General features: G+C 46.8%; 1 protein-coding gene and 2 long non-coding RNA genes across 5 annotated transcripts; 2 read left to right on the forward strand and 1 right to left on the reverse strand.

The window, feature by feature from the left end:
- The first annotated feature begins 1,878 nt into the window (after window positions 1-1,878).
- LOC146007573 (uncharacterized) lies at window positions 1,879-10,123 on the forward strand. The gene is made up of 4 exons (XR_014444355.1): window positions 1,879-2,022; window positions 2,707-2,859; window positions 9,232-9,292; window positions 9,977-10,123. It is a non-coding gene; the product is annotated as an uncharacterized LOC146007573 (long non-coding RNA).
- Window positions 10,124-23,347: 13,224 nt separating this feature from the next.
- Window positions 23,348-80,316, reverse strand: LOC146007569 (uncharacterized). 3 transcript variants are annotated; one of them, XM_083146032.1, is made up of 8 exons: window positions 80,131-80,251; window positions 76,858-78,636; window positions 51,868-52,148; window positions 46,122-46,232; window positions 34,031-34,087; window positions 26,731-26,898; window positions 26,025-26,144; window positions 23,348-23,683 (listed from the first exon to the last, which is right to left on the reverse strand). In XM_083146032.1, exons 2-8 carry the CDS (start codon window positions 78,626-78,628, stop codon window positions 23,582-23,584), a joined length of 2,610 nt encoding a protein of 869 aa, XP_083002158.1. In that variant the 5' UTR covers window positions 78,629-78,636; window positions 80,131-80,251; the 3' UTR covers window positions 23,348-23,581. The 3 variants fall into 3 exon arrangements, with proteins under 3 accessions (XP_083002158.1, XP_083002155.1, XP_083002157.1); XM_083146029.1 differs by having other exon boundaries at window positions 23,349-23,683; window positions 80,040-80,316; XM_083146031.1 differs by lacking the exon at window positions 80,131-80,251 and adding an exon at window positions 79,977-80,104 and having other exon boundaries at window positions 23,349-23,683.
- Window positions 44,041-115,425, forward strand: LOC146007572 (uncharacterized). Its single transcript, XR_014444354.1, has 5 exons — window positions 44,041-44,162; window positions 92,090-92,212; window positions 97,188-97,287; window positions 111,069-111,192; window positions 115,223-115,425. It is a non-coding gene; the product is annotated as an uncharacterized LOC146007572 (long non-coding RNA).
- Window positions 115,426-144,179: the final 28,754 nt, after the last annotated feature.

Consider the following 144,179-nt stretch of genomic DNA (forward strand, 5'->3'; position numbering starts at 1 on the left):
TAACCACCACCCCGCGACCCCCCCCTCCCGCGAATCGCGGCAAACCCTCCCCCGTGACCCCCCCGATTCGCGGAAAAAACACCCCCCCGTGACCTCCCTCCCGCAAATCGCGGCAAAAAGAACCCCCCCGCAACCCCCCCTTGCACAATTGGCGGCACCCCCCCTGCGACCCCCCTCCCGCAATTCGCGGCACCCCCCCCCCGCAATTCGCAGCAGCCCCAGGATTAAATGGCACATGCAAAACACTGACATGGCTATGGTCGACAATGAAAAAGGTTGACATGAGTTTTTGAAGATTTATTTTTAATTTTTTTAATTTTTTCATATTCATTCTCATGTGTCGACATGGACACCAATGAAGTGGCACACTTATGTCAACATTTACATGTGTTGACCTTTCTGTGTTGATTTTTTCTTGTGGCGATTCGCGTCACACCCCCCCGCAACCCCCCCTCCCGCGATTCGCGGCACCCCCCGTGACCCCCCACCTCCCGCAATTCGCGGCAACCCCCCACCGGAACCCCTGTGAACCCCGCCCTCCCGCGATTCGCGGCACCCACCCCCGCGACCCCCCCTCCCGCAATTCGCGGCACCCCCCCGGGATTCGCAGCAGCTCCAGAATTAAATTGCACATGGAAAACACTGACATGGCTATGGTCGACAATGAAAAAGGTTGACATGAGTTTTTGAAGTTTTTTTTTTCATTTTTGAATGTTTTCATATTCATTCTCATGTGTCGACATGGACACCAATGAAGTGCCACACTTATGTCAACATTTACATGTGTTGACCTTTCTGTGTTGATTTTTTCTTGTGGCGATTCGCGTCACCCCCCCCCCCCCCCCGCAACCCTCACTCCCGCGATTCACGGCACACACACACCCCCCCCGCGATTCTCGGCACCCCACCCCGTGACCCCCCCCTCCCGTGATTCACGGCACACCCCCCGCGACCCCCCCTACCATGATTCGCCGCAACCCCCGCAACCCCCCTCCCGCGATTTGCGGCAACCCACCCCGCGACCCCCCTCCCGCGATTCTCTGCAATCCCTCCCCTCCCGCGATTCGCAGCATCCACCCCCCCACAACCCCCCCTCCTGCAATTCGCTGTACCCCCCGCGACCCCCCCTCCTGCAATTCGCGGCACCCTCCGCGACCCCCCCCTCCCGCGATTCGCGGACACCTAAGTTGCAATACAGGGCATCTTTCATACAATTCTAACCATATTTCTCATATACAAACGTTCACAAATTAAGGGGGCGCAGCCCCTTACGACGGCGATGAATCACCTAGTATATATATATATGTGGTCCTCACAGGTAAATATCTTCTACTTTTCGGGTAAGTATCTCTTCTCTTTTACAGGTTATCTAACTATACACTTATAAACAGTTTGTTACAATAAAGCACAAAAATAAAATAATAAGGTAGTTTTATTAAACTGGAACTCTGCTTTCGATGAAAGCCTGCTTGAAATCAAGGTTATTATTGGGCATGAAATATAAACATGCAAATACAAACATTCACTCACATAACATTTGTGAGAAGTTACTGTCTAACAATAATGCTTTAAAAATCAGCTCCACCGTTTGACAGCAGAATAAACGAGTATATAGCAATTCAATTATAATGTATAATCAAAACATTACCATGGCAAATAATGCAAATAAATGCTATACTAGCACCTAGAGGCCTCTGTCTAAGCCGTTACACTAAGTTGTTATTACTTTTATAGATAGGTAAACTAATTACTGTTAAAACATTTCCTATATATCAACTACATCAAAACGTTAAACATTTCCCAGTACCTTTTATCTTCTATAAGGCCTTCAATTACCCAAATGGGTGATTATTGCGCAATAACCCTTCTGACTGATGATAGGCTAGAGTTAACTCCTTTTATGACTATAGTCACCTGTTATGTAAGCGCTTTTAAATAACTGTCTTTACTTTTTATTGTAGGATTTCCGGTCCCCCGCTGCGATGTCTATTCCCTAGGAATTTGTAATCCAAGGTTGGAAAGGTAAGTCTCCCTAAGTGATATCCTGCCTTAGTCTATATGCTGAATACAGAGTAGGTTGTAGGTCCCAAAAAGAGTAAGCTGCACTGACGTGTCTGGGATATCAATATCGATCCTCCATGCTCTGCGTTGATCTCTCTGGCGTTTATAATGCCGAATCAGTACCTATCTTCCAGAGAGTTTACTTTGTGAGCTGTGTCTGATGCTGCTTAGGTGAGGTTTATTATGACGAGACTGCTCTGCTGCTAATGAGTCTGTCTCCGGATATAGTGTCCTAGAAGCGCTTTAGTTTTGGCTGGCAGCTTAAAGTAAAGCTCACCAGTACTATTGGCTACTATTAAAGCAATGTAGCGCCTTTAGTTACCAGTCTTTAATTACAAAGCTCCTCCATATAGTTTATAACTTCAACCATGACTGTTAATAAAGAATATTCCTCTGTACTAAGTAATGATCTTGTATGCAGGCTCTGGATACAGGTTGGACTGGGAGGTAACACTGTTATATTGCACAGATTAGTGGCCACAGCTGAGTAGAGCAGCGGGGTGCCGGTTAAGAACTGTCACTCAGGCTTGCTAGAGCTGATGCGTGTATTGTGAGAGAGGCTGGACAGGGGGGGTACCGGGCGGCCTTTTTGGAGCTGGATACTGACTCACCACACCCCTCTCTCTTGCTTCTTGTCTGCTGCAGCCCCGCCTGGTCGCCGCCTCCCACTGATGATGCGTCTGGACTCCGGAGCTCCCCGTCTGAAGCTGGGAAGCGTGACACCACCGGGGTTCCCTCCGACACTCACTGCTGGGTCACCGCAGATTTAGAGAGACCAGGAGGATCGCCTGAACGCTGGTAAGCAGTCCGGTTCTCTCCAGCACCGCTCTCTACCTTCCTCTCCAGCTGCGTAGCTCTGCTAACTTTCTTACTGCTCCAGCAACTGCTCAACAGCCGTTAACGGCTGTCAGTTTTTTACCCAGGCTCTCGTGGCTCACGGTGCCCGTCATGTGCACGGGCTGAATAACTTTATCGACATAGGGGTTTTCTGCCAGCAGTTCGTTGCTCCCTGTCTAATGTCTCTCTGGCGGGGAGCACAGTGTAAAACCATTAAAAGAACAGTCTCTTGCCTTCTGTGGAGGCATGCCCATAGACATACATTTAATGTCCCCTATAGGGTTTAATTATTACACAAAACATAAAGTATTCTCTATGAGACTTGAAGTATGACATTAACTGTACATTCATAACATATACATATCTACAACAAGGGTATATAGCTACCCCTAACATGGCGGCTACCACACACTTCCCCGTAGAACCTTGCATGTCCTCATGCAACAAATTTTAAAAATAAACGGAATCTTTCCTACTTAGAATAAGATTCAAAAGGAAAAAATAAACAATACTGCATTACATTTGACCATGTCAGTAACACATTAAAAACTTTCTCTTTCTACTCTCTATACCTGAGAGGTAAGACGCCTTGTGTACTTCTGTTCGAACGTCTTAACTCTGAGGTATCCTGGGCCACTTCATCATGTAGAATTACAGAAACATTACTTTCAGGGAATACAGGAATTTCATTACCAAGGTTAACAACATTTGGATTTTCAGAAACATTCATAAAGCAGTAAGGCATGCCATTGGCTAACCCTGGCCAGAATAGCTTTAACATTTCAGGGAATGAGCCGCTGCTGTCCGTATCTGTAGGCTCCGAGACAGGAAGCTTAGGAATTGACACTGAATCATGACATTTCTTGAGTTGGTTTCGGTGTATTACTACTGAGTTTTCTTCGCCCAATTTTGAGATTTGGTAAATGTCCATTCCAGGGTTTGGTATTTCTTTGATGATGAACAGCTGTTCCTCCCAAAACTAATCCAGTTTGCTCTGTCGTTGGTTCTTTTTCTTCCAGACAACATCTCCCACTGCCAAGGGCTCTGCCAGTGCGGTTTCATTATAATACTCAGTCTGTTGTTGATGTAATTTATCTCTTCTTTGGTCAACAAGTTTGTAGGCATCACTGATTCTCTTTTGATGAGTTTGTACCCATTCTGTTTTTGGATTCTCCACTGAGGACATTTCCTGGGGCACTTCCAACTTTAGATCTGCAGGCAACCTGCCATTCCTCCCGAACAACAGATAGTATGGAGTGAATCCGGTAGCTCCATGCTCCGTGTTATTGTAGACAAAAGAAATCTCAGGTAGCAATTCAGGCCAATCTTGCCTTTCTGACTTGGGTAGGGCTCTTAGAATGTTAATTAGAGACTGATTGAGTCTTTCGCAGGCCCCGTTACACTGGGGATGATAGGCCGTAGTGTGTGTCTTTTTACAGCCATACCATTTGCACAGTTCTTGGAACAAGGTTGATTCGAATGCAGCCCCTTGGTCGGTGAGGATTCTTTCGGGATAACCGTACTGTTTTACAAAGGCTCTCCAAATTATTTCAGCAGTGGTTCGGGCCGTAAGATCCTTCACAGGCATGATGACAGCAAATTTGGAGAAGTGATCTATGATCGTGATGGCGTATTGGTAACCTTGGCGACTCGGTTCTAATTTCACATGGTCTATGAGAACCAGCTCCAGGGGATGATGACTAACAATAGGATGTAGTGGAGCTCTTTGTGACGTTGCCGGTTTCTTTTTAAGTATACATCTCGTGCAATTCTTGCACCATTCTTCCATATCTTTCCGCATCTCTACCCAAAAGAAACGTTGCCGCACAGTGGATTCTAACTTCTCAGCTCCATAATGCCCGGAGTCATTGTGATAAGCTTGGAGCACTCTGTCCTTCTGACATCTGGGTATCACTATCTGACGGATTAAAGCATGTGTTTTGGGGTTGATGATCGCACGCACCAGTAGGTTCCCTTGGAAACGGAATTTGCTCCTCTGTTTGTATAATCGGATGAGCTCAGGATCCGCTTCTGGTTCGCATTCATACTTCCACCTTTTCTTAGCGGTTATCAATGTCTTCAATTTGGTCAACAGTGGACTTTCCCCCTGAATCTGCTCCCAATAATCTCTGTTTTCAGGGCTCGAAGCATCGGTTTCAGCTTGAGCGGCTAGCTGTTTCTTCTCCTTAGAAACGGTGGTTTTACCAAGGAAGATGTCTTGGAAAGCTGGCATTTCTATCTCTTCCCACTTGTCCGCATCTTCTTGAATAAACTGCTCTTGAGAGACACGAGAGAGAGCATCGGCGTTGCCATTACTTTTCCCAGATCGATATCTGATGACAAATTGGAAGTTGGCTAACCGGGAATACCACCGCTGTTCAAGGGCTCCCAACTGAGCCGTTGCTAAGTGAGCTAACGGGTTGTTATCCGTGAATGCGACAAACGGGGTTGCAAGCAAATAATTTCTGAACTTTTCCGTGACTGCCCAAACGAGGGCTAACAGTTCAAGTTTAAAGGCACTGTAATTACTATCATTCCTTTCACTTTTTTTTAGGTTTCGACTAGCAAAGGCAATGATACGCTCTTGATCATGTTGCTTTTGAGACAGCACGGCCCCAAGCCCTTGAAAGCTGGCGTCAGTATATAGATGAAAGGGCTGACTATAATCAGGGTAGGCGAGGATGGGCGTAGTGGTCATTAACTCCTTAAGGGTATCGAAAGCTTCCTGCTGGGTCTCAGTCCAATTAATGGGAGTCTGTTTGTTCTGCTGTTGTCTATTGATCCCTCGTAGTAATTCGTGTAATGGGGCAGCCACACGGGAAAAGTTCTTTATGAATCTACGATAGTAGCCTATAAACCCCAGAAAGCTGCGAACGTCTTTAATGGTCTTTGGCACGGGCCAGTCTCGGATAGCTGAAATCTTATCTGGATCAGGGACAATTCCTTGGGCGCTTACAACATGCCCCAGATATTTGACACTGCTCTGAAGAAGGAAACACTTGGAGGGCTTGACCTTCAAGCCGAATTCTGCCAGTCTTTGAAACACCTCATGTAGATGTTGGAGGTGATCATGGTACGTGCTGGAGTACACTATCACATCATCGAGGTATAGTAAGACGATTTCAAAATTTCGATGCCCCAGGCAGTGCTCCATTAGTCGTTGAAATGTTCCCGGAGCATTACAAAGCCCAAAGGGCATCCTATCAAACTCGTAAAGTCCCATGGGGGTGGTGAAGGCGGTTTTCTCACGATCCCCAGTGGCTACCTGGATCTGCCAGTAGCCACTGGTGAGATCTAGGGTGGAGAAGTACGATGCAGACTTTAGGGCGGTCAGGGATTCCTCAATTCTGGGCAAAGGATAAGCGTCCTTATGAGTAACCTGATTCAGTTTTCTATAGTCGACGCAGAATCTCAAACTTCCGTCTTTCTTTTTCACGATGACAATGGGTGCCGCCCATGGGCTATAGCTTTCATGAATCACCCCACTCGCCTTCATGTCCTCTAACATCTTTTTCACCGGCTGATATAAGGCAGGAGCCAGCGTTCTGTATCTTTCTTTTATGGCTGGTGCGTTCCCAGTTGGAATGAAATGTCTTATGGTCTCAACTTTTCCGAAGTCGGAGGGGTATTTACTGAACGTTTGGGCGTTTTCCTGCACCACTCTCAGAACGCCTTCTATGAGTTCCTCCGGGGTGTTTTCCTCCCCGATGTGTATCTCTTTCCACCAGGGCTTATCTTCTGTACTTTCAGCTGTAGCGGTGGAGGATTGATTGAAGCTCACTACGTCATGGACATCTTGGAAAGCTATCCAGCTCAATTTCGCCAATGTCTGGTGATGTGCTACTCGGATGGGATAGTCATGCGGATTGAGCACTCTGACAGGTATCCTTCCATTGCTTACAGTGACAAGGGTTCGAGCAACGACTAGGTCGAGTCGGGATTGTGTTCTGCTCGGTTCCACCAATGCCTGATAGGATCTTCCCATTGGGCCACACCGGGCTTTGCACCATAGGATAACTTCCGTATTTGGTTTAACCACAAAGGCTCTCTGATCCGTGAACTTAACTCTTCCGATTTCTCCAGTTTCTTTCACAAACTGTTCTTGGCTACGCAACACTTTTATCACTTGACATAAGGCTTTTTGGTGACAGGAAGGCACGTGGGGTAATTCTGACTGTAAGGCGTTAATCAGTTCATTGGGGCAACTTTGCAGGATGTTCATCCCGATGATTATTGCAGGGATAGACGAATCTTCAGTATGCGTGATAAGACACCCTTGCCGAGTTAACAGTGTCTGTCCTATTTTTACATTGACCTCACAATATCCTTCACAGGGGATGGCCAGGCCATTACTGGCTAGGAGTCTAAGCCATGTGGGGGGCGGTGGGAGTGTCTCCTTTCTATCCCAGAGCTGGCAAAAAAGTTTATAGTCTATGGTGGTGACTTGTGACCCAGTATCTAGAGTGGCGAGGACTTGGACATCATCGATATATACAGGTATTACAGGGCATCGCCCCGTATATCGAGAGCACCACTCTTCTGGGGACGGACCTATTGAGGGTAATCTCCCCGGGGATCGGTCTCTGTCCCCGGGGCATTCAAGTTTAAAGGTCTTTCCTGACGACACATTCGCTCAATATGACCACCGCGGCCACATCTCCTGCAGATGGGACGACCTTGGGCGTCGAATTGATCCGTTGGCCTTCGGCCTCTTCCTTGACTAGGGCCCCACCATCCGCCTCGTGAAGAACGGTCTCTAGTATGCCAATCAGAATCTGGTCTTTCGTTGGGTCGACTGTTTGCTAACCTCTAAATCTCTTTCTTCATGTCAGCCATTCCTGTAACTAGATCCTCTATCTGTCCTTTTAGGATGTAGTTTAGATCTCCAGCAGCTGACTGTGCATTCTGAGCATTCACTTGTTGTGTCTTAACCTCCTTTGCTGCCCCCAAAAGTTCATCTGGACTTGAAAATGAATGTTCCTGATACCCTGGGAGTTCCGGGAATCCAGCTCCAGTGTTACGCTTAACCCCAATTAGTTTAATGGCCGCATCTTTGAAATCTAGGAATGAGGCTTCGTTTTTTTGCAGACGCAAGAGTTTCAATTGGGTCCGGACACTGTCTTGGTGTACTCCTTCGATTAATCTGTTGATAAGAGCCTCATTTTCGTCTGGAATCTGGGCATCTTCTGCATCGAATTCTTGTATATCCTTCAGCATTTCCTGAAGACTCAGGGCGAAATCTCTCAAAGTCTCATCCAACCTTTGCTTTCTTGCATAAAACCGTGACTTTAACTCTGATAGAGTGGCAATATGGAAGGTTGTTGCTAGTCTCTGAAAAATCTGATCTGCCGTCTGCTTTTCTCTTGCTGGCCAGGACCAAACTTCCCTTAGTGCTGGTCCTTTCAGCTGCCCTATAACTATTTCCACTTGTTGCTGTGGACTTAATGGATGAAGTATAAATATAGAGTTCAGTTTCTTTTTAAATGCTTTCAATGAAACGCCATCCTTTCCTGTTTCTTCGCCAGAATAGCATGGAATCCATGGCGCTCCAAAATGATATGGCAAGGTAATTGGGTTAGGGGTGGCCATGGCTGGTTGCGGGGTTCCTTCAGCTGAATCTCCGCTGGACATTTTGCTGTTTTTCTTGTACGAATCCTGTTCGTGCGACGCCAATTCTGTGGTCCTCACAGGTAAATATCTTCTACTTTTCGGGTAAGTATCTCTTCTCTTTTACAGGTTATCTAACTATACACTTATAAACAGTTTGTTACAATAAAGCACAAAAATAAAATAATAAGGTAGTTTTATTAAACTGGAACTCTGCTTTCGATGAAAGCCTGCTTGAAATCAAGGTTATTATTGGGCATGAAATATAAACATGCAAATACAAACATTCACTCACATAACATTTGTGAGAAGTTACTGTCTAACAATAATGCTTTAAAAATCAGCTCCACCGTTTGACAGCAGAATAAACGAGTATATAGCAATTCAATTATAATGTATAATCAAAACATTACCATGGCAAATAATGCAAATAAATGCTATACTAGCACCTAGAGGCCTCTGTCTAAGCCGTTACACTAAGTTGTTATTACTTTTATAGATAGGTAAACTAATTACTGTTAAAACATTTCCTATATATCAACTACATCAAAACGTTAAACATTTCCCAGTACCTTTTATCTCCTATAAGGCCTTCAATTACCCAAATGGGTGATTATTGCGCAATAACCCTTCTGACTGATGATAGGCTAGAGTTAACTCCTTTTATGACTATAGTCACCTGTTATGTAAGCGCTTTTAAATAACTGTCTTTACTTTTTATTGTAGGATTTCCGGTCCCCCGCTGCGATGTCTATTCCCTAGGAATTTGTAATCCAAGGTTGGAAAGGTAAGTCTCCCTAAGTGATATCCTGCCTTAGTCTATATGCTGAATACAGAGTAGGTTGTAGGTCCCAAAAAGAGTAAGCTGCACTGACGTGTCTGGGATATCAATATCGATCCTCCATGCTCTGCGTTGATCTCTCTGGCGTTTATAATGCCGAATCAGTACCTATCTTCCAGAGAGTTTACTTTGTGAGCTGTGTCTGATGCTGCTTAGGTGAGGTTTATTATGACGAGACTGCTCTGCTGCTAATGAGTCTGTCTCCGGATATAGTGTCCTAGAAGCGCTTTAGTTTTGGCTGGCAGCTTAAAGTAAAGCTCACCAGTACTATTGGCTACTATTAAAGCAATGTAGCGCCTTTAGTTACCAGTCTTTAATTACAAAGCTCCTCCATATAGTTTATAACTTCAACCATGACTGTTAATAAAGAATATTCCTCTGTACTAAGTAATGATCTTGTATGCAGGCTCTGGATACAGGTTGGACTGGGAGGTAACACTGTTATATTGCACAGATTAGTGGCCACAGCTGAGTAGAGCAGCGGGGTGCCGGTTAAGAACTGTCACTCAGGCTTGCTAGAGCTGATGCGTGTATTGTGAGAGAGGCTGGACAGGGGGGGTACCGGGCGGCCTTTTTGGAGCTGGATACTGACTCACCACACCCCTCTCTCTTGCTTCTTGTCTGCTGCAGCCCCGCCTGGTCGCCGCCTCCCACTGATGATGCGTCTGGACTCCGGAGCTCCCCGTCTGAAGCTGGGAAGCGTGACACCACCGGGGTTCCCTCCGACACTCACTGCTGGGTCACCGCAGATTTAGAGAGACCAGGAGGATCGCCTGAACGCTGGTAAGCAGTCCGGTTCTCTCCAGCACCGCTCTCTACCTTCCTCTCCAGCTGCGTAGCTCTGCTAACTTTCTTACTGCTCCAGCAACTGCTCAACAGCCGTTAACGGCTGTCAGTTTTTTACCCAGGCTCTCGTGGCTCACGGTGCCCGTCATGTGCACGGGCTGAATAACTTTATCGACATAGAGGTTTTCTGCCAGCAGTTCGTTGCTCCCTGTCTAATGTCTCTCTGGCGGGGAGCACAGTGTAAAACCATTAAAAGAACAGTCTCTTGCCTTCTGTGGAGGCATGCCCATAGACATACATTTAATGTCCCCTATAGGGTTTAATTATTACACAAAACATAAAGTATTCTCTATGAGACTTGAAGTATGACATTAACTGTACATTCATAACATATACATATCTACAACAAGGGTATATAGCTACCCCTAACATGGCGGCTACCACATATATATATATTTATTTTTTTAAATACAAGTTTGGAAGTAAATTCAGCTTTGTTACAGGCAGCCTGAAGAAAGAAACTCTCTTTTGGATGAGTTGTTTCATTCCAGTTCAATAAAACACGAAATGTAGTGATCCATTTATTTACACAATGTCTTGTGTGTGATGAATTGAATTATATGATTGTTATGCAAATAAATTGTTAAACTTTTATATTGAACAACTGAATTCTGAGTCATATACCCACTGTGAGGAGAGAAAGGTACCTGTAAAGAAAGTATACTTACCTACTGAACCTAGTGAAGTACCACATAAACATTAGGACATCATGGGCAAGGTTGACAGTCAAAAGGTCGACATGGGGTTTCAATGTGTTTTTAATGGGGCCTATACAATGCAGTTTATAGTTGCTTTCATCAAGCATCTGCAGTATCATGACTGCATGCACATACCCCTGGCTTCTATTGGCTGCATGGGCTGCAGCCCATAGAAGTCGACTAGTGATGCACGGCAAGGCAGGGAGTGGTTTCCTACAGGAAGTCAGCTCTCTCCCTATCTCAGCCCAGCCCTCCCAATGGGACAGCCTTACTGCAGATGACTGGCAGATTGGACTTCCAATAGAAAGTAATTTCCAGTCACAGTGAAGATTTACCAAGGCTGAGCAGGGTGGTGGATTTTAATGGGGAGGGGGGGCTGCAGTCCATAGGTAAAATCCGCTACTGGTCGTTATCATGCATATTGTTTCATTTATCGTCTAGTGTGAATTATGTCTACTATACACAAGGTTCATTTATTATTTCAATTTCCTTGGAAATCATTTGTAAAAGGAAAATTATGGGCGGGATGTACTAAAAGGAAAAAGCGGTAAAACGGGGGTTTTACCGCATTTTCCTATTTACCATTACCCGTCCGCCCCGTTTTCGCTTGGCAGGATACCCTATAGAATCCTATGGGCTTCTATCGCCGCCTGACGTCCCCGCGCCCCCCCCCCCTCCCGTCCTCCTGATCTCCTCCTCCCCCAGCAGATGTCACAGCCGGGAGGACATCCGGCTGCAGGGGGGAGGAGGAGACGCAGGGGGACACTGCCAGCCGCCGGGATGTGACGGAGACCCCCGCAGACCACATCACAGGTATCGCGGGGATCTCCGTCACCGCAACCCGATGCTAGCCGCATATGTTAGTACATATGCGGCAGCATCGCGGCGGCTGGCAGGCGAAGAGCGGCGATGTATATTAATACATCCCGCCCTATGTGTGATTTAAGTATGATTTTAACTGAGCTAGTAATCAAAAGCTTGAGCTTTCCCCCTGCATTATGCAAAACTAATGCTGCCGACTGCAGTCCTATGGTCTGGGCTAGCACTTAAAACTTTTCTTTTAGAACATAAATACTATGGTAATGGGCTGAGAGAGGATAGATAAGACCTTATTGTTCACCTCATTGGTTATGGTGGTAGTGGGCTGCTATCACTGGGAACAGCCTCATCTATTCAATAATGGCTGCTTTGTATTAGTACAAGTACAGTGACTTGCAACAGGGTGGTGGGCCGTTAGCTCCGTGACAGTATAGTACAATTCATCAGCTGACATGTAACACACACCAGCATTATTACATACATTTGTAGAAGATAGAACTGCGCAATAACAGGAATTGAGTTACTCAATAGTATGACATTTATTATTATTTAACTCCAATAAATGGCCCAATATCCTAAAATCACATAAAACATAAAAAAAGAAAAGAAAAAGCACAACTGGTTGTGACCACATATAACACCTAAAAAAGCATAATCTCCTATATATTTGGCTACATCTGTCACTCAAAGTGGGTGTCTGTGTCTATAACGCTCTGTTCCTGGACTTTCCTCTTAATGTGTGATTGCCTTCATCTGTGCTGAACACCTTTCTGAGAAATTAACCTGTTTAAAACAGGTGATGGCAATCATATATTAAGGGGAAGTCTAGAAACAGAGCATTGTGTCCCTCCTGGAGAGGGTCATGTTGGGAGGTATGTGACAGAGAACCAGCCCAGTGAGCCCACAGACAGTGCCAGACACCCACTGCCTTCCCATGTTGCCCAGCACTGCTACTCCACAGCCACCAGGTGAGCGCCCCCCTCCCGCGATTTGCAGCAAAACCTTCCCCCCCGCGCGCCCCCCCCTCCCGCGATTCACGGCAAAAACACCCGCTCCCCCGCGACCCCCCCTACCGCGATTCGCAGCAAAAACACCCCCGCGACCCCCCCTCCCGCGATTCGCTGCAAAAAGAACCCCCCACGACCCCTCCCGCAATTCGCGGCATAACCACCACCCCGCGACCCTTCCGCGAATCGCGGCAAATCCTCCCCCGTGACCCCCCCCCCGATTCGCGGAAAAAACACCCCCCCCGTGACCTCCCTCCCGCGATTCGCGGCAAAAAGAACCCCCCCGCGACCCCCCCTTGCACGATTGGCGGCACCCCCCCCTGCGACCCCCCTCCCGCGATTCGCGGCACCCCCCCCCCCGCAATTCGCAGCAGCCCCAGGATTAAATGGCACATGCAAAACACTGACATGGCTATGGTCGACAATGAAAAAGGTTGACATGAGTTTTTGAAGATTTATTTTAAATTTTTTGAATTTTTTCATATTCATTGTCATGTGTCGACATGGACACCAATGAAGTGGCACACTTATGTCAACATTTACATGTGTTGACCTTTCTGTGTTGATTTTTTTCTTGTGGCGATTCGTGTCACACCCCCCGCAACCCCCCCTCCCGCGATTCGCGGCACCCCGGCACCCCCCCGCGACCCCCCCCCCCTCCCGCAATTCACGGCAACCCCCCACCGGAACCCCCATGAACCCCGCTCTCCCGCGATTAGCGGCACACACCCCCCGCAACCCCCCCCTCCCGCAAATCGCGGCACCCCCCGCGATTCGCGGCAGCCCCAGGATTAAATGGCACATGCAAAACACTGGCACGGCTATGGTCGACAATGAAAAAGTTTGACATGAGTTTTTGAAGATTTATTTCATTTTTTGAATGTTTTCATATTCATTGTCATGTGTCAACATGGACACCAATGAAGTGGCACACTTATGTCAACATTTACATGTGTTGACCTTTCTGTGTTGATTTTTTTCGGTACTTCTGTACTTTCACGGCGGCAGCATGGCGCCGCGCGTCAGAGTCCCCTTGCGGGGCTCGCTTCGCTCGCCCACGCTGCGGGCTCGGTGGCTCGCTACGCTCGCCACGCTAATTAAAATCAACTCCATGCCAACATTGATAGTGGAGGTATGAACTATCCATGTTGGCATGGCGTTAACTTAGTTTATTTTACTTAGTTAGTGGCGAGCGTAACCCGGAAGTACGCGCGGCGCCATGCTGGCGCCGTGAAAGTAAAGAAGTACCATTTTTTCTTGTGGCGATTAGCGTCACACCCCCCGTACCCCCCACCTCCCGCGATTCGCGGCAACCCCCCACCGGAACCCCTTTGAACCCCGCCCTCCCGCGATTTGCGGCACCCAACCCCGCGACCCCCCCTCCCGCAATTCGCGGCACCCCCCCGTGATTCGCGGCAGCTCCAGAAATAAATTGCACATGGAAAACACTGACATGGCTATGGTCGACAATGAAAAAGGTTGACATGAGTTTTTGAAGTTTTTTTTTTAATTTTTTGAATATTTTCATATTCATTCTCATGTGTCGACATGGACACCAATGAAGTGCCACACTTATGTCAACATTTACATGTGTTGATTTTTTCTTGTGGCGATTTGCGTCACACCCCCCCCCCCACAACCCCCACTCCCGCGATTCACGGCACACACACACACCTCCCCCGCGATTCTCGGCACCCCACCCCGTGACCCCCCCTCCCGTGATTCACAGCACACCCCCACGACCCCCCCTCCCATGATTCGCCGCAACCCCCGCCCCGTAAACCCCCCTCCCACGATTCGCGGCACCCACCCCCGCGACCCCCCCTCCCGCAATTCGCGGCACCCCCCCGCGATTCGCGGCAGCTCCAGAATTAAATTGCACATGGAAAACACTGACATGGCTATGGTCGACAATGAAAAAGGTTGACATGAGTTTTTGAAGTTTTTTTTTTCATTTTTTGAATGTTTTCATATTCATTGTCATGTGTCGACATGGACACCAATGAAGTGCCACACTTATGTCAACATTTACATGTGTTGACCTTTCTGTGTTGATTTTTTCTTGTGGCGATTCGCGTCACACCCCCCCACCCCCCCCGCAACCCCCACTCCCACGATTCACGGCACACACACACCCCCCTGCGATTCTCGGCACCCCACCCCGTGACCCCCCCTCCCGTGATTCACGGCACACCCCCCGAGACCCCCCCTACCATGATTCGCCGCAACCCCCGCCCCCGTAACCCCCCTCCCGCGATTTGCGGCAACCCACCCCGCGACCCCCCTCCCGCGATTCTCTGCAATCCCTCCCCTCCCGCGATTCGCAGCATCCACCCCCCCACAACCCCCCCTCCTGCAATTCGCGGCACCCCCCGCGACCCCCCCTCCTGCAATTCGCGGCACCCTCCACGACCCCCCTCCCGCGATTCGCGGACACCTAAGTTGCAATACAGGGCATCTTTCATACAATTCTAACCATATTTCTCATATACAAACGTTCACATATTAAGGGGGCGCAGCCCCTTACGACGGTGTGAAGAGCGCCCGTAGGGCGCGATGAATCACCTAGTACCTAAATTAAGCGTACAATAACTGCATCAATAAGCATGCAATATTTATGCATGCAATATTTATAGCGCAGTATTTGATTAGTGGGTAAGCGAAGTGGTTTTAGATTAGTCCATTAGTACTTATTAGTATGCAGTTGTTAGTAGTCATCAGTTATGACTCCTATCTGTCTTGCCTGTCATGGGTTATTTCTGCCTGTTTTGGGAATTTACTCTCTGGTGGCCTCCAGTGGTCAGCCTGTGCTATTTCAGCTTAGTCATTTGTGTATTAACCCCTTCCCGACGAGGCCTTTTTTGTTAATTTTTTTTTTTTTTCCTCCTCGCGTTCAAATAAGCGTAACTTTTTTAATTTTCAGGCTATATAGACACATGAGGGCTTTTTTTTTTGCAGGACAAGTTGTACTTTCTAATGGTACCATTTACTATACCGTATAATATTCTGGGGAATCAGGAAATAATTCAATGTGGGGTAAAAAAGAAAAAAACGCAATTCCACAATTTCTGGTTACGGTTTTTTTGGAGTTCATAGTTCGTTTAAAATGATGGGTTATCTTTATTCTATGGGTCGTTACGATTCCGGTGATACCAAACTTATATAGTTTTCGTTATGTTTTACCACAAAAAAAAAAAATAGAAAATTTTACGGTTTTTCTAATTTGCGTCGTGTCGCCATGTTCTGCGGCTTATAACTTTTTTATTTTTCCACCTACGGACCTGGGTGAGGGCTCATTTTTTGCGGGCTGAAGTGTACTTTTTAATTAATACCATTATGGGATATGGGCGACTTTCTGATCTCTTTTAGTTATTTTTTTTTGGGTAGGCGATGCGACCAAAAAACGTAGTTTTGGCGTTGGGAATTATTTTCCGTTTACGCCTTTAACCGTGCGGGATAACTAATGTTATATTTTAATAGATCGGACTTTTAGGAATGCGGCGATACCAAATATGTTTATTTTTTTTATTTTTTATTTATTTTTATTTGTGAAATGGGGAAAGGGGGGTGATTTGAACTTTTAATATTTTTTTTTTTTTTTTTTTCATTTTTAAACTTATTTTTTTTTTTTTTACTTTTACTACAAGACCCCCTAGTGTACTTGACCACTAGGGGGCGCGATCGCCTGTACTAGGTTCAGCCATAGAGCTCTATGGCTGAACATAGTGATTTTCAGCACTTTCTATTACATCCTGCCTCAGGCAGGATGTAATAGGAATGCTGACACGGCCAGCACAGGGGTCTACATTAGACCCCTGGCTACCATGGCAACCGATCGGCACCCTCCGATCTCGCCGCGGGGGGCCCCGATCGGCGCCGGAGGGGGGCGCCCCCCCTCTGATCAGCTATTTAAGCACTGCGGGCGCTTTGCCCGCGGTGCTTAAAGGGTTAAACGGCCACGATCGGCGAACTCGACGCTCATGGCCGTGAGAGCAGGTACCTGGCTGTAATATACAGCCATTACCTGCTCTCTTTCAAGCCAGCTCACTCCGTGAGCTGGCTTGATTCCCCCGCAACCGACATATGACGTAAATGTACGTCATATGTCGGGAAGGGGTTAAGTATGCACAAGTGTGTTTCATCAGCAGGCTGGCCTGAATGGTGCACAGCTGCCCTAATCACCTGAGGCCTTCTTAAGGCATCCTCACCTGCTTAGCCCTGCCAGTTTTAGTCTCACAGTCTGAGCTCATAGTCCAGTGCTGTGTTCATGCTTGTCAGTCATAGCTCCTGGTTCCTGCCTTGTTCCAGCTCGCCTGTTTGTGGAAGAGTTTGGTCTCCTGGTCCTAGCTGTGCCTGATCTCCAGAGTCTGTCCTGGTTCCTGGATATCCTGCTTGTCAGTCCTGTCTGGTCCTGTGCCTTCAAGTTCTCTCAGCGTTCTCCAGTCTGCCTGCAGCTAAGTCAGGGGTTACCCTGCTGTATCCTCGAGCTTATTATATTTCTTTATTGGTCACCCCTGTGCATTGTTGCGCCCACACTGTGTGTTATCCCATCCTAATCACCAGTGTGTCCTATTAAATTTGTGTGTCATCTCTTGAGTATTGTTACTCCCCTGGGGCTTCTGGGATTTCCCCGTCTTTTGCAGGGTTTTAATTAGCTTGTCCCCTTGCTATCTTCCAGCCTTGAGGGAATGCGTTGTCAGAGACATAAGACCTGACTGCAACGGAGTCTGGGCGGACCTAATTCGCCTTACAGCCGGGGCGGTTAAAGGACTAGCTCTGCACGCGTCCGTCAACCCCGGTCTGAGGTAACGGAGTCAGGGTTTTGCGGGGATACTCCCAGGGCCCTAACATTAGTCCTGTGTCATAAATATAACGCAATTAGTTGTTAATGCTGATAGATTATGCGGTGTCCATGTCAATTTACGCCGACATACACATAAAAACCATGAAAAACTCACCGACAGGGAGTTAAAACTTGTACAAAATATCCAGAACGGAATAATACACTGGACAAAGTACATAACAAATTTAGTTATACATTTTTCTGATTTATTTTTTAAAACAAATTATTATAACATTTTGTACCCATTTTTTTTTCAAGTGTGTGGAACAGCAATGGGTACAACCTTCACACCCAGTTTTGTACATTTAGTGATTTGGTACTGGGAGAAGATGTATATATCTCAAAATTAGAATTATTGAAAAACAATAATATTCAATGTTATATCTACAATAAAATGATAATTTGGACAGGGGCATAAGACTCTTGAATTTTTAAAAAATTTAGACAGTAATGAATTCATTTTGGTACTTGTGTATTATCACGGCGCCCCCGATTTCCATCGCAGGTCATTGTACCACCAAAAATCGCGACGCACATGCACCCAGATGCCTAATTCCTATGTTAAATGCCCCCCAGACCCGATTTTGGATTGTACACCCACCTTGATGGGTAATGACTATGTTACATGCTCCCCCCATTGTTAACGGCACCCCACTATCAACGCCAACCCGAAGCATGGCGAGCGCAGCAAGCCCGTGAGGGGCGGCGGTACGCGTCCTCCGACCTTTTCATACCCCCAATTAGAACCCCAATTGGAAATCCCCCAAAGGTGACACTGTAGTGAAAATTTCTCATCAACTAGGGACCTGTAGGTGTACCAAACACCAATTATGCCCACAATATCCATACCCCCCTCCACCTATATTTGTTTCGCAACCCACCCCCATTCAAACAATTATCAGTTTGAATCAGAATTTATTTTTTAATCCTACTTTAATTTCTTGATTGTACTTCTATGTACACATATTTATTTCATGATTTATTGAGTAAATTGTACACTATAACGTGACAAATCTTCATCTCAGTCTTATTCTTCAACTTCTTACACTCATAACTTTCAAACAAATACATGCAGCAGTCATGCCCATTGACCAAACATTATCTATGAACCAAAAGAGTCTGGGAAACCCTTAAGGCAGAGCAGTGCCTAACATCCAACTGACTAACAGGGTGAGTGCAGTGTACCCACTTTGTATTGATCAACGGGTGCATTGGCCAGGACAAAGATTTCTCAGTGCAACTGGCCGGGGAGTGCAGAGACGGATATGGGAAAAAAAGAAAAAACGGTACATTAGGTACAGTTTTTATTTGCTGGTACAGACTGTTAAATGAACATCACATTTTTTATGTGTTTGTGTGTGTTGTACTGTTTTTGTGTGTGTGTTGTAGTGTATATGGTTGTGTGTGTTGTGTTGTATGTATCTGTCCATTGCATAAGTGTGTGAGGTGTGCTATGTATATACAGTATGTGTATCTGTGCAGTGTTTAAGTGTGTGTTTTGTGTGTTGTACGTTTTTTGGGGTGTGTGTGGTGAAGGTGGGTGTGTGTTGTGTGTATCTGCCCAATGTGTAAGTGCGTCAGGTGTGCTACATATAAATGTGTAGTGTGCTGTGTGTATCTGTGCAATGTTTGTGTGTGTGTTCTGTGTATTGTACTGTTTTTGGGTGCATGTTGTAGTGAATGTGAGTGTGTGCTGTACCGTGAGTGGTGTGTTATGTGTGTGTGTTATGTGTGTGTGTTGTGTTATGTGTATCTGCCGAATGTGAGGTGCGCAGCGCGCTACATATATATGTGTGTGTAGTGTGCTGTGCGTATCCTGGCAATGCTTAAGTGTGTGTGTTCTGTGTGTTTCTGTATCTTCACAATGTTTAAGTGTGTGTGTTCTGTGTGTTTGTTGTACTGTATTTGGGTGTGTGTTGTAGTGTGTATGGGTTTGTGTTGTACTGCATGTGGTGTGTTATGTGTGTGTTTTGTTGTGTGTATCTGTCCAATGTGTAAATGTGTGAGGTGCGCTATCATAGATCCCAAGATGACCTCTCCAGGAGGGACACTCTGCTCTGCTCCTGGACTATCTTAATTTAGGATTGCCATCACAGTTAATCTGTTCAAAAACAGGTGATGGCAATCATACATTAAGAGAAAAGTCCCGAAGCAGAGCATTGTGTCCCTCCTGGAGAGGGTCATGTTGGGAGGTATGCTCTATGTATATATGTGTGTGTTGTGTGCTATGTGTGCATATGTGGTTTACTGTGTGTGTGTGCGTGTACAATGTGTACGTGTGTGTGTAATGTGTGGTCTATGTATATCCTCAATTATTCCTAATTGTTTAAATCCTTCACCATAATGTTAGAATGTGTCATTCATACTCAATGACAGCAATGAAATCAGGTGTGGAGTTGTTCCTTCATCAACGGTTTCCCAGATCGTCAATCTTTTTCCCAGACCATCAATGAAGGCAAATTAAAACTTGGTGTTTTTTAAATTTCTAAGTGAAATTTCCCAAAAATGGCTTTGAGGTGCACACCACCGGGTCCAGAGGTATCTTGATGCTGAATTTGGTGGCTCTGAGTACCACGGTGTGTCCGCAATGCGACAGAAACGCACACACGCACACACACTCTTCAACTCATTATATACAGATGGAGCGGGTTTCTTCTTTGCCGGGTGTAGGCGATGGTGACGCCAGCCGCCATTCCCCGCCACCTGCCATCTGTATCTGCGAAAGGGGACAAGAGCGCACACACGAGATGCGCGCACGTCCCCTTCCGATGGCTTCCCCCGGGTCCCCGTCGGCTTGTCGGTGGTCACCCGGGGTTCTCACCGCTTCCCCGCACCCCCCTTAACCTTGTCCGTCTCCCTGAAGCGGAGACGGACAGGGTTTCTGGCGCTCCCGTGTGCGTGAGACGCACGCGCGTCTCAGTCAGATGGACGCCGGGCTGCTGGCGGATCGCCAGCGGTGACGTTCTGGTGATTCACCAGCAAGAGGGAGCCCGGCTCCATCTGTAGATGTTCAACCTTTTCCTGACCACTTATTTATAGTATTTAAATAATTGATACAGCCTATACTATAGACAATCTAAAGTAATACATATTATTACTGTATGCCATACAGTATACAGTTCTTCTACCGCTCCCCCGGTAACTCCCGCCCTTAGTACAATGCTCTACATAGTGGGAGATCAAGGATTGAATTTGGAAACCCCTTTAAAAATCCTGCATTTGCCACTGCTACACATGTTATCGTGCATATCATTAAAAAAAATGTATAGTGTGTACCCAGCTGAAAGTTTTCCATTCACATGACTAATGTGTGATTTACACGTATCATTAACATACATCAGTTTGGAGGTGCATCTTTGCTTACCCTATAATCCTGTGACAAGTGTCTGAGTTCATAATGATGATAGACACAGTAGCGCACGCAGGGGGGGTTTCTGAGTACCCAGAAACCCCCCCAGGAGTCTAAGGGCCTTAGTCTGAAAGCTGAGGTTCTCCTCTTTCCATGGGTACAAGAATTTTAAAAATCGGCCCTTGGGAACCGGAGATATCTGACTTCAAAACAGTGGTCCCCATCCAAGCCTGTTAATTGCTCTTCCCAGTCAGATATTTCAGGTTCTGTCTGACATAGAGTTTTTCTGAGGATATATTCCAAAAGCTGGGACTCTCCCCCTTTGATGGATACTAGAAGCTTGTCTCTACTGTTCCCAGAACCAGAGATATCACCCTTCCAGCAGCTGGTTACTGCTCCAGCTCCACACACCTGGTATGTAGTATTATATACTCGTGAGCAGATTGCTCTGCCTCCTGAACTCTGATCCTCAAGTCCCCAGTACCATTTGGTAGGTGGGATTCTCTAGTTTTTAATTCCATTAAAATTTAAGAAATCTATTTCTGGGAACTGGAGATATCTGCAGTCAAGCAAGCTGTCCTCCCACCAGACAATTATGAATAATAAGCCCACTCCACTATACACCCCTCCTCTGCGTATTAAACATCCTCTACCACCCTGGAAGTTATGTATCAGGGCCCTTTCATTCAGCCCAATGCCCCCTTCTCCCACCTCATCTCCCACCATCTGTGCTGTAAAGGGGTAATTAGTGGAAAATACTGATCCAGGCCCTACATGCTGAGCGGTTAATATAATACCCCCTACTACCCGCGAGACATCAAAGCTTCCCCCACCCCTACCGCTGGAGGATCGGTAGGGGCCCCAATACATTGCTATGCCCAGGGGTCTACACTGCTGTTATGTATGTATATGTGTGTGTGTGTGTGTGTGTATTATTTTAATATTATTATTATTTATATACATTTGGTCTATCTATAATACTTTAACTGACCCGGCATATACTGGGTCACCTAAGTGTCCATCTCCGTGCTTTGCTCCGCCCCTCTGGAAACCCCCTTCTGAAAATCCTGCGTTTGCCACTGAGACAAGTATGTACTGTAGATACTGTATGCACAACTTAAAATATAACCACAAAAATGTGCACATGGTTGCTTTTGTGCCTGGGTCCAAAGTTGCCATTTAAAGGTGCAAACACACTGAGCGAATTTCACCTGTCCAAGTGATTTTTGCTGGGGTGGACGGCTTTCCATAACAGGACGCTATGGAAAACCGTCCACTCGGCTGGTAGTACCAATAGAGGAACAGCGGTGGCTGGCTGGCAACGAGCAGTGAATGCTGATGCACACTCCCATTTGGGAGAGGTTTAAGTCCTAATTCAAACCTGGGAACATATTATTTGCAAACACAGTGGCGTAAGTTTGTCCCAGTTGCCCGGAGGCAAGATAAATATTGGTGCCCCCCCCCCCCCCCCCAACAAACATACATCATCTTATATTAATATATGTATGCATGTATGTATGTTATGGATATTATGTTTAGAATAATGAGAGTGTGACATCTATGGTCCTGCTGGTAGGAGGAGTCAGTCACAGAAGCGATATCAATGGCTTTCAATTAACTGATTCAAACTCACAGGAGAGGAGAGGTGCCCCCTTGGGAGCAGGAGCCCGGCGGCAGATGACTCCATTGCCTCCCAGAGTTCTGCCACTTTGCAAACAGACAAAACCGTGCTGCCCTGCAGATGTAACATGTGCAGAGAGAGTTAGAGTTGATCTTGTCTCTGTGCAGGGTAAATACTGGCTGCTGTTTTCTTACTATGCAATTTAGATTTCAGTTTTCAACACACCTCACCAAAATCTAACTCTCTCCCCACGTGTTACATCTGCCTCCCCTGCAGTGTAGCATGGTTTTGTCCATTTCCAAACATAATGTGCCCTGCAATCAGGCCTGAATTAGGCCCTTAGGTACAATTATTTTGGGTACTCTTTACCTAGCACGGCGCCCACTATGTCCATCGCGGTCATCGGGGGTAAAAAATCGCGGGCATCGCGCCATCGCGATGCCCGCGATTTCCCATAGGGATCAATGTTAAAAGTGTGATTGGACGCGATTTTACTGTTCAATGCCTCAATGCCCGCGATTTTTCCATAGGAAACAATGTTAAATGGGCCACAGAGCCCTAATAGTCCCCCTGAAGTCTGAAATGGCCCCCACAATTGTTAACGCCACCCCACGATCAACGTGAACCCGAAGCGTGGCGAGCGCAACTCCCATTTAACATTGTTTCATATGGAAAAATCGCGGGCATTGAGGCATTGAACAGTAAAATTGCGTCCAATCACACTTTTAACATTGATCCCTATGGGAAATCGCAAGCATCGCGGCCATCGCGTCGCACCCGTTTTTTAGTGCATTTGATGGCTGCGATGCCCGCGATGGGTGCCGTGCTAGGTAAAGAGTACCTTATTTTGTTATCTACACAAAGTGGCAGCAGAAATTTTGTGGGATGAGAATACAGCCAGCAAGGGTCCAGCGACATCACAGGGGCACCTTATAACTGATCTACATAAGACAGTGGCTCTAGCGAGTTGAGAGGCTACACTGTCAGAAATACAGTCTCATGTCCCAGAATCTGCCTCCTCTGTGTGCAGCTGGCAGGCGCAGGTAACAATGCTATTGGTTTAGCTCTGTGCATTGTGTCGTTGCAGACGAAGGAAATGCTGGAACTGTGGAAGAGTTCATTGAGACGATGGCATCATTCTGTATGACAAACACCTGCAAGCAGAGATAACAGATTACGTCATACCACGCATTAGCATTGTTGGAGAGCACTCAGTCGGTTAGCTCAGACCGTTCCTATAGCAACAAAAGCACATGCGTGACCCGATGGGCCTTCTGCCCATGCCCATTGTAATTTGTAACGTGTTCTTCTTCCTCAATCACCCCTAGGAGTAGGACGCGCTGAAGAGTGTCCATTCTGTCACTGAGCTTTCACGGTGTGGCAGTGCCACTGCTCCATAGCAAAAGTCTGTAAGGGCCCTATGTACCACCCAAAGGTAAAAAATGTATCTAGCATGTTATTTTGACAGGGAAGGTGGCCCCTTTTTGGCTCTGGGCTCCATAGCAGCTGCACTCCCTGCACCTATGGTAGCTACACCCTGTATATAACACATGTAACTGTGACAGGGAAGGTGGCCCCTTTTAGCTCTGGGCCCCATAGCAGCTGTACTTCCTGCACCTATGGTAGCTACACCCTTGTATATAACACATGTAACTGTGACAGGGAAGGTGGCCCCTCTCAGCTCTGGGCCCCATAGTAGCTACACCCCCTGCACCTATGGTAGCTACTCCCCTGTATATGACACATGTAACTGTGACAGGGAAGGTGGCCCCTCTCAGCTCTGGGCCCCATAGCAGCTGCACTCCCCTGCACCTATGGGAGTTACACCCTAGATCTGTACCCATCTTTCTAGATAACTGCATATCACATCTTCATACAGTACCTCCCAACTTCTGTTTTTTTGGGACAGTCTGGCATCTCACCTGGGGCCAGCGACGTAACTATAGCACTGCAGCCCCCGCCACCGCGCATGTGGGGGCGCCGGGGGCTGCGGTGCTATAGTTAAACCCCCCCCCAATCCCCCGCAGACTTACCTATCGTGCTGGTCCCGGCGGCTCCGTTCTTCTGCTAAAGACCACCACAAAATGGCCGCCCCCATATAGCACACAGTTCTCTGAAACTGTCTGCTGTATGGGGGCGGCCATTTTGTGCCGCCGGGACCAGCGCGATAGGTAAGTCTGTGGGGGATTGGGGGGGGGGTTTGCATAGGCGGCGGGGCGGCAGGGCAGGGGGGTAGGGGTGCTTGGCGGGCAGCGGCGAGCGGGGCGCCCAAAACGTAGCTACGCCACTGCCTGGGGCCCGCAGTGGGGGGGCAATTCACTGGCGTAAATTGCGTAAGGCAGCCCCCGCCACCGCTTGGAGGAGCGGGGGCTGCGTGGGCGCCTGCTCCTGCCCGACGCAATGAGCACTTATTACATTATGTGCTGCTGACTGTCGCGCCGTCTGCCGCTACCGCACAGGCTAGTCAGCAGCGGCATGGGCGCAGCCATGACAGTCTGACAGACTCACTGTCAGACTGTCACGTTGCATCTTGATGGGCGGGCGGCTGACCAATGGGTGGGAGGTTAGGCGGGCGGGCTGCGGCTGCTGTCGAATGAGAGGGAGGACGGGCATGTGGGCGTGGCCTGTCACATAGTGACAGAAAAGCAGCAATGACTGCTGGTTACACTGTCTCCTCTCTGCTTCATTCTCCTATGCGTGCGTGTGACATCATCACGTCAGACGTCACACGCTGGGGACAGAGGCCACGATGGAGAGGAGCCGGGATTGGGAAACTGAGCAGTGAGCACGCAGGCATTAGTTCCAGAATAATCCAGATAGAATAAAGGTAGGAACTCACTCCTTCACCCATATAGTCAGTTATTTATTTGTGCTTGTTATTTTTGTGAGTTGCTTATTTTTTTTAGGGTTGCTTGTTTTTGGGATTATTCTAATATTTTCCAGTAGCTTGTTTTGGGCTTGGTGGTTTTTTTTTCTTCTTGTAATTCACTAATTTAGCATAGAACTAAGTAGAGGCTTAAAGAAGTGCTAATGAATCTATGGCTGCCCATATACATCCCGATCCCAGCGCCGCGATGTGTGCTTTGAGATGCGCGCTCCTGCGACATCTTATTGCACAGTACAAAAAGTGTGGGCTGCACATACTTTTTGTACTTGCTTTTTATCGCATCGCATTGCATGCACAACGCATGCATGCGGCATGCAATGCGATGCAATGCTATTTTAGCACAGAATGCACACTGGGATCGGGGCGTGTATGGGCAGTGTGGGGGGGGGGGGGCGCAATAAATTTTCTGGCAGGGGGGAGCAAAATTTATAGTTACGCCACTGGGGCAATTGGAAGTCCCCCATGCCTGACAGCATATGTAAAGCGCCTATTCAGAGATGCAGAGGGGCAGAGGAGCTTTCACAGTGCTGGCGATGCCCCCAAACTACAAAATGTTCACCCACTTCTCCAAGAGAGGAGACTGTAAAGGTAGGCAAGTATGCTCTTACCTGGACACTTGCTGGAACTTGTGTTAGAGAACGACATCCAAAAATGGAGACGGATAAGGAGACAAAGAACAGCAGCAGATTTACCACAAGGAGAATAGAAAAAGCAACATATGCACCAACCTGTGAATACAAAGTGAAGACAGATAGTATGTCATTGTATACCTAGCAGAGGAGCGTTATTCTCTATATGCAAACACACTGGCACTTTCTAACACTGGTAACTATACAGCAATATGAGCCTATTTCAGACCTGTAGCTGTAATTTGGTACTTATGTATTATCTGGGCTCCCATGTTAAATGCACCCCATTTTTTCATACCCCTACTATCCAACTACGCATGGAGTTGATTTTATATAGTGTGGCGAGCGCAGCGAGCCACCATGCCCGAAGCGTGGCGAGCGCAGCGAGCCCTGCGAGGGGACGCGGTCTCATAAGAAAAACGGGAGCCCAGATATTACATAAGTACCTTAGATATGGGTGAATATACGCAGCCTAGCAAACAGGTCTGAATCAGGCCCTTAATAGTAATGTCAGCAGAGGCGGCTGTGCACCCCCGAATGGAGCAACACTTGAATTGCTCTGTTGGGTGACATCTAGTGGCTGCAAAACACTTGCATTCCCCCCATAGAGGTGAGGAGCAGCATTACCCTATTATTATATACGATTTCTTAAGTTGTTGGAAATAAACATTTTAAAGAAACTTACAAGACGCTCCTGGCATGTTCTCTGAGAGACATAGTTGTTGTATATGTAGTGGTAAGAATTGTACATGTAAGAAGAACATTCTATTATCGCTAGGTCAACGCAGATTAGCACGAAGGCAGCAAAGCTGGAAATTGTGCTAATTATGCTCAGCGAGAGGGATCCTTTCACCTGTACAAAGAAAAGGGGAAAAGCCATCACAGAGATGCCACACATAGAGTAGTATATCTGCAGTACAGAGACTCCGATGGACAGACAGGGGCAGGAATCAGCCCCAGACGTTTCTGTGCACTGAATGAAGGGCCATGTCCATAGGTCACATGGGGCCTGTTTATCAGCTAGAGGTTTTTCCCCTATATTTTTGAATTCTTATCACCGTCTATCATGGCGGGTATGGATCATATGGTCGACCAGAAGTTGGTTTACAGTCATTAGGTCGACACCACTAGGCATACTTGCCTACTTTTGAAAACAAGTTTCAGGGAGATTATAGTTGGTAGTAGAATTTTACACAGCACTCCATTGAGGGGGTGTGTCATGGTCCACCCAAAGGGCGTGTCTAGTTCCATATATGGAGAGATTGTGAAAAGAGATTGTGAACGTGGCACCTAGAAGCGTGGGTGTGTACTGCTACATCTGAGAGGAATATTTTAAAATTAATTATAGCCAAATGTAGATGAGCCCCAGAGCAGTTAGTAAGAGCTACTATACTTGGTAAAGTGCTGGGAAATGGTGCTGATGATTCAGTGTAAATGTATCTGTCTCTCATTCCTTTTCCCCAAAAAATGTAATAGTGTAATGTGGGCTAGGTGACATGAGGGAGATTGCTAGACTAATAAGGGAGAGAGGGAGATTGCTGCTATGTCAGGAAGTCTCCTGCAGAATGCAGGAGGGGAGGTAACTATGATGTAAGTGTAATGTGGGCTAGGTGACATGAGGGAGATTGCTAGACTAATGAGGGAGAGAGGGAGATTGCTGCACTGTCATGGAGTCTACTGCAGAATGCAGGAGTGTAGACAGCTATGCCACTAGATCGACATACTGAAATGTCAACATGGGTCTAGGATGACATGGGACAAGGTCAACAGGTCGTTAGGTCGACATGGTCAATGTTGACAGTCAAAAGGTCGACATGGGGTTTTCCACAGTTATTTTACCCAAATGTAGACACAGTCGACATGGACACTGAAACGTAGCACAGCGTCCCCTTGCGTGGCTCGCTGCTCTCGCCATGCTTCGGGAACACTATTTTATTCTCCCACCATGCCCTAGTGGATAATAGGGCATGAAATACCGCCTGTCGGCACGTGTGAAAACAGTGAAAAACCCCATGTTGACCTTTTGACTGTCGACCTTGCCCATGTTGACCTAATACTTTTATCGACCTATTGACCTGACGACCTTGTTCCATGTCGACCTAGACCCATGTCAACCTTGTAGTTTGTCGACCTAGTGATGTTGACCTAATGACTGTTGACCACCTTATGGTTGACCAACTGACCATATCCCATCAAGGCAATAGGAAATGATATATCAGGGCTGTTAGAGGACATTATTACTAATACACCATTTCATATATTTTGCATAGATTGTGCCAAATATCTATCCACGCCAGTGATGGCTAACCTTGACACTCCAGCTGTTGTTGAACTACACATCCCAGCATGCCCTGCCACAGTTTTCGCATGGTCAAATAGTAAAACTGATGCAGGGCATGCTGGGATGTGTAGTTCAACAACAGCTGGATTGTCAAGGTTAGCCGTTGCTGATCTACGCCTTTATCTATACCACTCTCTGCCCACCAGTCGCTGAGGAGAACGGAGCGCATCCCATTCCTGGCAATGGATCCGTGAAGTGAACGGCACGCTGAGACAGAAAGATATGGCACGCTGGGGGTATAAACAAGCATGGATCCATGTTTACTAGTTAAAAGCCCGTCAAAATGACAGCTTAGTCTCTATCTGCTCCTACCTCCAATCTCTGTATTCACAGCTCCCTCTCTCCATATCCAGCATATATAAAACAGATCATTTTTGTTTCACTTTCTGCTAAGAAGTAATTTGGTCTGTCGGGTGCCCTCTAGTGGTCACGGGCGGTACTTCACCTCAGAAAGGTGAGGAGGAATTTTATAGAGAGAGAGAAAGAGAGAGGAATAATGGGTGGTACTAGAACTACAACCCTCTGATGGTCACTAAATAAATATATTTCTGTCCGATAAGTTTTTAAGAACAGTCCGTGTTCATAGATTGTGACAATCCCTCTTTTTCAGGGCGGCAGCTCCTCTCCAGTGGGTTTCTGTCCAGGGAAACCTCTCAACATAAATCTAGAGAGAAGGGTAAGATGGGCGCCTGTTAGTGTAGTGTATGAGTGATTGGTAGTAAATCTCTTCACCATAAATACAGACAGCAACCCAACAAATGAAGGAGTACCATTAACAGTGGTATCCAACCACTGTGATATGAGCTTGTCAAATAAGACTTTTTGGGCTATCAGCAGTGCCAGATTATCCACGGGGCCCCCGACCCCGACACCCCACTGCTGCAGTGGTGGCGTGTGGTTGGCAGGCAGCGGGGTCAGGCAGTGTGGGGTGGGAAGGGGGTCCCTGTGAAGTCACCGGCGAGGTCCCTTTGGAGGATGGGCAGTCAGCATGCGGGGTCCCGGCGGCAGATCGGAACAAGTAGCGCTACTAGTTCCCATTCTCCGCAGGGACCCCGCCGCTGACTGCCCATCCGACGCAAGGACCCCGCTGCATCCCCAGCACTGCACAGACCCCACTGCCCGGATCCCCGCGCTGCCCAGGTACCAGGGGGGACGGACCTGCCTCCGTCCGGGAGCCTACCTCCGTTAGGGAACTGCCTCTGTCTGGGGGGGGGGGGGGGGGGGGGGCAGCACAGACCTTTTGTAGTCCAGGGCCCCCACAGACCTTAATCCGGCCCTGGCTATCAGAAACACTTCATATGGCCCTTATTCTTCTCCCAGGTCCAGGTGTTTTCACCAGTAACACATGTACGGGAAAAAGAACATACAGGAACAAACTAGTGTAGAATTGTAAAACCAGTTTATTATTAACGCAAATGACAACTAAGTTATTCGTACAATGTTTAAAAAAAAGATTCAGCTTATCTGGTGTATGTTTAGCAAGCATGGACGAGGTCAGTCATCAATTATCATAATAGAGTCCCTTTAATGCCTTTCATCCATGCCCCCTTGGCTGGACACTAGGGCGGAGTGAAAAAACTGAAATTGAGAAATTCAAAATCGGCTAGTGCGGGAAAGTTGTGACTTGACCTGAATAAGAAACATGCAAAAGCTTTTTGATCTGAGTCAACATCTTCTGTTCTGGCAAGAGCCTTAAGGTTCACTTTTTTGGTGAAAATGACGAAAACTGTGAAGAAGCTCCGATCTAGTTAAAATTATGTTAGGATGTCTTAGAGTGGTTTATTAATATACTTTAGCTTAGTAAAAGAGAGTACGAGCTTGTCCTAGTGCAAAGTGACTGACTTTGGCAGGAGAAAAAATCCCTGATAATTGACCCATTTTCATGGTTTCAATTGTGAATATGGTGTTTTCTCCGGAACATGTTTTTTTTTTTTTGGGAGAGGATGCTCTGTAATTGATGTGATCAGGAAAAGAAACTTGGTGGGAGAAAAAAAACAGGGTAAATCCCTTTTGTTTGCCTTTAATAGAATAGTGCACCTATGTGTCTTCTAATGCCCAACAAACTCTTTACTGAATGCTCCAGTAAGTTCAGTAACAATGCATTACACTCTGTTCTTTAGGCGCATGATTTAAAACACTTTTGTTTATTGTCTTTACTTGTGGCAGTTTATTTGTTTGAAAAACAGTCTGAAAAACAGTTTGCAAACCGATTTATCTTTAACCGGTAAAGGGATTTATCCTGTTTTTTTTCACCAAGTTTATTTTCCTGATCACATCAATTACAGAGCATCCTCTCCCAAAAAAAAAAAAAAACACGTTCCGGAGAAAAACACCATATTCACAATTGAAACCATAAAAATGGGTCATTTATCAGGGATTTTTTCTCCCGCCAAAGTCAGTCACTTTGCTCTAGGACAAGCTCGTACTCTCTTTTACTAAGCTAAAGTATATTAATAAACCACTCTAAGACAGCATGACATAATTTTAACTAGATCGGAGCATCTTAACAGTTTTCGTCATTTTCACCAAAAAAGTGAAACTTCAGGCCTCTTGCCGGAACAGAAGATGTTGACTCAGATGAAAAAGCTTTTGCACATTTCTTATTCAGGTCAAGTCACAACTTTCCCACACTAGCCGATTTTGAATTTCTCAATTTCAGTTTTTTTCACTCTGCCCTACTGGACACTCCTGTGGAAGTTCAGCCAAAAGGGCACAGATGAAACGCGTTTGAGGGGACTCTATATCACAGTAGTTGGGGTGCTGTCTGTATTTGTGGTGAAGGGATTTACTATCAATCACTCATATACTGCACTAGAAGGCCTCTCTCTCTCTCTCTCTCTCTCTCTCTCTCTCTGTGTATGCTCTTCATAGACTCATACATGGCTTAATACAGAATGCACAGTGCAGAACTTTGACCCAGGGAGCCGTTTCTGGGTCTTCCCCTTGTCTAGGCCGTGCTCAGTCCTTTTCTCAATATAGTACAATATAAGAGAAAATAACAAATCGCTTGAGCTCACCCACCATACATAGCCGTGTTATATGTAGGTACTGTATCAACTATTCAGAGCCCGCTATCTTGGGAACAAGTCACTGATTGGTCTCACGCATCAGACCATTCCTCTCCACTGACGCGACCAAAATTCTCATTCACTCTCTTGTCATCTCCCGCCTTGACTACTGCAACATCCTTCTCTCTGGGCTACCTCTCACCCGCCTCGCACCTCTCCAATCCATTCTTAACGCTGCTGCTAGGCTCATCTTCCTCTCCCGCCGCTCTACCTCCGCCTCCGCCCTCTGTCTATCTCTTCACTGGCTCCCCATTACTTTCCGAGTTCTCTTTAAACTCCTCACCACCACCTACAAGGCTCTCTCCTCCTCCACAGCTCCCTACCTCTCTTCACTGATCTCTATCCACACTCCCTCCCGTCCTCTTCGCTCCATCGCTGACCGCCGACTGACCTCTCACCTAATCACCTCCTCCCATTCCCGTGTCCAAGACTTCTCTCGCGCTGCCCCCCTGCACTGGAACAACCTCCCACCACCCATCAGGCTTTCTGATTCCCTTACCTCCTTCAAGCGCTCCCTCAAAACCCACTTTTTTCGACTAGCCTATCCCTCCTCCTAACCTCTTTTGATCCTCCTATCCTGCCTCCGTTCCCCTCTGTGCCTACTTATCCTGTTGTTTTTCGTTCGTCCACCCACCTATTTTTAGTATGTTAACTCTTATGAGTAGGGTCCTCCTGCCTTACGTACTCACCCTACCTCTTTTCCTCACCTGTGCTCCTGTCCTGTTCTTCCCTTCCTCTACTTCATCTTCAGTCTCCTCGACAATTTTGACACCTACTTCTGAACTGATGCTGATTTTAGTTCTACCAGCTATACTCCTATTTATACTGTATTTTTCAACACACCCTGTACGTTACCTTGTAATTTGTTTTTTGTTTGCTATGTACGGCGCTGCGGACACTTTGCGGCGCCTTATAAATAAACGTACTACTACTACTACTACTGATTGGCTATGAGTGGTCTGTGTCGTCAGTGGGTTAGCCATTCATTGGCTAAGCGATAGAGCACTCTCAGCCCACTCTGGACCATTCATCTTTTCCCTGCCTCCTGGAAGTGGTTTTGGTGGGATACGGTCATTGGGTCACCAGCATGATGGTAGACAAGCATTAGGTCAACGCCATTAGGTCGACATGCATTTAGGTTGACATGACTCAAGGGTCATTAGGTCAACAGGGTCATTAGGTGAACATGGGGATTTTTACTCTTTTATGAGCAAAAACGTGCCTGCAGGTGTTATTGCAAGCACTACCATCCACTAGGGCAGGGGTGTCCAAACTTTTTGCAACGAGGGCCAGATTTGGTGAAGTGTAAATGTGTGGGGGATGACCATTCAGCCTGACATTCTTTTTATCATTAATCACATCAGAATGGTCCCCCACTCTGCCCCCATTCACTCTATGTCCCCCACTCTGCCCCCACTCACTCTATGTCCCCCACTCTGCCCCCACTCACTCTATGTCCCCTAGCCTGCCCCTTCACTGTATGTCCACCAGCCTGCCCCTCCTTTACTGTTTGTCCCCCATTCACTGTATGTTCCCCACTCTGCACCCATTCACTCTGTCCCCCAGCCTGTCCCCCCTTCTCTTAATGTACCTCCATTCATTGTATGTCCCCAAGCCTGACCCTCCTTCACTGTATGACTCCTATTCACTGTATGACCCCCATTCACTATGTACCTCACTCTGCCCCCATTCACTGTATGTCCCCCAGCCTGACCCTCCTTCACTGTATGTCCCCCACTCTGCCCCCTCCCTTCTCTGTATGTTTCCCAGCCCCTTGTGTGAGCCAGAGGAAGGCGAGACAAAGCAGGCACTGCAAGGACAGGAGATGCTTGGGCTCCCGCTGCTGCCCTCCTCCACCCTGCATGTTACACTGCTGTCACTGTGATTGTGGAGTAGGGTGATATATGATTGCAGCAGCAGGGGCAGGACGCCAAACACATCTGACTGTGGCGGCCGGCACCTCCTCACTGCAGCAGACAGCAAGGTAAAGGCGCTCTCGCTGGGGCCCCACCTTTAGTGTCCTGTGCTTCCTACATCTGATGCTCTGTCCGCTTCCAGCTGGAGGCTGCGGGCCGCTTGAAATGACAGCACGGGCCGCAATTGGCCCCCGGGCCTGACTTTGGACATGGGCGTGGTGGGAGAATAAAAAGTGTGCTGAGCGTAGCGAGGCACTGTGCCCGAAGCGAAGGGACGTGGTGCTACGTTTTAGTGTTTATGTTGCCTGTGTTGACATTCCGGTAAAAAAAAAGAGCCATGTCGACTTTTTTAATGTCAACATTACCCATGTCGACCTAATGACCCTGTCGACCTTACCCATGTAGACCTAATTACCCTGTCATCCTAAAGTCATGTCTACCTTCCTGCATGGCGACCTTAACTTATGTTGACCTAAATGCATGTCGACCGAATGGTGTAGACCTAATGACTGTCTAACAACTTGCTGGTGACTAACTGATCCACACCAGGTTTGGGAATGTAATCACGATGAACAGAACTACAGCTCGGAAATGTAGATTATTACAGTATAAATGCATTGTTGCAGCTGTTGATACAGAAGATAGGTCCATGTAACTCACCAAGCAGACGCTGGGTTTACGCTGGGCCGCGATTGTCAATGCGCCTGCAATTATGTACTGCAAAAGACATTACATGTAATTGGAATCATGCATTATGTACAAACACTATGGAGAGGATGTATCATACCTGTAGCTACAACCAGCTTCTAGCTATTACTTGGTAGAATCTTCAAGATAAATGATAGCTACAGTAATTGGTTGCTATGGACAACTTCTCTATTTGTCCCCTCAAAAAAATGTAATGCATCTCTAACCACCTCCCCCCCAACGACACAAACACAGCCTACCCCTGAAGCCTAATGGGGTGTACACAAGGGCCAATCTGGAGGCTGCCGATATCAATTGTATATCGACGGCTGCAGGGAGGGAGGGATGGCACGGGGGGGGGGGGGGGTGACATTGCTTCGATCCAGTAGATCAAAGCAGAAATAGACTTGCCTGCACAGTCTATTTCTGCTTTCGATCCCTATGCCCACGCATCAGGATCGAGCAGGGCCGGTGCAAGGCCCTGGAGCGCCCCAGGCGAGGGGGGGTGGGGCACCCCAGTGCCTACGGGGGGGGGGGGTACCTGCGGCGCTGTGTGATCTGGCGGCGGGGTCCCTGCAGTGATGCGCGCTATCCGGCACGGGAAGCACTGATGGGTTTGAAAACTCTCCGCACGCTAATTGGCTGAATCTCAGCCAATCAGCATGCGGAATGTTTTCAAACCCAGCAGCGCATCCCGCGCCGCCGCCTGGCTGCCGGATAGCGCGCATCACTGCAGGGACCCCGCACCAGATCACACAGTGCCGCAGGTACCCGGCACGGACACCCCTGCAGCCTCCATGCGAGAGGCGAGGGGCGAAGTGCCGCCCTCCAGTGGCTGGCGCCATAGGCAAATGTCTAGATTTGCCTAGTGGTGGCGCCGGCCCTGGGATCGAGTCTGCATCAAATGCTGCTAACACTGTGCGATTCACTCAGGGCCCTTGCAAGTGTTATCAACGCCCCAGACAGGCTGCTCACCCACTCCGGGGGGGGGGGGGGGGGGTGACATGCTCCAGGAGGGGGTTGGATGTGGCCATGGCACCAGCTTGTCTCAATGAGGCCTTGAACTTGGGTAGATTTTTATAGTTAACATGTACGCCGGTACTTGTTTCCTATCTGGGCGCCCGCTACGTTAATTGCGCACCATGCTATTCTCCGTATAAAAATCGGATCGCATCGCATCGGATACCACAAATGCACATACACAATATTGAAGGATGCGATGCGATCCGATTTCGTTCCCGCTTTTATGGTTGGCCCATAGGATGGCCCATCTGTAACACTACTGTATTTATTGACCCTTCAAAGCCCTCCCCTTGTCACATCTGCACAGAAACACAGTATTGACGTCAACCCGAAGCGTGGCGAGCGGCGGCGGTACGCGTCCTCCGACTTTTTCATACCCCCACTATCCACGTCGGCGTGGAGTTGAGAATAGAAAGTGTGGCGAGCGCAGCGAGCCACCGAGCCCGAAGCGTGGCGAGCGCAGCGAGCCCCGTGAGGGGACGCGGATACTTCACAGGTATCCGTGTCCCCTCGCGGGCTTTACAGGTATCCGCGTCCGCTCGCCACGCTTCGGGCTTGGTGGCTCGCTGCGCTCGCCACACTATTCTATTCTCAACTCCACGCCGACGTGGATAGTGGGGGTATGAAAAAGTCGGAGGACGCGTACCGCTGCGCTCGCCACGCTTCGGGTTGACGTCAATACTGGGGTGGCGTTAACAATGGAGGCGCATTTTAAACCATCAGGGGGGGGGGGTTCCTATACAAATCGTGGGTTTGCGGGGTTATTACATTGAAATCAATGTAAAATCGGGTCTCAGGGACCATTTAACATTGATTCCAATGTAAAAAACAGGTTGATCGCTTCACCGCATGCGATACGATCCGATTTAAACTGAAATCGGATCGGATAGCATCGTATGCCATCGTACATCATCGAGTACCGAATCCGATGCGATCCGATTTCATTACGGTGCCGTACGTAGAAAACCTGGGCGCCCAGATAGGAAACAAGTACCTGTACGCCTTAGTAGTAAATAGACCATAGTAATACTGTAACAAAAATAGCATTATGCAGTGTATCTACATATATATTAATTATATAAAAATAAGCATAAAATATACAGGACGATCAAAGAATCATGTTTCTAGAGATGTAAAATGAGTGTATAATAATTTTCAGCTCAACACGTTGGTTTGAATACTATAAAATATAACAAATGGAAATAGCCTATGGCCCAGAGGTTCCCAAAGGTACCCCAACGGTCCAGGTATTAAGTATATCCATACTTGGCCACAGGTGACTTAATGAGTAGCTCAGTCAGTCTGATTTAACCATCTGTGCTGAGCCATGGATATACCTAAAACCTGGACCGTTGGGGTGCCTTGAGGACCGCGTTTGGGAACCTCTGGCCTATGGTGTTTTGATAAATGTGTATTTTAAAAAATATTTTTCACAAAAATGAATTGCCTAAAACATATGAGTATCTGACACAGGGTGAGGTGGACACCTGTGCAGTAATATTACTGTAATAACAATAATATACAGTAGGCTGCTTAATTTAAAATATCAGCACAGATGTATAATCACTAAGGAGTTGTATATATAGCACTCAAATATAGAACGGAGACACACAGCAAATGGTGGATGTTGCCACAGCACCATCTAGTGGTGACATAATAGAAGGGAAGACGATTTTATTATGTCTGTTTTTCTATGTTGTAATTGATTATATGCATATTTGCCTACCTTTTACTTTTCCTTTCCAGGAGAAGCACATGGTGGGGGATGTACAGCGTGAATTCCAGCATTTTTAGTTGCGGGGAAGCGGGGTGCCAGGGCTCCGAGGAAATTGCGGGAGACTTGCCCACCATCCAGGGGGGCCGGAAGGGGGACCCGATTTTCGGGACACTCCCGGCCATTCCGGCAGGGTAGGCAAGCCTGATTATATGTTACGCACAAATGGACTTTTAGAGTGTGATAATTCGTATGCACACATTTGATGTATATACTTCTTATCCCTTAGTAGTGTGTGCACCCTTCCTGGGTGGAGATCTGACAGGTCACTTCCGGATAGATACTGGAAGTGGCCATCGGCAGCCCGGATGGAGGACGGAGCAACGCGATGGGTCCTGAGTCTGTGAGTATGTATTTGAGCACCGTCTGTTTATATGTCACTGTACTAGTGTGTCCTGAAGACGGGCGTAGGCTTGAAATGCCATAGACGATTTTGGACAGGAATGGGTGTGGTCTTTTAAAGCAAAAAGATGGATAAAATCAAATGTAGTATTCTTCAGGTTCAGTGAATTCTCCTGGAGACCCTGTGATACTGGGTTTACATGCTATTGAGAAACTTCATTTGTTGTGAACGGACTACAACAACTGTTTCAATTGTGAACTGTGAGATACTTCATGTTTTCTGTATATGTGAATTCACCATTGGTGTTGGAGATCTTCTTCCCACCCCAAGGGTTGTACAAATTCACTGAACCTGAAGAATACTACATTTGATTTTATCCATCTTTTTGCTTTAAAAGACCACACCCATTCCGAGACGGTTCAAACCTTTCACGGTGGACAGTACTACTCTAATCTGAGAAACTTTTTTACCATCACTGGCAACTTCAATTAAAATCTCCATTAAACTATATAGCCCCACCCACAAACTGTGCAGGAGATCCCTCAAACCCATCTCTTTGCCCTAAAAGACCGCACCCATTCTGAGGCAGTTCAAGCCTTTTCACGGCGGACAATACTACTCTTACCTGAGAGACTTTCTTACCACTATTGGCAACCTCTATTAAAGTCTATTAAATTATACAGTCCCACCCTCAAAAGGTGTAGGAGATTTCTCCTAATTTGAATTGATACATTTGCCCCTGATGAAGTCCTAAGGGACGAAACGCGTTGGGCCGCGGATCTACAATTTATGTGGCATATTTCTGAAAAAAACTTGAACACATGAAATCTTTTTACTGCTGGATGAACCACCAATAAACGTTTATCTGTTTTTATGACAACTATTGTTTATTTATTGTATGTTTAGCCACAAAGTGGTATATTTAGCGCACCCCTATTCTCTTTTCTATATATATATATATATATATATATATATATATATATATATATATAGTGACAAGGAGCACAAACACGGGGACTCAGATGAAGACATTGTTGTATATTTTGAACAGCAGGTCACAGCGTCTCAGGTTAATCAATATGCAATTGTTATTACCGGCAGTAGCATACAGGCAATCTCAGCATCACAGACTTTTGCAAAGGCTCCAGTAGTCCCTACAATAGCCCATACACACCGGCCTATCACTTGGGTGACTAATCCACCATCAAGAGCAAGGTGACTCTGCCCTGGAAACCCTTAAATCAGGAAATCCCAGGTGCTGATGATTAAACACCTGGCTTCTGCTACTGCTTCCAAAACCTGGTCTGGATCTTTCACATTACTTTCATGTCTATATATACAAAAATATATATAGATATGACGTGATGTGATCCAAGCTCCCTGGTAACCTGTAGTGCGTACCGGTGAAACATCGCAGCCCTGCAGTGCCGAGAGGTGGCGGCAGTCCGGAGATTCTTGCAGGAGGTCCCGTAAGTTACCCATCTGAAGCGGTGACTTAGGCTCTGTGCATGCAGCTTGCCAGTGGGAATTATGTATATCTAGTGATACCCAGTCCACTCCTGACGATTAACTAGGTACGAGTTCTGTACAAAAAGTGTCCTTTTAATGACATATATGCTTTTAAAATATAAAAAAACGATATTACACTATTGAGCACCCCCCTGTCCCTCCATCTTATCCAGATCTTTTCCTGTGCCTTGGGATAGGGCACCTTACAGTGGGGAGCAGCGGTCCAGAAAGAGGACAAGTGCTAAAAAAAAAATGTAAAACTGAATACTGCTGAACAGTATCTTTAAAGCCCTGTCAGCGCTCCTTTACCGAAAAAAAAACAAAAAACAGTTAACACTGATAAAAAAAATACCCCTTTCACACTGCAGCTCTTAACTGGTATATTGCCGATGTTTTAGCCTTTTAAAACGGTTAGAGCCGCAGTGTGAAAGCGCCAGTCTGCATTTGCTGGTTACAAATAACCGGTATTTGCAAACGGGTAAAAAGCAGAGTCCTACACGGTTCAGAGCTTTTTATTATGATGTGTGAACGGCTCTGAACCGGTATATAGGACTCAGGCAGCAGTGAGCACTGAGCTGGCTATAGCTGGTTTCACATTGCAAAAACCTGCTTTCAACCCGTTTTTGCAAACGTGTCTTAAAACGGGTAAAAGCCAGTTAAACCCCTTTCATATTGCATGTTGTAAAGGTATGTTGCAGTTTCAATACTGTTTTTGTGCCTTTCAGATTCAACCCGTTTCACCCATAGAAAGCCATACAATATCATTTTAAATGTTTTTTTTCCTGCTTGTGGGCGGGGATCATGTGTGGTTTTCATTTGTAGCAAATACCGTTTCTGAGCTGTTCAGACTGCAGGAAAACCGGCTCAGAAACGTGTAGGATCCTGCTTTTAACACGTTTCAAAATACCGGTATTTTGTAACCGGTAAATTGATTGTGGAGCTTTCATATTGCAGCTGGTACCGTTTTAAAGCAGTTAAAAATCGGCAATATGCCGTGTTAAAACTGCAATGTGAAATGGGCTTATCACGCAGTGAATATTTAATGATCGGGACCCGCTCATTACATATGCACATATGTAATGAAGGGCTCATTCATATGCACGTATGTAATGAGGGTTACCCGCTCATTAAATATGCACACATGTAATGAGCGGCTCATTACATATGCACTATGCTGTCTTATAGATACTGTCTGTCCTGCTTTGACACTGCAAACCTGCTTGAGACCCGGTATTTATGTGCAGTGTGAAAGGGGTTTAAAACGGTAATATACCGTTTTAAATACCATTTAAAAATACCGGGTCTCAAACGTTTAAGGCAATGTGAAAGCAGTAATAGAGTGCTGTCCATACACAAAGGATTTATTATTCATTTTATAACTTAACAAGGCAAAGATTAGCCCAATTACACAATAAACACACTATAAAGTGTATCTAAATATCTAAACATGACAATCCATCAGACATAAATACACTTGCTCTAGACGGCTTCTTGTGTTGAGCTGAGAAACGCATCAGACCACATCACCACTGGTCATTGACACACAGAACATTCAATACTGCACCACCGTTTATATTACCGGCGGCTAGCAGAGGAAGTCACAGCAAAACTCCTGCTTGTTACGCCGGAATGATCTAAACAACCACAGGTTCTCAAACTCCGTCCTCAGGACGCCACACAGTGCTTGTTTTGCAGGTCTCCTCAAAGAATCAAAAGTGAAATAATTAGCTCCACCTGTGGATCTTTTCAAATGTGTCAGTGAGTAATGAGTGCACCTGTGCACCTGCCGGGCGACCTGGAAAATGTGAACTGTGCAGGGTCCTGAGGACCGAGTTTGAGAACCACTGATCTAGACAGCAGGAAAATCCCTCTACCCACAGAGAGCTGTGCAGTTACAAAGATTCCCTGCACAGCCTTGGGAAAAGCCGACAAGTGCTGAGCGCCACAAGCGGACCCAGGCGTATGCACAGAGTTACCCCACTGGAGCATAATGGTGCACCAAACTGGTAAACTAACAAGTACTGGAGGCAGATATTTATTCCCGGACCAGGCACCCTGTAACCCACCAGTGGGTAATTATTAATGCACATATGTATTAATATTTGGTATAATTGATCTTTAGAACTTTTTTGTGACTAACTTGCTGGGACACTTATATCCCAAAGGAAAGAAGTGGATATCAAATTGGATAGTGCTAATTAATGAATTAACTTGCATGCAATAGAAGTATTACGTATTCTATTGTAAGGAACTGTTTATTTCCATCTGCAAACAAGCAAGTTCAGTTCTGCTACTTATCAGAGGAACAGTCCAGAGCAAGTGTCTTTATGTCTGGTTCTTTGTTCTGTTTAGATATTTACAGATGGAGCGCCTCTCAGCCAATGCTGAGAATTGCCAGAATGCCCCCGCTGGCAAGCGCTGGTGAAGAGGCGCTCCACCTGACTCACACTCAGGTGCATCCCAATTTCTGGGCGGCGGAGGACACGAACCCTGCCCGAGTCCGCTTGGCAGTTTCCGGAAGGCGATGGATGCAAACATGTCCCATTCAGGCGGCTGGCGGGGGCTGGCGATCCGACCACCAGATCACCCTGAATGATGGGGGCTCCATATGTAGTAACACGTTTTGTGTAATTGGGCTAATCTTTGCCTTATTAAGTTACTAGCTGAGGTACCTGCCGCTGCATGGGTTTGGTTGTGCGGTTATCCTTCTTTTGTTTTGTGCTCGCCATGCCCATGGTGTGACTGGCATACACCTGTCTGAGGTGGGCTGCCAGATCTGACCACATTTTTTTCCCTAAACCAAATGGACCAGATGTATCAAGCGTCATAAATTGATAAAGTGGGGAGTGATAAACAACCAGCCAATCAGCTCCTACCTGACATTTTTCAAATCCAGCCTATGACATAGCAGGTAGGACATTATTGGCTGGCTGTGTATAACTCTCCACTGTATTACTTTTTGAAGCTTGATATATCTGGCCCATGTCCTCTACCCCCTTTATGTTATGCAACTCTGCGAATCTGCAGCCCATCCGAACATCGATAAACTGTGCATACACATGGTATGCTTTGCACGTGTGTGGGGTCCACTAGCCTACGGACACAAAGTCTTCCCTTCTGGCTGTACGCTGGGTGACTGACAGACAGGGGGCGTTCCGGAGCGGACCCCCATCATTTCATGATGGATGAACCCCAGCAAACACAGGCACACCCCATATGTTTGGGGCGGGCACATGACGTCTGCATCCACCCCAAAATTACGTGAATAAGTGCAGCCACTGAGGAACTCCTGGGCTACGTGGCGGCTGCAAGCACCAGGCATTCGATTTTAAGCAACCGTCGCATGATTTATCTTCTGTTCGGCCGCATGCAAATCAATGCACAGGGAAGCCTTTGACTGGGGAGGGAGGATGTGCATTCACCAGGGCGGCATTAACCTGCTCGCTAGGGATGGCCATCGACCATCGATGATTCAAAATCATTGATGGTTTGTGGCCAATGTTGAATACTTTTGGCATCGATGGGGGAGAACCAGATGGTTTCCCTACATCGATGGCACAGTAGAAACTATGTTTCTTTTATTTATTTATTTTCAAGGTCCCGGGACATGGAGCATAGCTCTGCCCGCTAACATCCCAAAAGCCCTGACGCACGTTCAGATTGGCCTATGGGCCAGTCAGTTAAAGAGAATGGATCGATAGCTAAACCTATAAATGGTTGTCCATCACATAGTTTATAACTATTGATGGCTGGTTGCAGAATTGCCATTGATGGCAACCATACATGACGACTCCACCAATGGCCATGCCTACTGCTCGCTAGGCTGGGAAAGCACACAGCCCAGTAAGCAGGTCTGAATAAGGCCCGGCATACTTTGGTAACGGTTCTACCTTAGAAGCAATAGAAAAAGGACAGTTCAATATGTTATTTGTATTATGGTGACTCCTGGTACAGGGCAAGTACAAAAGGGGGGGGTGTGACCATGCAGATGAGGGGCGTGACTGTCTAAACTTCTGTTCATTACAACGCCGGTCCTGGAAAGAAAAGTGAGTGTGTGAGTGCTTTACTACGCAGGGCCGGCGCTACCCACTCAGCAGCTCCTGCAAAGCAGGGAGGCGCCATGCTGAAAAGGCGCTGTCTCCCTCCCTGCTCTGCTAAATCTGCCTCAGCCTTCACTGTCACTGCCTCCTGCACGCCGCCCGCAGTGCCTGTCTGACAGCGGGCAGGCGGCAGTATAAAGAGCTGCTCCCTGCACCGCGCAGACACTGTCCTCCTCCTGCGACCTGCCCCCTCTTCCTCACGGACACTTGCGCTGAGACATGAAGTGCTGTCTGTGAATGCCTGGATGACATCCACCCCCTACCCATTGCTACCTGCGCCTGTCAGCTGTCAAACAAATGACGAACAGGCAGAAGCGCCGCCCTTCCATCCCTCTTCTCAGTGTGCAGTGCCAGTGCCACTGCCAGTCCTCAACACTCCGCCCCCTACATCTCCTCTCCTCTTCTTCCATCTCCTCCTTCTCTCCACTCCTTTTCCCCTCAGTCACGAGAGGGGTACAATGGCGTCCTCAGTGTCCTGCCTACGCAGATAGAAGAGGAGGGACTGCACAAGAGTTAAACAGCAAAAGAACAGTGAGTCTTTTATTATACATGTTTATAAAAAAAAATTAATAATTGTAGATTTTTTTATATTAATTTAGACACTTTTTAAATAATGGTCTGGGTTATGTGCCTAAAGGTGGCCATACACGCTGCAACTGCAGCGGGCGATGCGATGTGCGCTCCTGCGGGCATCGCACAGTACAAAAAGTATGTGCAGCACATACTTTTTGTACTGCTTTCGGATCACATCACACACACATTGCATGCATGCCATGCAATGCAATGCAATCTAGCCCATAACGTATGCGATTCTTGCAGCGTGTATGGGCACCTTTAGTGCCTGCAAAATTTTGCGGACACAGCACTGAGATGGTGTATGCATACATGTACATGCACCCGAGAGCCTTCATAGGATCGCATATTGCATACGCGCCCACAATCGGGCTGCAGCTTGTTGCAATGGCAATGTGAAAGGGCGCAAAATTTATGGTTTGCAGGAGGGCGCTGGTCACCCTAGCACCGGCCCTGCTACTACGTAATGTCACAGCGCAGCACATCTCACTGACTGAAGACTTGTCTGCACTTTGGTGACACCCAGGAGCACCCACTGCGACCATAGGCGTGCGCAGGGGGGGGTGGCGGGGGTGCACAGGCACCTCCTAATGACAGGACCTTGCTGCACGATTGCAGCAAGGTCCTACATCACAGAATATAATTTTTTTTCTGGGAGCCGGCTGCCTGTAGGGGGAGCTGAAGTGCACAGACAGCTCCTCTCAGGCCTTACTGAAACAGTGCTGGACGAGTGGCCGGGTGAGGAGTGAGGAGAGGACTTCCTGGTGTTTGAATGTGCTGCAGGTAAGCTGGAACAGGGGGATTGTATGTTATATGAGGCTATGACTTTGTTTTAGAGGGGAAGGGGGAAGGTATATTGGTCTTTATTAATGCTGGCTGCTTTTTTGTTATGTCATAAAGGTGTGTGTTTATCAGCTTGTTGTAAGTATACTATGTCATACCCTCCAACTGTACTGATTCTGCCGGTACAGTACCGCTTTTTAGCGGTCTGTACCGCCAAAAATCAAAGTGTACCGATGTACCGATTTTTTTCATAGCCGGCTCCTGACTCTGGGAGTTGTAGTTTTAGAGTTTAGAGTTCTGTTCTATTTGCTGCTCTTCCGGCAGCGTTAGTTTAGAGGGGGGAGTGGCTGGGCAGGAAGACTTCATCTCCCAAGGTGCCCTGCAGAGACGCGCAGGACCCGCCTCCCCCTGCTCACACACAGTCTGTCACACGCGTCTTTTGGTGCTTGCTGCTGCTGGCCATGTAGCAGGGGCACCAGAAGGGAGGCCCTGGCCGAGTGAGCCAGGCTGAAGTAGAGGCCACTGCCATAAGTGTCAGGAAGCAGGGGAGGGACTGACAGCTTCCCCCAGTCTGCTCGCTGCCTCACACACAGGAGTCAGGACGGAGCAGCAGCTGTGAGGTAACACACACAGTGTCTGGCAATCATTGTGGGCTTCCCTGTATCTGATGCATTGCTCACAGATCTGTCCTAATAATGCCTCCACAGGCTGAGCCGCGACACACACGCATTGCCTGATCAGTGGCAATGTCCACAGTCCCCAGCCACACAAGGAGTGTCCCCAAAACATCCTCCCCCCTGCATACACCTGGTGCATATGACAGTCACCTGGGAGCCACCAGCATCCATGCTGCCTTCAGGAAGGCAGATCACAGACATACATACATGCAAGCACACATCTGTGCATGTAGTATGGTATCTGTGTGAGTCTGCAGATGGGGAGGTGGTGTATTCTGTCAGAGCTCCTGTCCCTCCCAACAGAGCTGCCAATCCTAAGGGCTCTTTGCAGGGTGGGGGTCCTATTTAAAAAAAAAAAAAAAAAAGGCACAGTACACATTCGGAAAGGGGGTGTGACCATGCCCACTTCAGCTTTGACCCCGCCCACTTTAACCCGTGGCCACACCCCTTTCCCGAATGTGTACCGAATTCTGCCCTTCAGATGTTGGAGGGTATGCTATGTGTGCATAGGAGGGCTGTGTATATGTGCACTACGTGTGTGGGAGGGGACTCTGTGTACTGTGTGTGTATGTGGGTGTGCAAAGGCTGTGCATATGTATACTATGTGTGGGGGGGCTCTGTATGTATGTATGTGTGTGTATACTACAGTATGGGCCTTATTCAGATGCACTCGGCTGCATGGGGGGCGCCGGTCTGCCCCATTACCATATGGGAACGCCCAGCGTTCTATGGGCGTTTCCATGAGAACGTTGGGTGTTATCATGGTAATGAGGCAGTGACGCGGGTGTGTGGGCCGGGTAGCTGACATCACCGGATGTCAGCTGCCCGCCCATATCACGCCAGCGTGCACGCAAATGTAAGTAACTTAAAAGTCACATATATATGCGTGCACGCTAACATCATTCGATGGTCGGTGACCATCGAATGATGTGGGCGGACACCCGAGCAATGCGAATGGATGTTTATGCAAAACATCCATTCGCTGCTGTGGGGGCTAAGCCGCACTTTGCTGGGGCAACGGGGGCGGGGGGGCGGGCGTTCGCCGGGCGGGGTTTGATGGACTCGCAAGGCTGCGAACCTGAATAACCCCCTATGTGTGGGGGCGGGCATTTGCCCCTGGGTACTTGGGGTACAAGTGTGGTGCACCCCCTAATAAAACGGGCTGCGCACGCCTATGACCGCGACCCTGCTGTAACGCCACTGAACAGTGGCTCACCTGTGACAAGCAGAATGTAAAGGAAATAAATCCACATGACAACATATTAATAGGTTTTGTACTTACAAACGCTGCGCTCCAGAAAGGGATTCCACTTATGAGGAAAAAATAAGTCTTCGTATAAACCAGCAGAATACCTAAAGCAACCTGCAAGACGGCTGCCACAATCAGCACAATCTGAGGGAAAAAAGAAAACGTTAGAATGAAAGAATAAAAATAGTCACCTCTGGTAGTGTAGCGCAGTTCAGCTTAGTCAGGTTGTAGCCACAGGGATCAGAGTGAGATGCTAAGTTACTATTTTTTTCGCAGATGATTTTGTGTACTGGATACTGGATATAACATCACAAAACTGAAGAAACACTTATGCCAGGGATCCAGATTTATATTATTTTTATTTTATTATTTTTTCCAAGATATTAGTACGTAAAACATACTTTCCAACTGTCCTGCTTTTCTCGTTATTGTGCGACGGTCCCACGTCCTGCCCAGGGTGGGGGCAGTTGGGAGCCCCCCTACCCGGAGCTACAGAGCAGAGAATAGATGTCTATACAGAGAGGCAGAGGGGCTGGGGCTTGTCAGCAGCATACACAGCGCTGGCCATGTGGCCATAGTGACAAAAACAGGGGCGTGGCCTGTGGCTGTGTCATCCTGTGAAGCCATGCCCCCTATGCCATAGGCCATGCCCCTTTTTAGGCACATGCACAGTAGCGTCCCGATTTCCCAAATGTAAATGTTGGGAGATTTGCGTAAAAATTGTACGTTTTTAGCCATGAATAGAATAGGCCAATCTGATTCACACTCTGATGTGTAGCTTTAGTATACACTTCCCTGAAAGTCAGGTCAACAGGAATTGGGCCAAATGTATTCATCCTTAACAAGTGATAAACTGGAGAGTTATAAGGAGTGATAAAGTACCAGCCAATCCTCTCATAACTGCCATTTCTCAAACACAACATTTACCATGACAGGTAGGGGCTGATTGGCTGGTTGTTTATCACTCTCCACTTTATCTCTTGTTAAGGCTTAATACATTTGGCCCATTGGGATTTAAAGCCACCATGCTGGATACACCACTAGGCCTGGAAAGTGACCTCAAGTTGACAGATCACAGCATGTTGGTGGTATGTGTGGCTGTCTAGAAGGAAGGTATTCAGCTGAGACTCTTCTCACCATCTTCCAGATCTCTGAAAACCCAAGAGACTATCTGATATACTGTATTAGAGTACACTTAACCAGTTAGGTCGACAAGGCTTATGTCGACACCTGAAATATGTTGACATGGCAAAGGTCAAGAGTGTTGGAAGGTCAACACAAGCATTTTGTCAACAATGACAAGGTCGACAGTCAAAAGGTCAAGTTTTTCACAGTTTTCTTAGTCAACATGTGCCGACAGGTGGTAATTCACGCCATATCAACCACTACAGTGTATAAAATAGTGTGCCGAGCCCAGCGAGGCACTGTGCCCAAAGTAAGACGAGTGCAGCGAGAGGACTCTCCATCCATTTTCGTGTTCTTGTGGGGGAACACATACGAGATGGGAAATTAGGATTAGGGATGGCCATCGACCATCGATGATTAGAAATCATCGATGGTTTATGGCCGATGTCGAATAGTTTTGCCATCGATGGGGAGAACCAGATGGTTTTCCACCATCGATGTAAAGCTTAAACGAATAGTTTCGTTTTTGCTTTTTCCCTACAGTGCCGGGACACGGAGAATAGCTCCGCCCCCGACACCCGCGAAGCCCCGCCCCCGCATTTTGATTGGCCCACAGGCCATTCAATCAGAGAAAATGGATGACCATCGATATGCAATAATATCGATGGTTATCCATAGAATGGTTATACACTATCGATGGGCTGTTGCACTTTTGCCATTGATGGCAAAGGCAACGATGGCCATCCCTAATTAGGATACATGGATCCCAGAATTCAGGCAACATTTTACTTAAAACCCAATGTTTTACTCATTATCCACTACTTCCTATTAAGTCAACACTTCTATCTATGTATTGCTGAGTGCAATAGATCATGTGAGGACTCTGGGCCAGATGTATCAAGCTTCAAAAGTGATAAAATGGAGAGTGATAAACAGCCAGCCAATCAGCTCTTGCCTGACATTTTTCAAACACCGTCTGTGACATGGCAGGCAGGAGCTTATTGGCTGGCTGTTTATCACTCTCTATTTTATCACTTTTGAAGCTTGATACATCTGGCCCTGAGTGAGAAACACACAGATTGTATGGGGGACAGAGCTCCGCAGATGTAAGACAGCATAGATGGGGAAGACAAACCACATGGATGACAGAATACAGACCAGCATACATGGAGATAGAGAGGTCGGGAATGAATCATTGGACTTGTTAACAGTCATTAAGTCGACCACTGGAGGTCGACATGCATCGATGTCGACATGGCTGACGGTCGACATGGGGTTAGGTCAACAGGGTCGCTAGGTCGACTTGGTCAAGGTCGGCATGGGGTTTTTCAAAATTTTTGTCCCGAATGTAAAGAGAGTCGACATAGACACTAAAAAAGCCCCCCTGGCCAAAGCATTAACCCCCTGACCAGTCAGCATGGGCAGGGATCCTGGGGAAGTGGGGACCCCCCCCCCCCCAATGAAGGGGTCCCCCCTCCAGAATTTACCTGCCCATGCTGAAGCCTGGGGCTGTCCCCGGCGGCCCTGGGTGGGGGCCACTGGGCTGATAAATGTGCAGAAATAGAATAAATTATTGTGTATTTTTGTGGAACTACAAGTCCCAGCAAGCCTGCACCGCATGCAGATACTTGGAGAACCAGAAGTCCCAGAATGCAGGGCATTAAAGGGCCCAATGGGAATTGTAGTGCCACAATACAAATAGTGAAATAAAACACAAACACACAATAAAAGTATAACTTTATTACATCCATAGCCCATTCATACAGATACCTTAACACGTAGGTAGGTCTCCTCCGTCCAACGGTCCTAAAGCATAGTTGCCTACCCTCCTGCATTCTGCAGGAGACTCCCTGAAATAGCAGCAATCTCCCTCTCTCCCTCATTAGTCTAGCAATCTCCCTCATGTCACCTAGCCCACATTAAACTGTTACATTTTTGGGGAAAAGGGGCATGAGAGACAGATACATTTACATTACATTACATCATCAGCACCATTTCCCAGCACTTTAGCAAGTATAGTAGCTCTTACTAATTGCATTGGTACATTTGTATATAAGTAATTTTAAAAGACTCCTTTCAGATGTAGCAGTACAGCCCCACGCTTCTAGGTGCCACGTTCACAATCTCTTTTCACAATCTCTCCATATATGGAACTAGACACACCCTTTGGGCGGAGCATGACACTATTTCCAACTATAATCTCCCTGAATCTAGTTTTCAAAAGTAGACAAGTACTGTATGTCCTTAAGAAAATCCAATGTGGGTACCTGTGGAAGGAAACCATACTTACCAGGGTCCTCCGGCGTAGATCACGTCCTCTTATGTTCAAGTAGCATCCAGGGACTTGACAAAATCACAAAACAAACAACGCAAACCCACAGAGTAAAGCTGGTTTCACATTGCAAAAACCTGCTTTCAACCCGTTTTTGTAAACGTGTCTTAAAATGGGTCAAAAGCCAGTTAAACCTGTTAGGAGTCATCGCCTATGACTCCTATCTTTCTGCCTGGCATGGGATTATTCCAGCCTGTGTGTGTGTGTTTACTCGCTGGTGGCCTCCAGTGGTCAGCCTGGGCCATTGCAGCTCACTCCCAGTGGTGGGTTATTAGGACTGTCTTAATTAGGCTGCTAGCTTGCAGAGCTCACCTGCAGGCAATGTGTGATTGTCACCTCCTTGTGCTCACTATATAAACCCTCTGGTCACTCACTCCCTTGCCGGTTATACTGTCTTGTCAGCCATGTGCAAGCCTGTAGTTCAGAGCTCCCAGCCAGAGTCCTGTTTGCTACTTTTACTGTCCCGGATTGGTGGACCCTGCGCAGCAATCCCTTGGTGTTCCTGATTCTTCCACAGCCGTGCAGTGTTGGTTCCTCATCCTGCCCTGCTGCAGCTAAGTGTCCATTGGACATTTGCCTTGTATTCCTCCTGTCTCCTGGTTTCCCTAATACCAGCCTGGGTGTCTGCATTGTGGGGCTTTTCCCTCGCAGTGCAGGATAGTACAGTCGAGGATTATTATTATTGCATCCCATCTTCTGAGCATTGTTGCCATTGTCTATTATTGCATACCATCATCTGAGCATTGTTGCTATTGTTTATTATTGTTATTCATTCCATCTTCTGAGCATTGTTGCCATTGTGTATATGTACCACCGTCACACATTGCTGCGTCCAGCCCGAGATTACCCTGTCTCATCATCTGTGGGAGCATTCCCAATCTCCCTGTGTAGTCACCCCCTTGGGGGTCCGGGGGGCCCTTGCTTTGTGTGGGCTTTAGTTAGCTGTCCCCTTGCTCTCCTCTGGCCTTGGTGGGCGTGTTGTCTCTCTCAAGACCAGGTGGCATCGGGGTTGGAGCTGGACTAACCGGCTCCTTCGGACGCGGCTATTATTGCCGAAGTCTAGTTACGCACATGTCCGCCAACCCCAGCTCGAGGCAACGGAGGTAGGGCAGGCGAGGTTGCCCCCGGATCCTTACAAAACCCCTCATATTGCATGTTGTTAAGGTATATTGCAGTTTCAATACCATTTTTGTACCTTCAGATTCAACCCGTTACACCCAGAGAAAGCCATACAATGTAATTTTAAATGTTTTTTCCTGCTTGTGGGCGGGGATCATGTGTGGTTATCATTTGTAGCAAATACCGTTTCTGAGCTGTTCAGACTGCAGGGAAAACGGTTCAGAAACGTGTAGGATCCTGCTTTTAACACGTTTCAAAATACCGGTATTCTGTAACCTGTAAATTGACAATGGAGCTTTCACACTGCAGCTGCTCCCATTTTAAAATGGTAAAAAAAAACGGCAATATACCATGTCAAAGCTGCAATGTGAAGTTGGTATAAGTGAGAAGCTGGTGGATGTGTGTTTACATCCTGCAGCTCCTCCTCCCAAATAGTGCTGTTGGCCACCTAGCAGCTTATCGACTTCTGATTGGCTGCTAGGTGACCAATAGCGCTATTTCAAGGGAGGAGCCACAGGATGTAAACAAACATTTTGCGGCTTTTTCTCAAGTCCCAACATTCAGACTCCCGTGCCATTTTCTCTCCGCCCGACAGATACTCAACAGGCGGAATCGTCTTAAAGTGGGCGTACTGGCAAAAATGGCCGCAGATTGTCTAAATCACGGACGTTTTTTGACTTGTTTTAAAGTCGGATCTGTTGTGTCGGAATCCGCCTTCAATGCTGCCTGTAGTATAACTAGTTTTACTGTTTATTTTTTTTAATTCAGTGTGTCCACCTGAAAATTACACCCATTGTGCTGTATTGGAAAAATAATGTTCTATTTCAGGGTTGCCGACTTTCTTATTCTCCTCTCCGGGAGAAGCCCGGAGAGGAGAGTTTCAGGGGGTGGGGCTTAAGCGTGACATCACTAAGCCCCGCCCCTATGCTGGTAAACCAGCGAATTCAGGGATCTCCGTTAAGGGGGCGGGGCTAAAATGATGCGATTGTGTCATTTTAGCTCCGCCCCCTCCTCTGAGACCCGAGGATTGCGGCGTTTTAATGCAGCAATCCGGGGGACAGCGGGGGTCCCGCTCCCGATTTTCGGGAGACTCCCGGAAATTCCGGGAGGGTCGGCAACCCTGTTCTATTTTTACATTACTACAGGAACTGGATGAACTGATTCTAAAATGATAACAGTGTATTTGGCATCAGCAGCACTTACCCCGAGAGCTTTTGGCCTGGCTGCCAGAAATGTTCTGTAAAAAGGGGATGAGGAATCTGTCCTTTGCGGCATGTTTGTAATAAAACCAAACTGTGGTGGGCCCGGAGGCATATTCCAGACCTTTGCTTCAGCAGAGACACTGTATGGAGACTGCAGTGGGATGACATTCTGATGAGAGTTTGGTGCTGTTGTATTCATATAAAGAACATCAGATGAAGATGTAGCTGGAATTACCTCATAGATATTCGGGGGCAATTCTCTGTCAGCATGCATGGTGGGCACTGAGACAGAAAGCAAACAGTAAATATCATTGTGCAAAATAACAAAACAATCATAGCAAAACCAAAACTGTGAACATGAGGGCTTCTCTCCACTGTACTGTGTGATGGATCCGCCACGGCCGACGCCTGTCGCTGTCACACTGCGCATATATTAGAGCATAATCACATATGTTAGAGCATGTGCTATTAGTATCTATACAGTAACCGGCGGAGGGAGCGGAAATGGGCGGCGGTTCTTATAACATCCCGCCCATTATGATAATTAACTGTGATAGATACTTGTAATCAATAAAGCAAAATCAAACAGTACACTCAAGATTTTACAGTCTGAATTGAATATGAGAGCACTGTGGAAGTAGTGGTTAGCAGTGCTGCCTAGGGAATTTGTTCAATTCCTCTACAAGTATGTTTGTGTGGAGTTTGTATGTCCTCTCTGTGTTTGCATACTCTGGTTTCCTCCCACAATCCAAAAATATACTGGTAGGTTAATTAGCTTCAGGAAAAAATTTACCTGCTGCATGTGTGTCAAAGACCATAATTAGCGGCTGCCGGCATTTGCCTGCACCATTGATGGTAGATGGGAAGATCACTCTACAATATGATATGCGATACAGTAGCCACATAGGCCAATTTTTTTTATTTATTAACAGTTTCTTATATAGCGCACACATATTCTGCAGCGCTTTACAGAGAATATTTGAACATTCACATCAGTCCCTGCCGCAGTGGAGCTTACAATCTATATTCCCTACCACGTGTACACACACACACAGACATTCTAGGGTTAATTTTGTTGGAAGCCAATTAGCCTACCTGTATATTTTTGGATTGTGGGAGGAAACCGGAGTACCCGGGGAGAATATACAAACTCCGCACAGTTAGCGCCATGGTGGGGATCTAATCCATGACCATAATCCATGACAGTGCTGTGAGGCAGTAATGCTAACCATTACACCATCCGGGATGCCCATTGGGGGAATGAGGATCATGTGTGGGTAGGTTTTTTTTCCACATAAACCTGGGCTTTATGGCTGATGATATAGAACTTTCCACTGCACAAAACTTTGTTGTTATCCTTAACATTAACACCTTTCATTTATCTTTTAGCCATGATAGAGAATGCATTTTTTTTCTTGGGTGTGAATCTTTAGGCTGACAACGACATTGTTCATACTTCTAATTACAATAAAACTGTAGATACTCAATCATACAGTATATTACTTTTAAGAGTACACACCACAGGTCCTTCAAAATTAAGTTATGAACCAAAAAAAAAAATTATATTATCTAGAAAAAAACACTACAGAAGGATTAGGCCTATAACAACCACAATTTTCCCATAGAGAGATGCTCTTCCTGGTACTAGGATGCCACCAGGTCTTAAATTTAGGATAGTAGGAGATGATAAAACAGACAAATGATCACAGGAATATAGGCTGTAATAGAGTAGATGAAATATATACACAGGAACCCTGGCAAAGCAATGCCAGGGTTTAAAGCAGGAGTACATAGACCAGGCTGGATAAATAGGGTTTTTCAAGACTAGAGCAGAGTTTTAGGCTAGATTGACAGACAGCTTTTTAAGGGTACAGCAGGCAGAGATTCAGGCTGGATCAGCAAGCTAAACACTAGAACATGGAGCTATCTCTGACTATAACATTCTCAAAGTCCAGTTGATGAACGTTTATAGGAATTATTCACAATTTATACTTTTCTCTCCCAGGCTATCAAAATGCCAGAATAATTAATATGAATGGGGGTTATCCTGATTAATATCCAATACAGTGCCACATAGTCTAATGTCAAGTGCAGGTGGTATTAGTTATCAGGGTTAAGCTCTGGAATGCATTGCATTGCATTGCATTCCAGAACTTGGTAATTATGACTTTATAGCAGCCCAAACAGACAACAATGGGGCTGAATATGTGATCAGAACTTACCTCATGCAAATTGATGTTTTCAGGGGATGTAGTGCAAATAATGACTATGGGGGTATTCAATGTGTTCTGATATTTCCATCATTTTGGAAATATGGCCACACATCTATCCAATGCAGCTGTTTCCGTCGTCATTGAAGCTCATGCAGATTCGGCTTTCTAAAAAGTCTAATCTGTTTGTTTGAAAATGGCCGCTGGACTGTCGAATCCGTGGCCGTTTTTGACCAAATAAACGTGGATTTCGACAATCCACATGTATTCCAACTGTCGGACCACTTCTTACAATCGGTACATTGAATTGATGTTGGAATGTCGTTGATTTTGACTGTCTGAATCAAACATTGAATACCCCCTGTGAACTTAATGACTTAGACGAGTCTAGTTATATAAGATTTATGATCATACAAACAAACTTATGAATCAAAGAGTTGCATCTATTGTCTTTTCTCAACAGGATTAAGAGTTCAGCTTGAAATTGGTCGACACACATACTGTATGGTGGACACAATTTTTTTGAGTTTGTCTAATTTTATTTTCAGTTTATCATCCGCATGGACTACAGCTTGACACAGGTTTTTAAAGTTATTGGGTGCCAGGTTTTTAAAGTTATTGGGTGCCATTTTGTATTGGGTGCCATTTTGTATTGGGTGCCATTTTGTATGTTCTATCACCTATGACCACAGTTACTGTAACCATGTACCCTCTTGGGCTCACTTTGTTTCCCATGCTTTGGGCAAGGTTGCTATTCCTGATAGTACTTAAAGTTTACATGAATGGTAAATGAAGCCTAATGACTGCATACCCCATATAGAATTGACCTGCAGTATTGACTCTCTAATGTCTAGACATTGGAACCGCATAATATGATTAATAAAGTTTCTACCCACAGTGGCTGCAACCATTTAATCAAAGTCCATATGAGTTTGTAGCTGCCATATAGAACATATCACTGATATAATTAGAGGAGGGGACAGATTTACACAACTCTGCTTACAGGAAGTCTAATAGATATTCAAATTGAAATCATTATTCCCGTGATAAAAAGTGATAAACAACCAGCCAATCAGCTCCTATTTGCCATGTTACAGGCTACATTTGAAAAATGACAGGAAGGAGCTGATTGGCTGGTGGTTTATCACTCTTCACTCTATGGTTTCTGGCCCTTCAGGTATCATGTGACAGGCTGTGTTTAAAAAATGACAGGGAGGAGCTGATTGGTTGGTGGTTTATCACTCTCCATTTTAGCACTTTCCAAGGCTTTGTACATCTCACCCTCAGTCCATTAGACATCATGGAGCATATGGTAAAGATCCACTCGCTCTCTTTCTTTAGGAGCTCTTTTGTAATGGAGAGGCCCCTCCTCCTTTGATGCTTAAGGATACACGTTAACTTCTAGCCCACATACGTGACAGTGGCTCAACCTTCCTCAATGTGGTGCCGCAGAGGTAATCTTCTGGTCGCAGGAGCAAGCTCCTGCGACCAGCGATTAGAACGGGGCTGAAATCGGGAGCGGGCACCCGCCGATTTATCGCCGGGGCACACTCACATCACTGGCAATATGGTCGCTCAGCGACCATATTTCCAGCGATTTCAGCCCCTATCGCCCCCGTGTGTACACGGCTTTATGCTATCCAAGAATTTTATGATTCTGATTGGAGCACAATTAACTGCAGTTTGGATTTCTGTGTTTGAATGATTAATCAACATCATGTTTTCTTGTAACTGATAATTAGCAGCTTTGTTAATTACTGTTTAAATCACAGCACTTATTTAAGTTGATGTTGTCTTAAGTAATTATTCTCAATTTAGTGGGTGCTTATGTAATTATCACCCTATACTTTGTAAATAATCACACATCGACCTGCTGTCTCCTGACAAACTATTAATGGTCATAAACAGACTGAATGACTGTGTTGATATCTTGTATCCTTTCATCAGTAATTGATTCTCAGGGATTATTTTCCTCCACAGTTCTCTCTCATATATGGTCTGATAAATGTATGACAGTGAAAAGCAGAAGGCTGTGAGAAGATATGACTGGACTTTTTATTTTTATCTTCTGTTTTCTGTACTCCCTCACACGCTTTCACACCGCAAAACCTGATCAGACTCAGTATTTAAAACGTTACGTAAAACAGGTCCATGCAGGTTAATGTCCCTTTCCCTTTCACACCGCACATATTACCCGGTATTATACCGGGTATAAGCAGGTTTGCGGTGTGAAAGCACTCTACCACTGATCGGCTATGAGACCTTACCTGAGGTAAGGTTGCCCTGGCAACATGGCGGAGTCCGGCGGAGGGGAGTACGGAGGCGGAGGAAGGTCCCGGGTGGAGCTGGCTAGCAGTGGTGACATACGGGAGTCCGGGGTATATGGAAGGCAGAAAGGGCTCTGGCACACTTATCGCCACTGAGGTCCCGCTCTGTGCATATCTAATGAGCGGGACCCAGTGCAGTAAATATTTAATGAGCGGATCTCCACCCCCTGCATATGTAATGAGCAGACCCGCTCTTTTCATATGCAGGGAGCGGGGACACGCTCATTAAATATTCAATGCACTGGCTCCCGCTCATTAGATATGCACAGAATGCGGACCAGCTCATGCTTATTACTGCCAGGATCCTAAATACCATTTCAGACCTGTTCACTCTGCCAAAAAAAACGGGTCTAAAAACGGGTAGGACACTGTTTTTACCCATCAGGTGATTAGAGTGTGCATTTCCCCACTGTTCTCTTATTTGTGATAAAGAAAGTCAGTACTGTCATACCAAAGTCAGTACTGTCATAGCCAAAATTCTGGTACTATCCCTGGTGTGAAACGCTCCAGGGCCAAAATCCCGGTACCGATGTGCCAGGATTTCAATCCTGCTAGCTAGCAGGGTTGTTCCTGGGACATTCACAGGTTACTGGCCAGTGTGAAAGGAACTTAGCCGGCGGCTTGCTGTTGAAGCGTCCATCCATCAAAGCTCCTTCTGGAGCTCCTGTGTCCCATAACCAGAGGATCCCACTGTCAGTCTCCGTCGGAGCCCGTGTCACGCCACAGCCAACGGAGCAGCAGGAATGCACTCTCTACCAAGCCTGTCACACAACCCTTAGCGATGGCGGCACGTTGCACTGCAACAACCTTCCTAGCAACCACACCGGCGTGCTGTATTCTCCCGCACACCGCTCCGAGCACCCGGCCAATCCCAGCCCCACCAGCATCATCCCACTCACCCCGCCTACTGCTGCCCGCACTATCTCTCCCCCCTCACACCACCAAAAAATGCAGGGACTAGGCTGATGTGAAAGGGGCCAACTCAGGAAGGTCCCTGCATGATTCTGGGACTGTATTCCCGGGTAAATCCCTGCATTTTCTGGTGTGAAAGGGGTATGAGTTGCCCAAATCCTATCTGACCTTGGAACACAAGCAGTGAAGGGCCTGGCTAGTGTCTAGGAGGGTGACCTCTAGAGAATATTAGGTACACAAATAAGTCTTAATAGGCACACACAAACAGCAGAAACATATAGATTTTTCCTTCTTTCTTTACTGTTTCTTTTTTTTTTTTTCAATATATCTTTTATTGACAGGTAAAAGACATGTGCGTACAAAATAGATGTTATTTAAACGTTGTTATACTTGACAGATCGGGTTACAACAATGTTAAAAGTGATTTACAAAACAATTGGTCAGCTTGCATGACGGTTTAAGGTATTACATCACAGTCACATCTTATCTTTGAATCTAGCGCTAAAAAGGAGGGTCGTTAGACAATGATTCAGTTAGATACCAGGTGGTGTCAGAAAAAGAGTTTCTTAGGGCTGTTTTCAGGGGTGTAGACAAGGTTTGTACATAGGGTAACCAGGTATCAAAGAACTTCTTTGTGCGTTTTTCTTTTTGAATGGAGGTCTCCGACCAGTCCATCATGAACAGGTACATCATTCTGGGGAAGGCTAGGGACAAAGAGGAGGGGGTTGGGGAAATCCACTCCGACAGAATAGTTTTTTTAACCGTCGCAGCTAATTTCACCAATAATAACCTGACGCCTGGTGAAAGGCGTTTCCGGTCAGTGGTTGGATATTGTCCCCAAAAAACCCAGGCCTTTGAAATGGCAAAATCAATCTTGAGTTTCGATTTGATGAAGTCTTGGAATTCGGTCCAGATGGATTGCACCACATCACAAGACCATATGCAGTGTACTAAGTCTGCATCCGGACTGCTACACTTGTAGCAGTTGGCGTCAGGGGCTCCCCCGGTGAGAAATTTAAGTTTGGGGGTGAAATATGATCTATGTAGGAGTTTCTGGTGCATTTCTATGTAGGAGGTGGAAGTTAGGCTTTTGTTTAGGGATTGGTATGCTGTCAGCATTGTTTTCATAGTTAGTTCGGGGAAATCGTTCTGCCATTTCAAGAAACCCCTTGGGGGTTGTTCTAGTGACACACATTTCCGACATAGGTCGTAGATATGAGAAGTAGGTAGGGGTTTCTCTAACCGTGTGTGTATTAGTTTGTCAAGAGTGCAAAGTTTAGAAGGCAGGTCCGTTAGTGGTAATACCGACTGAGCGTAACATTTCACCTGGATGTATGTAAAATGTGAGATCTGCAGGCGTGGGTATTTGTCTTTCAAATCTGAGTATGACATAAAGACCAAAGAATCTAATTTCAGAAAGTTTGCAATGAATCGTAGGCCTCCACTACTCCATCCCCTGAACACACCAGAGAGTTGACCAGGTATAAAATCTGGGTTGCCCCATAAGGGGAGGAAAATAGATCTGTGCTTTGAGGTTTGTACGTTGTTCCTAACTAATCTCCATGCCATACAGGTGGTGTGGAGAAGAAGATTGTTCCTGGCTTCCTCTGGCATAGCCTGTGGTGTCTTGTGTAGTAAAGCTATTAGATTGATGTTAGGAACAAAGCTTTGCTCTTCGGAGAAATTTGCGTATGTGTTTGAGCCTGTTATCCAATCTAGCGCTATCCGATAATTAGCTGCCATAGCATACGTTCTAAGACATGGCAAGTTGAGTCCTCCCAGGTCTCTTTTCTGTTGTATTTTAAACAATGATATTCGTGGGCGCTTTCCGGACCATATAAACTTCGAAAGTTCTTTGTTATGTCTTGCTATATCCCTCTTGGAGGGGATGATGGGCAACATTTGTAGTATGTATAGAATACGAGGGAAAGTAATCATTTTGTACAGGTAGCATCTACCTATGTAGGACAGGGGTAGGTGAGCCCATCTAGCGAAATCTGTCGTGGTTTTGGACCATAGTGGCTCAAGATTCCGGGCATATAATTGGGCAGGGTGTGTTGGAATTTTAATACCTAGGTAAGTAATCCCTTCATCGGGTGCCCATCTGAAGGGAAACGAGTCTCCCCATCCTAATTTAGCCTCTGGGAAGAAGGCCAATGCTTCTGACTTGGAATGATTTATTTTGAACCCTCCAACTTTCTCGAATTCTGATAGGGTTTCGAGTATGGTGGGGATTGCTTGTTTCGGGTTGGAGATGTAAAGTAAGAGGTCATCAGCAAATGCTGACACCTTTAGTTCTTTTTGCGCGAGTTGGACCCCTCTCCAATTTTTGTTAAGTATAAAGTGTCTTATGAGTGGGTCCAGTGCCAGGTTGAACAGCAAGGGAGATAGTGGGCATCCTTGGCGGGTGCCTCTGTATAGCCGGAAGGGGGTTGAATTTGCATTATTGATGGTGAGGAAAGCAGAGGGCTCGTGGTACAGGGTCTGGAAAACTTGAACAAATTCGGGGCCAAAATTCTGAGTGTATAGTAGGGAAGCTAAATAATGCCAGGATACCCTGTCAAAGGCTTTGTCTGCATCGCAGCTGAGGACTATTGTTTGTTTGGCTTGGGTAAGGTGAACTTTATACATGGCTGCTATCAGTGATCTCACGTTGTGTACTGAGTGTCGATCTCTAAGAAATCCTGTCTGTTGGGGGAGTAGAAGGGATGGAAGAATTGACTGTAACCGTGAAGCAATGAGTTTTGTAAAAATTTTGAAGTCTTGGTTGAGCAGAGAGATAGGTCTGTAGGAGGAGACTAGATTATGATCTTTGTTAGGTTTGGGGATAAGAATTATTCTAGCTTCATTGAAATTTTGTGGGGCAGGCTTTCCAGTAAGAATAGCGTTATATAGCTGACTTAATAGGGGGATTATCTGGGGGGTAAGCAGTTTATAGTAGGAGGCCGAGAGACCATCTGGGCCTGGTGTTTTGTGGAGGGGTAGTGTTTTGATGACGTTTTCTATCTCCCCTTCGCTAACTGGTGACATTAACAGTTCTCTATGTTCAGAGGAAAGTTGAGGTAACTTGGCTGTTTGTAGAAATTCAGTTATGTTCCTTTGGTGTGTTGGGGGGGCTTGGTAAAGGGATTCAAAGTAGGAAAGGAAAAGTTTAGTGATTTGGTCTTGATCTGTAAGAACATTCCCTGCATCAGATTTTAATGTTGAGATGGGTTTGTGGCCCGTGGCTGATTTGACTAAGTTTGCCAGCAATTTACCCGGTCGATTACCCCATCGGAAATATTTATTTTTCTGAAACTGATGCTGTACATTGGCCCTTTCTGTTACAATGGTATCATAGGCTGATTTGGCATCTTTATATATGGTCCGGTTCATGTCGGACGGGGAGGCCAATAGTCGGGAGTATGCCACAGAGACCTCTTTCGAGGCCTTCGTGAGTTTAAGGTGATGTTTTTTCTTTTGGGACGAGACATATGCTAAGACATGACCTCTTAATACTGGTTTTGAGGCCAGCCAGAAGAGGTTGATGTCCTCCCTATGAATATTATTATCATTGGTATAGTTAAGGAACATTTGTGTCAGGTAGTTCTTAAAATCTAGAGAGTCCTGCAGATAGTCCGGAAAGCGCCAGTTAAAGGACTGTTTAATTGGAGTGTCTAGAGACAGCTTCAAAGTGATCGGTGCATGATCAGAAATAAGAATATCTGAGACCCTGGAGTCCTCGACTCTATGCAATATGGAGTTATCCAATAGCCAGTAGTCTAACCTGGAGAACGAGGAGTGAGGGTGAGAGAAGAAGGTGTATTCTCTAGCCAACGGGTGTAGGAAGCGCCAGGGGTCAATCAAGTGTAGGGCATCGATCATTAGGGCAAGGGTCGGGGGTGTTTGTCTGTTTCCAGGGTGCCTATTTGCGGGAGTTGTAACATCCACTAGGGGATCTAATATTGTGTTAAGATCACCACCTATTATTAAAATACCCTCTGCCCAACCTTGTAGGTTCGTGTAAAGGTCTGAGAAGAAACCAACATTGTGTCCTGTAGGAGCATATATACAAGCTAGAGTATACAGTTTGTTTTCAATATACACTTTCAGGAAAAGGAAACGTCCGTCGGGGTCTGCCCATTCCGACACTATGGAGTAATTGAGCGATTTTCTAAAAATTATTAGTACTCCCCTGGATTTGGTGGGGAAGGAGGCCGCCCTGCATTCCCCAATCCATTTATCTCTGAGGACATTTGGGTCTGAGGCCTTCCAGTGACTTTCTTGGAGGAAGACAATGTCTGGTTTAAATTTACGTACATGAGACAAGACTTTTTTTCTTTTTATGGGGGTGTTAAGGCCCTCTACATTCCATGAGACCAGTGTAAGATTTGACTTCACGGAGTGCGACTGTGATGTTGCATTAGGCGGTTGAACACTCATCCAATGCCCTGAGCAGGGGGAACTTTAGCCGAGTACATTTCTGTCTTGGTGTCCCACCCGTCCCAGCGAGCGGGTGGGGGACCAGTCAATGAACCGTCAGCAAACCGGGAGGAATATTCCCGGGCTGTCAAGTTGTTCAGGCATCGTAAATGGACTAACACAATAAGCTTAGTTTTAATCCTGTCAATTTTTTCTAACTTTTTTTGAACCCAGTACGACAACCAAACGGGTTGCCTATTTGTATCTATGTAACTCTTGAGAACAGAAGGAATAGGTAGTGTGGATTGAATAGCCAGGTAACAATACATTACAACTATAACACTAGGGGGGCCCGTAGGCCACAGACCCCACCTCCTCGGCAAGGTATCTAGTTTTGGCAGCAACTGCCACAGTAAAAATAGCAAAACCATAAACTTTAGTAGCAGAATATATCTAAACAGGGTAAACATTTTGACTGTAAACATGAGGCAAAAACTGTTGTATACTCAGCCAGATTCGACATCAATCATTGTCAGCCATGGTGGAGCGTGGCGGACTCTTATCTAAGGACCGAACAAAGTTCCGGGCAGTTTCAGGCGAGTCGAAGTAATGGGATTGTCCGTCATGTGTCACACGCAGTTTGGCTGGGTATAGGAGAGCGAATCGGATGTTGTTATCGAAAAGTTCCTTGCAAATTGGGGAGAATTCGCGTCTCCTAGTGGAGACTTGATAAGAGAAGTCTTGAAATAACAGGAGACGTGAGGTTTCATAAGTGAGTGATGTGACTTTGCGGTATGCTTCTAAAAGCTTCACTTTATCCAGGTAATTTAGGAGCTTGAAAATGACGGGCCTGGGTTTTTGTTGGGCAGATTGGCGGTCAGGGCCCACTCGATGAGCTCTTTCCACCACTATGGGACCTGTCATTGGAACGCCCAGTTGTTCAGGCAGCCATATTGAGACAAACGATAGGAGGTCTCGGGGTTTAACACTTTCTGGTAGGCCGATGAGCCTGAGGTTGTTCCTCCGGTTTCTGTTTTCCAGGTCTTCCACTTTGTCGAGCAGGGCCTGGATGGATGATTCATGGGCCTGGGTTTGGGTAGCAGCTGTGTTGAAGTCATCTTCCAAGTTAGAGACTCTATCCTCCACTTCTGTTAGTCTGGTGGAGTGTTGTGAAATTTGTTCGGTCACCTTGTTGATGGCTTCCAATATAGGGGCCAACTTGGAGTCCAGTAATGGTGAAAGGATATCCGAGATCTCTTTGGCTGATAGTGCAGCCGTGGAGTTTTGTTGCACAGACTCATCGAGAGGGTCAGTTGTGTTAGTTATTCCGGGCGACCGGGGGGAGGAAGCCTGGCAAATGGTTGTGAGTTTGTCCTTTTGCTTTTGGCTTTGGGAGCCCCTGTTGGATCTCTGGGCTTTTGCCACGTATTTCTCCATATTGTGTGAGACAATTGTGTCCACTGTATCAGGTAAGTAGAGTGAAGATGGGCCCGAGGAGTAACTTTCGGGGGGTCGTTGCACACCCTGACGGTGGATTTCTTGGGTGTGACCGGATGGAGGGGAGACAGGGGCAGCTTCTGTAAATATAGGTGGGAGTGCAGTTGGATTGAGGTGCGGGTAGTATCCTTTCCCCACTATTTGCTGTGTGCTTGACTGTAGTCGGGCAGTGGTAAAGTAGGAGAGTTGTTATCTCTTCTCGCCCTGTAGCAGAGTGGCTGCACGCAGTTGTAGGTGGTGGGGTGTAGTTTCAAGCCTCTTGCACAAATGGGTGGTCTTCTGTGTGGGATTGGGGCTGCAGGTGATGGTCACGCTGCGTGCTGCAGGTGGGTGGTCAGTCAGGTGGTAGTTAGTGGCAAGGTGGGTATGGGAGTATTCAGTCCTCACCTCTCACCTATGACTTGCTGCTTGGCAGCCTACCTCAGGGTCTTGGGGCTGTTAGGAGATGGTAGACTGTGTCTGGCTCTGGGCCCAAAATGGCGGCCGTGTGGTGTCTTGGTGTGAGGGGGGCACCAGACTGCTCCCCCTTCGTTTAGGGCGTTATGTGCCTCACCTTGGGGGGTCCTCTGATGTGCGGGATCCCCTCCGGTATGTCTGCGCTGTGTGCTGGGTCCCGGGAGAACAGTGAGAAGCGGCCGCCTCTACCAAGATGGCGGCCGGGCGAGTCAGATCCGCGCGGCCTCCTGCCGTCAGTCAGCGCCTCCGGTGTCTTGGGAGGCAGCTGACGATGCGATGCCCACGTCCGTGTCCCGCCAGCAGTCCACGGGCAGTGTGGGCGCGAGCGCCCGGTGGTATGTGGCGCGCTCCGCCGGAATCAAGATGGCGGCGGATCCCCTCGGCGGCACCTGTTCGTGCCTGGATTCCGGGGAAAACGGTGGTGGGGAGCTGGAAACGGCGTCGCTTCGCCCACCGCTATCTCCTACACCCCAGGTGAGTGTGGGGTGTGTGTCTCTGCTCGCCTGCGGGTCGGGGCCGGTCTTGTGGCACTGGAGACTGGAGAGCTCTTTAAAAGTGTGACCGAGTCCTAGGTCCACCTCCCGGCAGATCATCTCTTTACTGTTTCTTATGACGGATTATAGATTTGTCAGACAGTCTGATATGATCATCTGAGGGGGGTAACTTGTGCTTAATCTTAATTTGACTGTTGACAGAATTAAAGGGGGAGAAGGAAATATTTATCCTTCATTTTTGCCTGACTTTTTAAGTAACTGTTTGTACATGGTTTTTGTGTTGTTTGTTTGCCTCAATGATCTTAATTACTATTATTAAAAGTTATGTTTTAATATTTACAATATTATCTGAAGGAGTGCCCCAACAAAAATGTCTTTCTTCAGTGCCTCCAGCACTAACTCTTACTGATAGATATAGTTAATCTGGGAGCATGGCCAACCCCATAAATAATAAATGACATTGATTATGAGTCCTTATGCATTTATATGTTGGTCTTTTATATTCTCATTTGATATACCCAGTCTGTGCGGTTCCATTCCCTTTTTTGGGCACTTGTCAGAACCCATAAGTGTGTTCATATTGATATGACCCAGTAAGGGTAGCACATAAGCACTATGAAGGACCCTGTAACCCAGAAACCCAGTGAGTGAGTGGTTTGGCATAAATCTAAAGATGGGTATACTTTAGGGAGCGACATCTCCGAGGGGTCCTTTCACACATACCATACGTCGCGGGTGATACCAGCCAAGCCAACCCGGCTCGGATGCGATCCAACATTCGTTTCTGCAGCCGGTGGAACTCACATGATCCGGTGCGATGCATACTGAACCACGCATCACATCGGACCTGCTGTCAATCCCATGCGATTTGGATGCCTTAAAAAGACATGTAGATTATATTGCTCATAAGTATGCCACAAATTAGAACTCTCTATAAACAGCATTAACATATAGAAAGTTTTTTCCAGATTTATGTCTATAATCAGATAGGCAATAGGATTGGATTGAGTCTTTTAAAGAGGACAAGTGGGAAAACTGCCCAATGGCAACATACCTTTTAGCTATCATTTATCTAGTACATTCCTTAAATGATAGGTAGGATTTGATTGGATGCCAACTTCTCAACATCATCATTAGATGTGATACATCTCTCCCAAAAGAAAAGGGTGTGGCATATCAGGTCAGCAGCAAATGTTGACACCTGAACACGTGGACGCCCAACAAGCATAACTCTTCGCTCGCCATGCTTCGGGCCCAATAAGAGTGCACGTGGATGGAAAAGTGTGAAAAAGTTATTTAAAAAAAAAATCCCCAAAATATGTATCTTGATGTGTCAACCATAGCTATAGGCATGTTGGCCATATGTGTCCACCAGCTCGGCGGGTATGTGTTCCCCACATGTAATGTCTTAATGTAATGTATGTAACGCCTTCACCCCCCCTTCATCCCTGCTTGATGCTGCACTGTAAATCCACAAAAAATTCCTAGTGTGCGCAAGCATACATGGCCAATAAAGTTGATTCTATTCTATTCTTCTATTGGCTGTTTCCCTACTAATCCGAATACCAAAATAAAAATAGATAATTTTCCATATACTGGATCCATAATGGCAAAAATGTTCCGGTGTTTTGTACTTTTCCCGGAATAGCTGCGACATTTATTTAGTGCACTATAAACATTACAAAGGAGAGTGAACTGGATAATCTGGTTTCTGCATATTGGCTCATTAGAATACACAGGGCCATAGTGATAAATTCAAGGCACAGGGATAGAAAACGCTAGGTGTTCTCTAAAATTACGTAAAACAATGAAAGATTTTAATGTATATGTATGTATGAACTAATTCATGTTCGTACACGTATCGGCGTCAAAGGGGGGGGGGAGGGGTTGGGGAGAGAGATGACAGGCTGCTGCCGCAGCACAGCCTTTCTCCCCAGCTCAGCACACCCAGCTCAGTGCCGTGTGCTGAGCTGCGGAGACAGACAGCTGCAGCCTGTCCTCTCTCTCCCTCTGTGTGCACAAAGATGATCCCACCCATCACCCCGCACAAATGACATTAATTTTTTATTATTATTTTTCTTTATCATGGGGATGTGACCACGCCCACTCACAGAGGCCAGTCCACCACACAGTGACCACACCCCCATACATTTTACCGGAGCCAGAGCATTTGTGACAATACCGTTTTCTCTATGTGTATGATTGCAGCTGAAGGCAGATGCACACCTCCAAAAAATGTCCATGACATGCCTATGTTTTTGCAGCCACTCCCTGGTACCTCCCACAAGAGGTCCCTGTCGTACAGGGCTGGATTATCCCTTTAAGCGCCAGCATCTCTGTGAGAGATGTTCAAAATTCAAATTAAAAAATGTTGTGCAAAAAATATACTTTATTGTCTATATAAACATTACACAGTAGGTCATTATCTATATAAATAAAAATGTAAATGTTCGTTTGTTCAAAATCTTAAATCTCCAAAAGTTCTTCACCGATTGCTTTGAAATTTGGTGCATTCATATACGCGCATGTTTTTCTATACATACTATTATATAAATGATGAAATTGCAAAGTATCAGGCTGGAAGATACATAAGCAGCAACAAAGTTGTATGGCAAATTCTTTAATTTCCCATACATGAACAAAGTCCAGCTGTTGTTCACTTAGCAGTACATCTAGAAAATGGACAACGCGTTTATTTCACAGCTGTAAATGTGCAACAAGCACATTGCCGGATACTGCACACATAAGCACATCGCTGGCTAACACACACATAATTATCGCACTGGCTGTCGGGCATGGCTCCGCCTCCTCCCTGCACCCAAAAGGAGATGTAGGGGCTAGGGAGGAGGAGGCCACTGGTCCGGCCAGCACAGCAATCCTAGAAAAAGTTGATTGGTGGATTAAATAGTCTCCCAACCAATCAAAATGACTGTAGGTTGTGTTCAGGTCCTAAACGCAGAGTCCTATCATCACAAAGGACAGTTTTTACTGCAAGAGCTGTCTTTGGTGACCTTCTTCAAGAATATAGTGTTCATAAATGACAATATGCATGCAGTGAGGGGCAGGATGCATCCTATGCAAAACATACCTCCCAACAGTCCCTTTTTTTGCGGGACTGTCCCGTTTTTTTGGGACAGTCCCATGTCCTGCCCGCGGCCGGCAGTGTCCCATGGCGGGGGGGGGGGGGGGGGGGGCAGCTGTGAATCCCCCCAGCTTCAAGGGAATAGACACTGTGCGCATACACACAGCATCTATTCAGCGGGGCAGAGGATGGAGACGGGGCGTGGCCCGAAGGTGGCCTAATTTGCATATACCACACCCTCATTTACACAGGCCACACCCTAATTTCATAGGCCAATCTCCCTTTTCCGGGTGCTTTCGAGTGTCCCTCTTTAACTAATGCAGAAGTTAGGAGGTATGTGCATAATGCAATGTTTGCTGCATCCTGCCCCTTATGCTTCTAACTAGTTAAATGCAATATTTTACAGAAGACAATTATAATATACCTAGTAAGTGCGCTCGAAGCAAAAGCTAGATGTAGTTTCACTTGCTGCCAACAGATGGCAGTGTTTCTGTGACACGTGGACACTGGACATACTGTATATATAGATTATATAATGTATGTACTGTACTTACACTTAGATGGATTCCAGTTTATCACAATTCTACAGCTGTGCCACTAGAACGAGGTTTGCTTGTAGCTGTGTAGATGACCGATATGACCATATAAACTAAAGTATGTCAGTGACTTATGTAATTATTAGCACTCCCAGTTCCATGTTTGGTTGCTATAGAAATCAATCATGCAGCAATTGTACCCTCCTTTGTATATTCACTTGGCAGCTGATTACATCTACCTGTTGTTTATTTAGCAGTCCTATGTTTAATACGTTTTCTCAAGACTGAACTGAGTTCAATCTTATTCAACTTTATTGATTTTCAGATTAACAGAAAAGCAAACTAATGGCCTGATTCAGTAAGGCTTGCTAAGCAGCATACATTCGCTGGCTAGCAAGCCCATAAATGCCTGCAGCCCCACCCCCTGCTCGAGCAGGCATCAGCCCGCCTGCATTCCCAGGGATGCCGATAAAATGCTTGGCATTCTCCTGCTCTGAGCCGGTCTGGTACCTGTCATTTTACAAACCTAGCCTGTAACATGACAGGTAGGATCTGATTGGCTGGTTGTTTATCACTCTCCATTTTATAAATTTTAACGCTTGATACATTTGGCCCTTTGCCTTTTATCTTGGACTCTTCAATCATATCAATTATATACAGTAGCAAATGAATTATGCACCCAACCAGGCCTACTAGCACCCGGTGTCATAATGTTTGGAGCTCGCCCCCACAACATATTTGTGATTGAGGTGTTATCTGCGCACAACGCCAGGAAAAGTGGGAATGACCTCAAACTAAAGGCATGGTCGTGCAACAAGGAAAGGGAATGCTGTATCCGTATGATGGCGAGAGGGAGATGCCTTGGAGAATCACAGGGTGACAAGAGAGAGGCTCATGTGTAAGAGGTAAGGTAGAGGGTGGGAAAGAGGGTTGCCCATTACACATTACGCCCACACAGTAGTACCCTTTACACATTACACCCACACAGTAGTAGTCCTCTTTACTCATTATACCTACATAGTAGATGTGCCCCCTTTACTTATTACACCCACACAGTAGTCATTCCCCTTGCACATTGCACCCTCACAGCAGTAGTGTTCCTTACACGTTACACCCACACAGTAGTAGTGCCCTTACTCATTACACCCTCACAGCAGTAGTGTTCCTTACTCATTACACCCACACAGTAGTAGTGCCCTTACTCATTACACCCACACAGTAGTAGCACCCCTTACACATTACACCCAAACAGTAGTAGTGCCCCTTACACATTACACCCACAAAGTAGAAGTACTCCTTACACATTACACTCCCACTATAGTAGAGCACATTACACCCAAACAGTAGTAGTCCCCTTTACTCATTATACCTACACAGTAGAAGTGTCCCTTACACATTACACCCACACCGTAGCAGTGATCTGTGCTCCTTAGACCCATACAGTAGAAGTGCTCCTTACTCATTATATACAAACAGTAGAAGTACTCCTTACACATTACACCCCCACAGTAGTAGTACAACTTACACATTACACCCCCACAGTAGCAGTGTCCCACACATTACACCCACATAGCAGTAGTAGTGCCCTTTACACAGGCCACTCACATAGTAGTAGTAACCCTTAGACATTATACCCACACAGTAGTTGTGCCCCTTATACAGTACATTATACACAGTAGTAGTGCCCTAAACACATTGTGCCCTCACTGTAGTAGTTGTAGCACAAAAAAGAAAAACATAGAAACGGACCAACCTTGGGGGGTTGGACCTGGGGGCGCTTAATGGGAGTGGTTTCTCAGCAGCTGCTTTAGACAGGTTAGTTAGTCCTATATAGGTACAAACAAGAAAAAGGGGGATGATGAGGCGCTAATGGATTTAAAAAAAATTCTATATAAAGAATTGGATCATCTTTACACAATACACTTAATACACACTGAATAAAATCATACATACAAGGCCATAAAAAAAAAAATAGACTTTAAAAACGGGTGTGGTATAGGGGTTATCCCGACGTCGGGATCCCGACTGGCCGGACCCAGACAGCATGGTGAGTGCAACTAAGCCCCTTGTGGGCTCGCTGCGCTCGCCACGCTGCGGGAATGGTGGCTTGCTGTGCTCGCCACCTATTCTATTCTCCCTCTATGGGGGTCGTGGAACCCCACGATGGAAAATAGCAGGTGGCCATCGGGAACCCGGGTGTCTGCGTCGGGTAAATGCCTGTCGGGACCCCCACTGTCGGGACTGCGTCCGGAACCCTTAAAAACAATGCAATGATAGATGAGTCATTGCACCTAGGGTTGACATGCTTAAAAATCAGCATTGTACTGTGTTATATAAAAAATAGGTATGAGCACTGATTGCTTAATTATTCCTCACTACAGCTGTTCAGAAAGGGGGTTACCACTAACCCCCTTTAAGTTTTAGAGCAGAAAAGAATCCAAGTTTGAACCTAGCACGGCGCCCACGATGTCCATCGCGGTCATCGAGTGTAAAATGCCCGCGATTTCCCATAGGGATCAATGTTAAATTTTTCAATGGACGCGATTTTTCAGTTCAATGCCTCAATGCCCGCGATTTTGCCATAGGAAACAATGTTAAATGGGCCACAGAGCCCAAATAGGCACCGAGCACTGAAATGTCCCCCACAATTGTTAACTACACCCCACGATCCACGTGAACCCGAAGCGTGGCGAGCGCAGCGAGCCCGCGAGGGGCGGCGGTACGCGTCCTCCGACCTTTTCATACCCCCACTATCCACGTCGGCGTGGAGTTGAGAATAGAATAGTGTGGCGAGCGCAGCGAGCCACCGAGCCCGAAGCGTGGCGAGCGCAGCGGATACCTTCACAGGTAAACGCGGCCCTTCGCGGGCTTCACAGGTATCCGCGTCCGCTCGCCACGCTTCGGGCTCGGTGGCTCGCTGCGCTCGCCACACTATTCTATTCTCAACTCCACGCCGACGTGGATAGTGGGGGTATGAAAAGGTCGGAGGACGCGTACCGCCGCCCCTCGCGGGCTCGCTGCGCTCGCCACGCTTCGGGTTCGCGTTGATCGTGGGGTGTCGTTAACAATTGTGGGGGACATTTCACTGCTAAGGGTGCCTATTTGGGCTCTGTGGCCCATTTAACATTGTTTCCTATGGCAAAATCGCGGGCATTGAGGCATTGAACTGAAAAATCGCGTCCATTGAAAAATTTAACATCCCTATGGGAAATCGCGATGGGCGCCGTGCTAGGTAAAGAGTACCGAACAGTGCTGTGTGGAATAATATAAAAGTTTATTAAAATAGTATTATTGCAAAGCCGGCAACAAAGACAATACTTCCTGGTTAATAAGCATAGTGTATGCATGCATGCCTTTCCATTTAAATATTTAGCAGTACTTGCTTAACCGGTTAGTAGTTTTAGTTTGCAAATAAACAGTACCCACCTATGTGCACATAGAAATGGATTTTATACGTAGATGTTTACTCAAGTATGTGGTGAGGGTTCCGGTTCCAGGCTTCCAGCGTGCTGCCCCGACCGCTGGTTCAGTCCACAATATGCAGTCTTTACCGGGAGTTTAACAACTGGATCTTGGATTAAGATGTCGCCGAGCACAATCCCCTTAAGTCCTTCCTCTACGTTGTATGTACATACACCTCCTGAGGAAGCTGCTGATCGCATACAAGGTGGTGAAATGCGTAGAGGAAGGACTTAAGGGGATTGCATGCATACACTATGATTATTAACCAGGAAGTTTGGGAATAATTCTTAAAAGTTGTTTGTCTTGTCTTTGTTGCCGGCTTTGTAATAATACTATTTTAATAAACTTTTACATAATTCCACACAGCGCTGTTCAAACTTTGTTTCTTATGTACTGTATTACAGCTGCGGTGTGAAAGGGGTATGACTGATATATGCTTGTTTATTTTCCTCCACTACACGGATCACTACAACTGAATCCTACACCTTATAATGTGCTGCTGCTGTATGGGACCATAAGTTTTTTCTTCTCTATATTACTGTATGTTTAGGAGAAATGACCATTCAGGGCAGTGCAGGGGACTGATATCACACCAAACTAATTATGGCCCAGCCCCCTACTATACAATGCCACAATTATGGTGATTACAGGGCCACAATGACATGATTCAGTGCAAATGACATCATCAAGCCACCTGGACTTCCCACTTCATTGATGGCAGTGAGCAGCTACAGGTGGACTCAGGTAGACTTGCCTACTTTTCCAGGGCATCTGAGAGAGCACCTAAGATTCTTGATTCTCCTACGCTTTGCAGGAGAGTAGGCAAGTATACGTAAAATGTGTTCACTAGTCTATATTATTTTTTGACATGTATTGATATAGTTAAATGTCACAGGATATCACTTAAGTGAGTGTTATTGTGCTTGACTCATCGGCAGGATTAACATCATGGGCCGGATGTAATGCCACCTGAGTTTGGGGCAGAACTGGATGCCGGCCAACCATGGACTTTTATTTAAAGGGGTTATCACTTACATGGCAAAACCATGCCTTGTACATAACTGCTCCATCCCGCACGACCGCCGAACTCTGCGGGATTACATAAGGCCCCATATGTCTGGGAGTTACTGCCCATGACTAATTTGTCTAATTATCATCACTTGTCTGAGTAAATATTATTCACCATACTTAAAGACCAGCATGTCTAATCAACAGTAGCATGTTGCTTCCTTAGCTCTGTAAAAAAAAGAAAAGTCTGTATATTCCCCAATCCTGTCACTTTGTTATTGGAGCATCACAGTTCTGTACTGTTATACAAAGGAGAGACCAATACCATCCTATATTGAAGTTTTTCTTCATTCACCTGTATAAGTTATCTTTTGTAACTTAAGACTGAACAGGCGGTGCTGAAAACTGGGTGCTCCCCCTTTGGACACACAAAATCATAGATAAAAAGGAGTGATACTTCCCTTTAATAACGTATTGATGTTTTCTGTATGGCATTTCTGCTTCCCAGATATGATATACTGCATGCAATCCTGCCACTGGGAGTCTGTTGGCTTCCTGGTGGGCTGTTGTCAGTATATTGAATGTGAGGGAGGCATGCAATACATAAGTTTACATTGTAAATCCTTATAACCTGGCCCATCTTTAGGGTTTTTCACATTGTAAGCAACAAACGATATCCATTCACAAAGTCACCATTTATAGTGGTCAAATGTTAACATGGTTAATATGGTGACATTACGGCAGCTGGAAAATGTCAACATATGACATTAGTATTAGGGCTATCTGTCAACATTGTGAACATGTTAACAGGTACTCTGTCGATATACCGTACTTGCAAATACTGCATGTAGCCGACATACTGTACTTTATGACATTAAAACCACAGAATTTACATGTATCCCACCCAAAAAATAATGTAACCAAGCAAACCACAAAATTGTATGAAAATGGTTTCCTCCTCGATCAGGACAACACACCAGCCCACACAGCTCTCTGTCTCTGTGAAACAGTTTTTTGCCCGAGATACAGATTGCAGTGCTAGATCACATCCATACTCACCAGATCTAGCAGTGTGTGACAACTTTCTTATCCCTAAAGTCGAATCTGTACTACAGGGAACCCGTTTTGCATCAGTAACTGAGGTATAGAAGATGGAGGTGTCGACAGAAGCGGGACAAGAGATCTACAGCAAAAAGGTCGACAACCATTAGGTCGACAAGCAAAAAGGTCGACATGCTAAAAATCAACATACAAAAAGGTCTACATTTAAAAAGGTCGACACAAACATTAGGTCGACCGTGTCTAGGTCGACAGTCAAAAGGTCGACATGGGGTTTTTCACTGTTTTTTACCCCGAATGTCGACACAGTTGACATGGACACAGTTTGAAGTGAACCGCATCGCTCGGCACAATAGTTTATTCTCCCACCACGCATGTCAACCCTTTGACTGTCGACCTAGACACTGTTGCTTGTGTGGACCTTTTTGGAATGTCAACCTCTTTGCTTGTCGACCTTCTTGCTTGTTGACCTAATGGTGTCGACTTAATGATTGTCGACCTTTTGCTGTAGACCCATTGTCCGGATCCCGTGTCGACACAGTTGAAATATAATGGATTTGAGCAATCAATACATGTTACAAAACCAAACATTTAACCATAAACCTGTTAATTTGCTGATTATTTAAAGTTCTTAACAAGGTTTGGGTTGAGCCAACACCTTAGAATGTCTTCAACAGAGTGAAGTACTGATTACAGTACTTGTAGTTGCCAGCACAGGACAATAGTGCAGGGACTTATGGAAAAGAGTAAATATTAGACAGTGAAACATGTTAGTAGTAGGTATAGTCCCAGGAAAAATCAAACACAAAAAGTGACAGGTTTATGACTATTCATGAATTAAAAGGGTCAAGGGTCACAGATGGTCCTGTTTTGGTTTTACAAACTGGCCCAACAAGGCTGATTGTTGTTAAATCTGTTGCAAGCAATGACACTGTCAGAAAATAGCAAAATGTGAAATGTTCACATGTTTGAAATGGTTGTGCAATACTGTATGTCCAATAATTTAAAATGAATCATGTATATAAGCCCAGCTATGTTGAAAAGGTTATGATGTGCGGCTGACTTGTGCATGTATCCATTTTAAGATCAAAATTTATATCTCATAATATGCATTGCATTTTTGTAACGTATAAATGCTGCATACCGGGTGCAATATTATGTTTTATGGCCGTAATAAGCTTCAAAATAATTCATACAGCTATATAGCCATATTTAATATCCAATTGTTCAGAATGATATGAACTGGATCATTTATGAAAAACATTGTGTATACAACAACACTGTAAATAGTTATTATAAGTCAAAGAATAACAAGTGTATTTTTCTCCCAATCATCCATAAAGATATTAGCATAATAGGGTGCAAATTTTGTACCCACAGCCGGCCCTTGTTTTTGGACATAGTGTCCACCATTGGACTCAAAATGGTTGTGAGTTAAAATGAACCTAATGCCCTCTATGTGGAAAGATTTTTCTTTTTCAGTTACCCCATTGTACTCTTCAAGAACCTCTTCTAATCCTTTGATATGGGGTATAGACGTATATAATGCCTGTACAGCCACTGCGGCCCATTTATACGTAGGATGCCAAATTACGTTTTGTATTTCCTTTAAAATTTATGTAGAATCTCTTAAGTATGATTTTTGCTGTTTTACATATGGTTGTAATTTGAGATCTAAATAGTGGGATAAATTAAATGTTAAAGACTCCATGCCCGCCACTATAGGTCTTCCTGGGGGGGTGGCCTCTATACTTATGGACCTTGGGTATATGATAGATTGGGACTTTGGGTTTACTTACAAATAGATATTCATATTCTTTGTTGCAGATAACACCATCTGTTTTTGCTTTGTTCAATATAACAAATAGCTCATCCTTGTAAATCTCAAGAGGGTTATTCGCCAATTTTTCATATGTGTCTAAATCCTCAATCATTCTATATGCTTCCGAAATGTAAGCTGAGCGGCCTTGGACGACTACTGAGTCCTGTATTTGATCTCTCTCCTTTCTTCTTTTTTGGGGAATTTTCCACCCCCTCTATTTCCCCTTCTCCTAAGGACCTTTTTATTCCTATGGGGGATTCTAGTCTCGTATGTGTAGTTTCCTGTATATGCTGAAAAATTCCTCTCCTTTTCTCTCCTAAAAAATGAGTATTATTTAGTGGAGACGGTGATCTGAAAACATCATATCGGTTAGATGTTTCTCGGAAGTATCTATCCCTTGGCGGAGAATAGCGTATTTTCTCAGATTTCCATGATAGGGGGATCTATATGATCTAATTCTATTTCATCCTTGATAGGAATCTCTCTGTCTTGGGTAGCTATGATCTTTTACACTATAGTGTCATTCATCTTGCTCATCTTTATACTGGACTTGGGGTCTAGGTAATGGGTTAAAGTTGTTGTTATTAGAATTATTGGATTGAGGCCAATCACCGACTTTACCATTATCATAATCTTGCTTGTCCCTATAGAATTATTTCTGTTTTCTATAGATTATTTCCGTCTCTAATGAGTCAAGTTTTCCTTGTAGATCAATCACATCTTTTTTTAAATCATCATCCTCTTCAAATTTAGTCATAACTGATTCCAGTTTTTAAGATCATCTTCTAATTTGTTTAATTCCTTTTTCCTTTCATTGGTTATTAAGGCTGTCAATTTCATTGAACAAGCATTCAAAGTTTTGTTGCAATTGTCTAGGAATTCATCATTTTCCTGACCCATAGTAGGTTTTTAAGAATTCGTAGGCCCTGAAGCGATTCTTCAGACTATTCTCCACAAAATAAAAGAATACAGTATGATTAACCAGGACAAGTCTCAGGATTTAAACCTGGGCCCGCAGACACATCACCATTGGGAAGCAGGCAGTCACATATGATGGACCTCGACTGTAATAAAGTATCTTGGATTCTATAAACGCATACATGACCTATACAGACTTAATATCAATACAACGCTAAAATCTGCCCTGGAGGAACTAGACAAATGGAGACATCTCATGCTCTCCTATCTAAGACATATCCAACTTTTAAAAAGGATAACATTTCCGAAACTTAACAATCTTCCGCAATTTCATCTGGCAAAATAAGCGACCACAGAAAGTCATACATGTTCTTAGATATGTGCCCCATGTGCAATTCCTCTTTTCTGCCTGGGGTGTCACTGATTTTGTGATTCTAGCACAGCCTGATCTGTATTTCAGCAGAAAGCTACAGACCAAACTGTGCTAGAACCACCAAAGCAGATTGACACCCCAGGCAGTAAAGAAGAACTGCATGGAAATTGAAAGGTGCAGGGTTTTAGAACGAACAGTGTGTATATACTTATTTTGGAAAGGAAAAATAGCTGCCACGCAGACTGAATTAATGCCAGCAAACATTCGCTTGGAAAGGAGAAATGTTTATTGTGTGAAATGAGAATTGCGTAGTGTTACACACACCTATCGTTAAGAAATAGCGACTCTAACTACATGCTTTGCCAAGTGCCTGGTCAAATAGTGTTTCAACACAAAACATTTCCCACATTCTGGACATTCAAATGGTTTATTACCTATATGAAGTTTTCGATGTGTAATGAGACCTGACCGGTCAGTAAAACATTTCCCACACTCAGAACATGCAAATGGCTTTTCTCCTGTGTGAATCCTTTGGTGGGCAACAATCCCTGACCGGCCCCTAAAACACTTCCCACACTCAGTACATGAAAATGGCTTTTCGCCGGTGTGGATTCTCAGATGCGCTACAAGACTGGTCTTACAATTGAAACTCTTCCCACACTCTGTACACGCAAATGGCTTCTCCCCAGTGTGAATCCTCTCGTGCCTGACAAGGTGTGACCGGCTAGGAAAACATTTCCCACACCCAGTACAGGTGTAAGGCTGCACTCCGGTGTGAACCCTCTTATGTACGGAAAAACAAGAGCGGTCGGAAAAACATTTCCCACAGTCAGGACAGGAAAATGGCTTCGCCCCCGTGTGAATTCTCTGGTGGGTTGCAAGATTTGCATTACTTGCAAAACTTTTCCCACATTCCACACACCCAAAGGATTTTTCCTGAGTGTGAGTCTTCTGATGTGTGGCCAAAATAGAGTTGCTCATAAAACTTTTCCCACATTCGGAACAAGGAAATGGAGTCTCCCCTGTATGAAATCTCTGATGTGCGATGAGATGTGATCTGGTAGGAAAACGTTTCCCACAGTCAGAGCATAAAAATGGCCTCTCACGTGTGTGAACCCGATTGTGAGTATAAAGTCCGGAACGGTCGGAAAAACATTTCCCACACTCGGGACACGCAAATGGTTTTTCCCCTGTGTGAATCCTTTCATGCGAGATGACATTTGAGCGATTGGCGAACGTCTTCCCGCAGACGGAACAGGCGAACGGCTTCTCGCCAGTGTGAGTTCTTTGGTGAGCAGTAAGTTCTGACTTCCGGATAAAACATTTGCCGCATTCGTTGCATGGGAATGGTTTTTCACCTGTGTGAATTCTCAGGTGCACGTTAAAGTGAGTTATGTGGTTATAAGATTTCCCACAGTAGGAACAAAAAAACTGTTTTAACGTTTTCTGGTGGTCCGCAAGAGCAGATTCCTCCCCGAGTTGTGACAGACATAGTGAAGAACCCATTTTTTTCCCTTTGCGTATTGCCCTGTGTAAAACTAGAGCTTCCTCGCTCACAAAATGCTTCTGGTCCTCTGGACAGTTTCCCAGCATCTCTGTGGCAGCAGTAACACGGCCAGCTGTGTCTCCTTGCTCCCTTGACTGGTCATTGCTGTGGCTGACAGAAGGCATGTAGTGGGAGGGGCTATAATCTGGAACCGTGACTGTCACTATGTCTTTAGGAATTTCTTCTACAGAGGTCATGGCTTCCTCTTTAACCTGAACGGACTTGCACTTAATGTGTGAAGGTTGGGCAAGACTATATCCCACGTCTTGCTCCTCCTTCACACACACAGAGGTTGCTGTAAAACGAGAATTTCCCTTCTCCTGTAAAAATGAATCCTCCTTAACGTCAGAAAACACACCAACATGTTTACTCCCAAAGTCTTCCTCGCAAGATTTGGCCTCTGATTTAATAGGACTAGGCTTACATTCTGACTGTGCATGTTCCATGAGTGTGGAATCACTGGTTGGGGCGGTCAATGGTTCTCCAAGAGATGCAGATTCACTGGTCACAGAATGTATGGGTTGTCCTATCCTGTTCCAAGGCTTATTGTTCCCGCAGCCTTCTCCATCATGGCTGCTGTCACTGACCTCTGTGTATTCACTACATGAATCTGGTGCAGGAAGAGTGGTGTGAAGACAGTCGGGTGTCTCACTGTCCATAGGTTCACCTACATAAAAATAAAAAAAAGTGTTAATGAAGTTTGTAAAGAAAAGAAAAGGAAAAAAAAAGGAGTGAACACCAAGTACTAAAAAACATAAAAGTGTAAGAAACGCCTTTCAGAAAAGGTGTCTATCAGAGTGAATGAAAAAAAAAACAGTGCCATAACTATGTCTCCCCCCACCCCCTCCCTACCCACAAGAGGAGCAGAGGGACAGTCTCAGATAAGACTGATCCATATCGTCCACATACATGAGCTTAGTAAAGAAACCTTTATATGAGGAAGTATTATTGTGAGCACCTAATGAGCATCTCTGTGGGCACATTGCAAATTGGGCGATTCCTGGCCTTGTTGGAAGAGCCCCATTCTATCACGAGATTTAGGGACTACTTTTGTGACTCACAGCAACCTCTTTGTGCACTGTTGGAGTTTTTTTTTTTATAATCCCCAAATTACTGTAACGCATACCCTCACTTGGCTTAATTCACCATGCATGCATTGATGGTGCCTCGTCCCACCGGTGCTTCACTCAGCTTTACCGCTCCCAATTGTAGTCCAAGTGAATAGTAAAGCATGAAAAAAGTCCACCTTTTGCCATGGACAACCTAGAACATGTCAATCTTTTGTCCACGTCGACCAACTGATTCTCGACCTATCAACCCTGAACCACCTCAAAACACCCAGTTATTCCTGAATATTCCAAAATACCGACAAACGATACCATACCCTCCAACAGTACAGATTTAGCCGGTACAGTACCAGTTTCTCTACCGAATGTACCAATTTATTGGCCCAACACTCCCCCTGGCTCCTGTCAATCAATGCGGTGCTCTCCATGTCCTGAATCCTGGATCAAAGCTCGGTGACAGCCACTGGTGCGCCATTCTCCCCTGCCCCGCAACCGTTTCCAAGAGTGCATTGCGGGTGGTCCCATGCCCGGTCAGTGAGTGATGCATCATAACATCACACGCCGGCACCTCGGACCCTGCGCACTCAGGGGAACAGACTGTCAGCCTTCTCCGCATGCACGTCCTTCTGGGCGTGAAGCTGCCTGAGGATGAGCAGCGTGTTGGGTGCAGTGGCCAGCGCATGACGGGGGATCGGATCATTAGATGAGCACTGCAGCAAGTAAGGTGGCTGCACTTGATTCAATAATATTTACCCTCCAACTTTACCATTGAAAGTATAGGAAAGGAGGTTTTGTCACGCCCCTTTTCCCAGTGGTCACGCCCCATTTACTATTGTGTACCGAATTCTTCCCCACAGATGTCGGAGGTTATGCTATACAACCTCCTGGTCACTCTGGTCCCCAACACAAATATAATAATATCAATATTAATAGGCGGTACCTTGAGGTCACGTGTCTCTGCTACCAAAGTTGCCAGACCACCCCATATGCACAAAATGCCCACCTGGGTGCCTATTGTGCGTCACATGGACAGAGTGAGCGCTTATTGGCCTCCAGCCTATCCCTCCTCCTCCCCCGGTCACCGGCTCCGGTACCTTTTCCTCGTCCGAAAGCTTGCACTGTGTGATGACATCGGTCTGAGCCGGGCAGCCGCAAGAGGGTACACCCTGACGCATGCGCAGTAGCAGCAAGGGAACGCTGCGCATGTGTGGGTAAACGCCGTTACCATGGCGACGCCAGCGCGTCGATTGTGAGTAGCAAAGCGGCCATGATGTATAAGGGCAAACCGGGCAGCACTGTGCAGAGACATATAGCTAAACATGCAGGATATTTGCTCATCCACTCAGATGAGCCTATATTTCTGGAAGTATTACGTGATACAGGTTTTTCTTTTTTTTAATAGTGTTTAGATTCAGAAATGTTCTTGGTTTTTGCTATAACAACTTACTATACTAGCATTGAAACAGGCACCCCTGGCCTTATACTAGATTCAGCCAGCCTTTCTGTATGATCATTATTTAATTGGGTCAAATGCTAGAAGGCACGGACAGTGTAATCAATGGTTAGCATTACTACCTAGCAGCGCTAAGGTCATGGGTTCAATACCCACCATGGCCCGCCCCTAACTCATACTTGCCTACCTGGCCTGACTGAAATATTCTCTGTAACACGCTGCTGAACATATAAATGACGGGCAAAATTAAATACCTTTTCCTAAAGGTAAAAAGAAAAAAACCTAATTACCAGATGCAGATGATTCGCCGAGTGTGAATCATCCCGACACCGGGCGCACTTTACGGCTGGCTGAATTTGCTAAAAAGTGCTCAGCCAATTAGGCCCTGCGAAGGGTGCGAGTTAGGGTTAATTCGGGTGCCGTTTTCAGCGTGAAGACACCGCACCCTTTGGGGTTAATAGGATCGACCCCAAAGACTCTTTCTGCCTATAGCTGCTGACTAAGGGACCAATCCAGACCTGGTCGCTAGGCTGCGAAAACATGCAGCCTAGCGAGCAGGTCTATGGGTGAACGCACCACCACCATCCCTGTGCAGGGATGCGAATGGTTGTGTATGCATACAATTTCTCCTACTGTGCCCAGTGCTCGCAGCCTGGGTGGGTCCCAACGTCATGCGCCCACCCCGAACTGGCAGGGCTACACCTGCGTTCGCTGGGGCCCTCCCATTTTTGTGGGCACTCTCATGAAACACCAACCCCAGAACGCCACCTGCCTGTCAGTCACACAGAGCACGACCAAAGAAGGGAAGTCTTTGCAAGGTCTGTATGCGAGGGGACCATGTACACAGAGTACCATGTGCATGCACAGTTTATCAATGTTTCAGATGGGCTGCAAATTTGCAGCCCTCCGAACAGATCTGAATTAGACACTAAGATGTAAAGACGCACTACCAAAGGGTTATCCCTGCACAATGCTGCGTGAGTCACATCTTGGAAACATATAAGGGGTCTGATTCAGTTATGGAAGTGAAATTTGCACCTTTGCAAAACCATGTGTCACTGCAGGGGGTAAGGGGCAGATTTAAAATGTGCAGAGATAATAGTTGGGGAGGGGTGTGTCTCGGCTTAATTTGACATTTCAGTGTAAATCTGTGGTTCCCAAACTGGGCCCAGTGACACCTTGGGATACTTCGGGGGCACTGAATCCTTCAATCCATCATTGGTAAATCCACCAATGGCCTTCCCTAACCCTGCTCGCACCTCTAGTTGGTCCGCTACCTGGTCAGTATTAGAGCAGGGATGACCATTGTGGGCGAATACATTTATGGTTTCATACCATTGCAGTTAACCATCAGTAGTACAATCGATGGTTAAACGGTTTTACCTGAAGGCAGGGTCCACATCAGAATGACCTAGTCAGTGGTAGCCAACCCTAGCCCTCGAGAGCTACCAACAGTGCACATTTTCCAGACAACTTAGCTGCTGCACAGCTGCAATCATTAACCACTGACACATTTTAAAAGATACACAGATGGAGCTAATTAGCTCACTTGTGATTCTGTGAGGAGACCTGCAAAACATGCACTGTGATACTCCTTTTACACCAGAGGTTGGACCCGGGATATTGCCGCTCCAGTCCGGGGCAGGGCATGGTGTAAATGGGCTGAAAAAAAATAACACGGGTACTGTTCCCCGGGAATCTGACCCGGCAAATGTTCAGGGTCGGACACAGGGCTTATCCGGGGCTCAGGGTGGTGTAAATGGTCATTATCCGGGTTATTTGGTGGGTAGAGGGGCGCGAAGAGCTGATTGGTGGTTCTGCGGCTTTGGCAGATGATGTCATCTGCTGGAGACCCGCACAGGGCGCATGTAGCAGCGCAGCAGCAGTGTTACCACGCTCTCTCCTTCGGCACAAATATTGGTGTCGAGATCTAGACCTCTCAGCCAAGAATTGTGCTCTCCTCCTCCAAGTGTGAAGCAAGTAGCACAGGGTGAGAAGCTGCTTCAAACTCTCAATTGTTGAAAAGTACAGCACAAACTGCAACACAGCTACTCCGTCTGCCATCTTTGCTGCAATGCTGGGAGCAGAAACCACCCCCTCCCTTTTCCCTTTCTTGTGACCTCATCTCAAACAGCCCAAAGGTCCATTTTTAATGACACCAGCAAGGAAAGACAGGGCTGATCCGTTTTCAGTGTGAAAGGGTCTTACCCGGGAATAACCCGGATTGAATTGCAGTGTAAATAAGGGTCTGAGGCAGGGCATGCCCTGGCAATTTCCCGTGTTCGACTTCCCGGGTCCTACCCGGTATTCTGGTGTAAAAGTGGTATGAGTAGCTCTCGAGGACTAGGGTTGGCTACCCCAGACCTAGATCATAGCTGAGAGGACAAGATAGAATATAGCCATCACATCTGATGTGCAGAACATTGGATGTGACGTTGTTGCTGACAACCACAAATTTTCCATTTAACTTGCAGAAATCTCTACATTTCCAAAATCCTTCAGGCTCCTACATTTAGCCTAATGCAGGCATGTCCAAACTATGGCCCTCTAGCTGTTGTGAAACTACAAGTTCCATCCTGCCTTGCCACAGTTTTGCTATTAGGAAATGCTAAAACTATGGCAAGGCATGATGGGATGTGTAGTTTCACAACAGCTGGAAAGTGTAGTTTGGACATACCTGGCCTAATGTGTTAACTTGTCCAAGGACATTGTTAGACAGCAGTGTGTGTGCTCACATGTGCCTGTGGTACACTGACCTTCTCTCAGCTCAAATAGCTGACTATTTATCAAGTAATATAATGCGGCTAAATCCCCGAAAACACACGTTTTCAGGGGTTAGCCACAAATATTAAGCATCCCCTCAATGTATTAAAGGGGGACTGCAGCAGGAATCTTCGATCCCTGCTGTGATCGCCCCTGCAGTGCCGCCGGCCGCATCCCCCATAGGTTTCTATGAGGAACGCGAAGCTGCCCGATGTATCAACATCGGGTAGCCCGGCTTCTCATCCCTGGGCTATCGCCATTCTGTAAAAAATGTATATGTAATAAAAAAAAAATTTTGTAGGTATTTCTTACAAACTGTCAAGCTTGTGAAATATTGTATATTATTTATTAATAAACAAACTATTTTGTTTAATAAAATTGTCCTTGTCCTTGTGTCTTATTAGTCAAGAACTTTATGGGGTTCCGAGTGGTCTCTTCACATCAATTTTGTGGTTTCAGGGAACTCATGAGAGGGGAAAACACTGCGGGGGGAATTTACTAATATGAATTTGTGAAAAAAAATCGTATTTTCACAGGAAAATACAATTTTTTTTTCTTATTCGTATTGATGGGACATTCGTATTTAAAAACCCAATGTGGAAAAATATGCACACAAACAATAAAGCGCTCCCAAATAACACCATGTGTAATTGAAATAAATGGGTACTGTCCCTTTAAGGAGGTCGTTCCCTTTTCCTTTTTGATCTCAAAATCAAGATCTGAAATAAAAATATTTAAAAACCCGAAAAATCGTATTTTCACAGGAAAATACAAGTTTTTTTTCTTATTCGCATTGATGGGACATTCGTATTTGTATTTACAAACACGAATGAATACACCATCTATAAAATACGACAGGAATCACCATTCAAAAGAATGTTGATTCCTGATTTACTAATCGGTCGTATTAAAAATACGGCCGCTAATTGGCATAAAATGGCCGCGAATGGCCGGGCAAATACACCAGAAAAATACACTATATTTTCCTGTCGTATTTGGCAGAAGCCTGCACAGATCAGTCAGATCCGTGCAGGCTTCAGTGCAGGGGCGGATTGGCCCACCGGGAAACTGGGCTGTTTCCCGGTGGGCCGGCATTCTTTACAGTGTAAGCGGCCGCCCACCCGCCTTAACAGGGCCTGCCGCGGCATCTGCGTGCATTTTGCCATGATTAAAGATGGCCGCAGCTGGCCTTGAGCTGTGCCATAGATAAAATGGCCGCGGTAGGGCTGGTGCGCATGTGCGCGCACAGAGCTGCTCCCGCGGTTCGGAGGAATGGCTGCGCTGCCTTGTGATCCTCCCCAGCAGCATCAGTAGCGCTGGGCTGGGGAGCGGGACCCAATAGGCGGCAGCAGCGGCATGAAGAATAAACTGAGGCAGGTGACAGGTCCGTCTGACTGACTCTGAGGACGCACGGCGGCCACAGGAGGCAAGTAAGTGGCAGTGGGTGGCACTGGCAGCAATAATAATTTGTGGCCTCAGTGAAGTGTGTGTATACATATATATATTTATGTGTATATACATTTATATACAGTATATATTTATATATTTTTATTTATATATATATATATATATATCCAAATCCCACAAGGGGAAGAACTGGCACTCCGGAGTCAGTAAATGGTGTATAACCGGGTAGCTCGCCGGGTGCTCAGTGGTAGCTCGGCCTCTTACTTGATGGCAGTGACCTCCTGCCGGGCTGCCGCTGTGTAGCGGTTCCTCGCTTGGTGGCTGAAGGTCAGATAGTGACCGCCTGCCGCTCCGCCGTCGCAAAGCGTTTAATCGCTTGGCGGCAGGAGGTCACTTGCCGTCCCCAGCGGTTGAAATCGCGCCTTCTTCCTTCCTCATGCCTCATGTCATTTGCCGTCGCCACCGCTGCTCCTAATGATCTCCCTGCATCTGGTAAAGTTTTTTTCATTTTAAAACTGTGTGTGCGCATCTGCTTTGTTAAGTGCGCAATTGGTAATTTTGCCTGTGACTCCAGCCTGCATACCTACTGATGTATAATGGGCATCATGTGTGTGGCATATTTTTTATGAGCATCAAGGTGTGGGGCATATGTATATTGGACATCATGTGTGTGGCATATGTTTAATGGAGCATCACGCTGTGGGGCATTTGAATAATGGAGCTTCACGTTGTGGGGCATATGTATAATGTTCATCATGTGTGTGGCATATGTGTAATGGAGTATCACGGTGTGGGGCATATGTATAATGGGCATCATGCGTGTGGCATATGTATAATGGGCATCATGCGTGTGGCATATGTATAATGGAGTATCACGTTGTGGGGCATATGTATAATGGGCATCATGTGTGTGGCATATGTATAATGAGCATCCATGTGCGGGGCATATGTATAATGGCATCAGGGTGTGTGGCATATGTATAATGGGCATCATGTGTGTGGCATATGTATAATGGAGTATCACGTTGTGGGGCATATGTATAATGGGCATCATGTGTGTGGCATATGTATAATGAGCAATCAGGTGCAGGGCATATGTATAATGGCATCACGGTGTGTGGCATATGTATAATGGCATCAAGGTGTGTGGCATATGTATAATGGCATCAGGGTGTGCGGCATGGGTATAATGGTGCATCATGGTGTGTGGCATGGGTATAATGGCATCAGGGTGTACAGCATATGTATAATGGCATCAGGGTATGCGGCATACTGTAGGTATAATGGCATCACGGTGTGTGGCATATGTATAATGGAGCATCACGGTGTGCGGCATATGTATAATTGGCATCACGGTGTGCGACATATGTATAATGGCATCACGGTGTGTGGCATATGTGTAATGGAGCATCAGGGTGTGTGGCATATGTATAGTGGCATCACAGTGTGAGGTATATGTATAATGGGCCCTGGTTAAATAGGCCACGCCCCATACTGATAGGCCACACACCCCAACAAAAATTGGCGTGCCTACACACACACACACACATACACACACACACACACACACACCCCATTGGGGCTGCTTCAAGATATTTCCTGGGCTGGTTTTGATTCTCAATCTGTCCCTGCTTCAGTGTAAAAAAAAAATAGAAAATAACATCGTGGGGTCCCCCCCACAGCCTTAACCAGCACTAAGCTGAAAGAGCCATGGCTGGTAATAAAAAATCAGCCGGGGTTCCCCAATTTATTTAAAACCAGCCCCAGGCTCCAGGGCCGGGGCTGCTTCCCAAAATACGGGGGACAAAATGAGTAAGGGTCCCCCGTATTTTAAGAACCAGCCCCAGGCCCAACCAGCCAGCAGGGTAATGTCACAGCCGGGGGACACTTATTATATAAGGTCCCGCGGCCAAATCATTCACCCTACGACCAGTCAGCCTGGCCAGGGGCCCTGGGGGAGTGGGGACCCCCACCAGGACTTACCTGACCAGGCTGAAGCCTGGTGCTGTCCCCGGTGACCCTGGGCTGTGGTCACCGGGCTGATTAAAGTGTAAAAAATAGAGTAAACTATTGTTGAATACTGTGTGTCATGACCACCATGTCTGCCACCCATGCCTCCCACACTGAGGCACCATGATGCTGTGAACTCTGCCTGGGCCTTGCTGCACACGCTGCCTGGAGTGTACTGCACACACTTCCTGGTTCTGAAACCTGTCGCCTTCCCTGGCGACGGCCATCTTTTTGGTTTCTCCAACCAGGCTGCACTACCAATTACCTTCAGCCAATTACAGTGCAGCTCTTCTTTTAAATACTGACCAGCTGGGCCAAACAGTCAGTAAGTACAATGATGTCCTTTCCCTAGGCATCTGACTCACACTCCTGCTGAAAGCGCTGCTGCCTGTCAGCTATCTCCAGACTGAATCCACTCCTGCTCGCCTGCTGTGAAGACCATCCACCTGCAGAACCCTGCTGCCGCCTCTATGGTCCGGACAAGCATAGCCCCCCAAAGGGGATCACCCTTTCCTCACCTGACGGTTACTTCCACTGCAACTCTCCCTGGTCACAGCTACTCAGGCCTGCTGCAATACTTCACGGATTCATCCTATCAACCATCCAATCTTCCAAATCTTCCAACCATCCAATCGTCCAATCATCCAATCTTTCATTCAATCATTCAATCTTCAATTCAATCATCTCTTCAAGTAAATCCTTCAAATCAACTATTCAAGTTTACGTTTATTCTTCAAATCTACACTTCAAGTCATCTTCAGTTTTCAACCTCGTTATCCATCCACTACGAACTTTACAATACATTTTATATATCATTGACTCTGGTTATTTCATATCTTCAGTATTACCTTTGTGCCACAGTTCATCTTCTGTATCGCAGTATCTTTATTAAAACTGGTTTTCTTTTATCCAATTGCATCCCTCCCTCCTGTCGTCTATGCAAAAACCTTACATCAAGGCACCTAGCCTCCGTTACACTCCAGCTGGTGCTACTGCTAGCGTGACACTGTGGAACTATGAGTCCCAGCAAGCCTCCCCCACATGCTGGAACTTGGAGAACCATAAGTCCCAGCATGCGGGGCATTAAAGGGCCTGCTGGCACTTGTAGTTCCACAGTATTAAAAATAGTAAAATAAACACACACACTGACACGTATAAAATAATACTTTAATACGTTGTCATCCAAAGCCCTTTCATACAGATACTTACCTATCATAGGCCTCTGGGTCCGGGGATCCAGGGTCCGGGGTCCAGGATCCGAAGAAATCCATAGAGGTACCTGTGGAAGAAAATCCTACTCACCAAGGTCCTCCGGCAAAGTTCATGTCCTCGTCTTTCCGACGTAGTCCAGGTCTTCTTAAAAAAAACTCAGACTATTCCAGCCGGTACCCGTTTATGGACTGAGGGGAGACACTGATGTTTCATGTTCAGCGCCTCTCCTCCGAATGATTCTATTGCCCGCCTAGCGGCCAATCAGGAGCCGGCATTCTCGGCTCCTGGTTGGCCGCTAGTTTATTCTATTTTTTATACTTTAATCAGCCCGGTGACCACAGCCCAGGGGCATCGAGGACAGCACCAGGCTTCAGCCTGGTCAGGTAAGTCCTGGAGGGGGGGGACCCCTTTATTGGGGGGGTCCCCACTCCCCCAGGGCCCCTGGCCAGGCTGACTCGTTAGGGTGAATGTGTTGGCCGCGGGACCTTGGTTGGGCCTGGTTCTTAAAATACGGGGGACCCCTACTCATTTTGTCCTCCATATTTTGGGAACCAGCCCCGGCCCTGGGGGGGACCCCACACCTTTTTATTTATTTATTTTTAAATTTTTTTTTTTACACATTGCAGCCTGCAGTGCAGACTGCCTATAGGAATTCGTATTAGCGAGCGTATATATGGCCGCTAATACGAATCAATGCGCCATCGGAGGTTTACAAAGCAGTTGTACTTGACTGCTTTGTAAATTCCCCCCCAGAACACGAATTTGCATACGGCTGAAACAGCCGTATTCAGTTGTATTCAGTCATATTAAGAATACGAATACGATATATCGTATTCGTATTCTTAGTAAATTCCCCCCTGCACATCTATTGGTACAGTAAGAAAATAGGAAAAAGTATTATTCTTCAATTGTATACAGTATCCCCAGGTTTGCTACAATTTATATAATTAGCACTTTTATTTTCAGGGTATGTAGCAAAATCTGGATTCTTGACGGGTTCTGTTGTATACGGCATCTTCACAATTCGCTACTGTTTATGTAATTGGCCACTTTGCTGTCTGGGCATGTAGCCAGAATAGGGTTCTTTGCAACTGTATACAGTACATACAGTATAGAACTCAAAGGAAGTAACTCATTAATTGGTTCTATGGCCATGCACCTTTTCTATATATCATTTTATTTCATCTCCTTAAATATAAAGCTCGCTGAGTATGTTTTCAAAACACTTCTAATGCAATATCGGGTGATTAGCTGGGTTATATAGGACTATGCACTGCGTCCATCTTACTTGTGGTTGTAAAAGTCAGATCATTTTATTGTGCCTTATTCTTGGCATAATATATGAGTGTATCAAATCGTTCATCGTGTGTACACACGGAACAATGTCGGAAGCGTTCCGACATCGTTAACGAGTGCATCAAATCGTTTATCGTGCGTGCCCTCTTACAATTCTAACTAAAAGGCTGACAGCGTGTCCCGCTGAACAGCTGACCTTGTGATACTACATCACACCGCAGTATATTATTTGTAACAACACACCGGTCAGTTTGTGTTATCCATTAACCCTTCATATGCACATGGTTGCTATTAAAAAGTGGGAATCAATATATGAAACACACTGATTTGCTTTACATAATAATTGATAAGAAACCTAGTTTTCTCTCAGCCTGAATGACAGTAGGAGGTGTCAGTAATAAACTATGGGTGAGATTTAATAGGATGAGAGATTCAAAAAGTGAGAGATTTGGTAAGAAATCTCCTGGTTTTTTTTTAAAGCGGCAATCATTTACACTGCAAAACCAGTTTGATTTTGCAGTGTAAATGATTGCCGCTTTAAAAAAACTGGAGATTTCTTACCAAATCTCTCACTTTCTGAATCTCTCACCCTATTAAATCTCACCCTATGTCTTTTTAATTAAAGCAAAAGCACAGACACAGACAGACTACCCCACTGTCTGATAAGATATACAGAGCCCTTTTTCCATACAAACGCAACAAATGTTACTTACAGTAACTGTCTTAATTGACACAAAAATAACCAAGTAAAAATTGTGACAAAGTATTGATGGTAAAAGGTGGTTTATGAGAATAACAACTGGACAACTATCCATTAATTATCTTTAAAGCCTTTAATATATAAAATTGGATATACACAAGACGCTGGCAATTCTTATAAATTGAATTGATAGATTGAACACACAGAGGCACACACACGGTCTTCTTAAAAATATATGGTGTTTGTTTCACTTATATGTATGTGTGTTCTTTTATATTCCGCCTTTTATCCCAATTCCCAATAAAGGTTCATTTTTAGGACTAAAAATTTCTCTATGGTGCACTACAACGTGACAAACTTTTCTTTCTCTTGACAAATATACACGGAACGATTTGATACACTTGACAAAAGATTTGTCTATGATCTTCCTGCATGCAGGAAAGATCATATACCATCGATAACGATTCGCGGGTACGCGCATCGTTAACAATGCACGGAACGATTTGGACGATTGCTCGTTCCCATCGATCAGGAATGCCCACATCGGGCTTCAAATCTATCCCTGTGTACCCAGCTTTAGTGCTATCTGTACAGTGTAACAATTATTTTCAAGAAGACTGTTCTCCTTTTAGTGGTTCACAACATGATTTGCCCCACTCTGTGCTAGTTAGATGTCAGTCAAAATATTTTTTATATGACCCATGCGGGGTTAGGTGGTATGTTCCACTAATATGTTGTGCTTTTTATTATAAAGCAGTCTGTGATGTTCTGCTATGCATAATCGCATTCATGTATGTGATTATACTTTATTGGAGCACCAACATGTTTTCAGATCAGGTTGCAGAGTGTAGTTATCCCACTGTTGCTATAAGTAATAATATAGATACATGCAACTGCAATTTCTCAAAGCACTGAATGTTTTAACTGTTGAGGTAACTGCTTTTATGAATATACCACTTATAAAAACACATGGAGACAGTTAATTGGTTGTATGTGTTGTTTATAATTTAACACCACATTTATGTTATTTAGGGACTGCATTTCCTACGACATTGGTGTTTTAAATAATAGTGTTGTGGATGACATACTGTAATGCAGATTTTTATTATGCCAGTAGGAGAAAGCAGTAGCACAAAAAAACGGTAAATCAGGCTTTATTCTGTATGATAAGAAAGCAGAGGTACATATGATGTGGCTGTCTAATATCGTAATGGCAACACTAGCTCTGACTATCCCATCTGTGGCTACTCCTACAGGCTCTGTCTGCCTTGTGTCCCGTGTCTTCGCCTCCTGCAGCAGGAGGTGCTGGGTCGTCCATGGCTCCGCCTTTCGTGCTGTTCTGGGTCGGCCTCTGCTTCCACCAACGGCTTCTATCAGGCTGGGGATCTTCCTCGGTCCTCTCCTCCGCTGGGCTGTCTCCTGTCCTCTGCGCAGCTCCTGTCCTTGATGTTGCATCGTGTTCTTAACTTACTTTCGGACAGGCATCTCTAAGGGCAGCTCCGCACCACTGAGGGGGCTTCTACAGGTCTCCAGCTAGGGGTCCTTTGCATGTCCTCCAGTCCTGGTTCCTCGAGAGCGGGTGTCCTCCGCGGTGCCTGCGCACCTTGGTCCCCACTTGCTGCGTCCTATCTTATAGCAACCCCGGGAGAATCCTCCGGCTGGGTGTGCTCCCAGGTAATTTACCCCCTCAGCACCTTCTTCCTCGAGGTTCTAGTCTTCACGCTCTCGGCTCCTCCACGAGCAGGCAGGCACTATGTAGGACACCTCGGCAGCACACATCATTCTGTTCTCTCCGGGTTTGGGGCTCCTCCTGTGGTTGGCAGCTAGTGGGGGCAGCGCGGTTCCCTTCCCTCTGGCAGGTGGCAGCAGTAGGGGACTTGGAGGAGCCTGGCTCTCCTGGCGCCATTCCTGGTCACACAGCTGCGCAGCCCCCGCTCCTTACAGGTCAGCAGCTCACAGCACTGCACAGGCCCTTGTCCTCTCCAGGGACCACCCTTCTTGGTGCCGGCTCTCTCTGTTGTGGGTTATGCATCGCTGCAGGACCGCCTCTGCTCCCCCTGCCCTACCTCTCTATAGTCCCTGTCACTGGCTCCCCCGCCATAGCCTGTACTGGCTGTATCATATATTTATCATATATTTATTTATATTATCAATATCATATATTTTTATATTTCTTTATACTCAAAAGCTATATATCCCCCTTCCCACACAGATTTAAGTTGCGACTATTTGACACAGTGGCTGCCTTGATAAAGGTCCCAGCGGGGACTGAAACGTCAGAAGATCTCTCTTGCAGAAAATAAACTTTGGATTACCTCCATTGAACTACAGACTGGTGAGTTCTGTTTATTCCCCCAGTGGGGATTCTTTCTGGTATCTATCTATCTATCTATCTATCTATCTATCTATCTATCTATCTATCTATCTATCTATCTATCTATCTATCTAGAATGCAAATACATTTACAAATTCGATTCCATGACACCAAAAGGACTGAGTGAGGAATTTTATTTGAACGTGTTTCTGTAGGGTGACCTACTTGTACAGGATTTATGTTTTATGATTTATTGTTTATTGTGGTATAACATAGTAGTAGTAGTAGTAGTAGTACGTTTATTTATAAGGCGCCACAAAGTGTCCGCAGCGCCGTACATAGCAAACCAAAAAAAACAAATTACAAGGTAACGTACAGGGTGTGTAGAAAGATACAGTATAAATAGGGGTATAGCTGGTAGAACTAAAATCAGCATCAGTTCAGAAGTAGGTGTCAAAATTGTCGAGGAGACCGAAGATGAAGTAGAGGAAGGGAAGAACAGGACAGGAGCACAGGTGAGGTAATGAGGTAGGGTGAGGAAGGAGGGCCCTGCTCATAAGAGTTAACATACTAAAAATAGGTGGGTGGACAAACTAAATACAATAGGATAAGTAGGAACGGAGGGGAACGGAGGCAGGATAGGAGGATCAAAAGAGGTTAGGAGGAGGGATAGGCTAGTCGAAAAAAGTGGGTTTTGAGGGAGCGCTTGAAGGAGGTAAGGGAATCAGATAGCCTGATGGGTGGCGGGAGGTTGTTCCAGTGCAGGGGGGCAGCGCGAGAGAAATCTTGGACACGGGAGTGGGAGGAGGTGATTAGGTGAGAGGTCAGTCGGCGGTCAGCGATGGAGCGAAGAGGACGGGAGGGAGTGTGGATAGAGATCAGTGAAGAGAGGTAGGGAGCTGTGGAGGAGGAGAGAGCCTTGTAGGTGGTGGTGAGGAGTTTAAAGAGAACTCTGAAAGGAATGGGGAGCCAGTGAAGAGATAAACAGAGGGGGGAGGCGGAGGTAGAGCGGCGGGAGAGGAAGATGAGCCTAGCAGCAGCGTTAAGAATGGATTGGAGAGGTGCGAGGCGGGTGAGAGGTAGCCCAGAGAGAAGGATGTTGCAGTAGTCAAGGCGGGAGATGACAAGAGAGTGAATGAGAATTTTGGTCGCGTCAGTGGAGAGGAATGGTCTGATGCGTGAGATGTTGCGTAGGTGAAAGCGGCAAGACTGTGAGAGAGCACGAATGTGGGGGGTGAAAGAGAGGGAGGAGTCAATGATGACACCGAGGCAGCGCGTTTGGTCGGTGGACGTGATCTCGGTTTCACCAATGCTGATGGAGATAGTGGGAGAAGAGGGGATGTTCGGGGGATGGAAGATTAGAAGTTCAGTTTTAGCCATGTTTAGTTTCAGGAAGCGTTGGGTCATCCAGGCTGAGATGGCCGTGAGGCATTCGGAGACCTTGGACAGAAGTGATGGGGATAAGTCGGGGGAGGAGAGATAGATTAGGGTATCATCAGCATAAAGGTGGTAATGAAAACCATAGGAGCTGATGAGGGTGCCCAGAGAGGTGGTGTAGAGGGAGAAGAGGAGAGGGCCAAGGACTGACCCTTGGGGAACACCGACTGGCTGGGGGGTAGTAGGAGAGGAGGAGCTCGGAGTGGAGACGGAGAAGGAGCGATCGGAGAGGTATGAGGTGAACCAGGAGAAGACCGTGCCAGTGATGCCAAAGGAGCGGAGGGTGTTGAGCAGGAGAGGGTGGTCAACAGTGTCAAAGGCAGCCGACAGATCAAGCTGGGTGAGGATAGAGAAGAGGCCTTTGGATTTAGCCGATAGTAGATCGTTAGTGACTTTGGTCAGGGCAGTTTCAGTGGAATGTAAAGGGCGGAACCCGGATTGGAGGGGGTCTAGAATGGAGTTAGCAGTAAGGTGGCTTAGGAGACGATTATAGGTCAGACGTTCTAGGAGTTTGGAGGCAAAAGGGAGGAGGGAGATGGGCCTGTAGTTGGATGGAGAGTTGGGGTCCAGATTTGTTTTTTTGAGAATTTAACTTAATGGCAGCACATGGTGGTCCTACTGAAGTGTGGTTGGGTATCTGACATTTTGCAAATAACCAGTGGTGAATATCCTTTTCTTATATGTAACACAGATCTGTCTTTGATAAGCATTTGCGTCTTAAATTTCTATACATGTTTATTCATAATTGCCTACATGTAATACCTGTAGTTGTTTCCTTCTCTTGTTGCCGTATTTGTTAGTTGATAGTACGGTATAGATATTGGTTAGATATTGGTCATGGAAATGGATTTAAGCATCCTAAATAAACATGGTTTAATAGAGTATGGGGTTGATGGTGCCTGTCAGGCTACTATTATGACCAGAACCCGTGTCCGTAACAATAGTATGTGAAATATTAGGGATTTGATACTAATTTCCAGTGTATCTATTTAGAACATTAGCACCACAGTTGTGTTTAAGAATTATAATTGTTACTATGGATGCTACTGCCTGGTTGAGGGGGCGGTTCGCTGATTGAGTGACAGCGCCAGTTTGCGTGGGGGAGCACCGCACTGACGTAGTCTGCTCTCGAGTGATCCGCTGAGAAGATCGGCGGACTGTGGTGAGGTCCGGAAGTGACTGGTATGTTCCACTGGCCGCTTCCAGCCTCAACCAAGCAGCGTTCCCAATTGTAAACTTAGTTGCAGACTGGCGTGCTGGAGTCCGGAAGTGGTAGGTGCGTTCCACCTGCACCTCCATGTATTCCAGCATCTAAAAGCCGGAAGTTACCTCGATGCCAGCGTGGTGTTGGAGATCGGCGTCCATGTGTGCATGGAAGGCGGACAATGGCGGAACTAATCTTATGATGTCGGTCTGGCGGGTGCCTGATGTCCCTTTATAAGCATTATCTGCTTTTGTGTAGTTGAGCCCTGTAGTAAGTGTCTTGGCAAAAAAACAAAACCGAACACCCGAATCCAGCCGGACAGAGAGCCGCACGGTGTTTACATTGTGCGGCTCCGCCTCCCGAATGCCGCTATTGGCCGCCTTGCGGCCTAGCGGCTCCTGATTGGCCGCTAGGCCGCAAGGCGGCCAATAGCGGCATTCAGGAGGCGGAGCCGCACGATGTAAACAAACACCGTGCGTCTCCGTGTCCGGCTGGATTCGGGTGTTAGTTTTTTTTTTTTTGCCAAGACACTTACCTGGACTACGTCGCGCTGGGACAGGTGAGTATGGTTTCCTTCCACAGCTTCCCAAATGGATTTCGTCGGATCCGGACGGCGACAGCGACGGTCGACATGGAGGAAGAAGACGACACAGGACCAGAAGACGCCGACACAGGACCAGGGATGCCTACGGAAAGAAGATAGGTAAGTATTAGTATGTGTGTAATGTATGTAATAAAGTTTTATTTTAAAAGTGTGTCAGTGTGTTTTGTGCACTATTTTTTTAACTATGGAACTACAAGTGCCAGCGGGCCCTTTAATGCCCAGCAGGCTGGGTCTTGTGGTTCTCCAAGTCCCAGCTTGCTGGGGAGGCTTGCTGGCACTTGTAGTGCCACAGTAAAAAACAATAGTTTATCCTTATTTTTACAACATTTATCAGCCCGATGCCCACCGCCCAGGGGCATCGGGGACAGTACCAGGCTTCAGCCTGGTCAGGTAAGTCCTGGAGGGGGGGGGACCCCTTCATTGGGGGGGTCCCCACTCCCCCAGGGCCCCTGGCCAGGCTGACTGGTCGGTAGGGTTAATGCTTTGGCCGGGGGGACTTGCATAAAAAGTCTCCGCCCGGCTGTGGCATTACCCTGCTGGCTGGTTGTGCCTGGGACTGGTTCTTGAAATACGGGGGACCCCTAGTCATTTTGTCCCCCGTATTTTGGGAACCAGCCCCGGACCTGGAGCCTGGGGCTGGTTGTTAAAAATCGGGGAGCCCCTATTTGTCGGGTTCCCTGATTTTTAATTACCGGCCCCAGCTCCTTCAGCCTGGTGCTGGTTTCGGCTGTGGAGGGGACCCCACGCCGTTTTTTTTTTTATCATTATTTATTTTTCTATTTTTTTTTACACCTTGCAGCCTGCACGGATCTGACTGATCCGTGCAGACTGCTAGAAATAATTCGTATTAGCAGCCGTATATACGGCCGCTAATACGAATTGTTACACCATCGGTGGGTTACAAAGCAGTCGTATATGACTGCTTTGTAACTGATCCTCCGGAACACGAGTTTGCATACGACTTAAACAGTCGTATGCAACCGTAGGGAAAATACAAATACGAAAAACTAGGTTTTTCATATTGGTAAATTTCCCCCTAAATGTCAAAAATAAGTGTATTTCTGGATACAAGTACACATATTTTTTACAAATTTCCTTTAGTAAATTTCCCCCATTGGCTCTGCACAGTAATTCTTACAGAAAAGCATTGTAGTTTGCACGGGGATGCTAAAAAACCCTACCACTGGCCCTGTCTCTGCCTAATGTGGGGAGGGGAGGGGGTGTAATTAGGTGGCATAGAGAAATGAGTTCCCCCACCTCTGCATAACCACTTTAAGCCCTGATTACAGGTCATTATGAGGAATACAAATATTTGCTTGCCAATTTTCACTCAGATTTTGACTTATTCCCTTGGCACTCAAAGGGTTTTGGGGTGCCGGACGGGGTCCCGACAGTCGGGATCCCGACAGTCATTAACCCAACGTTGGGATCCAGACTGCTAAAACACCGACGGCCGGGTTCCCGACGGCTGTCGGGTATTTTCCCTCGTGGGGGTCCACGACCCCCATAGAGGGAGAATAGAATAGGTGGCGAGCGTAGCTGGCGAGCGCAGCGAGCCCGCAAGGGGCTTTGCTGCGCTGGCCACGCTGTCTGAGTCCGGCCAGTCGGGATCCCAACGTCGGGATAATGACTGTCGGGATCCCGACTGTCGGAAAAACATATCACATCCGGGTTTTGTTGGGGGAAAGTTTTTTGCCTTTTTGTTATGACCACGTCACCCTTATTTTATCTTTCCTATTTGACCGATCCAGCTATACCCAGGTCCTGGAGGATCACCTTGTAGGGGTCCTTCTTTAAAGACTTGCCTGTTTGCACCACTGGAAGCCGGGACCATGGCTGCAGCGGAGGGAGGTGAGTCTCAGTACACAGTAGTGGAGGTACTAACCTTGGATTGCTTTCCCACCCCGTATTACTGATTGTGGACTTTGGAGACATCAGCAGCTGGATTGTGTCTTTTTTTATGGGTTTTATCTTTTAAAAAAAAAACATTGTTTCCAGAGCATAACAGTAAACACTTTTTTACATTCATACTGGGATTAGACATTCCGTATCTTTACATCAAACCTAAGCACCTGTTATTCAACCTCCATACCCTTTTTGCTTTAGTAAGTTGTACATAGCTAGTAGTACATAGGAAGTACTGCATAGGTAGTAAGTAGTGCACAGGTAGTACTGCATAGGTAGTAAGTAGTGCACAAGTAGTAAGTAGTACACAGGTGGTACTGCAAAGGTAGTAAGTAGTACAAAGGTAGTAGTACCCAGGTAGTAAGTAGTACATAGTTAGTAGTGCACAGGTAGTAGTACCCAGGTAGTAAGTTGTACATAGCTAGTAGTACATAGGAAGTAGTGCATAGGTAGTAAGTAGTGCAGAGGTAGTACTGCATAGGTAGTAAGTAGTACATAGTTAGTAGTGCACAGGTAGTAGTACCCAGGTAGTAAGTAGTACAAGTAGTACATAGATAATAGTGCACAGGTAGTAGTACCCAGGTAGTAAGTAGTACAAGTAGTACATAGATAATAGTGCACAGGTAGTAGTACACAGGTAATATTACACCGGTAGTAAGTAGTACACAGGTAGTACTGCATAGGTAGTAAGTAGTACATAGTTAGTAGTACACAGGTAATATTACACCGGTAGTACAGTAAGTAGTACATAGATAATAGTGCACAGGTATGAGTACACAGGTATTATTACACCGGTAGTAAGTAGTACATAGGTAGTAGTGCACAGGTATGAGTACACAGGTAATATTACACCGGTAGTAAGTAGTACATAGGTAGTAGTACACAGGTAATATTACACCAGTAGTAAGCAGTACACAGGTAGTAGTACACAGGTAATATTACACCAGTAGTAAGCAGTACATAGGTAGTAGTACACAGGTAGTAGTACACAGGTAATATTACACCAGTAGTAAGCAGTACATAGGTAGTAGTACACAGGTAATTTTACACCGGTAGTAAGCAGTACATAGGTAGTAGTACACAGGTAATATTACACCGGTAGTAAGTAGTACATAGCTAGTAGTGCATAGGTAATATTACACCGTAGTAAGTGGTACATAGATAATAGTGCACATGTATGAGTACACAGGTAATATTACACCGGTAGTAAGTAGTACATAGGTAGTAGTGCATAGGTAATATTACACCGGTAGTAAGTGGTACATAGATAATAGTGCACATGTATGAGTACACAGGTAATATTACACCGGTAGTAAGTAGTACATAGATAATAGTGCACATGTATGAGTACACAGGTAATATTACATCGGTAGTAAGTAGTACATAGATAATAGTGCACATGTATGAGTACACAGGTAATATTACACCAGTAGTAAGTAGTACATAGGTAGTAGTACACCGGTAGTAGTACACAGGTAATATTACACCGGTAGTAAGTAGTACATAGGTAGTAGTACACCGGTATGAGTACACAGGTAATATTACACCGGTAGTAGTACACAGGTAATATTACACCGGTAGTAAGTAGTACATAGATAATAGTGCACAGGTATGAGTGCACAGGTAATATTACACCGGTAGTAAGTAGTACATAGATAATAGTGCACATGTATGAGTACACAGGTAATATTACACCGGTAGTAAGTAGTACATAGGTAGTAGTACACCGGTAGTAGTACACAGGTAATATTACACCGGTAGTAAGTAGTACATAGGTAGTAGTACACCGGTATGAGTACACAGGTAATATTACACCGGTAGTAAGTAGTACATAGATAATAGTGCACAGGTATGATTACACAGGTAATATTACACCAGTAGTAAGTAGTACATAGGAAGTAGTACACCGGTAGTAGTACACAGGTAATATTACACCGGTAGTAAGTAGTACATAGATAATAGTGCACAGGTATGAGTACACAGGTAATATTACACCGGTAGTAAGTAGTACATAGATAATAGTGCACAGGTATGAGTACACAGGTAATATTACACCGGTAGTAAGTAGTACATAGGTAGTAGTACACCGGTATGAGTACACAGGTAATATTACACCGGTAGTAAGTAGTATATAGGTAGTAGTACATAGTCAGTAGTACACAGGTAATATTACACCGGTAGTAAGTAGTGCACAGGTAATATTACACCGGTAGTAAGTAGTACATAGATAATAGTGCACAGGTATGAGTGCACAGGTAATATTAAACCGGTAGTAAGTAGTACATAGATAATAGTGCACATGTATGAGTACACAGGTAATATTACACCGGTAGTAAGTAGTACATAGATAATAGTGCACAGGTATGAGTACACAGGTAATATTACACCAGTAGTAAGTAGTACATAGGTAGTAGTACACCGGTAGTAGTACACAGGTAATATTACACCGGTAGTAAGTAGTACATAGGTAGTAGTACACCGGTATGAGTACACAGGTAATATTACACCGGTAGTAGTACACAGGTAATATTACACCGGTAGTAAGTAGTACATAGATAATAGTGCACAGGTATGAGTGCACAGGTAATATTACACCGGTAGTAAGTAGTACATAGATAATAGTGCACATGTATGAGTACACAGGTAATATTACACCGGTAGTAAGTAGTACATAGATAATAGTGCACATGTATGAGTACACAGGTAATATTACACCGGTAGTAAGTAGTACATAGGTAGTAGTACACCGGTAGTAGTACACAGGTAGTTGGGCTGTTTAAAGGAACAGACTCCTTAATGTCTTATGACTTGTTTTATCTTAAAGCCAAGTTACACCTTAATTTGGCTTCTAATTGTTTTTTTATCTAACATTTACCGACTACCGGTACTCCGACAGGCAATTAACAGTTGGGATTACAATGTCGGTATAGTGACTGTCGGGGGGCATCCGGCTCTTGTTATCATCTTTTGTGTATTATTCAATCTCATCCTCATGTAAGTAACCCGAGAATGGGAGGTTTATCAGCTGCATCATTATTTCGGACATGGGAATGTTTTGCATTTTTATTCTCAAAACTGAAATGGTTTTTTTCCAATTAATTTGTGATTAAGAAATATTTGGCCTATTTCCCATTGTGTGACCCGTCCGCTTATCCCGGTAACTGTAACACTAGTAATTAGCAGTCATAGCAGTTACCTGACGGTCCACCTCGCCATTGTCACCCTAATGCTTGTGTCCACAGGGGTGGAAGGTCGACACAGGGATTAGGATGACAATGGCTAGGTCAACAGTCAAAATGTCAACATGAAGCAATCACTTTTTTTTGTCCCAAATTCCACATGGCTCGCTGCCCTCGCTACACTACTCTATTGTCCCTCTACACCCTAGTGGATGGTAGGGCATGAAATACCGCCTGTCGGCACATGCTGGCTTTATAAAGAGAAACTCATGTGGACATAGGCATTGTCGCCCTAATGCTTGTGTGGACTTTAGCCATGTAGCTTGGAGCTGACAGCGCTGTCTCCTCCATACTATGAACGGGACCAATCACCCGCTCACACTGCACCGCGCCCCCCGGGGTGGCCCTTTCGGACCGCACCCAACTCGGCTGAAATGATGCGGAGGGGTTACAATGCCTTTTGTTATATTTATTGTGGCACAAACACTCTGGGAAACTGTATATAGGAAAGTAGTGTATGGCGGCGGATGCTGGGAGTAGTAGTATAAGAACTGATAGTGTTAGTAATATGGTCGTATCGTTCATTAGACCCCAGCTACTGTATGTGACTGCCAAAACTGGCTTACGCTCTAGAGCAGGCATGTACAACCTGCGGCCTTCTAGCTCCTGTGAAACTACACATCCCAGCATGCCTTGCCATAGTTTTAGCACTCGCTAATAGCAAAACTATGGCAAGGCATGATGGGACTTGTAGTTTCGCAACAGCCGGAGGGCCGCAGGTTGGACATGATTGCCCTAGAACAGTGGTTCCCTAACCCTGGTCCTCAATTACCCCCAACAGTGCACATTTTCCAGGTCTTCACACAGAATCACAAGTGATATAATTAGCTCCACCTGTGGATCTTTTAAAATGTGTCTGAATAATGAGTGCACCTGCTGGGTGACCTGGAAAACGTGCACTGTTGGGGGTACTTGAGGACCACGGTTGGGAACCACTGCCCTAGAATGTCATGTGCATGATCTATTGATCCATCGTCTTGGACAGAGATAAAAGCAGTTTCTGTTGTTTTACAGCTGCGCTAGCATAATGCCGGGAGATGATTGGTTGGTTCTTTGTCAATATCCTCTCTGGGAGAAGCAACCGCAGGCCGCTTTCAGGGGGTGTGGCGGAACAGACTCAACATTAGACCCCGCCCCCAGCCAACTTATACTGTAATTTGGCTTCTAATTGTGGTTTTATCTAACATTTACTGACTACCGGTACTCCGACAGGGGAGCGAGCGCAAAGAAGCCCCATGCAGGTTCGGTGGCTCATCGGGCATTTAGCAGTCGGGATTCCAATGTCGGTATAGTGACTGTCGGGGGGCATCCGGCTCTTGTTATCATCTTTGTGCTTAATTCAATCTTATCCTCATGTATGTAACCAGAGAATGGGAGGTTTATCAGCTGCATCATTATTTCTCTTTCCTCCACTAGGTGACACTGGAGAGTTACAGTGGGGAATAGAAGGGCGACCACAGGGAGCTTGGGCACTTTAGAATAAATGGTACTTGTGGAGTATCACGGCTCCCATCGCATGCCATCGCATGCCATATATAGTGGCATGCGATGGCATGCGATTGTATGTGATTTTTGCAGTTTTTAACCATTTTTTACAAAATCGCATGCGATCTCATGCGTTTTTTTTAACAGAAAAGCATCCAAATGCATTGAAATTAGTATCAAACATGTTCAATGGCCCCTAAATGTCATTTTTGAGGCTGTACCACCCCTACTATCAACGCGAACCCGAAGCGCGGCGAGCGCAGCGAGCCCGCGAGGGGCGGCGGTACGTGACCTACGACCTTTTCATACCCCCACTATCCACGTCGGCGTGGAGTTGAGAATAGAAAGTGTGGCGAGCGCAGCGAGCCACCAAGCCCGAAGCGTGGCGAGCGGACGCGGATACCTGTGAAGCCCGCGAGGGGCCGCATATACCTGTGAAGGTATCCGTGTCCCCTCGCGGGGCTCGCTGCGCTCGCCACACTTTCTATTCTCAACTCCACGCCAACGTGGATAGTGGGGGTATGAAAAGGTGGTAGAACGCGTAATGCCGCCCCTTGCGGGCTCGCTGCGCTCGCCATGCTTCGGGTTCGCGTTGATAGTGGGGGTGGTACAGCCTCAAAAATAACATTTGTGGGCCATTGAACATGTTTGATACTAATTTCAATGCATTTGGATGCTTTTCTGTTAAAAAACGCATGCGATCGCATGCAATTCTTTTCCTGTGCGATGCCCATCGTGGGAGCCGTGATACTCCACAAGTACCGAATAAATTAACAGTGACTAACTCCTCCCCTTCTACTTCCTCTCCTAGGCAGTCTTAGCATGTGCCCTGCGGGAGCTGGGCGCATTGTTAGCTCACTTTTAGGCTTTTCTAATTTTTTCTTTATTTTTCCGGATTTTTAAGATCTACACAGGCAGATAGTCCCTGTCCCTATCTGCCTGCGACGAGGGCGCTGTTCAGGGTCCGGTTGCAGCTGCTTGCAGCTTGCCTCCGGAACCCGGCTGCCAGAACCACTGTCCCGGGGTCCCCGTCGCCGCTGCATGCAGCGCGCCTCACGGACCGCAAGCCTTGGCGTGTACAACAGCTACAAGACAGGGGTAAGTATGCCCCCGGGTCCCTGTTAGCAGGGAACCAGGTGGGATTGCTCTAAAAGTGCGTCTCAGTACTTTGAGAGTACAGCGCGGCTCAGTTCTGTGAGAGTACAGCGCGGCTCAGTTCTGTGAGAGTACAGCGTGGTCAGACAGGCAGGTAGCACCCTGCCCTACCTGCCTGCAAGGGGACCACTGTACCAGAGAATCCGGTCGCCGCTGCATGCAGCGTGCCTCGCGGACTTCCTTCAGCCACAAGCATGGCAGGGATACGTATACCCTGGCTCCCCACTAGCGGGGTAGCCAGGTAGATGCATTGGCGGTTTATCCAGCTGCAACTATAGCATAATAATAGAGTACAGTATTTTATTTTCTTTGTATACTCTATTATTATGCTATAGTTGCAGCTGGATACCAGCATTAAGATCTCCAAGGGATCCATTTGCACACGTTTGTACAGTTTGTCAGTAAGACCGCTATCCGGAGTGAAAACTTACATTCACTATCCATTTACCTAAGGGTATGTACATTCTCAGTATTGAAAAAGTAACTACTTAATTGTGTATATACTAAATTAGTAATATGGCCTTTCTCCACCACCTAGAAAGTTACCCCTGAGGAAGTAATTTTTTTTTTGACGAAACGCGTTGGGTGTTTTTTCCTGATTATATCGATTCGACCAACTGACTGCATACAAGCAAAAATGTTTGGTACTCTTTACCTAGAATCGCGGGCGTCGGGGGTAAAAAATCGCGGGCACTTAAAAAACAGGTGCGACGCGATGCCCGCGATGCCCGCGATTTTCCCATAGGGATCAATGTTAAAACGGTGATTGACCGCGATTTTACTGTTAAATGCCTCAATGCCCGCGATTTGGCCATAGGAAACAATGTTAAATGGGCCACAGAGCCCTAATACTGCCCTTTAACTCTGAAATGGCCCCCACAATTGTTAACGCCACCCCACAATCAACGTCAACCCGAAGCGTGGCGAGCGCAGCGGATACCTTCACAGGTAAACGCGTCCCTTCGCGGGCTTCACAGGTGTCCGCGTCGCCACGGACACCTGTGAAGCCCGCGAGGGGACGCGTATATCTGTGAAGGTATCCGCGTCCCCTCGCGGGGCTTGCTGCGCTCGCCACGCTTCGGGCCTCGGTGGCTCGCTGCGCTCGCCACACTATTCTATTCTCAACTCCACGCCGACGTGGATAATAGGGCATGAAAAGGTCGGAGGACGCGTACCGCCGCCCCTCGCGGGCTCGCAGCGCTCGCCACGCTTCGGGTTGACGTTGATCGTGGGGTGGCGTTAACAATTGTGGGGGCCATTTCACAGTTCACGGTGACTATTAGGGCTCTGTGGCCCATTTAACATTGTTTCCTATGTAAAAATCGCGGGCATTGAGGCATTGAACACTAAAATCGGGTCCAATCTCATTTTTAACATTGGTCCCTATGGGAAATCGCGGGCATCGCGTCGCACCCGATTTTTAGTGCATTCGATGGTCGCGATGGGCGCCGTTCTAGGTAAAGAGTACCAAATGTTTTTACTTTGTTTTTAAATTAATTGTATTAAATACTGTTGTACAGTGACCTGTCGATATATTTTCTTGATCCTTCTGGTGGTGGATCTCCATAAAATAGTGGCGCGCTCTGTCTTCTATCTTTTTTCTTCTATTCCCCACTTCCCCCGCTAACAGGGGGGACTGACAGAGTGCTGCCCAATCTACTTTATCTAGCGCATTGAAAGGGTACCCCACTCTTTGTTCCATATATATATATATATACTGTATATATATATATATATATGTGTGTGTGTGTGTGTGTGTGTGTATACATGTGTGTTTATATGTATATGCATTTTTAGAGGTATAATTGTGGTGCTTGACCAGCACCATTGTCTCTTACATTCAGTTTTTCTATGTGTCTACATGTACATACATTATAACCAAAAGACACTGTAACAGAATCTGCTGCGCTATATAAGACACTGTAACGTAATCTGCTGCGCTATATAAGAAACTGTAACGGATTCTGCTGCGCTATATAAGACGCTGTAGACACTGTAGCAGAATCTGCTGTGCTATATAAGACGCTGTAATGGAATCTGCTGCGCTATATAAGATGCTGTAACGTAATCTGCTGCGCTATATAAGACACTGTAACGGAATCTGCTGCGCTATATAAGACACTGTAACGGAATCTGCTGCGCTATATAAGACACTGTAACGGAATCTGCTGCGCTATATAAGACACTGTAATGGAATCTGCTGTGCTATATAAGACACTGTAATGGAATCTGCTGCGCTATATAAGACACTGTAATGGAATCTGCTGCGCTATATAAGACACTGTAATGGAATCTGCTGCGCTATAGTGCAGAGGTAGTGCCAATATTCAAAAAAGGAAAAAAGGAAGATCCCGCTAATTACAGACCCGTTAGTTTAACATCAATTGTGGGTAAACTATTTGAAGGATTTTTAAGGGATGGTATCCAGGAATATTTAGATCATCACCGTCTACTCAGTACTAACCAACATGGGTTCGTGAAAAATCGTTCATGCCAAACTAATCTACTAGGGTTCTATGAAGAGGTTAGCAAAAACCTCGATAATGGAAATGCTGTAGATGTGATTTTCCTAGATTTCGCTAAAGCATTTGATACTGTCCCACACAAGAGATTGATTAATAAAATGGAGAACCTAGGATTGGGTGAAAATATCTGCAGATGGGTAGGGAATTGGCTATGTAATAGAGAACAAAGAGTGGTTGTGAATGGTGCCGTATCAGATATGATACCGGTACTAAGTGGAGTGCCCCAGGGTTCGGTTTTGGGGCCCATTTTGTTTAACATTTTTATTAACGATATTGGGATAGGGTTACTCAGCAATGTATCCATCTTTGCGGACGATACAAAACTTAGCAAAGTCATCAAATCACCAGAAGATGTCACCATGCTTCAAAATGATCTTGCAATTCTAGATGAGTGGGCAAAAAAATGGAAGATGAGGTTCAATGTAGATAAATGTAAGGTTATGCACCTTGGGAGACACAACCAGTGTGCAAGTTACAACCTTAGCGGAGAGGAACTGGGTAATTCCATACTTGAAAAGGATCTAGGAGTCCAAATAGACAGCAATCTAGGATGTAGTGCCCATTGTAATGTAGCTACAAAAAAGGCCAACAAAATTCTGGCATGTATTAAGAGGGGAATGGAAACTAGGGACTCAAGGGTAATTATGCCACTATATAAAGCATTGGTGAGACCTCACCTAGAGTACGGAGTACAGTTCTGGGCCCCACACTATAAAAAGGACATCATAGAATTAGAAAAAGTCCAAAGGCGTGCAACAAAGCTTATTAGGGGAATGGAGAATTTAAGCTACGGGGAGAGATTAAGCAATTTGGGACTATTTACATTAGAAAAGAGACGTTTAAGGGGGGACATGCTCAACATGTACAAGTATATCAAGGGCCAATATAAGGAACTGTCACACACCCTATTTTCTACTAGAAAGGAATCTAGGACGCGAGGGCATGAGTATAGATTAGAAGAAAAAAGATTTCATTCAGCTAGTAGAAAGAATTTCTTTACGGTCAGAACAGTCAAACTCTGGAACTCTCTTCCCAGAGAGGTGGTAACGGCTGGCTCATTAAATGCGTTCAAGGCAAAGTTGGACAAACATTTACTGGAGAAAAACATCCATGGGTACAAATAAGAAATATAATTTGTCTGTAAAATACCAGAACCTACCAAATCAGCAATGGATATCTATACCAGGTTGAACTAGATGGACGCAAGTCTTTTTTCAGCCTTACCTACTATGTAACTATGTAACTATGCTATATAAGACACTGTAACGGAATCTGCTGCGCTATATAAGACACTGTAAATAAATAACACCATGTTACGTACAGCATTAGTGATGTGCTAAGGTTGTTTGTACGCAGATATCTTCCACAGCTCAGCACAGGGTGGGGGGGATCTTAGGGTAGTCCTCCATATGCATCAGGGCATTACCCTGTCACCTTACCAGGCCCCTGTACTCATACCTAAATAACATAGCGGCGATTGGAACCAAAACCAGCAAACATGGCAGTGGGTGCAAGAACGGACACAAACAATAACCACGCAGACACGATTGTTGATGTTATATTATGATGGTATATATTTGTTAGATGTTACACGGTTGGTATTAATGTTATACAGATGTTATACAGATGGTATTGTACGATGGTAAATAATTAGTACACAGATGTTACATACACCGGTAAGGTGGTGAGGTGATGTACGGTCAGACACAGCATTGTTCCAAGCCATCCCCAAGCAGATCTGGGCTGTGCCACCATGTTTCTGGCTACCTCAGTGTCGACCTTCTTACACTTCCTGCCCAGCTTGGTCTGGACCCCGGTCTTCACATAGGCTTTGGTATTATTGTTCATGGAAACATCATTGGTGGCTTCATCTAGGATTTCATGGCCAGGAGAAGTCTTCTTGGTGGTGGTGCCAAGAACATCAGGGAAACCATTTTTGAGTGGCTGGATCTCTCTCATCAGATTGAGGCTGGGAGGTCTTTTTTTGCCTGAAGATGTGTTATCCCCCCATCCATCCCTCACCTCTGGGTGGCAATTATCTGCATCAGTACCATGGATTACTATGACTTTGTCACCTTTCTCACCACTGCAGAGATCTTCTCCTGCACTGACCTTATCCATATATCCATGGTCTGGGATGTTGGGGCTGGACATGTGGAGATGTTTCCCAGCATCAGATGTAACTGTGTCCCTGCCGTCACCTTCACCATTGGCATCGCCAGTACAGAATATGGCCGTTGGAAGTGACGTCTCTGCACCCTCCTCTGGCAGTTCCTCTTCTATGTATGTCAGGCTGGGAGATCTTTCTTCCTCACCTAGAGACATCGCTGCGATGACATCCTCCTCTTCATCATCATCATCCCCTGTGTAATAGACCACCTTTCCTTCACCAGGGGAAGTGAACATGGTGTCAAACGTCACAGTGTGGTAAGTGACCATTTGTAAATAAGACTCTTCAGCCATCGACTCCTCTCCTATGTATGTCAGGCTAGGACGTTGGTCTTCCTCACACAGAGACATCTCTGCGGTGACATCCTCCTCCTCTTTATCATCATCATCCCCTGTGTAATAGACCACCTTTCCTGCACCAGGGGATGTGAACATGGTGTCATAAGTCACAGTGTGGTAAGTGACCATTTGTAAATAAGGCTCCTCGGCCATCTCCTCCTCTTCTATGTATGTGAGGATATGACGTTGGTCTTCCTCACAGAGATACATCTCTGCGGTGACATCCTCCTCTTCATCATCCATTGTGTAATACACCACCTCTCCTTCACCAGGGGATGTGAACATGGTGTCAAGAGTCACAGGATAGTAAGTGACCATTTGTAAATAAGGCTCCTCGGCCATCTCCTCCTCTTCTATGTATGTGAGGCTAGGACGTTGGTCTTCCTCATAGAGATACAGCTCTGTGGTGACATCCTCCTCTTCATCATCATCATCCCCTGTGTAATAGACCACCTTTCCTTCACCAGGGGATGGGAACATGGTGTCAAACGTCACAGTGTGGTAAGTGACCATTTGTAAATAAGACTCTTCAGCCATCGACTCCTCTTCCATGTATGTGAGGCTAGGATGTTGGTCTTCCTCACAGAGATACATCTCTGCGGTGACATCCTCCTCTTCATCATCCCCCGTGTAATAGACCACCATTCCTGCACCAGGGGATGTGAACATGGTGTCATAAGTCACAGGGTGGTAAGTGACCATTTGTAAATAAGGCTCCTCGGCCATCTCCTCCTCTTCTATGTATGTGAGGCTAGGACGTTGGTCTTCCTCACAGAGATACATCTCTGCGGTGACATCCTCCTCTTCATCATCCCCCGTGTAATAGACCACCATTCCTGCACCAGAGGATGTGAACATGGTGTCATAAGTCACAGGGTGGTAAGTGACCAGTTGTAAATAAGGCTCCTCGGCCATCTCCTCCTCTTCTATGTATGTCAGGCTAGGACGTTGGTCTTCCTCACAGAGATACATCTCTGCGGTGACATCCTCCTCTTCATCATCCCCTGTGTAATACACCACCATTCCTGCACCAGGAGATGTGAACATGGTGTCATAAGTCACAGGGTGGTAAGTGACCAGTTGTAAATAAGACTCCTCGGCCATCTCCTCCTCTTCTATGTATGTGAGGCTAGGATGTTGGTCTTCCTCACAGAGATACAGCTCTGCGGTGACATCCTCCTCTTCATCATCCCCTGTGTAATAGACCACCTTTCCTGCACCAGGGGATGTGAACATGGTGTCATAAGTCACAGGGTGGTAAGTGACCAGTTGTAAATAAGACTCCTCGGCCATCTCCTCCTCTTCTATGGATGTGAGGCTAGGACGTTGGTCTTCCTCACAGAGATACAGCTCTGTGGTGACATCCTCCTCTTCATCATCATCATCCCCTGTGTAATAAACCACCTTTCCTGCACCAGGGGATGTGAACATGGTGTCATAAGTCACAGTGTGGTAAGTGACCATTTGTAAATAAGACTCCTCGGCCATCTCCTCCTCTATGAGTAGAGGGAGGCCCGGAGGACTCTTCCCACCTACAGACATTTTCAGTCTCAGGATGAGAATTGTAGGTCTTCTTTTTTAAGTTTTTTTTTTCTCTCACTCTCTCTCTCTCTAAAAAGCTCCTTCCACTGGCAACTCGTATTGAGAAGTGAGGTTGCTGTGGCAGCAGCTGATTATTCTATGTGTGTGATGTCACAATGCGCTGTCTAACTGACTGTGACATCACCACTAGACATCAGCACTGGCCTGGAGAAGGGTTCAGCTGGTTTACAGTATGTAATGAATCCATACAGGTGTAGATATCAGTATTGCTGTATGGTGTCAAGCCCATAACTAGGCGCAATCTTCCTACATTACATCCTTCTCGGAAACAACACGTAGGGCCGGATGTACTAAGCTTTAAAAAAAGTGATAAAGCAGAGAGTAATAAACTGCCAGCTCCTAACTGTCATTTTTCCAAACCTAGTCGGTAACCCGGCAGGTAGAAGCTCATTGGCTGGCACATTATCTCTCTCCACTTTATGTTTTGTGTGTGTGTGTAAATTGTAACCTAGGTTCTGCTGTATGTAATGTATATGCATTGTTATGTAGGGATGAGTAGAGCACAGATGTGTGTATGTGCGTGAGTGGGCACTATCTGAGGGTGTAATAGATTTTGGGGCGCGGAGAGTTATGATATTCGGGGGATTATTGTAATGAGCTCTTCCTCTGCTTGATGGGGGTTTTGGGGACTGTGGTCAGTCTCTTATCTGTATTAATGGTGAAAATATACATTTTAGCATTTTTCAGTCTTGACACAACAGTCGCCATGTCTGACCTACTGGTGATTACAGTCATTTAGTGTCCTTCCATGACGGTAGAGACTTCCTTGGGCCGGGTACGGAGGGAGGTGTAGCCAAATTCAGGAGGCGTGACCCAAGCAGAGAAAGCAATGTAATATACTATGCGTGTCACTGCGTAGCGTGCTGCCAAGGGGGACCCTCATGAACCTGCCTGGGAACTAGTCAGTAAGTGGACACAGAGCTAGTGTTCACTCTAGCACCCGCCAATTTTGAAAACCCATGCAGTTCCTCTTCCCTGCCTGGGGTGTCGCTGTCTGCTGTAGTGCTGCTAGCACAGTGTGGTCTGTATATCAGCACTGATATGCAAACCAGACCTACTGCAGCTCCCGAGTACTTCCTACTGTGTGTTGTTCAGCCCCTACATGTCTTAGCTAAGCCAACAAGCCACTGTTGGTTGCAGGCCCATAGATCCCCTCCCCCACCACTGTGCCCAGTGTTGTTTTAGAATATAATTCTTCATCTTGCATCTGCAGGTTCCGGTAGATGCTCCGTGTACCACAGACCGGCATTCCCTTCTAGAGGAGGAGAACAACATCTTCCATCGTATGAGGACAAAGCAGCGTCATAGGTGCCACTGCTGCAGACTATGCTCCTGGTGTAAGTCACTGATACCCAGGTCTCTGTATTATGCCAGGAATTTTAGAACTACAGTATTCAATGACTTTCTTTGGAACGGATCTAAGTAATAATATAATTACAGGTTGAGTATCCCTTATCCAAATATCCGTTCTCCAAATTATTCCAAAAACCATAATCTCCAGAATGCATACCTCCCAACTGTCACGATTACAGAGGGACAGTCCCGATTTTCAGGTCCTGTCCCGCTGTCCCACCCGCGGCAGGCATTGTCCCGCTGCGGGGGGTGGCAGTTGGGAGACCCCCCAATCTAGTAGAATAGACGCTGTGCGCATGCGCACAGCGTCTATTCTCGTATGAAAATGAGGTCGCGACTAATTAGCATAAGCCGCACCCTCATTTGCATACGCCCCGCCCCCTTTTCGGACGCTCGCGCGGTTGGGAGGTATGAGAATGTAAAGTTGTTTTTTTTTGTGTGTGTGTGCTAAAAACCTACTGGGTACATCTGTAACTGGCACTACTGGGGGACATGATATGTAACTGGCACTACTGGGTACATCTGTAACTGGCACTACTGGGGGACATGATATGTAACTGGCACTACTGGGTACATCTGTAACTGGCACTACTGGGGGACATGATATGTAACTGGCACTACTGGGTACATCTGTAACTGGCACTACTGGGGGACATGATATGTAACTGGGGTACTTGTTTAGTTTCACGGTGGCAGCGCGAGTCACTCTAGCTTGAATATTGGCAGCTTACCAAACTGTTTAAGCTGCGCTATCAGCGTAGCTTAGTTGTTGGCAGCGTAGTTGTTTAGTTTCAGGGCGGCAACCCGCGCCGCCTTACTTCTGTAATGTACGTTATCAGCGTGCTACGCTGACTCCTCCAAGGCAGCCCAGCGCTGCTACTCCTAAGCTCCTGTGAAGCCTAGTGAGCGCCTCTCACACAGCGCTTGTGCCCGCATGATATCCTGTCTCCTGTGGAGAGGGGATCATGATGGCGCCGGCGGAGAGGCGCTCCATCTTTGTGATATGTAGGAGCGTCTCAGATGCTACAGCAGCAATGCAACGATACACTCTCATCTGTGCACTGACAGGTCATTGTGTCACCAACTACCTCTTCTGAGGAAACCTTCAGAGTCACAATAGACGGAGAAACGCGTCAAGTTTTATCTTCTTCCGTCACCCACTGCAATTTGGATAGCCCATACTGCCACCATCTGATTGCCAAGTTTTAATTACTGCCGGACTGACCCAATTCAACCTACCATATGATCCTGTTGATAGCGGCAAAAGGTGTGATAAGAGGCGTCCTTCCATCTTGGACACCCGGGTGTGAGTAACCATTCTGCAGCCGTGTCAGCTCCCAGCGCCGGCTTCCCTAACATCGGAGCTACGCTGGTCGCCAGCAGACCGGCCACCACCCGAATCCACTGTGTCTGCTGCCATACCGTCGGAGCAACACCGGTGGTAGCGGACACCTGGAAGCCAGACCTCCGCCGCATCCATTCATCTATATCAGCCGGTAATATGCTTCTATTTCTCCAATAGGAACATTGATTCTAAGCAATAAACAGTTATTACAGCTGCTATAAATCACAAGGGAACTGTTACATTGTTACCAACCAATCGGGAACTTTCCATGATTTATCGTTGGCTACTAATATACTAATATGGGCTCAAAGTGGTTACAGTCGGATGTTTAATATTTTATTGCATAAATGTATGTATTTATAGTTGTGATTTTATTGTGTATTTACTGAATTAAATAATAACTGAGTAAAATAATAACAAAGATCAACACAGTGCGCTCTCTTCTATTCTTGTGCATTGTGGCACCACAATGACCTGTCAGCGTAGTGACTCGGCGGCACCTCAGTGCTGACACTGCGTCTGAATTTTGCGTCTGCTGCTTAGACGCCATAGCGTCCAAGTAGTACACGCAAAATCGGCTACTGCTTGGACACAATACAAGAGCTGACTGACTAAGTACAGTGTCTAGGCAACATCTGCGCGCTCATACAGTTACTAGGCAACATCTGCGCGCTCATACAGTTACTAGGTAACATCTGCGCGCTCATACAGTTACTAGGCAACATCTGCGCTGTCAAGGCAGTCTGGCAAGCTGGCAAGATTCATAGCTAGAGCGGGCTCGTGCGGCCGCCGCTGGAGCATCTGAGACGCTCCTACGTAACACAAAGATGGAGTAACTCTTTACCGGCGCCATCATGATCCCCATATCACGCGGGCACAAGCGCTGTGTGAGAGACGCTCACTTGACAAGAAGTTAGGGGTAGCAGCGCTGGCCTGCAACGGAGAAGTCAGCGTAAGGCGGCACGCGATGCCGCGCTGAAAATAAACAAGTAGCCTGATGCTGTAAGGTGGCTAGGCAGCTGGCAAGCTGCCAATATTCAAGCTAGAGCGTCTCGTGCTGCCACCGTGAAACTAAACAAGTACCGTAACTGGCACTACTGGGGACATGATATGTAACTGGCACTACTGGGACATGATATGTAACTGGCACTACTGGGGACATGATATGTAACTGGCACTACTGGGGACGTGATATGTAACTGGCACTACTGGGGACGTGATATGTAACTGGCACTACTGGGGACGTGATATGTAACTGGCACTACTGGGGACGTGATATGTAACTGGCACTACTGGGGACGTGATATGTAACTGGCACTACTGGGGACGTGATATGTAACTGGCACTACTGGGGACATGATATGTAACTGGCACTACTGGGGACGTGATATGTAACTGGCACTACTGGGGACATGATATGTAACTGGCACTACTGGGGACATGATATGTAACTGGCACTAAATATGTGCAAGTCAGTACCTGAGATAGTACACAGACTTTGTTTCATGTTTTATAACCTTGTTTCATGCACAGATATATTATTTGTGTGTATCACACGTGTGCATATACAACATAAATGCAAGATATCTCATTCAAATGTAAAAATATTCCAAAATATGGAATAATGCGTTCTGGTCCTGAGAATTTTGGATAAGGGATACTTAACCTATATATCCTTGATGCTGGCTCCTAGATTTTAGAGAATTCTATAACATGGTGAACGATACCCCTTTTACACCAAGGAATAACCCAGGTTGGACCCAGGTCGGACCCAGGTCAGCCTTGGTGTAAAAGGGGCCAACCCAGGTCCAGTAACACTGGTCTCCTACCCAGGTCCTGACCAGGGTTGAACACTGGTTGGACCTGGGTCGTGGGCGATGTGAAGATACGAGTTCTTCAATCACTCAGACACCGAGCAGATGAAACCAGAAGAACGGTTTATTTTCCACAGCACGCACAAATAGACAATAAACAGTGGCAAAGGTAAATTGCAGAGTAGAAAGATATTCAGGTAGCAGGCCCAAACAGACAGTCCTTGTATAGTCACAGTCCCAGATCAGTTCCACAGGGCAAACTATCACTTATCCACACAGCTGTGATAGCAGAAAACTGTATAAGTCCACAAAACACTGGCAACTCCACAGAAGCGAGGATGAGGCGTTCCACAAGACACAGGTAGAGCATACCTCTGAACCTTAAGACTGCGACTAACCTCCTTCCTCCTCTCTTCTCCTTCAGCTCCCCCTGGTCTGACCAAAAAAACACTTTTTAAAACATTTCAAATTCCCACGGTGATCGCATCATCTGTGGGGTTGCCCAAGTTCCTGATTGGTGGATTCAAGCATAAGGTATATCCCACCTTCAATCCACAGTTGTCCAACTGCTGCTCCCAACCCCTGCTGTGTCTGGTTCCACAAAGTCTGCTAGAGCCCAGAGGTTTACAAAGAATTGTAAACCCCCCTGTGGAGATTGCCTTTTGGGAGGACAGTTTATGATAACCCTTTTCCTGTCAGGGCACGGGCAAATGGTATCAATGGTATAATGCTTACATGAATAAAGTCCTGGGAAATACAGACATACATAGGGAACAATAGGGCTAAAATGTACATTAATTACTGTGGAGTAGAGGATGTCACAATTCACTTATCGCCAATGCAATTCCTTCACAGGCGGTGTAAATAGTCCCAACCCAGGTTGGGACATCCGGGTAGTGTTGAAAGGATACCAGAAGTGCTGGACGCCTTTCCACAGTGCGCTGCAGTGGCAAAAGACAGCAGCCAGGAAGGATACGGGCAGTGCCCACAGAAATCATAATTGGATGCAGTATCATTTATATTATTATTATTATTTTTTTTTGGGGGGGGGAGCACTTGGGAGATTCGGTCTGCTGCTGCAGGGGAGGGGGCTGGGGAGAGCACATGGGTGATGCTGCACCTTTATACCGCTATGTGCGCTTGAGCACTGAATAAAACTTTTTGAAAAATATTTTACTAAATAAACAAACCAACATTTTTCAATGCTACAGTAACTTGTCATGTCTTTTAATTTTTATTTCAAATCATTGAGGGAAAGTTGGATGCCAGTTTATCAGTCCTAAAATGGATATTTTTTATGTCATTCATAGGGAAAAGCAGTGCTGACCCAGGTTCAGTGTAAACGGCGCAGACCTGGGTCCGACCTGGGTCACAGTGCTGTGTAAATTGGGTATGAAGCTGGGTCCAACCCTGGAAACTCCTGTGTTCAAAGACCAGGGTCCGACCAGGGATTTTGGTGTAAAAGGGGTATTATTCTTCTTTGGTTAGCATCCATGTTTCCACATACATGGCCTGACTTGCACTTGCCTCTTCCTTAAAGAACCAAAAGGCTCTTTACATGTGGTCCCAACAATCTGCCTAAACTTATACCCCTTTTACACCAAAAACCCTGGTCCGACCCTGGTCTTTGAAAGCTGGAGTTTCCAGGGTCTGACCCTGCTTTATACTGCATTTACACAGCACTTCGACCTGGGTCGGACCTGGGTCTGCACCATTTACACTGAACCTGGGTCAGCCTGCCTTTCCTTGTTGATATATATATATCTATATATATATATATATATATATATATAGATATATATAGATATATATATAGATATATCTATATAGATCTATATATATAGATCTATATATCTATATATAGATCTATCTATATAGCTTGGAGGGGGTAGAGGGGGGAAGCTGTCCCCGGGTGCTGTGGGGGTAGAGGGGGGAAGCTGTCCCCGGATGCTGTGAGGGTAGAGGGGGGAAGCTGTCCCCGGGTGCTGTGGGGGTAGAGGGGGGAAGCTGTCCCCGGGTGCTGTGAGGGTAGAGGGGGGAAGCTGTCCCCGGGTGCTGTGAGGGTAGAGGGGGGAAGCTGTCCCCGGGTGCTGTGAGGAGGAGGGGGGTCCCTGCGGCTGCTGAGGGGAGAGGGGGTACCTGTCAGCCTGAAACTATGATTGCCGGCGCTGCCGCTGCTGTATCTCCCCCCAACGGCCGGTCCTTGCGGCGGATGGACAGTCAGTGTCGGCGGTCCCTCTGGCGCAGGGGAAAAAGTACTATTTCCCCTGCGCCAGAGGGACCGCCGACACTGACTGTCCATCCGCCGCAAGGACCGGCCGCCGGGGGGAGATACAACAGTGGCAGCGCCGTGTTAGGCTGGCCGCTGACAGGTACCCCATCTCCCCTCAGTAGCCGCAGGGACCCCCCTCCTCCCGCAGCACCTGGGGACAGCTTCCCCAGCGCTGCACGCTGTGGACCCGCTGCGGGTGCCTGGACCCGCAGCGGGACCATTTACACCGCCATTTACACGGGTCCCATCCGGGTTCTACCCAGGTCAGGACCTGGGTAGAGGACCCGTGTAAATGGACACGGATACCCCCCATTTACACCGCCGAGGATCCGGGTCTGACCCGCCGCTGACCCGGATTTTTCGGCGGTGTAAAAGGGGTATGATTGTGATGTCTACTGGACCAGGTTACCTCATTAGAGGCTTAGTATTCCTTAGGTTTAAGGAATACACAAGGGATTGTGGGGTAGATGTACAGTATGCAGCATTGATATGGGAGTAGAAGTGAGACAGAGGAGAAATGGCTCATGGCAACCAATCAGCTGCTCTGTATAATTTTATATTATGCAAATTATAGAGGTTACTTCAGTGCTGATTGGTTGCCATGGGCCACTTCCCCTTCTGGCTCACTTCTCCTCCCTTATCACTGCTTCATTCATCTACCCCCTTGTTACTAGTTTGATGCCTTGAGGCAGTTTGATTGTGCTGGCCCTAAGTAGTGGCATGCAAAGAAAAATTCGGGCGCCCAGATAATACACAAGTACCCATTACTCTGCTAATCCCGTACTGTATTGTTGTATGTATTGTATTGCTGCTAAGAACAATAGGCCTTGGCTCACCATGGCTCTCCAGAGAAGGCTGGCTGGGGAGGGCTCCATCTGTGTATATGCATTAATGTGACGATGGAGAACGCCTGCAATAACTGGGGGACTGCACGGCACAGCATGTGACAAATCATAGTCCTGTTATATGGACAAGTGTTACTATAAAACATGAGAAAAGTACCAAGGCCTCCCCATTTCCAGGTGCTCGTTACATGCATCAGCCCCACTGAAAACTGGAAGGTGAAATTGTGCTCATCAAAAGTGAAAGGACCAATGTGCTGGATGATGAAGATGTGTAACAAAGAGGTGCCAACGTCAGTAGCCTATTGCACGCAGGGTAGTACAGAGCCTCGCTGGGCCCCGGTACGTTTCAGGGGGTGTGGCCATGCACCCTTAAGTTAAAATCTAGAGAAAAATAGCACTTTAATCACCACCCTGGCCACACTGCAGCCCAGCACATGGAAGCATGTGCTGGATTGAGCAGAGCTGCTGCTGGCAGGTAATGGGGCCCCATTGGGCCCCTCCATCAGACTGGTAATTAGTACCCCCTTTATCGGCACCACTGACTGCATGCAATAGCTATTGACCTGGTAATTGCCCACAACATTAGAATTCCACCACTGGCAGCAGTGGCAAATGCAGGATTTTTAGAGGGGGGTTTCCAAATGTAGTCCAAAATCTCCCACTGTGCAAGGCATCGGATTAAGTACAGGAGTCTGGGGGAGAGGTCACAGCCCTGAAAATTGGTCTTTTCAGTACTTGTTTCCTAGCACGGCGCCAACGATTTTAATTGTATCCATCGGGTCCGCAAAAATCGCGTTGCATGCAACCAAATCACATGCAATGAGATCTACCCGATTTTTACATTGGAACCAATGTAAAATGGTCCCTGAAACCCGATTTTACATTGGGCCCAATGTAAAATGCCCCCCTAGACCCCAATTTTCATTGTATACCTACCCTGATGGGTCAAATGCCCCCCCATTGTTAACGCCACCCCACGATCAACGCCAACCCGAAGCATGGCAAGCGCAGCAGTACGCGTCCTCCGACCTTTTCATACCCCCACTATCCACGTTGGCGTGGAGTTGACTGTATATAGTGTGGCGAGCGTAGCGAGCCACCGAGCCTGTAGCGAGCGCAGCGAGCCCCGGGAGGGGACGCCCATTACTTCACAGGTATTACGCGTCCCCTCGTGGGGCTCGCTGCGCTCGCCACGATTCGGGCTCGGTGGCTCGCTGCGCTCGCCACACTATATAAAATCGCCTTCACGCCGACGTGGATAGTGGGGGTATGAAAAGGTCAAAGGTTGGCGTTCATCGTGGGGTGGCGTTAACAATGGGGGGCCATTTCACATACAAATTACCCATCAGGGTGGGTATACAATCAAATATCGGGTATGGTGGGCCATTTAACATTGTTCCCTATGTAAAATCGGGTCCATTGCATTGGTTGCATTGTATGCCATTATAATGGCATACAATGGACCCGATTTTACATAGGATTTTAACATTGATTACAATCAGGGCTATTTTTGTGCAGGCTCCAGCAGGAACTGAGGCCCTTATTCTAGTTCATTCTTTCTGACAAAATATTTCTTAGATGGACAAAACCATGTGCACTGCAGGTGAGGCAGGTGTAAAACCCCACCCACATCTAATTATCTCTGCACAAGTAACACCTGCCTCACCTGCAGTGCACATGGTTTTGTCCATCTAAGAAATATTTTGTCTGAAAGAGTGAACTAGAATAATGGCCTCAGTTCCTGCTGGAGCCTGCACAAAAATAGCCCTGATTACAATGCAGTCAATGTTAAATTGCGTCGGTCGCATCGCATGCCATTATAATGGCATGCGATGGACCCGATTTTGTAATTGTCGGGAAAATGCTAAAAATAGCCCAAAATAGCGTCGGTCGGGTCCCATCGCATACCTTAACTTAAGGTATGCGATGGGTCACGATGGGCGCCGTGCTAGGAAACAAGTACCGTCTTTTCATACACTGGATACTGCCCTGATATTTAACAGTACAGATGGTCTATAGTATAGGCTCTTTCAAACATTTTAAATACAATAAGTAGTCAGAAAAGGTTAAACATAAAATAATAAATAAATAAATACACAAACATAATAGAACCAGTGCTGCACTTTCACAATCTCACACTTCATGGTAAGGCTCCTGTCTCTTCTTCCTGACAACTGCTCTCTGGTCCAGTGCGATGTTTGAGGGCTCAGATCCACACATACAGTAAATGTGGTAGAAGAAGCTGGAACACTGCATGATGTGGTGGCAGCAATATTGATCATATTATATACCAACTATTGTTGTCACAATTTAAGGCAGGGATGGGGAACCTTCAGCTGTTGTTGAACTACACATCCCAGAATGCTTTTGCTGCAGTTTTAACATGGCCAATAGCAAAACATGTAGCAGTGCATGCTAGGATGTGTAGTTCAGCAACAGATGGAGGGCCAAAGTCGCCCTCATATATTTCACGTCAGAATACCTATTACACCTATATATTATACACAGACATCATTGTCTATCATACATAGCACACAGACATAAACCTCATTGACCGCCATATATTGAACAGAAATCAGAACCCCCCCCCCACCACCACCACTATTGTCGTCAAACATTGTCATTCACCACATTCTCCAGAGACAGAAGATTCTTAAGGACAGAATTGTTGGTAATTCCTCATCTTTGCGGCCACAGCTTACGCCAGTTACATTAGCCACTTTCAGAATAGCATCATTGTCCCCTTGCAGGCTCACTTCGCTCGCCACAACTTTACTAAAGGTAATGGATGGTGGCGTGGACACAGGAGGGTGGCGTGGACCCAGGGTGGTGCGGGCGCTACGATATGTAAGTTCCGTAGCGTAAGCTGTGGTCCGCAAAGATGTATGTATGTATTTGTGTGTGTATATATATATATATATATATATATATATTGGTAGAATAAGAACAGGCGCTCCATAGTGCGGGTGAAAGTTGACAATTTTATTGGTGAACAATAAAAGCACACAGAGTGGGGATAAGATCACGTACCAAGGGTGTCGGTATAGGGTACCGCAGATAAATCAGCATGAGAAAATGGTGCCCAGCACCTAGTGGTTTCTGGAGCCGATTCACAAGCGTACTCCTTCGTTCAATTGACGTCGCTAGGCCACGCCCCAACGCGTTTCATCATCGACTTCGTCAGAGGGCTGGCCTAGCGACCTGTATTGCAGGACTGGTCCCGGTCCTTCCGCCGAACTGACAGCGTGTGGATGCTGATACCCTGTGCTGGCAAGCTGTTAACCCCTAACCTTCATGTATGTGAGCTTTTATTTTTTCAAGTAAAATTATTGAATTTATTGCTCATTGGTGCGCTCTTTCTCCTTACTTCTTTTGCATATATATATATATATATATATATATATATATATATATATATTAGGGATGGCCATCGCCCATCGATGATTCGAAATCATCGATGGTTCATGGCTGATGTCGATTACTTTTGCCATCGATGGGGGAGAACCAGATGGTTTCCCTCCATCAATGGAACAGCAAAACAATGTTTTGCTGTTTTTTGTCAAAGCGCCGGGAAACGGAGCATAGCTCCGAAACCTGCGAAGCCCCGCCCCCTATATTTTGACAGGCCAATCAATCAAACATAATGGATGACCATCAATATGTAAAAATATCGATGGTCATCCATTGCATAATTTAGCACTATCGATGGCCAGTTGCAGAATTGCCATCGATGGCAATCCCTAATAAATATATATATATATATATATATATATATATATATATATATATATATATATAGATAGATATGTGTAGAAATATAGATAGATATGTTTGCTCCTCAGGAATGGTAGCTGTCACAACAGTGGAGAGATGGCAGAGGCAATGACAGATTAAAAAAACTGGGTCCCCATGCCCAAAAACCACCCTGCCCTTGGTGTGGTGACCCCTGAGCACTAATCTGTCACTTTTCACTGATTTCCCAAATGTGTTACTGTGTAATATCAGTGGGAAGATGATGTGAGGCATGGGACAGAGAGACCAACTGCCATTTCCAACTGCCGCCCGCATGCCACATGCCAGGTGTAAAACCTCAGTGTGCTGGCCTCTCACTGGCATTTCTTGAGCAGGAGCAGAGGTGAGCACAAGAAAAAAATACCCCCCTAGAGAGATCCAGCTTTTACAGCGCGTTTCCTCCAGGTATTATCAGTGATCAGAGAGATCAGCGCACATTAACATCTGTGTTTTCTTTTCTTTTTTTTCTTTTTTTTTGTGCACCTTTGGTGCAATTTACCATCGACAATGAGCCGGAGGGAACTGGCCCAGTTATTTGGAACTGGGCCATATGCGAACACCTCCTGGCTACGATCTGGACGCCGCAGACCATCTTCAGGCGTACCAGCTGCAGCAGCCCAACCAGCAGCGGCAGCACCATCCTTGGTAGCACGGAGACCAGCTGTCATCCTTGCCCGCCTTCCATCCTACAGGAGATGCACCTTTACAGGAGGCGGCGCTGTAGAGTCCTGCACCATCTGCATCTCCCAGTTTCGGGTTTGTGAGGAAGTGGCGGTCACATCCTGCAGGCATGTTTTCCACGTCTCATGCCTGACACAGTGGCTGGACGTCAACAGCATCTGCCCCCTGTGCCGCGCCCGATGCTTTGACCTGAGCAGATTTCCCCAGCGTCATCTTTAGAGGAAATCAAGAACATCATTGCCCCCAAACATCCAGGGGTGCAATCCAAGGACGTAAGTACTATTCTAACTGGTCATGTCCTTGTTGTCTTGTCTCCCCCTGTCTACCCTACTCGGGGATTAGCTACTTGCTGCTGTTGTCAGCAGAAGTCTTGAGGGATTTTACCTTTTTTACCTGAACTGACGGACTTAATTTGGCACATTAAAATTTGGCTTTCAATTTCAAATTCTTCAGTCCCTCAGCAGGATTTTGGTTTCACCTCTTGCCGAGTTCTACTTGTGTTATCCTTGCTCTCCCCAACCCCCTATTCCCTCATGTGTCTTTATGTTGCTTCTGATTGGCCCTGAAGCTTGTCATTATTCGGCTAATTGGCATTCAATTAAACATTTTTTTTTTTGGCAGATCATCCATTTTACTAAATTTTAATGCTTTGGGAGCTATCCACGAAGCAGTGGAAAGAGGGGAGAATTGTGATTGTTGCTATTGGTAACATCTCTACTGGCTCCTCCCTCCACTCTTCTCACTGCTTCCCCAATAGACCCCTTTGCCACCAATCTTAGTTCAAACATATTTAAATATTTTTAATGTGTTTCAAATAAATTCCACCTTTTATTCTGCCAAATACATGTCTCTGAGTCTTTATTTATATTATGGTTACTTATGATTGTGTGATTATATGGTATATACATGGGACACCCCTCAGATGGTGGAAGGTAATGGGCACCATACATTTCCTAATTGATTTAGTTCTAATAAATAAATAAATAACCAATGAATGGCAATCACTGTGTCTGAGTATTTCTGTTATATAATTTTATTAATGGTATTTTATGGTTATATTATTATTTTGTGGCTTGCGTGGGGGTCAGATAGAAGATGTTAATCCTATGTCGCATAATGCATGTGCAAGGGTGATTAGCGTCAGAAAATGCGGTACTTGTGAGTTATCTGGGCGTCCGATTTTTTGATTGTATGCCTTAAGTTAAGGCATACAATCAGATGCGATGCGATGCGATATCGCATCGCATCGCATCGCATGCGACCATCGGATGCGTTGACCCGATTTTTCCATAGGAATCAATGTTAAAATGGACTGAGTCCATTTTAACATGGAATTCAATGGGAAAAAGGGGTCCTTTTCATACCCCTACTATCCAAGTGGGCATGGAGTTGGATATAAACCTGTGGCGAGCGTAGCGAGCCACCGAGCCCGAAGCGTGGCAAACGAAGCGAGCCCCGCGAGGGGACGGTATTCCGTGTCCCCTCGCGGGGCAGTCGCATCGCATCGCATCCGATGGTCGCATGCGATGCGATGCGATGTCCCGATCCGACCCGATTTAAAAATCGGACGCCCGGATAACTCACAAGTACCGAAAATGCAAATGGATCATAAACACAAACTGTCCAGACTCTGGGCCAGATGCACTAAGCTTCAAAAGTGATAAAATGGAGAGTGTTAAACAACCAACCAATCAGCACCTGCCTGACATTTTTCAAACACAGTCTGTGACATGCCAGGTAGGAGCTGATTGGCTGGCTGTTCATCACTCTCCATTTTATCACTTTTGAAGCTTAGTGCATCTGGCCATGTGACTGACAGGAAACCGGCGTTATGGGGGGTTGGGGGGGGTGGAAACCTGCCATATTCCAGGTGTTTCTGAAAAATGCAGTCGTGCCCAGGTATTTAAGAGGAGGGTCTGTGATGTCAGCAATGACCACTGTCACAGTCCTAGATTAATGGAAGGGGGGAAATTTGAGGAAGAATTACTTCACAGAAAGAGTAGTAGATAAGTGGAATAGCCTCCCATCAGAGGTGGTAGCGGCAAATACAGTAGTACAATGTAAACATGCTTGGGATAGGCATATTGATATCCTTACAAAAAAATAAGGATCAAATATGGTTTGAGGTAACGGGGGAAATTTACTAAGAAAAATTAGTGGGAAAAAAATTGTATTTTCATACGAAAATACGATTTTTGGGGGGCTTATTCGTATTTTTGGCATTTACTATGCCAAAACTACAAATTTTCGTATTCGTATTGATGGGACATTCGTATTTGTATTTACAAATACGAATGAATACACCATCGATAGAATACGACAGAAATCACCATTCAAAAGAATGGTGATTCCTGATTTACTAAGCGGCTGTATTGAAAATACGACCGCTAATTAGCGTAAAACGGACGTGAATGGCCGGGCAAAAACGGCAGGAAAACACACTTTATTTTCCTGTTGTATTTGCAGCCTTCAGTGTTAATAAAATAAGAATAAAAAATAAAAAACGGCGTGGGGTCCCCTCCACAGCTGTAACCAGCACCAGGCTAAAATAGGGGTTCCCCGATTTTTTAAAACCAGCCCCAGGCTCCAGGTCCAGGGCTGGTTCCCAAAATACGGGGGACAAAATGAGTAGGGGTCCCCTGTATTTTAAGAACCAGCCCCAGAACAAACCAGCCAGCAGGGTTGTCACAGCCGGGGTACACTTATTATATAAGGTCCCGCGGCCAAAACATTCATCCCTACTGACCAGTCAACCTGGCCAGGGGCCCTGGGGGAGTGGGGACCCCCCCAATAAAGGGGTCCCCCGCCAGGACTTACCTGACCAGGCTGAAGCCTGGTGCTGTCCCCGGTGCCCCTGGGCGGTGGGCATCGCGCTGATTGCAGTGTAAAAAAAAAGAATAGACTATTGTTTTATACTGTGGAACTATGAGTCCCAGCAAGCCTCCCCCGCAAGCTGGGACTTGGAGAACCACAAGTCCCAGCATGCGGGGCATTAAAGGGCCCGCTGGTACTTGTAGTTCCACAGTATGAAAAATAGTCAAATAAATACACACTGACATATGAAAAATAAAACTTTAGTACAGCCGAAGCCCACACATACTGATACTTACCTATCTTGAGCCCGTTGGTAGGTCCCTGGGTCCGGGGCTCCATGGTCCAGGGTCTGGTGCCTTGGTTCCTGGGTCCGTGGCTGCAGAGTCCGGGGCCTTGGTTCCGGGGCTGGTCCGGGTCTCCAGGGCTGAAGAGTCCAGGATCTAAAGAAATCCATTTGGGGACCTGTGGAAGGAAATCCTACTCACCAGGTCCTCTGGCGAAGATCCCGTCTTCTTCTCTCTGCCGTAGTCCAAGTCCCGCATCACCCCGCTCGGACTGAGGAGAGACGCAGAGAACATTCATCTTCCACGCCTCTCCTCCGAATGATTCTATTGGCCGCCTAGCGGCCAATCAGGAGCCGACTTTCTCGGCTCCAACATGTCTAAAAAAGGGGCAGACTAGATGGGCCAAGTGGTTCTTATCTGCCGTCAAATTCTAGGTTTCTAAGGGTCACAGTTACTCACATTTGCACAGACAGCAAAAACCTCTTGAGGGTTGGGGAATTGCATATGGACTTGCGATAGAATAGCAATTAGCGATTCATACACAATTCTCTCACAATTTAGCAAAGGGTGTATTCTCTATCGGGATATGGTCATATTGTCTACAGCATTTAGGTCTACAAGCATTAGGTCTACACCACTAGGTCTACCTGCATTTAGGTCGACATGACTGAAGGTTGACATGGTCATTAGGTCGTCACGTCATTAGGTCGACTTTTATAAGGTCGAAAGGGTCATTAGGTCGACATGGGGAAGGTCGACAGGCAAAAGGTCGACATGGGGTCATTTGACTGTTTTATGAGTTGACATGTGCCGACAGGCGGGATTTCATGCCCTACCATCCACTAGGGCGTGGTGGGAGAATCAAATAGTGTGCCCGAAGCATGGCAAGTGCAGCGAGCCATGCGAGGGGACGCGGTGCCATGTTGACTCTGTCGACGCTTGAAAAGTGAAAAAAAAATTGTCGACTTTTTCACTGTCGACCTAATAACCCTGTCGACCTTATACCGGTCGAAATTATGACCCTCTCGATCTAACACCTGTCGACCTAACACATGTCGACCTAATGACCCTGTCGACATAACCCATGTCGACCTTCAGTCAGGTCGACCTAAATGCAAGTCGACCTAATGGTGTAGACCTAATGCTTGTAGACCTATATGCAGTATGACGAATGATCCGATTCCTCTCTTTCTGCCTGGACGGTCAGGTAAGGGCCTGCGTCCTTTGTAAATATACCATGCAAATGGGTGTGGCCCAGAGGCAGATTTACCACAAGTAACCACTGCACCTGCCTAGGGCCCAGCACGTCCCAAGGGGCCCCATAAAGATATCCTGGCCATCCAAAACATTCCCAGAGGAGCATTGCATGACTACTGCCTGATGTCATGGCATCACATGGACCAGCGCACACTCCCAAAGTCCCTTTAATAGGATATAAAACATATGGGGCGGTATTCAATGAGCCTGATTCGCCATGTTTTTATGGCGAATTTGTGCTGTTTGGCGAATTTCTGACTAAAACGGTGAATCACCCTATTCAATGACCACATGGCGAATACATTTGAAGGTTTTTTTCGCCATGATTCACCGAGTAGCAATCGCTATCTTTTTATGGAGAAGTGGAATGTGAACTTTTAAAATAAAGTGTTTTGTTTTTTACATTTGGTGTCTAAAAATCAGGAATTTTATTCTGAGGAGGGTCATGTTATTTTTATTCATGTGCTGTAAGCACCTGAATATATATTTAATTAAAAATTTTTTTTTTTTTTTTTTTACACAGCAGCCAGCAGGGGGCGCCAGAGCCGTGCCGCTCATTACATATTCATATATTCACTGCACCGGATCGTTACGATCGGGTATAGTGAATATAGGTCCCCTGCTGGCACCCCCGGGGAGCCCACCTAACCCCCACAAACGCTCTGGGGCAGGCAAGGAGACTTCCATCTCTCTGCCTGCCACCGTCCTCAGGCTCCCTGCGGCAATCGCCGCAGGAGCTCATATTCGCCAGTCAGGGGCAGCGAGCCCCTGACACGTTGAATACCGGAGCCCGCCGGCTCCGGAACGTGGCGAATGTGCAGCGAATCCTAAAAAGGATTCGCTGCACCTCGCAGGTATTCTCATTGAATACCGCCCATGATGTCATCCACTGTATGTTGGAAACCAGTTTACTGTACATGTGACACAGGTAGTCAGCTACTTCCATAAGACCTAGAGCCTGATTCAGATTTGTACTCAATGCCGATGTTCATGCAGCTGAGCATTTATAGGTAAACCCTGCATGCGCCAAGGTACTTTATCTATGGCGCCTGCAATCAGCAGCAAGATTATAGTGCTATGGATTGTTTGAGGAGGGCCTCAAACTGGTATCTTGCCTTAGGCACCGTGAGGTTTAAATCCGCCTCTGGTGTGACCAGCTGTAGGTGGGTGCAGTGGCATTCAGAGGGGGGAGCCAGTACTTATTACCCGGGCCCAGGTCTGCTGGAGGTTCCTCCTCCCCTGTTGCAGCGAGCCGGGCAGTCGGGAGAAATGAAAGGCTGCCACAGCACAGCCTCTCTCTTCTGCTCAGGACATGCTGCTCAGTGCTGTGTGCGGAGCTGGGGAGAGAGGCAGATGCTGCAGCCCTGATGCAGGCGTGATCCCTCCCTGCCACCCACCTGTAGTGCCCACTGCCTGTGCAAACAACTTTTTTTTAACAAGGGCATTACTCCGGTAACCATAGCGGGGCCTATGCACCCCGTCAGTGCCCCTGGATGGGTATGACTACCCGTCACCTGGTGCAGACACATGCTTGGAGAGCTTGGCCAGGGGATGTGTTGGCCACCTCTACTTACATCTCTTCCTTCAGTAATGTCAGGTAGTTACACCAACATGTTTATAAATCGTGTCTGTGTAAATCCCCTCCGTGCAAAGTGACCGTACTGACATCCAGCACTATAACAATGGAGATTACCATCATTTTACCAAGTCAGCGTAATGGCATATGTGTGTTGTTATTTTTTTAACCCTTTGAGACCACCATCTCATGTGTTCAAAATATCTGCTAAAATTGCCAGGTTTGTTATATCAATTCAAATAACAAAAGTGTAAAAACAGATTATATTTCCTATATAAGGTAACATTGCCGGTCGTTACGATGATGTTTGCTTGGCAATTTTCACACCTATTTTGACAAATTCTTTGGCACTTTAAAGGGTTAAAGCACCACAAAGCCATTCCCCAATGAAATGCAATCCAGTAAAGGGCTTGTTTTCTATAACCACAAAAGGCCTGAAGCAGCGGCATCTCATATGTACCACCCTGCGCATGTTGTCCAAGTCAGACATATACATCTCTATGGATCTGTGGCCAATATGGGCTGTGCACAACTGAACTTCATCTCCTCGTGTGGCTACATGGGGGACACTGGATGGCAACGGGGCATTTGCACGTAGAGTATAAATCAGGTTGGCATGCAAATGCATACACAGCTGTGATTATCTAGTTTATGTAACCACCAATCATCACAGGAGAAGCTGCCATCCAAGAAAGAAGACAGACACCCGCGGAGCCATCTCAAGTCACTATTGAGGAACATCAACTCCTAGGGTTAACCTATGGCCCTGCAGTCTGGGCGACGCAATGGTGAGGCTGGTGACATGGTTCTCTGCATGCAATATAGCAGCTAACGAGGTAATGGGCAAGTACTAAGGGGATGTACTAAAGCCGTGTACACACGGTAGCGATATGGGCTATAATCGCTGGAAATATGGTCGCTGGTGACCATATTGCCAGTGATGGGAGAGTGCCCCTGCTATAAATTGCTCCCGTTTCCAGCCCCATTCTAATCGCTGGTCGCAGGAGTTTGCTGCTGCGACCAGTTGATTACCTCTGCGGCTCCCCCGGCAGAGGTTCCTTTTCATCAGCGACCATCTCTGGTCGCTGATGAAAAGGAGACACTGAGCAATATATCTCCCCGTGTGTACGCACCTTTAGTTTGAAAAGTGATAAAATGGAGAGTGATAAAGCACCAACCAATCAGCGCCTGTCATTTTTCAAAACAGCATGTAACATATGGCCTAATTCAGACCAGACCACTGGGCTGCGAGTCTTCGGGGCCCACATCCATGGTGACGACATTAAAGAGTATTCTTTCCTGATTATGAAGCTGTATAAATGCGGCAATATCTACCTTTTAGGTTGGTAATTTCTGTCACTGGTGATAGTGTTAGATCATATCGCTGTATACATACTGTGCGTGTACCTGAGGAATTACACAGATGGTAATAGATAAATGTGTTTTTCTAGTAGTACATCAGCGTATGCGCGCGGGGGGTGTCAGTTGAATACAGACCAGGCGAGCGGTGACAACAAGCAGACAGCCCTGCTCGCTGTCACCACTCGCCCACGGCATTGAATACACCCCAATGAATTCATCACAATAATTGGTATTATTTTATCACTTAGACCAGTGGTTCCCAAACTGTGTGTCTAGGCACCCTGGGGTGCCTCAGGACACTTGCAGGGGTGCCTTGGGTTGGTGGGCTAGGATCAATTCATATTATTAATGGACAAGGTAACAGGCAAAACCAGTGCTGGTGGCTGCCAACAGGGGCGGATTGGCCATTTAAGTCACCGGGAACTTTCCCGGGAGGCCGGCCGCATGTGAGGCCGATAGCTGAACATGGCTCCCACCCACTCGCGGGTGTAGCGCCACCCACACAATTGGCCGAGGACCTGACAGTGGACACCACAGGAGGAATACAGCAGAGGCGCAGCGGAAGGTCAGGTGCGCTCTAGTAATAATGCTGTGTGCCTTAGCCTGCGCCTGTCATACTGTATGACAGGCAGCAGCACCAGCAGCAGGATCCCCTCACCTGCTCCTTCCCTCTCCTCTCCTCTGTGCTGCCCTGTCCTGTCAGATATTTCAGGCAGCGTATGTCCCCGACCCCAGCTTCCTGTAGGGATGGCCATCGACCATCGATGATTCGAAATCATCGATGGTTCATGGCAGATGTCTAATACTTTTGCCATCGATGGGGGAGAACCAGATGGTTTCCCTCCATCGATGGAACAGCAAAACTATGTTTTGCTTTTTTTTTTTTCAAAGTGCCGGGACACGGAGCATTGCTCCGCCCCGGCCACCCGCGAAGCCCCGCCCCCGTGTTTTGATTGGCCCACAGGCCAATCAATCAAACACAATGGAAGACCATTGATATGTAAAATTATCGATGGTCATCCATTGCATTGTTTAGCGCTATCTGTTGCAGAATTGCCATCTATGGCAGCCATCGATGGCAATGGCAACGATGGCCATCCCTAGCTTCCTGATCTAACAGGAAGTCACATGTTGCACACTGTGTGCACTGGAGGAGCCCTGCCCAGCCTCGAGGCTCAGCCCAGTCACTAGTGAGGAGAAGAGCAGCAGCAGCAGCAGCAGCCACCCCTTCGTGTTTTGGATCGGTATTTATTTGCCAAACCATAAAAATAACTAAAATCTCAGATTTTTTTTTTTTGCCTCCTATGCTATTATTAACCTCAATATCATTAATTTCCACCCATTTCCAGTCTATCCTGAACACCTCACAATAAATCCTGAACACCTCACAATAATGTTTTTATGCCAAAAATCTGCACCGAGGTAGCTGGATGACTATGCAAAGCGACACAAGTGGGCGGCACAAAAACTGGACTGATATGGCACACTTAGCATCACCCCTGAACTGACATGACACACTTAGCATCACTGCTAGACTGATATGGCACACTTAGCATCACTCCTGGACTGACACAAGTTAGCATCATCCCTGGACTGATATGGCACACTTAGCATCACCCCTGGACTGACATGACACACTTAGCATCACCCCTGGACTGACACGAGTTAGCATCACCCCTGGACTGATATGACACACTTAGCATCACCCCTGGACTGATATGACACACTTAGCATCACCCCTGGACTGACATGACACACTTAGCATCACCCCTGGACTGATACGGCACAGGTAGCATCACCCCTGGACTGACATGACACACTTAGCATCACCCCTGGACTGATACGGCACAGGTAGCATCAGCACTGGACAAATACAGCACATTTAGCATCACCCCTGGACTGACACAACACATTTAGCATCACCCCTAGACTGATATGGTACACCTAGCATCACCCCTGGACTGATATGACACAGGTAGCATCACCGCTGGACTGATATGGCACATTCAGCATCACCCCTAGACTGATACGACACAGGGAGCATTACCCCTGGACTGATATGGCACAGATAGCATCACCTCTGGACTGATATGGCACATTTAGCATCACCCCTGTACTGACACGGCAGACTGGGCTCACCACAGGAATTATTCAGCACAGATGGTGGCACCCCTGAACTGATACGGCACACTTGGTAGCACATATGGAATTATACGGCACACATGACAGCAATCCTGCAATTAAAACAGAAAGAGAAAAGGGGTTTTATTCAGTACTTGTGTAGTATCACGGCGCCCATCGCATCGCAGACCATAAGGCATGTGATGCGATATCGTGCAATGTTCCCCAATGTCATACAATTTTAAAATTGTATGGCATTGTATATGGCATACAATGCGATGGGATGCGATTATAACTTGTATAAGCACCCTAATGGGTGCTTACAATGTTAAATGCACCCCCACGCCACCCCCACTATGAACGTGAACCCGAAGCATGGCGAGCGCAGCGAGCCCGCGAGGGGCGGTGGTACGCCTCCTCCGACCTTTCATACCTCCACGTGGAGTTGATTTTATAGCGTGGCAAGCGCAGCGAGCCCCGCGAGGGGACGCGCATAACTTCACAGGTATACGCGTCCCCTCGCGGGGCTCGCTGTGCTCGCCGCGCTTCAGGCTCGCCACACTTTATAAAATCAACTCCAGGCCGACGTGAATAGTGGGGGTATGAAAAGGTCGGAGGTACCTCCGCCCCTCGTGGGCTCGCTGCGCTCACCGCACTTCGGGTTCACGTTTATATTGGGGGGTGACATGGGGGTGCATTTAACATTGTAAGCCCCCATTAGGGTGCTTATACAATTTATCATCGCATAGGGGGCTAAAATCGCATCGCAGTGCATCGGGTGTATGGCATGTGATGCGATGAAAAATCGCGCGATCACATATCGGGGGTGCCGTGATAATACACAAGTACCTTTTATTCTTTTAATAAAAATGGCAGCTCCCCAGGAACTGTACGGTTGGTTTATCAGCACCCCAGAAATTATATGACACACTTGACTGACCCCTGGACTGATACAACACTTCTGGTATGATATGGCACACTTAGCAGCTCTTAACTATTTTATTGTAATTAAAAAATGTGTGGTAGCTCCCCTGGACTAATATGAGACACTGGGCAGCACAGCTGGACTTATACGGGACGCTGGGCAGCACAGATGAATTGTTATGGGACGCTGGGCAGCACAGATGGATTGATATGAGACACTGGGCAGCACAGCTGGACTTATACGGGACGCTGGGCAGCACAGATGGATTGATATGGGACGCTGGGCAGCACAGATGGATTGATACGGGACGCTGGGCAGCACAGATGGATTGATATGGGACGCTGGGCAGCACAGATGGATTGATACGGGACGCTGGGCAGCACAGATGGATTGATATGGGACGCTGGGCAGCACAGATGGATTGATATGGGACACTTAACACCCTTTGCAGGTATAAAAAAACAAAACACATTTTTTATTTTTATTAAAAAGTAGGGGGTAGCTCCCTTGGATTGATACGGGACAATGGGCAGCACAGCTGGACTGATACGGGACACTGAACAGGTCAGCTGGACTTATATGGCACACTTGACACCCCTTGCAGGTAAAAAAAACAAAACTTTTTTATTTTAATAAAAAAATGGGGGGAGCCCCTTAGTTTTCCCCCCACAGCAGTCCTATACAGCAGCCCCCCTTAGTACTGCTCCATAATAGTACCCTTAGTAATGCCCCCTTTAGTAGTTGTATCTTAAGTAGTTCTTCCTTAGGGTGGGATGTACTAAGCTAAAAATGTGGTAAAACCCCCGTTTTGGGGGATCTATTGCATTTTCTAATGTATGAATACCCGGCCGCCGCATCATCGCAGGGCAGGGTATCGCCATAAACCCGCCGTCTCTGCCGAGCCCCCTTCCCCTTGACTTACCTTGATGCAGGTCCTCCTGAACCCGGAAAGTAAACCCCTCCTCCCCTTAGCAGCGCAGCTGGACGTCCTTCCGGCTGCAGGGGGGAGGAGGAGGCATCGGGGACTGTCTGCTTAGCTGTCCCCGGCGTGAGGGGAGGAGGAGGCGCCCAGGGAGGTGACAAAGACACCCCCCGCTCACCACATTACAGGTATTGCGGGGGGCCTCCGTCACTGCACTGCGATGCTAGCCGCATATGTTATTACATATGTGCTAGAATCACTGCGGCCGGGCAGCGATGTATATTAATACATCTCACCCCTAGTGAGTCCATTACAGTAGTTCCCCTTAGTAGTTGTACCCTTCCACTCAGTAGTTCCCCCTTTTGTTTTCACAAGCCCCCATTAAGTTAGGCAGCCTGTTAGTTCCCCCCTTTAGTTTGTCCCCCACCTGCAGCCCCCATAGCATGCCCATGTGTATGTCCCCTCCCTTCTCTGCAGACAGTATGGACACATCCGTGCCAAGCGAAGATGACGCTGGAAGCCGGGACTTATAGAGATCCGGTCTCGTGAGAATCCGATGCGGGATGATGATGACGTTTTGGCCTTGTTTTCAGTTCGTATTATCGGTGGGATGGACGCGAACAGCTTGTGAATGCTTCGGAACAGGTAAGTTCGGCGGTGTTCGGATCTCTAGGATCTGTTCGCGCTCATCTCTAATTACAGGTGCATAGTAGTTGCAGACAAATAAAACCAATGGATATATACGGGACCAGCTATATACTCCAAGTATGTCACTTTGAGTATATTTGCACGAGGACCCCACATTATTTCTAGGACCACTGCTCCCTGCTGTATGAAATCCTCGGTCCCTTTGGGTGCAAACAGAAATCTATAAGGAAAGTCAGAGTGGGCACATCATAGTGTGAAGTGCACGGTCAGGTTCAGATCTCTAATCCGGGGTTTTGTGGAGGCAACGGTTGGTGGGGTTTAAAGAACAAGTATGATTTATTACCTACCAATACACTCTTGGCCTGGATCAGACTTTTAACATACAATTGATGAAATACTTACACAGTAAAACAACTTCATGGTTACTCTGGACGTCTCCAGGTGAATAACTAACTTGCGCTCATAAATCACTTCATAATTTACTTGGTCTTACTAAATGGGTATGGTACACCTACACTATGTGACCACTAGTACCGGTAACAATTATCGTCCTGAAGTCGATTCCAGAACTCACCCTGTGCACAGGAATTAACATACCATTCCCAGGGGGGGATGTCTCTAAGGAACGACCTGGCCTTCCTATGGATCAGTAGCCTGGGTCTTTGGGGGGTGGTCCCTTCCCTATGGGGGATCGGGCCGATATGTCCTGATCTGTCCTTGACTCAGTAATGTTGCTATTACTAACGGGCAGAGGGGTCTTCTGGCGCAAGGACAATGGGTTCGGGGTACTGGGACTCTACTTGGGCCGACATCTGTACACCCTTTTTCCGATATGCCCTGCACTGCCCGGCTCCCCTGAAATCTCACTTGCAAGAGGCATACACTCTTGGCCACTGGGGCCTGACTCACTGTACTGTAGCTGGGTCAGAGTCATGCAGGCTCCTCTCAAGAAGGTGGGAGTGGGAGGTTACTCTAGCTGGCACCCTCCTCTGGCTGTGCAGTGTAGCTGCCAGCCTCCGGGGTCTGCTGCTCTGGCCCACGGCTCCCCTGGTACACACTCAGTGCGGCTGTCTGGAGCTGCTGCTCCCACAAGAGGTTTGTAGGGACGGGAAGAATAGCCCCTCTAGTTGCTGCTGACGTCACCTCTAGCTGCCACCGGCTACTGTGTGCGGCTCCGACTCCTGTCACTGCCGCTCGGTTGGACCGCGGGGCTGCACAGCCTCCCGCGCTCAGCCCGTCTCCTTTCCTCCTTCTCGCTCCACGTGAGCGTGTCCTCCTCTCCTCCTCCCACACTTCCGGCGTCCTCCCTCTTCTGTCCACCCTCTGGGGGAGTCCCGCCTCCTGACTCTCGGCACCTGCAGTGATGGGGAGAGAAATTAACCCCCTCTCTGCAGTGGTGCCAATGGCACACGGGCTTCTTAGTGGGACCCGCTGCAGGGTGCCCCAATAGTTTAAGGGAATATAGTTTGTAAGCTCCCCTGGGGCAGGGACAGAGGAGAATGTTCAAATATTCTCTGTAAACTGCTGCGGAATATGTGTGCGCTATATAAGAAACTGTTAATAGTAGTAATAATAATAATAATAGTGCAGAAACGGTTTTTCTTAAAAGTAGCAGCCACACAAATATTAGACTTGTACCTGGGTATCCACCGCTGTGGGCAAGACCCAAATGCAGGGGTTAAAGTGAGGGGGAACCGGGTGGAACTGAGTTCCACCACCTCTAATGGTGAGGTGGAACATTTTATCCTCCACATTGGCAGGGCCGGCGCCACCACTAGGCAAACCTAGGCATTTGCCTAGGGCGCCGGCCACTGGAGGGCGGAAAATGCCGCCCGGGTACCTGTACCTGTCTATTTAAATCTGGCGGCGGAGGCAGCGGGGGTCCCTGCAGTCTATTAAAAATCACGAGCGCTATCCGCCGGGCTATGCGGAAGCGCTTCTAGTGTGAAAACTCTACAAGAGGTTTGTAGGGACGGGAAGAATAGCCCCTCTAGTTGCTGCTGACGTCACCTCTAGCTGCCACCGACTACTGTGTGCGGCTCCGACTCCTGTCACTGCCGCTCGGTTGGACCGCGGGGCTGCACAGCCTCCCGCGCTCAGCCCGTCTCCTTTCCTCCTTCTCGCTCCACGTGAGCGTGTCCTCCTCTCCTCCTCCCACACTTCCGGCGTCCTCCCTCTTCTGTCCACCCTCTGGGGGAGTCCCGCCTCCTGACTCTCGGCACCTGCAGTGATGGGGAGAGAAATTAACCCCCTCTCTGCAGTGGTGCCAATGGCACACGGGCTTCTTAGTGGGACCCGCTGCAGGGTGCCCCAATAGTTTAAGGGAATATAGTTTGTAAGCTCCCCTGGGGCAGGGACAGAGGAGAATGTTCAAATATTCTCTGTAAACTGCTGCGGAATATGTGTGCGCTATATAAGAAACTGTTAATAGTAGTAATAATAATAATAATAGTGCAGAAACGGTTTTTCTTAAAAGTAGCAGCCACACAAATATTAGACTTGTACCTGGGTATCCACCGCTGTGGGCAAGACCCAAATGCAGGGGTTAAAGTGAGGGGGAACCGGGTGGAACTGAGTTCCACCACCTCTAATGGTGAGGTGGAACATTTTATCCTCCACATTGGCAGGGCCGGCGCCACCACTAGGCAAACCTAGGCATTTGCCTAGGGCGCCGGCCACTGGAGGGCGGAAAATGCCGCCCGGGTACCTGTACCTGTCTATTTAAATCTGGCGGCGGAGGCAGCGGGGGTCCCTGCAGTCTATTAAAAATCACGAGCGCTATCCGCCGGGCTATGCGGAAGCGCTTCTAGTGTGAAAACTCTGGCAGCACGGCGCACGCTGATCTCAGCCAATCAGCGTGCTGCCAGTGTTTTCACACTAGAAGCGCTTCCGCATAGCCCGGCGGATAGCGCTCGTGATTTTTAATAGACTGCAGGGACCCCCGCTGCCTCCGCCACCAGATTTGATTAGAGAGAGTGCCGAACGACAGGTACCCGTACCCCTACTCTACCCCCCCTACCCCCCCCCCCCCCCGGCACCGGGGCGCCCCCAGCCCGACTCGCCTGGGGCGCTCCGGTGCCTTGCACCGGCCCTGCACATTGGCCCTGCACAGTAATTCTCACAGAAAAGCATTCTAGTTTGCAGGGGGATGCCAAAAACCCTACCACTGGCCCTGTCTCTATCTAATGGGGGTAGGGGAGAGGGGTAAATAGCAGGGAGGTGCGGTGAGGTAAATGGCTGAAGGGTCCCTGGCAAGTACAAGAGCCAGATTTGCACACAATTTATGAGCCATGGGGTACATTTGAGCATTATGCACAAGTGCAGCAGTATATACTGCTGGACATTCACTGAGTTTTAATAAGAGCTGTGCAGAAAAGGTAGCCAGGTGAGGAACTGCCTCACCTGCCATAGACTTTTTACTCCAGAGTTTTGACTATAAAAATTATTAAAATAATAAAAATAAGATTTTTATATATATATTCTTGGTATTTTTGACATACTTTATAAACTCAAAACTCCAGCATATATGTTAGTATGGCAGGAAAGGCTGGGCCACACCCCACCGCACGCCACTGGTTAATAGGTGGCATAGGGAAAGGGGTTCCCCCACTTCTGCATGACCACTTTATGCCCGGCCCACATGATATACAACATATGTGACCTGCCAATTACAGCTGTATCATCAGTCTGCAGGAGGCCATGGCACCTCACAAAGTGACGGTGGCCCCAAACTACCACCACCCGTCGGGACACCTTCACACTGTGACCCAGAAGTAGTAAGCCGGGTCAAACAATCACACCAAGCAAGCCACGTCTCTGCGCATTTCGTCATCAGACTTCATTCCGACTTTGCGTAGGGTCATTTTTGTTACATATCATGTAGTTCTAGCCCACAGCTGAATTTTATGCGCCTGTTGAAAGATGATGATTGGCTATATTTAACAATAACCATTTCTGCACTCAGAGGCGTACCTAGATATTAGTAGGCTCCATAGCAAAAGTTTGTAAGTGCCCCCTATTTAGCAACTGATGGTGATAAATGTATGTAAAACATATTAGACAGTAAATATGGGCCCCCTTCAGCTCTGGGCCCCATAGCAGCTGCACCCCTTGCACCTATGGTAGTTACGCCCTTGTCTGCACTATCAAGAGCCTTTTTTTCTAGACAATGGGCACCTCTGTCACCCATTGCCATGCTATATTGTGAACTCGGGTTGGGGTGGAGGAGGGGGCCAAAATTATATTTCTCTACCGTCCAATGGGATACTGGGCTTTACTACTATGGGGATTGAGACCTCCGCAGGAGAGACAGGCACATAAAAGAACTTTCAGTGTGGGTGCACTGGCTCCTCCCCTCAATCTCCCTCCACTAGTCAGTTTTGAAAAATGTGCCTCAGGAGAGGCAGTGCTTCTGGATGCTCCAGAGTTTTTCTACATTTATTTTCAAAGTTTGTTATTTTGGGGCGCTGTGGTGACCACACAGCTGTCCTGCTTCGTGGGTGTCAGGGGAAGGGTCAGTCCCCGACCTCTTCAGGTGCAGAGCTGACCCTGCTACAGGACAATTCGGTCCTGCGTGGGATTTGTCACCGCACAGCATTGCGCTGTGGCGAGCAAGTCCCCTAGCCGCCGCACACCCCTAACAGGTCAGAAGACTTCAGTGGTGAGTACAGGCTGGGGGTCCCACAAGGGGTCTCCGCAGCCATTTCTGGTGCGGCAAGACGACGGCTAGTAATGGCGGCTCTCCAGCTGGGACTGCGTGAACACCGCGTCTGGTAACTGGCATAGGGGTGCTGCCGCTGGACCACCAGGGACACCCCTCAGGTTATAATGTATTATATATTTTACACCTTTATTAATGCCAGTATAAATATATAGAAGCGCCAGCTCCGTGTACAGGGGGCGGGGCTTCACTCAGAGCGGGACCAAGCTCTGCTGGGCGCGCGCTGTCACTTCCTGCTTCTTCACACGCTGCCAGACTCCATTACAGAGGGCTCCTCACTGGCGTGGTGGATCCGGGTACTTGCAGCACGGCAGAGACAGCAGGTTTTTTATAGCGATTTAGCGCTGTTGCGCTATCTGGCTTACTCAGACACTGTGTTTGTTCATATCACTGTGTTTAGCGTTACCAGCTCACCCAGATCTGTGAGTTCAGGTTAAGGGTGCACTTGGCTCCCCTATTGCTCTGTTTTTTCCCCACTGATTAGTTACTTAACACAGCATAAAACAAGCACATAGTCTGTTTTTCACAATCCAGCTGTGTGGGGTGTGCACGTGTGTGACTGCGTGGGGGTTGTGTTGTACTGCAGACATTGTAGTACTGTCTCATCATGGTGAAAAAGTTCACTTGTATGGTGTGTAGCACCAAGTTTGTGCCAAAATCACAGTCCCAGGTTACTTGTGAGGCTTGTATGTCACCACAGCCCAGTAGTGCTGACACTCAGATCAGTGGGGTGCCCCCACAGCTTGTGGGGCCGTCTCAGGCTGACGAGCAGGAGCCTGTTTGGGCCTCCAACATAAAGACCCTGTTGGATTCTGTGGCTTCACAGCTTTCCAATAACACTCAGCAAACGCAGAGGGTTCAGAGAGAATTGTCCATGTTAGCTGCCAGGGTGGATATTCTTCATACTCTTAGTGTACCTCCTCCCGCACAGCCTCAAAAGAGACCGGCTGCTGCGATGGCCCCTGATTCAGACGATGATGATGAGGACATACTAGAGGAGGGTGAGGAGCAGGTTCTGCAGGAACCAGTCCCTGAGGCAGCAGTGCATGGGCCTGAACCGCTTATCAGGGCCATCAGGGATGTTTTAGATCTCCCAGTGGAGGCATCCGCAGAAGGAGATCCTTTCTTCATGACTCAGAGGAAACAGCCAGTGTACTTCCCTGAGCAAGCGGAGTTAGAAACTGTGTTCAGGGCTGCTTGGCAAAACCCTGATAAAAGGTTTACTCTTTCAAAAAGGTTCACAAATGCCTATCCTTTTGAACCTTTGGGCAGGAAGAAGTGGGAGGAGCCACCGGTAGTGGACTCATCTGTCTCCCGCCTTTCTAAGAAGGTGTTGCTACCGGTCCCAGGTGTATCCACCCTTAAAGACGGGGCGGACAGGAGGCTGGAAGCTACCCTCAAGTCCATATATACGGCTAGTGGGGCCTCCCAGCGCCCAGTTCTAGCCAGCTGCTGGATGGCTAAGGCCATTCATACCTGGTCAACCCAGATTCAAGAAGGGTTGCTAGGTGACATGACTGTGGCCCAGATAGGCGACAGCCTGCGGCACATTCAGGATACCGCTAAGATCCTGTGTGAGGCGCAAAAGGAATTGGGCTCAATAAACGCGCGTAATTCAGCCATGGCGGTTTCAGCCAGACGGGCTTTGTGGCTACGTCAGTGGTCTGCTGACGTAGATTCAAAGAAGAGTGTGGAGGGTATTCCCTTTACAGGAGAATGGCTTTTTGGGAGTGAATTAGACGGTTGGATTTCCAAGGCCACGGCAGGAAAATCTACCTTCCTCCCATCAGCTCCCACGGTGGCAAAGCGTACCTTCACAGGTACTTCCCAGCAGTCCTTTCGTGGGAACAGGTTTCGCCCCAAGGCCAGGGGCGCCTCTAATGCCAACAGAGGCACAAGAGGCAAGTTTAGGAAGCCTAACTCCTCCAGCACCCAGGACCGTCCAAATGCCGCAGCGTCCTCTAAGCCTGCAGCATGACGGGGTTTTCTCGCCACGAGACTCTCTCGCGGTGGGAGCGCGATTGTTGCATTTCAGTCATGTGTGGGACGCCTCGGGTCTGGATTCCTGGGCCAGGGGTCTCATTTCACTAGGTTACAGGCTGGAATTCGACAAGCCCCCTCCCAGAAGATACTTCAGGTCGGCTCTTCCAGCATCACAGGAGGACCAGGTTCGCCTCCAGGGGGCCATTACCAGGCTGCTTCAGTCTCAGGTAATTGTACCGGTCCCAAGCACGGAGCGGGGCCAGGGATATTATTCAAACCTATTCCTGGTACCGAAGCCAGACGGCTCAGTAAGGCCCATCCTGAATTTAAAATCACTGAACCCCTTCCTGCGTGTGTTCAAGTTCAGGATGGAGTCCTTGCGCTCAGTGATCGCCAGCCTAGAGAGAGGGGAGTTCTTGGCCTCCATAGACGTCAAGGACGCCTATTTACACATCCCTATCTGGCCCCCACACCAAATCTATCTCAGATTTGCCTTGGGGAACGACCATTACCAATTCCGGGCCTTGCCTTTCGGCCTGTCGACTGCCCCGAGGGTTTTTACAAAGATAATGGCGGAAATGATGTCACTACTCAGACTCCAAAGGGTGAATGTCGTGCCATACCTGGACGACCTGCTAATAAAGGCAGGGTCGGCAGAGGCTTTGAGGAGTGCTCTCAATCTGTCCATACGAGTCCTAAGAGACCACGGGTGGATTCTGAACATGTCCAAATCATCGCTGGTTCCGACCCAGAGGATGGTTTTCTTGGGCATGATACTGGATACATCGGAACAAAGAGTCTTTCTGCCGATGGAAAAGGTCAGTGCACTTCAGCAGCTGGTCAGGGAGGTTCTGGAGTCTCCTCTGGTACAGATCTATCTTTGCCTCCGACTCCTAGGCAAGATGGTGGCTTCATTCGAAGCAATACAATTTGGCCGTTTCCATTCCAGGATTTTTCAATTGGACATTCTGAAAAAGTGGTCCGGCTCCCCCCTGCAGATGCGCAGAAGGATTGGACTTGCACCAAGAACCAGGATCTCGCTACAGTGGTGGCTAGATTCATCCAATCTGTTAGCAGGCAGACGGTTCCAGATCCAGGACTGGACTCTGGTAACCACGGACGCCAGCCTGAGGGGCTGGGGGGCGGTGACACAGGGAGTCCGCCTCCAGGGTCGATGGACTCCACTGGAGTCAGGCCTGCACATCAACAAGCTGGAGTTGCGGGCGGTCTACTATGCCCTGTTACAGGCAGCTCCATTGTTACAGGGCAAGGCGATCCAGGTCCAATCGGACAATGCTACCACTGTGGCCTATATAAACCGGCAGGGTGGTACCAAGAGCATGCCCTGCATGAGAGAAGCATCAAAGATTCTGTCTTGGGCGGAACGGAATGTCCAGGCCCTGTCTGCCATTTTCATCCCGGGGATCGACAATTGGGAGGCGGACTTCCTGAGTCGTCACGACCTTCACCCGGGAGAGTGGGGCCTTCACACTCAAGTGTTCGATGCCATAGTGGATCTGTGGGGGCTCCCTCAGATCGACCTGATGGCTTCACGACTAAACCACAAGGTAGCGATGTACTGTGCACGGACCAGAGACCCAGGGGCGATAGCGGTGGACGCTCTCACCTGGACCTGGGATTTCCAATTGGTGTACCTGTTCCCACCTCTCCCATTGTTGGCTCGGGTGCTAAAGCGGCTCCGGCATCAGGGGACGGAGGCCATTCTGGTGGCACCAGATTGGCCAAGAAGGGCCTGGTACGGGGACATTCAGGCCATGCTAGTGGAAGACCCGTGGCGTCTGCCCATAAGAAAAGATCTGCTCCTCCAGGGCCCGTTCGTCTTTCAGGACTTACAGCGGCTACGTTTAACGGCCTGGAGGTTGAGCGGCAGATCCTAGTCCACAAGGGTCTACATCCCTCTGTCGTCAATACAATGATCAAGGCCAGGAAACCGGTGACGGCTTCCCACTATCACGTCATATGGCGAAGATATATTGCCTGGTGTGAGAAGAATGACTTGCCTCCGGCCAGCTTTCGTCTAAACAACCTGCTACGCTTCCTGCAGGCTGGTTTGGATAAGGGGCTCAGATTGGGTTCCTTAAACGTCCAAATCTCCGCGCTGTCGGTGTTTTTCCAGAGAAAGATTGCGGCCTTGCCGGAAGTGCAAACCTTCTTACAGGGGGTTCTGAGGATCCAGCCCCCCTTTGTGCCTCCCACTGCACCATGGGATTTGGAAGTGGTTCTCACTTTCTTGAAATCTGCCCGGTTTGTTCCACTAGAGGAGTCTGAACTGCGACACCTCACTTGGAAGACTGTTGTTCTGCTGGCTCTGGCTTCGGCCAGGAGGGTATCCGAGCTTGGGGCTTTATCATGTCGGAGCCCTTACCTTGTGTTCCACAACGATAGGGCGGAGCTCAGGACCAGACCACAATTCCTTCCAAAGGTGGTGTCAGGGTTCCACCTAAACCAACCTATTGTGGTCCCTTCTAGCGCGGCACATCCGGATATACCTGAGTCCTTAGATGGGGTCCTAACCCTTAAAGGGTATGTCAAGCGCACAGCGAGGATCCGGAAGACGGACAGCCTTTTTGTGCTCTATGATGCGCAGAAGAAGGGGTTACCTGCTTCAACGCGTACCATTGCCAGGTGGATAAGATGTACTATCCAACAGGCCTATGCATCAGCTGGTTTATCGCTTCCTTTTTCAGTAAAGGCTCATTCAACCAGGTCTGTAGGTACCTCTTGGGCGGCTGCTCGAGGGGTGTCGGCAATGCAGCTCTGCAGGGCCGCAACTTGGTCAGGGCAACACACATTTGTGAAGTTCTACAAGTTTGACACCCTGGCCAGGGAGGATTCCCAGTTCGGGAATGCGGTTCTACAGCAGAATCCGCACGTTCCCACCCGTTCTGGTAGCTTTGGGACCTCCCCATAGTAGTGAAGCCCAGTATCCCATTGGACGGTAGAGAAAATAGGATTTTGGGTACCTACCGGTAAATCCTTTTCTCGTAGTCCATATGGGATACTGGGAGCCCACCTCGGTGCGGCTTTTCTGCTGTCAGATACTATTTCATGGTTAGGCTTATTGCCTTGTTTTTCTATAGGATAGATATATCCATAGATTTGTTTCTAGTTACAGGTGTCCTCTTAAGTTGTTAGGATTCACCTCTTTTATATGTTGTTGTTCGGTTGGGTGTGCTGGATGAATCTCACCACAATACATTATCACATACTCCTCACATGCTCTCCTTCGGCACAGTTTTTTCATTAACTGACTAGTGGAGGGAGATTGAGGGGAGGAGCCAGTGCACCCACACTGAAAGTTCTTTTATGTGCCTGTCTCTCCTGCGGAGGTCTCAATCCCCATAGTAGTGAAGCCCAGTATCCCATATGGACTACGAGAAAAGGATTTACCGGTAGGTACCCAAAATCCTATTTTTTTTTAAACCTGGGCCCTCCACCCACAAATTCCTCCACTATATATATATTTATACAGGGCCGTCTTAACAGCAGTGTGGCCCTGGGAAAAACAATGCACTGGGGCCCTTACCCATTCTCCCTTCCTAGGGGTGTGGGGTGCTATCAGCAGCAGCTTTGATGTCCCACGGGTGGC

The sequence above is a fragment of the Crinia signifera genome, chromosome 6, assembly GCF_055691185.1.
Source record: "Crinia signifera chromosome 6, ASM5569118v1, whole genome shotgun sequence".
In the NCBI taxonomy this organism is placed as follows: domain Eukaryota; kingdom Metazoa; phylum Chordata; class Amphibia; order Anura; family Myobatrachidae; genus Crinia; species Crinia signifera.

Coding starts and splice junctions, on each gene's coding strand:
- LOC146007569 (XM_083146029.1), bottom strand. CDS start 80,241: ATGCGCAGCGTTCCCTTGCTGCTACTGCGCATGCGTCAGGGTGTACCC. Junction 78,637..80,039: donor GACGCACAATAGGCACCCAG/GTGGGCATTTTG, acceptor ATTTTTATGTAG/GTGAACCTATGGACAGTGAG. Junction 23,684..26,024: donor AAGTTCCAGCAAGTGTCCAG/GTAAGAGCATAC, acceptor CTCTGCTTGCAG/GTGTTTGTCATACAGAATGA.